This window comes from Lingula anatina, chromosome 3, assembly GCF_051362555.1.
Source record: "Lingula anatina isolate TDL-2025a chromosome 3, LinAna3.0, whole genome shotgun sequence".
NCBI classification, from domain to species: domain Eukaryota; kingdom Metazoa; phylum Brachiopoda; class Lingulata; order Lingulida; family Lingulidae; genus Lingula; species Lingula anatina.
The window spans coordinates 29,503,680-29,647,858 of NC_141769.1; the positions used below are offsets into that span (position 1 = coordinate 29,503,680).

The window sequence follows — 144,179 nt, forward strand, 5'->3', positions numbered from 1 at the left end:
CATGTGTAAAATAAATTATTGTATGTACATGTATGTGTAAAAAGTGTTATAAAATCATACCTCGTAGCTTTCATGTTGGTTGTCAAATAAAAAATATGCTTTTGACATTTGTAATCCAATGTGGCATCAATGCATTCATGTTCTGTAAAACTGACAATAAATTTGTTTTTATAAATGTACAGTTTGTGCCACAAAATGTGTCCAAATTTTTCATCGGATTTCCTTGTTTATTTTTCTTTTTTGTCTCTTCAAGAAAAATACATATCCCCTATACTTTAATAAATTGTCCTTAAATTATAATGCAGGAAGCTTCAACTAAAACGCCTTTTCTCAAGGTACTTGTAGGTCAACTAAGGGGTTAAAAAGGTACGGCTTTTTTTCAGAAAAAGATCCCCCCTCTGATATTGCTGGGAACAAGCCTGCAACAACAAAAATATTCCACAAAATTAATACTTGTATATTGTGTCGATCTTTATTTACAAAACCATAAGTGTGGCTGTATCAACAAAAACATACAATTACAAATCCAATACCTCATTTCAAGCACTTAGGACACAGATTTAGGACTCTTGAAAGCCTTCACATTTATTCCTTACATTTAGACTGGAAAATGTATGTACAATATGAAATTTTTCATTTTAGTTATTCAAGAAGGACAACATTAAAATTTAGTAAGTTTCAGCATGGTATGAAACATAGTTATAGACAGCATTCCCATCAATTGGTATAAAAATAATAATAAATAGGTTATTTTATGTCATAAAAAGAAATGAAAAAAATTTTTTCCCCATGACAAGATCATAGTCATAGTGGTGGTTTTCACCACGGGAAGCTAATTTAAAAATATTCACAGAACATGGACGGCTCAATGTGACCCTATTATCTGTAATCTATGTATTTCATGCACAGTTTATAATGTATGATGTTCTCAGTCATCAAACCTCTGTGGTATAGGATTCACCATCATGCTCTCCAGACACTCAAACACAGTGTGGGGGTCCTGGTCTGCGTTCACGTGCTGGGCGTCCACATAGTAATCCGTCAGTTCGTCCACAAAGGCCTGATAAGCCCCTAGCCTCTTCTGGACCTCCTCGGGAGAGTCCTTGGGGGCCCTGCGCAGCCTCTCTTTCACCTCCTGTGTGCGCGGAGGATTGTACAGCATGTGGTAACGCTCTCCTGTGATGGGGTCGGTGGCACGCAGAGTCAGGCGCTCGATCACAGAATCATTGGGAACATCCAGAAAGAAAACCCTATGAATGAAAGAAAATTAAACTGATATATATAAATGATATACACATATAAAACTATCTATTAACATTGGCATGACTTATAAATCCATCAATATTAAAAAGGGTTGTTATATGAATTAATAATAATAATAATAATAAATAAATAAACACTAGTAAATCACTATTGTTATTATGAATAAAGCATTATAATAGTTATTCCATCAAATGTTTCTGCTCACACTGTCTACTGCATTGACATCAGTCTCTTTTCTGGCATATCACTGACTTTATTATGACATCACGCAGAATCATTTGTGACATTCCTATACGTTACCATTACAAAACACCACATAGAATTGTTATCACAATAATTCCAAATTTAAGGGACTGTTACAGAACAGTCACATCACAATGCCTCTTATGTGTCATCATTATCACAGTGACACTACATTAACCTGTCTGTACTATGACATCACAATGCCTTAACACTGTCTCTACAGTGACACTACATTAACCTCCTGCTGCCTGTACTATGACATCACAATGTCTTTACACTGTCTCTGCAGTGACACTACATTAACCTCTGCCTGTACTATGACATCACAATGTCTTTACACTGTCTCTGCAGTACATTAACCTCCGGCTGCCTGTACTATGACATCACAATGTCTTTACACTGTCTCTGCAGTGACACTACATTAACCTCCTGCTGCCTGTACTATGACATCACAATGTCTTTACACTGTCTCTGCAGTGACACTACATTAACCTCTGCCTGTACTATGACATCACAATGTCTTTACACTGTCTCTGCAGTGACACTACATTAACCTCCTGCTGTCTGTACTATGACATCACAATGTCTTTACACTGTCTCTGCAGTGACACTACATTAACCTTCTGCTGTCTGTACTATGACATCACAATGTCTTTACACTGTCTCTGCAGTGACACTGCATTAACCTCTGCCTGTACTATGACATCACAATGTCTTTACACTGTCTCTGCAGTGACACTACATTAATGTCCTGCTGCCTGTACTATGACATCACAATGTCTTTACACTGTCTCTGCAGTGACACTACCGTACATTAACCTCCTGCTGCCTGTACTATGACATCACAATGTCTTTACACTGTCTCTGCAGTGACACTGCATTAACCTCTGCCTGTACTATGACATCACAATGTCTTTACACTGTCTCTGCAGTGACACTGCATTAACCTCTGCCTGTACTATGACATCACAATGTCTTTACACTGTCTCTGCAGTGACACTACATTAATGTCCTGCTGCCTGTACTATGACATCACAATGTCTTTACACTGTCTCTGCAGTGACACTACCGTACATTAACCTCCTGCTGCCTGTACTATGACATCACAATGTCTTTACACTGTCTCTGCAGTGACACTACATTAACCTCTGCCTGTACTATGACATCACAATGTCTTTACACTGTCTCTGCAGTACATTAACCTCCGGCTGCCTGTACTATGACATCACAATGTCTTTACACTGTCTCTGCAGTGACACTACATTAACCTCCTGCTGCCTGTACTATGACATCACAATGTCTTTACACTGTCTCTGCAGTGACACTACATTAACCTCTGCCTGTACTATGACATCACAATGTCTTTACACTGTCTCTGCAGTGACACTACATTAACCTCCTGCTGTCTGTACTATGACATCACAATGTCTTTACACTGTCTCTGCAGTGACACTACATTAACCTTCTGCTGTCTGTACTATGACATCACAATGTCTTTACACTGTCTCTGCAGTGACACTGCATTAACCTCTGCCTGTACTATGACATCACAATGTCTTTACACTGTCTCTGCAGTGACACTACATTAATGTCCTGCTGCCTGTACTATGACATCACAATGTCTTTACACTGTCTCTGCAGTGACACTACCGTACATTAACCTCCTGCTGCCTGTACTATGACATCACAATGTCTTTACACTGTCTCTGCAGTGACACTGCATTAACCTCTGCCTGTACTATGACATCACAATGTCTTTACACTGTCTCTGCAGTGACACTGCATTAACCTCTGCCTGTACTATGACATCACAATGTCTTTACACTGTCTCTGCAGTGACACTACATTAATGTCCTGCTGCCTGTACTATGACATCACAATGTCTTTACACTGTCTCTGCAGTGACACTGCCGTACATTAACCTCCTGCTGCCTGTACTATGACATCACAATGTCTTTACACTGTCTCTGCAGTGACACTGCATTAACCTCTGCCTGTACTATGACATCACAATGTCTTTACACTGTCTCTGCAGTGACACTACATTAATGTCCTGCTGCCTGTACTATGACATCACAATGTCTTTACACTGTCTCTGCAGTGACACTACCGTACATTAACCTCCTGCTGCCTGTACTATGACATCACAATGTCTTTACACTGTCTCTGCAGTGACACTGCATTAACCTCTGCCTGTACTATGATATCACAATGTCTTTACACTGTCTCTGCAGTGACACTGCATTAACCTCTGCCTGTACTATGACATCACAATGTCTTTACACTGTCTCTGCAGTGACACTACATTAATGTCCTGCTGCCTGTACTATGACATCACAATGTCTTTACACTGTCTCTGCAGTGACACTACCGTACATTAACCTCCTGCTGCCTGTACTATGACATCACAATGTCTTTACACTGTCTCTGCAGTGACACTGCATTAACCTCTGCCTGTACTATGACATCACAATGTCTTTACACTGTCTCTGCAGTGACACTGCATTACCCTCTGCCTGTACTATGACATCACAATGTCTTTACACTGTCTCTGCAGTGACACTGCATTAACCTCTGCCTGTACTATGACATCACAATGTCTTTCCACTGTGTCTGTGGTGACAGAAAATAATGACCACAACTTCCTCCATTTTCTATAACCAAATTAATTAATTTTATTTAACCTCACATTGCCTATGCACTTCATGGACCAGTCCAGTTATTTGGCCTACCTGTTAGGAGTGAAACCTGCATGTACCAGGTTAGTATGGAGCTTGCGGAATCAGCCGAGGATGGCCGATTGTTAACCTCCTGCTGCCTGTACTATGACATCACAATGTCTTTACACTGTCTCTGAAGTGACACTACATTAACCTCCTGCTGCCTGTACTATGACATCACAATGTCTTTACTCTGTCTCTGCAGTGACACTAGTACTACATTAACCTCTGCCTGTACTATGACATCACAATGTCTTTACTAGTACGCTGTCTCTGCAGTGACACTCCATTAACCTCCTGCTGTCTGTACTATGACATCACAATGTCTTTACACTGTCTCTGCAGTGACACTACATTAATGTCTGCCTGTACTATGACATCACAATGTCTTTACACTGTCTCTGCAGTGACACTACATTAATGTCCTGCTGCCTGTACTATGACATCACAATGTCTTTACACTGTCTCTGCAGTGACACTGCATTAACCTCTGCCTGTACTATGACATCACAATGTCTTTACACTGTCTCTGCAGTGACACTACATTAATGTCCTGCTGCCTGTACTATGACATCACAATGTCTTTACACTGTCTCTGCAGTGACACTACATTAATGTCCTGCTGCCTGTACTATGACATCACAATGTCTTTACACTGTCTCTGCAGTGACACTGCATTAACCTCTGCCTGTACTATGACATCACAATGTCTTTACACTGTCTCTGCAGTGACACTACATTAATGTCCTGCTGCCCGTACTATGACATCACAATGTCTTTACACTGTCTCTGCAGTGACACTACATTAATGTCCTGCTGCCTGTACTATGACATCACAATGTCTTTACACTGTCTCTGCAGTGACACTACATTAACCTGCTGCTGATTGCACTATGACATCACAATGTCTTTACACTGTCTCTGCAGTGACACTACATTAATGTCCTGCTGCCTGTACTATGACATCACAATGTCTTTACACTGTCTCTGCAGTGACACTACATTAACCTGCTGCTGATTGCACTATGACATCACAATGTCTTTACACTGTCTCTGCAGTGACACTACATTAATGTCCTGCTGCCTGTACTATGACATCACAATGTCTTTACACTGTCTCTGCAGTGACACTACATTAACCTCTGCCTGTACTATGACATCACAATGTCTTTACACTGTCTCTGTGGTGACACTATATTAACCTCCTGCTGCCTGTACTATGACATCACAATGTCTTTACACTGTCTCTGCAGTGACACTACATTAACCTCTGCCTGTACTATGACATCACAATGTCTTTACACTGTCTCTGTGGTGACAGAAAACAATGACCACAACTTCCTCAATTTTCTGTAACCAAACTGATTCATTTTATTTACTTCATGGACCAGTCCAGTTACTAGGCCTACCTGTTAGGGGTGAAGCCTGCATGTACCAGTTGTTCTCCCTGCTCTGTGGTCTTAGGGTAGCCATGCATCACCCAGCCTCTACTAACACAATCCAGCTGACCCAGCCTCTGCTTTAGGATGTTCAACAGGATGGCATCAGGCACTGGAAATGAATTCAGTTTAATTATTTCTAAGTGAACAACCATTACTATGTTGAGAAAGTGTTTGATATCTTATAGTGTAAGCAATGTGTAAATATGCAAGGGACTGACTTAATAATAATAATAATAATAATAATAATAATAATAACAGTGAGTTGGTTTAAATAATACTTCTTGAACCAAGAAATAGACCTCAAACAAATAGCATTAAAAAACAATGAAATTGTATTTTGTGGAGACTTTTTTTCTCTTCCATGAACAATAATAATATAATTGCATTCTTTTCATCTCAACCTCATTAAAGAAAATCAGTGTAATACATGTAATTAAAAAAAAAAAGGGCCTACCCAACATGTTTTTTTCCAGATAGGGTTTTGCTGCCAGTCCAGCTTTTGTCTCATCAACAATGGCTTGCTTTATCAACTGACCACAGGAAACTGAAACAAAAAAGGTTTGAGTAAATCATACATGCCCTTCTGAATATTTGAAGTAAAATTTATCCAAAAAATGTCTAAAATTAGGCATATAAAATAAAAATAAATTAAAAAAAAGAAAAGAAAAAAAAAGACATATTATTGACCAAAAACAAGCATTTCAGATACTGAGTACTATTTGCATAGTTTATTAGAAACAAAGGAAACACAGCAACACAAATACTGCTCAATACATAAACATATTTGCACAGTTATATTTATCAACCAATAGAGCGGCTATGACAAGCAATTACCCTTAAAAAGACAGATCTATACCCAGTACTTACTATTTACAATGTTATATTTATTAGCCAGCAGAGCAGCTTGGACACCCTTGCCGCTGCCAGTGGGCCCCAGTAACACGACCCTGGGGTTGTGAGGGGCAGCATTCCGTAACCTGCTGCCCAGGAATGTGATTGCTGCAAAACAATAACTGAAATTACTACCGTATATACATACAGTTGTGACAAAATGCCATCTAAGGTGTAATCTGTTTCTACTGTATCCTACAGCATTTGCTGAAAGAAGCTGCTTATATCGTGGTATGATAAAATACATTACAAATTAACTCCATAACTGCAAATCCAATTCAAATCAAAATATTCAAAGCCATACATGCATTACAATCTTATAGAGTAGAGGAATCTGAAGGTTAGTGCAATTCTTTCCAATTTTCATACAAGTATTATTTAATTAATTAATTAAGTAAATAAATAAATAAATAAATAAATAAATAAATAAATAAATAAATAAATAAATAAATAAACAATCCTCTCAAATATTCAACTCTTGCTTTCTTACTTTGGGCAAAGACATCCCCTTTAGGCTGGTCAGCATTGATAACTTTAAGGATCTTGCTATAACACGTCTTGAGACCCTCGATATGCCTGTGATATACGACAAGTTTATTGACCAGTTCGTCCTCACTGTTACCAGGTACTGGCTCCAAGCGACCCGCGACCTCGGCATTGCTAGGCCAGTCAAAGGTGGTGTGGTAAACATCTGGAATAACATACATGGACATTAATACCCCTAAGATCACTGATATCATGTTAAAGAGTAAGAGTGGTTTAAAGCTATTTTTACATACTGTTTCTGCTGCATCTTACACTGTTTTTAACGCATCATTTCATTCACTGTAAGAGAATATGCTAATCATACTGCTTCAAATGTGATGCATCACAATGTCTTAACTGTGACATCACTGTCCCTCTGTGACATCACAATGTCTCACCTGTGATATCACTATGTTTCATTTGTGACATCACAATACAACAATTATGCCACACCTGGCCCCTGATGTAACAACTGATATCAAATATATAAGTAAAAAGTAAACAGGCATCTTACCCCCTGTTTCTGGATCTACTCTCTTTCCTGCAGCCCTCTCTATCAACACAGTGTCTGGAGCATCCAAAAGGACTGAAATTACATGGAACACATTAGACCAGGTAACCGATAATATTTCTAAACTGTCTAGGTAACAAAAAACCTGAAACAATGACCTTCATTGCATTTTTCTGAAAATCATTCTTTCATTCTGTTTCTGAATCAGTCGATTTTAGTACTTTTTTGTGTATCTATGGTATAGTGTAATTTTTTTCTCTGTGTAAACTAAAAGAAAAAATTTTGAAAATAAATAAATAAATAAATAAATAAATAAATAAATAAATAAATAAATAAATAAATAAATAAATTTTCCTCTTATAGTATCCAGATTCTGATTAATTTACAGACTAACACTCTGCTTTATTTTTAGAGAAATAAATGATCCCAAGTGAGCATACCAAAATGCTTTGGATATATGCCCTCAGCCTGTAGTGCCAGGGCTTGCTCTCGTGTCTGTGGGAACCCTTCCAACACCCAACCTCTTTTAATACAGTCATATGACTTCATCCTCTCTTTGATGATCTTCAGCCACAGCTCTGTTGGTATTGTCTGTAAAAACAAGGTAAGGGAGTTAACTACAGTTTGACTTCATTCAAATGAAAGTGAAAACAGTTATTTTTCATTTAGATTACTCTGAAATGTCAAATAATTGTACCATTATGTTTATTTTCAAAGTAGTACACACCTTCTTCACCAGTATCACTATGATAACTAATTTTGTAAATAACAGCCACAGGTCATGTTTATTTTATACCTTATGATTTGTACTTTTGCCTTTAAACCCTGCTATAAATAAACTTCACTATTTCATTACATGTACATTAAAATACTCAAGGTTTTTTGCATTTTCTTTTTTTTTTTTTTAATTTTGAATTTTGGTCAACTCAATACATATTAAGAGGAATATCAGAGAATTAAAATTTTTTATCCTTATTGAAAACTTACCTCATTTTTCTTAATATACTCTTGCGCCTTTTTCCGGATCTCAATCTCTGCTTCTTGTATAAGATTATCCATTGTCAGGTATGCAGCACGAATCCTGTTACACACCATTTTTGCAATGGTCCTCTTGCCGGCAGCTGGTGGTCCCATGATGACCACTTGAGGAGCTGATCAATGAAATTACAGATATACATGATATATATTAGAATTTCATACTTTTTTTATGAAATCATTGTTGAAATCTGGAAAAATTTAATCATTTTATTCATCAAATTGTAAATTCATATTGAAAATTGTTGAAATTCCTGTATAATGTTCTTTCCACAATCCACATATTTTGATTTCAAAAAGTATACATGGTTTACTGGTATAGGTGTCTGTTATGTATTATACATCAATTTTGTATTTTTAATCTTTTTCAAATGGAATGAAGGGTTTAGCAAATAAGAGATCAAGCATGCTAAGCATGCTTGAACAGAAGGTGGTATATTTTATGGCTAAGACATATTGAATTATTTTAATAATTAATTAAAATTAATATAATAATAATAATATTTTTTCTTGAAATAGGATGTGGAAAGATTTGTTTGAAGTTTTGTTTGTAGACAATGTACATCATTTTTAGCATAGCATGAAAATTCATTGCAAAATTGGGTGGCTTTAGCCTTTACAGTATCGTGCAGCTCTAGGTGAGAGTAAGAAAAAAAAAAAGACATTTGAGCCCTCTCCAACAGGTGCAACGAAAAAACTCAGTTTCTCCATGATGTGGATATTCACAGCCTCAAGAGTACGTAACACAAGGTGTTATGAGACTGTTCTTGTGGTACATGTTAGTACCGAGCATGAAACCAGTAAGGTAGAAATTTGTGACAAGCAAGCTAAATACTACTACACACTTACCATCATCACTGTCTCTTTTCAGAAGCTCTATCAAAAATGTCAGAGGGTCATCTGGTTTGTTTATCAAAAGCTGCTCTAAAAGTTTCTGAAAAGAAAATGGTATAATCTTGAAGTTCAAGTCGATCAAGTTAAAGGTATCATATCACATGAAATATGCGTCAGACATTCACGCTTGATAAAATGGCTACACTATGAGCAATGTATATTTGTAAGGCCCCCGCTTGTGTGAATAGGCGATGATTCAGCTAAAAACCTACCGTATACATTTCAAATATGCCATGTTTCTCTGCGTAAGTTGCAAATTCTGGAGGAATAAGCAAAGGCCGTTTAGTGGCATCCATCTTGAAACTTAGTTTGTTGTCATGACGGCGTGAAGGGGTAATCCCATTTGATTGGTCAGGCTCAACTACCACAATCTTAACCAGCACAATGACCTTAATTTCACCTTGACCTATTTATTTTACTGCTTTATGAGCAGAAACAGGACTAAACCGGTTGAAAGATATATATTTATAATGCTTCTAGTCACCTAATTGAGCACGAGCAACCAAGATGGTGTAGACAGTAGCTTCAGGGCAACTAGGGCATGTTGCCTGTGTAATTAACTTCATCGGCAAGATGATTATTATGAGGTAAGACAACATTAACGCGGTATCTGGGGACAAATAATTATTAGGACGGTTTGGAATGGAAGTCCTAGTAATGGATGTCCGGGCTCCCCTGTGATTAGTACAGGTTAGGGTTAGTTGGAGTATTGGGATTACTATATGGGACGAATGTCACCTGTACAAAGTAGTGGGGAGCGGTTTACGGTTCCTAGCGGACTTCCATTCCTTTTACACCGGTTTGCATGAACCAAATAATTGCAATGATTATCAATTAGTAGTTGCTTTTCCTTGAAACATAAAAAATGGCAACCAGGTTAGATACTGTGTTCTCATAACTGAAATCTTAAACGATTTAAGAGCAAAAAGGGAAAATATTAATGCCATTGCATGTTGTTTACCGTAGTATGTATACTGGGTACTAAGTACTGTAGTAGTGGTTTAACATGAAATTATTAAATGTCAGGGGCTTTAGGCAGATAGCTACATATCTGAGTACGAATAATCCGTTTGAATTTTTAATTACCCCATTTTGATGAAAAGATGTTAATATTGTAGTCAGAGAACAATTTCAGTATTTAGCTGTCGATAAAAGAAAAAATCACTTCATTCTTAATGTTGTAGTGTTTTTTTTAAGACCTCATATTCAAAATTAAAACAAAAGTTGCTCAACTTCATTTTCAACCTTCAAATATTCTCACAGTCATGTTTGAAAGTTGTCACAAATGTGTAGGAGCTGGGCATTAACATACTAGTACAATTCAAGTTTTGGTTCTAGGTTATTCCCAAGCAGAGAAACATGCACTTCTAATGGGCTAAGTGAAGGAATAATGCATCCTAGTAAAAGATATAGGGGCACATTAATGAAACAAAAGTTAGCTAGTGACTTAACAGTGTGTTTGGGACTTTCAGATGTTTTTTTTTTTCCTATAACCTCAGTTATGTTGCACACTGCTGAAAAGCTAACCAGTTTTGTCATCCACAACACTTATTAAGATTCATCTACAAGTGATGCGACTATGAAATTATACACATGTCAAAGACAGATTCAGTTATAAAAATGACTTAATTTTTAAAAAGATTTATTCTTACAAACATCTGGTCTTAATATCCCCTCTCTGTATACAACAATTGGATATTAAAAACGATGGTTAATATCCTCTCTCTGTACCAAAATAAGATGAGTTCTCTTGTGTTATGAAATATCAGATGTGAGAAGCAATCTTGGCTTAGTGATTCTGCAGCGTTGGGTGTCTCATATCTAAATTTCCTTTCCTCTCACTTCCTCTCCAAGTCTTGCACTGCTGAAAAGCCAATCAGTTTTGCAGTTGACAGCGCTGTAAATAAGGTAAGATTCATCTGTTTTGCCGCTGTGAACAGGGGCGGATCCAGGATATTTTCTGACAGTCTTCCAAATTATCTTTGTTGATCCATCCTCTATTTTGACCGTCTTCCGACAGAAAACTTTAGATACAGGTACCCGTCAATGTAAACTTGAAAATCTGACCATCTTCCAGAAGACCCAGAAGAAGGTCTAAATCCGCCCCTGGTGAATTCACTCACCCATGGATACGATTGTGTTGTTTACTGATGATCATTTCATGGTTGTGTGCATTGACTATCTGTCAGTGTCAAGTGCATTTATTAACTAGTGCATAACAGAAAATGTAAAAAAGAGTGCTTTTGAATGGACTTCGTCTGAATATTTAGCCTCTTACATCCCTAATTGTAAAATTGATCTTTTATATACACTGTGAAAAAGAGTTTAAATGGTCAAAATTAGTTGGTAGTTTCCCGCATATGTCAAAATAGGCCTGTCAACGTATTAAATCCAGGGATGATATTATTGAAACTGATGTGAACCAAATTTCCGTGGGATATTAAATGAATTCCAATCTTTATTGAAAATTCAGAATGCTTAAGGTTATCATATAAAATTTCTTTTTTTGATCATGAACAAATTTCCCTCATCCATCAAAAAAGAAAAAAAAAAAAAAAAGAAAAAAATTAACCTGAAGGCTGTAAAATTTCTAGTGAAGGTCACACTTGTGTACTAGATTAAAATTCTGCGCCTCCATGGTAACTCTACTTCTTTCCTTCAGCCTAAGTCCTTTTATTTGTGACTGATTACACTCTATCAGATTTTAACTACCAGAGAGGGCACTATGGTTTTGATGCAATACTTTTTATAAACAATTATACCATATACTTAGGGTTAGCCCTTACGGAAATGTTCAAGTCAATAAGGCATACAGTTTTAGTGCTCCAAAATGATTTTTTGCTGTGCAAAAAATTATTCACTTTTAAATTTATATAAATGTCCATTTCACATGTGGTGACTACATTACATTAAAAAAAGTTATTTTTATTGTTCTTTTGTATAAAATACATTATGCTGTAATTGAGTATATATTTTATTTGTTTGAGTGGCATATCAACCTCTGTTTTATGTGAAATTGCATATAAGCAGTCAAGAAGTCTTGTTTGTACAGTAGGAATAATTGATAACAACCAGTGAACAGAAATTGCTTGCAATATTATGGAACATTTGAAATTTCTTCAGATAACCTCAGTTGTTAATATCCTGTTTCTCTCCTATGTCAGGAGGATATTAAGTAGAGTTGGGTTCAGAAATATCAAATGCCAGAAATTGGAGGTATTAAATAATGAAAGCAAAATATCATGTACTAGTGGCAATTTGATCCTAGACAGGTGATTGACTACGATTTAAATGTCATAGTGTTGTTTTGATTTTGGAAGTTTGTGTAAACTTTGTTTTGATCTTCTATCATGATACCAATGTAAAAGAAAAAAGTTTTATCCACATGAAATCATTCTCAGTGATAATCATTTGAAATTTTCAATTGGAAAGAAAATTGTCTTACCCTAAAAATTTCATAATATTGCATCAAATTGATCCCTGGGCCTCTCTTTACCCCAGTAATGGGGAAAAAAACACAATGTGAAACGCACAGAGGGGTTAAAATACTCATTGATCTATTAAATTTTCAGTAGACATATTTGTTTCAGTCTCAATACTAGTAACTTCTAAGAATTTAAGTACATGCCTGTATGGGAGGTAGAGTAACTGTTACTTTGATTTTCAGGCTATGACATTTCCAGGATCAAATTGGAATAAAATTTTACAGAAGCAAGAAGCGCTTGTTTATTTTAGCTTAATCTAGGTACATTTGAAAGGTAAAGAGGAGACATGTTTCAAGGTGTGCTATTTGCGCAAGGTGACCTCATCAGCTTTTTTTTTTTTTTTTTTTTTGTGTGTGTGTGTGTGTGTGTGTGTGTGTGTGTGTGTGTGCCAAGCAGATTTTCACAGGCACATCACCACCTGCCTTGAGCTGTTGTCCTGCTAGTATTATTCGTCTTATTTTTTATGTTTTGTTCTTTCAGGCTGTGAAGCAGAGCCAATAATATCCCAGAGTCTATATCTACCAAATTGGTAGGAAATTATTAAAATTCTTTTATGTTTGAGCATAATTGAGTATGCCAGTGCAAGCGCCGCAATGGACAGAATTTCTTACCTGTCCTGTCTGCTTTAATGACTTTAATGGAAGGAATAACATCCCGGTTAGTTTAGGTAAGTTGTCATGTCCAGTGATTATTTTTATAACACAAATACCATGTAACAATGAATATGTGCGTATTTTACTGACATTTTGAATTTTTAAAAGTTTCATAAGTTTAAATTAATCAGTTGTCAGCTTTAGCTTAACCCATTTTTAGCTGAATAAGTAGAAAGTTACTTAAGTACTAGGAAATCTCTTTTAATACATATTATTCCATACTCGAGTTATGAGCTCTTTTCACAAGAATCATCAGCCTACCTAGGTCACCCTGAGCTTCAGAGATAACTTGACACTTACCTCTTCACTATAGCCTATCTTCATCGTGTCAAGTTACCTCTGACGAAAATAGTTTGACCTAGTTTATATAAGCCAATCGAATCCATGTTTCAAAATTTTTCACCAAAGTTTGGTGAAAACGCTGATTGGTTGACCGTCAATCGGCAATCCTCGGCTGATTCCGCAAGCTCCATACTAACAACATAGTTATTGTCGAGTGCGGAGACATCCGAGTAGTTCCGAGTGCATAACCGTACACAAAGAAAGCATGGAGTATATCGGAATTGAAACCAGAGCAGTTTGATGCCCTGCATAATTATCTACTGAGGGATGATGTATTTTGCGTGCTGCCCACAGGTAACGGCAAGTCCCTGATATTCAGCCTTATCTTTAATTGGTCCGGATTTGAACAAAGCGTGCTTTGACTCGTTCGCGTTCATTGGCTAGATCGTTCAATGAGTCATTGAGTGCGGGCTTTAAATTTGATTGGCGGGCGGCGGAGGCAATCGAATGTGGTCAGAGGTAACTTGACACGATGAAGATAGGCTATAGTGAAGAGGTAAGTGTCAAGTTATCTCTGAAGCTCAGGGTGACCTACTAGTAGGTTTATGCAGGCAGGCAACATAACACCTTGAAAAATGTCAAATTGAATATTCTTTGTACCAGCAAATTTTTTTTCAAATTTAATCTGAAACTGTATGTGTCAGGTAAGTGTATTAATGTAGAAGTTTGCTTCCCATGAAAGTTCAATCCACTGTGTTGTACAGATCTATGCCATTCGCTTCAATTAAGTACATAATACGAAACATGGTCTTAGAGTGCATTGGAACAGATGATCTGCAGACCTCCTGATCTGCTGGCTAAATATGGCCAATCCCACAAAAAAGCGATGCTGCTAATTCCCTGATAGTCTCCGTGCCTCCACACATGCCATTTAACATTAAATTTTGACTCTGAGGTTATTAAATTACTAGGCACCTGCAGCATAGCACGTGTGGAGGCGGGTAGACAATCAGTTAATTAGGCTACACTTTTAAGTAAGTCAGCCATGTTTAGTCCTTGGATCTGTTAGTCTGCAGATCAGTTTGTTCTGAACACTGTCTTATACATTTCAGGATGTGGCCACACTATCTGTAGAACATGCCTGAAGCAGCTGCATCAGAATAAGTGCCCCTTTGAGCAGTCCCTGGTCAGTCAACCGGCGGACCGTCTGCCCAGCAACACTGCCCTGCTCAAACTGCTGGGGGTCAAATTGGATGAGAATGAAGATGGGGTACTGAGCAGACTTGGGCCCAACGTGTCCCATTTCAAGACCTCCAGGAGGTGTATAGAGTACATGGCCGGGTATCTTCACCATGTGACTGGGACACAGAATAATAAGGCTGGAAGTAAGGGGGATGCTGATGACCTTTTTTACATTTTTTTTTTCACGTAGCTTCCTGTGCAGCATCGGTTTTCTTTAGATTAACAACACATTAACTAGCTGTTACTTTAAAGAGTCACTGAAATGGAGCAGTAATCTTGTAAAAATGTGATCATATTTTAAGGCCTTGATATTATTTTACTTCAGACAACACCTCTCTACCAGCACCCCTGGGAACTCTGAGCAGACCCATGCAGAGAAAACTGGTCATCCTCGTCAACTGCCAGCTGGTAGAGGAAGAAGGACGTGCACGTGCATTACGCGCTGCACGTTCTCTGGGTGACCGTACCGTGACGGAGCTCATTCTGCTGCACCAGAATCCCCAGCAGTTGTCAGCCAATCTATGGGCTGCTGTACGCGCCAGAGGCTGCCAGTTTCTTGGACCTGGTAAGTTTACGCATTTAAACAAAATTATTTCTTATAATGAAGAATGAAAGTTATTGTTGATGATGTGTTGAAAATTATTTCAGGTGTATTACATGCATTTTAAAATGTTTCAAATTTGTATTTTTATGTCTAAATGTTATCTTACATTTTACCATTGTTGTTTATATATATTCCAATTCCGACTTTATAAAGGATAAAAGACACATCTGCAGCATAATGAAGTATCTTTAAGCAGTATAGTTTTATTAAGAGACAACTCGTGTAATTATTCTAAAATTTTACTAAATATTTGTGCTTTCAATAACTAACCAGTTGAATTTACAACAAAGTTGAACATTCCAGTGAAAATAAATTAAATTTACATGTTTAAGGAATTTTTTTTTCTTTATCAGCCATGCAGGAAGAAGTTCTGAAGCTCATCCTCCTGGCTTTAGAGAATGGCTCTGCCCTCTCCAGAAAGGTGCTGGTACTGTTTGTTGTTCAGAGACTGGAGACTCAGTTTCCTCAAGCCTCCAAGACGGCCATTGGCCATGTGGTTCAGCTGTTATACAGGGCCTCTTGCTTCAAGGTAAGTTGATAACACTTACTTCTTTTAGTTATGATGTTTCTTAAGGGATCTCAACGCCCATGGGAACTCTCTCAAACTGGAAAAATTCTAACCCAATCACTTGGCTGTAGATTACATGGGGTGCTATCAAAGGGATTTCCTGTTTTTTTCTTTCTTTCTTTCTTCTTTCTTTCTGTTTATGTTTCGATTTAGTGTATTGTGTTAAACTATATTGCTTCTGATGATATCAGTAAGATTATTTAGGATTTTAGTGAGTGCAGTTTTGAATGATGTAAGTCCCCATATATGTTGTGATATGGTCTGAAGTTTAATGCACTTGCCAACACTGGCCCATTGTAAATGGTTGCAAAATTTCTGATTTTCTTCACTCATTTTCAGGTCACAAAAAGGGATGATGAGTCCTCACTTATGCAGCTGAAGGAAGAGTTTCGCACTTACGATGCCTTGCGTCGCGAGCACGACTCCCAGATTGTCCAGATAGCCACCGAGGCTGGACTGCGTATCGCTCCAGAGCAGTGGTCGTCTTTGTTGTATGGGGATGCTGGACACAAGTCACACATGCAATCTATTATTGACAAGGTAGAGATTATCTTCAGTTCTTCTCCCTTGACAGTGTATGTACATGTGGCAGCATAGAAATTACTTTGGCATAATATTTGTAGTAGGCAAACAATTGAATTTGATATTTGTCAAAATTTTTGGATGATCTGTAAAGTGTGTCAAAGGTCTTTTAATAGAAATAATTAGCCTGACAAGAGAGTGTACATTTAGACTACAACTTCAAACTAGTTATTTGCCACAAGATTTTAGAAATTCTTCAATACCTGCAACCTGTAAATATATATATATATTGACTACAGCTCCAAACTGTAGTTATTGTCCACAAGTTTCTAGAATGTCATGAATACCTGTATATATATATTTATGCCTATTACAGCTCCAGACCCCCCAGTCATTTGCCCAGAGTGTGAATGAGTTGGTGATAGCTCTGCAGAGGACAGGGGATCCAGCCAACCTTGCCAAACTCAGGCCACAACTGGACCTGATGACCAGTATTGACCCCAGTCCAGGTAAATAGTAAATATACAGTCAATGATTTGGTTCTGTCTAGGTTAAGTGGTTTGATACTTCAGTTCAAGTCTAAGGATTTACTTTCAGAGATGAAAGGATAACTGTGTACTAGCCCTAATGTAAATCATCAATTGTCATGTCCTGATAGGGATAGTCTCTTAAATCAAAAATCTTTGATTTACTAAGGGCATCACTACTATGATTTTAGTGTACACATGCCCCTCCTCTTTGACAGTCTGTCATCATAGACCCCTCCCCTTTTTCATTGTAAACGCCCCTACCCCATTCTGGGAGTTTTCCACTTTGACCGTCTGTCATCAGAGACCCCTCCCATTTGCATTGCAAATACCTCTCCCCCATCCTTGGAGAAAATCCTCCTCTTTGACAGTCATCAGAGACCCCTCCCGTTTTTAATTGCAGATGCCCCTCCCCCATCCTTGGAGAGAATCCTCTTCTTTGACAGTCTGTCATCAGAGACCCCTCCCATTTTCATTGCAGATGCCCCTCCCCCATCCTGGGAGAACCTGGAAGCTGTGTTGAAGGCAGTGAAGACAGTAGTCGATGGCCTGGTGGAGTTCACCCGGAACCACAGCCACAAGAAATACGAGGCTGGTACAGTCCACAACCTGAAGTACAAGACCAGCATGTGCCGGGACCTGGTACAGATGGGCTCTTGCCCCAGAGGAGCTACCTGTACTTTTGCTCACTCAGAGGAAGAGATGGAAAGGTCATTGAAAGTCATTCTTACTTATAACAGAATATTTGTACCACCAGCGTTAGCGCTGGCGGTACACATGGTTTCGGTCCCGTCCGGATCGTTCCGCCGGCTCCGCCGGCTCCGTTGGCTCCGCCGGACGGCTACCGTTACCGCTTCTCCTCCTAGACGGTAAGGGCCCCCGTACCCATCTCATGGATTTAGGTCACCTATAATCTCAACTCGTTCCACGTAAAATTTGGGCTTTGTCGGTATTGGGGTCTGGGTGTGGCACTCATTGCAATGCACCCTTGTCTAAAAATGGCAAAATTAAATGCTAATTATCTACCCTACGGAAGGAGTTATGGGAAAAATTTCTATAGACAGCTTTCCAAAAGTCATATGTGTAGATTTCAAATATACCCTTGGATTTGACCTTTGACCTTTACTTCAAGGTCAAATGGGCCAAAATTTTCAAAAAAATGAAATTTTTTACGAAAAAATTTTTTTTTGCCCTGTTATTCAGACACCACACAGATTTAACCAATAATATTATTGGAAAGTGTTACCCATCAGGTCATCTTTCATCTCCATGAATTTGGGGTCAATCGGTGCATTTTCATGGGAGTAGCGGCCATAAGATACCGAAACTGAAAACTGTCTTTAATTCGGGAACCGTTAATGCTAGAGACCCATTCTTTTTTGCATTTTGTAGAGCATGTAAAGCCCAACACTGGAGGTGGTCTCGGTTTTTTTGTATTCCATACGGTTTTCGAGTTATGCTGTATCAAAAAGTACATATTGGTGGTAAAAGCAAAATGTGCAGTACGGTAATGGATAATAAATTTTGAACTCTGGAAAAATAAAACATAAGGCTTGGCAAAGCAGACAACTTGTGTTCAAAAATGACATTATTTCATCAAATTTGAACTTCTGAAACTTCAGAGCACCTCCTATTTCAAGAATTTTGACCAAAATGCCATTTTCTTTATTTTAATTAATTTTTTCTGTACGAAATTTAAGGCACATTATGGTAACTCCAAAATTATAACATTTAGTCCCTTATATCTCCAAAACTGGCAGAGATAGGTCCATAGTTACTATTGAAGTTGAATAGGAAGTCATATACTGGCAATCTTACTATGACCTTGAAAGTGACCTTTGACCTACTTTTCACCATGAACTGAACTTTGCAAATTTTTCTTCCCTTTTATCTCCAAAACTGGCAGAGATAGGTCCATAGTTACTATTGAACTTGAATAGGAAGTCATATACTGGCAATCTAAATGTGACCTTAAAATTGACCTTTGACCTACTTTTCACCATAAACTGAACTTTGCAAAATTTGCTTCCCTTTTATCTCCAAAACTGGCAGAGATAGGTCCATAGTTACTATTGAACTTGAATAGGAAGTCATATACTGGCAATCTAAATGTGACCTTAAAATTGACCTTTGACCTACTTTACACCATGAACTGAATTTTGCAAATTTTGCTTTCCTTTTATCTCCAAAACTGGCAGAGATAGGTCCATAGTTACTATTGAACTTGAATAGGAAGTCATATACTGGCAATGTAAATGTGACCTTGAAATTGACCTTTGACCTACTTTTCACCATGAACTGAACTTTGCAAATTTTGCTTTCCTTTTATCTCCAAAACTGGCAGAGATAGGTCCATAGTTACTATTGAACTTGAAAAGGAAGTCATATACTGGCAATCTAAATGTGACCTTAAAATTGACCTTTGACCTACTTTTCACCATAAACTGAACTTTGCAAAATTTGCTTCCCTTTTATCTCCAAAACTGGCAGAGATAGGTCCATAGTTACTATTGAACTTGAATAGGAAGTCATATACTGGCAATCTAAATGTGACCTTAAAATTGACCTTTGACCTACTTTACACCATGAACTGAATTTTGCAAATTTTGCTTTCCTTTTATCTCCAAAACTGGCAGAGATAGGTCCATAGTTACTATTGAACTTGAATAGGAAGTCATATACTGGCAATGTAAATGTGACCTTGAAATTGACCTTTGACCTACTTTTCACCATGAACTGAACTTTGCAAATTTTGCTTTCCTTTTATCTCCAAAACTGGCAGAGATAGGTCCATAGTTACTATTGAACTTGAAAAGGAAGTCATATACTGGCAATCTAAATGTGACCTTAAAATTGACCTTTGACCTACTTTACACCATGAACTGAATTTTGCTTCCCTTTTATCTCCAAAACTGGCAGAGATAGGTCCATAGTTACTATTGAACTTGAAAAGGAAGTCATATACTGGCAATCGAAATGTGACCTTAAAATTGACCTTTGACCTACTTTACACCATGAACTGAATTTTGCTTCCCTTTTATCTCCAAAACTGGCAGAGATAGGTCCATAGTTACTATTGAACTTGAATAGGAAGTCATATACTGGCAATCTAAATGTGATCTTGAAATTGACCTTTGACCTACTTTTTACCATGAACTGAACTTTGCAAATTTTGCTTTCCTTTTATCTCCAAAACTGGCAGAGATAGGTCCATAGTTACTATTGAACTTGAATAGGAAGTCATATACTGGCAATCTAAATGTGACCTTAAAATTGACCTTTGACCTACTTTACACCATGAATGAATTTTGCAAATTTTGCTTTCCTTTTATCTCCAAAACTGGCAGAGATAGGTCCATAGTTACTATTGAACTTGAATAGGAAGTCATATACTGGCATTATAAATGTGACATTAAAATTGACCTTTGTCCTACTTTTCACCATAAACTGAACTTTGCAAATTTTGCTTCCCTTTTATCTCCAAAACTGGCAGAGATAGGTCCATAGTTACTATTGAACTTGAATAGGAAGTCATATACTGGCATTATAAATGTGACATTAAAATTGACCTTTGTCGTACTTTTCACCATAAACTGAACTTTGCAAATTTTGCTTCCCTTTTATCTCCAAAACTGGCAGAGATAGGTCCATAGTTACTATTGAACTTGAATAGAAAGTCATATACTGGCAATCTAAATGTGACCTTGAAATTGACCTTTGACCTACTTTTTATCATGAACTGAACTCTGCTAATTTCTTTCTCTTTTAACTTCAAACTTGACAGAGATAGGTCCATAGTTACTCTTGAACTTGAATAGGAAGTCATATACTGGCAATTTACTGTGACCTTGAAATTGACCCTTGACCTACCTTACGAAGAACTTAAATTTGATTGTACCATATATATTTTTTGCAATAGTTTAAAAATTCTTGTTGATTGCATTTTTACAGCTTGTCAAGCACAAAACTGGTGGCTGTGTCCCTTATTTTGTGTATGTGGGGGTCTATACGAATGCGCTTGCTCCAGCTGGTGGTACAATATTCGGAGGCGGTATCGCCTCTCTGATCCTCTAGTTGTCTCTCTTTTTTTTTGTTTTATGAATTATTGTCACCTCTTGCCCTCCGTCCAGTTCACTTCAGCTGCCTAGACAAGGTGCAAGGATATCTTTAAAATCTCTTAGTTGTTTTCTTGGCATTTTCAGTGGTGAAGTGGAAAAACTTCGCTGTGCTATGTTAAATTTTATTTAGTCTAGAGAATAGTGGTGAAACTATATTGTTTTAGTTTGTGTTGCTGTTAGTTGTGTTTAGAAATTTAAAATGTTTTACTCGTAGGCACAGAAATAGGAATAAGAGATGGACAGGTAAGGTGTCCAGCTCGTCCAGTTTGACCCCCAGGGATCAGGCTGACCTTGCCATGGTAACAAAGGAATCCAGATTCAAATTGGCCACCAGGGAGAATACTGCTGCCAGCAAGACAAGCCAACAACCAGAGGAGAAGCAAACGCACCCCCAGTATGCAATGTGTCCTTTAATAACTTTCTGAAATAATCATTAATGTTAATTATTAAAAAATCACTTCCCTTTATTGGTGAAATATTTTGAATGTATTTAGAAAACAGAGTATATTATAAACATTTTTGGTGTAAGAGTTACATATTGTGCTAGGGTCTTGAGTAAGTATATTTCTTGGGTACTATGTTAGATGGATCATATTTGCTGTATTTGGTAGGCTTTATTAAACAGACAACCCACAGAGAAAGGTTGATTTTAATTCTGCCAGTATTTGATCATGTTCAGGTCAAACCACCAGATGTCGCGAGCAGTACCTGTGCCCACCTCCAAGATGAGCCTGTCCCCAGTGAGCCAAGCCTCTCCCCCTGTGGTTCTCCCCTCATCCATGCCAATGTCCCAGGTTGTGAAGCCCATGTCTTACACCATGCCGCATCCACATGACCTGGTGCATAAATCCATAGGACGTCCAAGGATGTCATCGTATGAAGTGCCAACTGTGGAAGGACTTGGTAAGAAAACGTCACAAATTTTAATTTCATTCATGACCCTGTCGTCACATTTAAAAATACAATGAAGCAATGGAGCCCTCCAATTTTTAGGTATTTGGGTGACTCCTATGATGCAACAGTTTGTTTCCAAATATTCAGTATAAGCTTAAAATGTTCAATACCATATTTTTTTTATATATCTTAAAGGAAGTACCAAATAAGCAGTAAAGTGTTTTGCTGGAAGGAAGAAAAAGGAAAAAGAGCAGCATAATGAAAAACAGTATTATGAATAGATTAAATATGCTGTTATACTTAGAGTCAGTTTCTTACTAAGTAATAGTATATGAACATAAATCCCTAAATCCTTTTCAGTTTTCAGCAAAAAAAAAAGAAAAAGATTCAATCTGAACTTTGAGAACTAAAATATGCCTTATTTTTTGTATAACATGGTAAACTTTCTAAAGGCTATTTCTGACATGCACTCCTACATTTTCCTCTAGCTCTTCATAGTCCCACGCCGCCTTCAGAGCCCCCTACCTGTCCTCCTGTACCTACAGCACAGAGACCACACTATGAGCCCTGGGTCACTTATCCCCCATATCACCCTCAAGCCATCCCCAGGACCCCAGGGGGGACAGTGAGGTACGCCCCAGGGGTGTCACCCTACCCTCAGCAGCCCCCTCAACAAATGCCGGCCTATCCCCAAGTTCAGCCAGGAGTGGTCCGGTACAATGCCCAGAGGGTTCCACCACCCCCTGAGTATGTCTCCACCCCCCAGGGATTGCCTGCCTACCCTGGGGTCCAGCAGGGAATGATGGCTGGGTACCCTCCTGGTGCTGAATATGCGGTTGAGACGCACTATCAACTTGTACAGCAGCCCATATATGGGTATGATCAAGGTTTAGGGAGAGAGTATCCGAAGTACTTGACTGCCCCGCCCAGTACACAGGGTGGGGCTCACCCCCAGGAACAGGTGCTTGACCCACAGACTGCACAGGAAGAGGTCAGTGCTAGCAGTAGATATTTCATTAAGTGCAAATTTGCTGTGAATTTAACTCTTGAACTCCTTAGTATGCATACTTGGTATACTTGGTATGCATACTTGGTATACTTGGTATGCATACTTGGTATACTTGGTATGCATACCGTGCATGAAATTAGGAGACAAAAAGTTCTTAATCATTTTCTGAGTAGAGAGATGTATGACAGAAAATCTTAAATAGATGTTATATGAACAAATAGTAGTATAAAATATTGGCTCATTTTAATGACAAACTGATCAAAATTAATTGCATTATTTCCTCTCAGAAAGTAGGAGCTTACTTCAGAAGTCATTTGGTAAATGTGAGTAGGCTCTTGTGATGCACTGACTGAGTTTCCTAACTTTAGTGCTTTTATTTTAACACTGTCAGAATGCATCCATAGAGCAGCTTGAGAGACGCCGAAGTGAACTGCTGAATCAGCTAAGAAATAAACAGAGTAGGCCCAACACATCAGCGCCATCTAGTGTAGGGGAAAGGAAGATGAAGACCACAACCAGCTCCTATCAGCAGCAGCAATCCGTGGTGGATGCTCTGATATCCAGTAGTACTACCACGGCGTACAATGATACTATTTGGAGTGAGTTACATATTTGTGATGAAGGATATTATTGTCAGCAATTACAGATCATTTAAGATAAAGGGTTCGATTCATTGCACCCTAATTGCAGATTAAGATATATGCTGACGCAAAGTTCACATGATTAAGTGCAATGGCAAAAGAACGAAAAAAATTAATTAATTAATAAATCAACTAATTAATTAATAATAAAAAGTAAAAATAATGAAGTATTTTCACTTTCTCAGGCCATAATGAATTTTGTTGAACAATTTATTGGTACACAAGTTTGATTTGCAGGGATGAGCTTAGACATTATTCGCACATGAAAGATGTTATTCAAATGTAAATGTTTAAACTGAGTTTATAATTTTGTTGAAATGTTATGCAACATTAATGATTTGTATAGTTTTGTATTTTAAGCACTCAATGGATATCTTAGTCACATAATGTGGAATTACCAACAACTGTCTGCATTTGATTAACATAATGTATGACAACTTGTTTTATTTGGAAAACAGGTTCAAAAGAACACTTCAATGAAGACATGCCTTGGTCCACCGGAGAGGCAACATACAGTGATTCTCGTAATGGAGCCACCATAGACAGTGAAGCGGCAATTCAGGAAAGGGTAAGCTTCTTTGACAGTTAGCTGTGAATACCCCCCCTGCACAGGAAATGAAAAACATTTAAAAGAAAAACTACATTTTTTTACTAAGAGCAGTTTAGATTTAAAAAAGCAGTGTGGTTATATGGTTAAAAGGACATTTGTTTTTAAATAGAAAAAGTGGAGTAAGTAGAACAAATAGAAATTGTGTCACTTTTTTAAAACTTTTTTTGAATCAGCTGACAGGGATTGATCCCATCATTAGCTTTCCATTATAACTCCTGTACAAAGAATTTCAAATGCCAATAAATGTTTATGTTAATTACAAAATTAATACAACAAAATGTTGACACTTATCTGGATTTCCCAGAAGATTGTCAAAATATACCCCTGTTTAGATAGTTTCTGTTGTTCCATCTGTTTTCAAACAATTGTTAATGTGAAGTTTTACAAGATAATTAGACATTTGTGGTATTGAGATATATAAAAAGACCTTATGTTTCAGACAGGTCTTGTACATAAATTTTGCAGTATATGTCAGAAGACTGTTATCAATATTTAAATGAGGTATTTTTTATTGTTGTGAACTTGGCTTCTTTAATTTAATAATGATAATAATAATGATTATTATTATGAGTATTATTATAATATCAAGTCAAATCAAATTGAGATCTAAAGAAAAACACAGGCTTCTAAAAGCCAGATAAAGAAAAAGGGATGAAGGTGTTTCTGAAATGATCAATTCTGAATTTTGGTCCTTCTAATATCAACTGATTGGAATTTTGGCATCGATTATTTCTTTCTGTCCAGTCAATGATTTCATTTGCTGCCTGTTAAATGTTACTTTTAAGCTAAGTCATACACTGTAAGCACAGTTGTATCATCCAGAAACTTGTAGCCTGGACAACTAGCGTTAGGGTCATTGATCATGATAATGAATAATAATGGACGCAATAGGGCTCCTTGAGGAATACCACCCTCAATATATGACATCAAATACCTGGCCTCTGTCAAGAAGTAGAATCTTTGTGTTTGACCCCAGGCTTTGATATCTGAAAATTCTGCTAGTTCATATGTATGATATTGGAAAACTATACATGTAAAATGTTTATTTACACAGTTAAAGTCCATGTCTCACATGCCACGTTGCATACATAGCATCCTCTTCATGCCCCCTGCCCTTAAACCCAGACCACGCGACTTAGTACATCACACTGTGGCAGAATCGTGTGCTTGGAGTATTAACATTAAGGAAATAGTGAACAAGTTTGTTTTTTTTTATGTCACATAATATACAATGTCCTATACTAGATCAACAGGTGTTTCTTGGTTTGCTGTGTGTTGTACATTCTGTCTGGATGTTGTGAGCACTTACTCATATTTTTGCAGTCATTATAAGGGGTAGATTTGTACTGTAATATTTTTCACATTGAAAAATGTGCTTATATTTATTGTTTGTGTGTAGTGCCTTACATAATTTTTGAACACGTTTGTCAACTGCAGAAGCAAGATAACCTTCCATTTCTTAAGCTTGTTTATAAAATTTATAGCACCACCTTTGTATGAAAAGTCATATACATTTTTTTCTCTGTCAAAGTTTGGAAAAACCAAAAGAGGTTCATAAAAATTTCACTGTAAATCATCAAGGTGGCAAAAATTGAAACATTTCTGTTTTCTAAAACTTTGAAAATAGTTCAAAACATTTTACTCCTTTTCAAAGTTTCAGCATGTTGTCTCCTCTGTCACTCTTTTCTGTCTGCCATTGATCAGGTTTTCTCCTGTTCTTTCATCTCGTTCATAGCATAAAGAACGTGCTGGTGCTTTCTTGGATGCTTACTCAGAGACAAATGCGCCATTATCTTCATTGAGCTATGAAGCCGCTGATGATTTTGACACTGATCACCATGGTGACCATGATGATGATGGTGATGATGAATGGGTTAGTAAGGATATTTCTGATTTTCAGCATCTGATAAGCAGGAATCTCTTCACGACCATATATAGTAGCCTTGATGGTGGAAAAGATACCACGGTCTGGACGTACAACTCACTTTCCTCGTAAGTACTCCCGTTTTTATCTTTTTTTTTTTTGCTCTGGTTCTTTAATTCTAAACCCGATTTTCACTGAAAAACAACTAAATATTTTATGGTAAATTGTTTTTGAAACTTCAAAGGCAACCCAATATTAAATGGGTGTTAAAATTTGTAATTATAATAACCAAAAAGTTGAGAAAAAAGCTTACATGAGCTTGGATTCACAATTGAAACAAATTTTGTGCAATTCTGACTTCTTAGGGGTTTGTTAATAATAGAATCTTATCCATTGTGATCTAAGGAAAAATAAATCTTTTCATTTTTTCCAATGAACTAAAGCTTAAAATAATAATACCTATGACTCACAAGCCTAGATCTTCAATTGTATGCAGGACTTTGCCAGAGGAAATCATTCCCTTTTCTGACAAGCCCATTGTGTCCAGGTTTGGTCCCATTTCTCGTGTACAGCGCAATGAAACCAACCTCCAGGTTGCTAAGCCAGTGCAGGTGACAGCCTCACAGGTATGTCTGTCTGTTTGTTTGTTTGTTCACCTTTCTGTCTCCATGATGTATTTAATATGATTTTTTTTTCACGGGGTGGTCAGTGTGTACACATATTTATAGGTTTGTCAACCATTATATGCTTAAACTGACAACTCTTTATAACTCTTGGGCTAAATCTGTGTGTTATCCTATCAAGGAATGTACTAAGAGGCAGCAACACCTCACACCCTCCAGTTTTATCTGTTTTCATATCTGCTCAAGTGCTTATTCTGAGAAAAGCAACATCTGCCAGGTACTGTTTTGCTACATTCAAAGTATTCAACAGATTTAAATTTGTGCACTTATTCACTGTTTATTTTCTTCTATTATGTGTACATTTGGTGTGTTTTGTTCTCAGGGAGGAAACCCCCTGCCATCTACTGCTGTGACCCCTGTAGAACGGCCATTCCCCAATTCCTACGCAGTGCCCTCACGTTACCCTCCTAACCCCTTTGGTCTGGCAGAGGTAGAACAGGCCAAGACGAACACATCAGCAAGTGGTACTGTGATGAAGAACAGTGAGAGGTAAGAGTACCAGCTAATCTGAAAGTGGGTCTTTTGTGATTTTATGACCCATGATTTGATTATTCTTCTCACAGTTACTGTGTGTAATGGGTGATGTTTATCTGTTCAGACATGAGCTTTTTCCGCGGAAAAGTGGTTTTCGGCTTTTTTTAATTAAATTTTGATGGTTCCTGAGACTTGTCAAGGTTAGGTGTTTGGTCCCATGATAAATGTTCAGTTTTTTTTTAACCTTAGGCTCATGACTGTTAGTTGGGCCCCGTTTACAAGCAGTTGAAAGCCTGTAGAATTTTAATTGCTCTTCCTCTGCACGAAAAACGCCTCTAATGAAATATTTATAAATTAAGATAAATCTTGTATTTTTCAAGAATTTTCCATTCTCCTTTCCCCAGGCTCCAGAGGAGTTCCAGAGGAGTAGCTGCAAATGAGGCTGAGAGAGAGCAGCTAAAACTTGAGCTCCAGAAGATTGATGCCCAGATTATACAAGCAGCAGAATCAGCTAGAGACACTTAAATCTTGTGCATTGATTAACTGGACTGCCAGGAAGGTGATGCCTGCACTGTACATGCTATAGGCAGAATTTTTAACAACTGTTTCAGGTGCAATTTCCCTGTTAAGTCAGCACAGAAAACATTGATTCAGAACAGCATGTTTCAGATTATACTGATTTTTTATCATTTACAATGTTCAATATGTATGGAAAAAATCAGTGAAATATCTCACATTAAGTTTGAGATATTGCATTTCAAAGTGAAATCATATACATTGTACTCATTGGTTGTTAATTATGAGGTAGGTGGTTAATGGAAAAATGAAAAAATAGTCTGCGATATATTCTTGTGGCTGTTTGATTTGATGTGGAATGACCTAGAAGCCAAACAGGCTTTGGAAATGTAATACAAATTTTTACCAACCAGTGTTTCGATTGTAGCCCACGGAAATTTCCATCATATTTTGGTGGTTGCTCTAAGAATGAGAGTCAAATATTTGGTGATGAATTATCATTAATTTCATCCATGTTTGATATCCTTAATTATATTAAAATGTAATAATATTTCTTTCTTTTCCTTCTTTTTTTGCTCCCCTCTTATTTGCCGTTTCATTCCATAATTACAGATTTTCTGTGAGTGATTTTTTTTTAACACTATTCTTTAAATACATTAGGTTATGGTAGAGGTTTTGTTGTTTTTTTTAAATGTTATTTTTAAAGTTTAATTATTCGTCTCTGAGTCATTATAGAAATATGTATATATAAAGGCGCATTCAGAACAAATTGATCAGCAAATCTAATACGGCCAACCCACTTGAAAGCCTGCCGCATAATTCCCTAATAGACATCCAATTTTAATAGATTCCCAGCAGGGAATACGCGGAAACCTTTCAAGTGTGTCAGCCATATTGGATCAGCAGATCTGTTAAGTCCATGGATCAAATTTTGCTGTGAATGCGGCCTTAGAATATGATTTCAGTTGAATCTCATCAGAGATGAGGTAGAAGATTTTTAACTATACTTCATAGTTGAAGCATATAATTACCATGTAACCTTGCTAAATGATATTGTTTATCTGTAAAACATCAACTCTTTCAACATCTTGTATGTGGTAGTATTTGGTGGTATATTGTTAGTCACATTTTTCTATAATTTATTATAGTTTTTCGTCACAGACATTTAGTACATTCAGTGGTGAAGAACATCTTACTTCAACATCGTGTGTATATCCATGCTTGCATGAATAGTGAAGTGGTTAAAAAAAGTTTTCACTGAGACCTTTACTCTCTCCATTGAACTAAACGTTGTTCTTTAAAGGTTTCCCCTACATTGAACCTGTTCAGTTTAAGGTGCACAATTTTATCTATGTGTGCTGAGAGGTGAGTCAACTGTGCGTAAGACTCTTATCTCAAAACATTAAATAGATCATTGCCATCTGGTGAGGTCATTTGATTACTCACAAACTTGTTTTTTATACTTTGAAGAAAATTTCATGTTGTTGAGATCTATGGAGTACTTTGCTTGAAAACTGCCCTGAGCAAACTTTTAAGTTTGCAGCAAATTTGCAAGAAGGAATTTTACCATGCAATTGAGGCGAAAAGACTTTCTTACTAACTTCCTGCAAACTTTTAATCTTCTTGCAAATTTGAAGCAAATTTGCTGTAACTGTCATTCTTCTTACAATGAAGGGCAAACATTCTTGCAAACTGTAAAGTTTGTTGCAAAATTGTGCTAAGGGTGTTTTATGCAGTTTCCAAAGACCATCCAGCGGACACAGTAGCTGTATGGTACAAACGATCCAATGAAATTACTAGGAATCTTGTTCGTTGTTTTGAAATTTACACTAACTTTTGCAACTTTGGCCCAATAATGTGCTGGAGGCTGATATTGAGGTAGGCTGTGTAAGCCGGGATTCAAGACTATAGATGGCGCTGTATTCAACATTTGAAATTCATTTGTTATTTTTAATGTAACCTGGAATCTGGGTGATTTTGTGAAGATATTTCTGCTGGTATCTGGTAGAATATTGCTTTCCCATAGGGCAGTGAGAGTTGGTAGGAAGTCATAGATTTGAGCATTCAGAATTCAGATATTTGACTATTATTATTTTTTTAAAATAGAAGTTGGCACAAAGTGATTTCCATGGTATTCCTCAATTTCAGACATAAGCAGATTTGTGGACAAACATAAAAACATTATTTCAACTATGGAATTTTTTTATTATTGAATTATGTGCATACACTACAACCATCCAGCAGATACTGTGTATCGTTTGGGGATTACCTTTGATAACTGAGATTTATTAGTCTTGTGATAATCTTTATAATATGTATCATTTCAATTTTGTTTGTTACAGGTGAGGTTATAACCTTGCTAACTTGCAAGAGTTCATTTTTTAAAAAGCATGCATTTATGTATTAATGTGAATTATTTGATAGAACCCTGGCTGGTATCTGGCCAACTCTTAGTCCTTTTCTTCAATTGAAAAATTAGAAATTATGTCAGTGAAATTTACTTCACATATTTGCTGGTATCTGGCTATAAATGTTATCCTTTTATATTCTTTTTTACTATGAAGAAAGAAGTACTGTTCATCTTGCCGCAATTGTTAGGCAAAAGAAAGCACAAAATACTGGTGAATATGCATGTAGTGTAGTGGCGGATCCGGGGTACAGTAAGCAAATGCCCTACCTTCAGCCTCTGAGCCCCCCCCCCCCCTCCCCCCCCTTTCCCTCCTGAAAAAGACAGTATAACGAGCGCAACTAGACAAAGAGCAGAATTGACTGCCGTTTGAAATTTGCCTATAGAGAAGCGAGTCCATTTCTATTCCCCAACCCCATGCCAAACTCTGGATCCGCCATTGCGGTGGAGTTGTCATAGTGACAGACCCTGTTGAAGGTGGTTTGATTTTCGGTCTTTCGTTATAAACAGCATCTTTGTTATGGTGATTGTGTTGTACTTCAATGTCATTTGATATGGAATGTAGATATTTATCTTGATTTCGTTCTACAGTTGGCGTATCTCTTGCACTATGAATTACGTACTATTTCTTGTGTGTGAGAATTCAGTAAATTTGTAGCAATAAATAAATCTAAATGGTCATTTTCCCTTTTGTTTTTTAAATGAAACTGCAGACACATAACTTTTTACATGGCAATTAGTTTTGACTTCCACAAATTATTATTGTTATTATTTTGAAATATGCTATTACATAAATGACTCCTCGATACCTGCGGTGCCTCTATTTAGCTATGGCAATAGCAAGGAGCTTCTTGTCAATTATACCAATGATAATAAAAATGTGTATTTATTAGTACCACCAGCGTGTACGCTGGCGGTACTCATGGTTTTAGTCCCGACCCGTCTCGTACAGCTCCGCCGGCTCCTGCGGCTCCGCCGGCTCCTGCGGCTCCGCCGGCTCCGCAGTCGGGCGCCGGAAACAAGTCACCGTTACCGCTTCTCCTCCTAGACCGCAAGGACCTGTGTCCCCATCTCTTGGATTTAGGTCACATATAATCTCAACTTGAACACCCTGGTTTTTTTGTCTCCGTCGGTGCACTGGCCTGGGCGTGACGCTTGTTGAAATGCACCCATGTCAAAATTTTGAAAATTCAATGCTAAATATCTCCCAAACCAAAGGAATTATGGGAAAAATTACTACAGAAGTCTGACCGAAAGTCATATGTGGAGATTCCAAATATGCCCTTGGATTTGACTTTTGACCTTTTTTTCAAGGTCAAACAAGCCAAAATTTTCTAAAAATGGGAATTTTCTGTAAAAAAATATTTGTTTGTGCTAATTTTTGGAAACTACGCAGCCCTAAGCTCTCCTGTTATAGTGAGGGGTTACCATTGGGGACTCCTTTCATCTGTGAGAGTTTGGGGTCAATAAGTGCATTTTCACGCAAGTAGAAGCCATTAGATACTGAAACTGAAAACTCGCTCTAAATCTGGAACGGTAAATGCCAGAGACCTCTTTTTTATTGCATTTTGTAGACCTTGTCAAGTGCAATACTGGGGGTGGTGTCCATTTTTTGTTTTTGATATGGCTTAGGCGTTGCCCTATATCAAAAATTACAACATTGCAATATTCAGTGGGGAAAATGTGAAATACTCCAAAATTAGCAGAGATACGCCCATAGTTACTATTGAACTTGAATAGGAAGTCATATACTGGTAATCTAACTGTGACCTTGAAATTGACCTTTGACCTACTTTTCATTATGAACTGCACTTTGCAAGTTTTCTGATCTTTATATCTCCAAAACTGGCAAAGATATGCCCATAGTTACTATTGAACTTGAATAGGAAGTCGTATACTAGTAATCTAACTGTGACCTTGAAATTGACCTTTGACATACTTTTCAGTACTGCACTTTGCAAGTTTTCTGATTTTTATATATCCAAAACTGGCAAAGATACGCCCATAGTTACTATTGAACTTTAATAGGAAGTTATATACTGGTAATCTAACTGTGACCTTGAAATTGACCTTTGACCTACTTTTCACCATGAACTGAACTTTGCAAATTTTTCAACCCTTATATCTCCAAAACTGGCAGAGATACACCCATAGTTACTATTGAACTTTAATAGGAAGTCATATACTGGCAGTCTTATTGTGATCTTGGAATTGACCTTTGACCTACTTTTCACCATGAACTGAACTTTGCAAATTTTCTATCCCTTATATCTCGGAAACTGGCAGAGATAAGTCCAAAGTTACTATTGAACTTGAATAGGAAGTCATATACTGGCAATCTTACTGTGACCTTTGACCTACTATTTATGATGAACTGCACTTTGCATGTTTCCTGGCCTTCATATCTCCAAAATTGGCAAAGAAATGCCCATAGCTACTATTGAACTTCTATAGGAAGTCATATACTGTGACCTTGAAATTGACCTTTGACCTACTTTTTCACCACAAACTGAACTCTGCATATTTTCTTGCCCCTCATATCTTCAAAACTAGCAGAGATCTGCCTACTGTTGTCCCAAGGTTTTCTCTTTTGTCAGCAAATATGCAATACTGATAACGCATTTCAAGGAAAACCAATAGGCCTATTGTCTAGAAAATCACAGGAGTCATCAGTGTTAGGAAAATACAGCTCAATTTGAACATCTGCTTGATTTGAACAGTTATGTTTGTTCGCTATATATATATATATATATATATATATATATATATATATATATATATATATATATATATATATTTTTTTTTTTTTTATTTTTATTTTATTTTATTTTTTTGCATATTTTGAGAACTCTTGTTTATTGCATTTTATAGAGCTTGTCAAGCACAAGACTGGTGGTGGTGTTCATTTTTGGGGGGCGGGGTTTCCATGAGAATGCGCTTACTCCAGCTGGTGGTACAATATCCAGAGGCGGTATCGCCTCTCTGATCCTCTAGTTTATTTTGAGGCTGAAGTCCAAATGCGTTTAATAAACTTAACAATTTAACATACAAATGAAAGATATTGATTTAAAAACATTTAAATATCTTTTAGTTAAATAAAAGTTAGTCACTTTCTACTAGAGGTCCATCAAAAAGTCATTAAAAAGCACAAAAGCCATAAAGTCACCGTTTCATGGGATTCTTGAAAAGTCTCAATGGAAAGTCGCATCACATAAATATGGGGAGCTAAGTTGAAAAAAAAAACAGCGTTGGCACGAGCTGAAACCTGAAAGAGAACACATACTCTTAAAGATCCTTATAAAGCGTGCTTCGATTTCGAGGGTCAATTTTTATTCCTGAACCCCTTACCAAACTCGATATCCGCCATTGCGGTGAAGTTGCCCCCCCCCCCCCCCCCGCAAGGTGACAGTCGTGTTATAGGTGGTTTTGTTTTCGATCGGATCACTCGATCAGCCATAAAAAAACTTTAATACTGCACCTTCTTTTAATTTTTGGTCGTAAAATGACCTGACTTACCTATCAGCCCTGGTTATATGCACCACAGAAAGAAATCAGAAAATATCCGTTCAAATATAATTTACAGGTGATATGAAACGGTATTCTTTGGCGTTTAGTTTATTCTCTTTGAAATAATGAGGTGGCATTTAGTCGGCTATGGTGGTATAAAAGTTGACTTCAAATGCATCTTTAAGGATAACCAGTGTAGGAGAATGATGTGGTGCGACTGTCACCTGATGCGGGATCAAGGACACGAACAGAGATACATAGTTTGCATACGTTTGACCTTCTCTGAGGACGCTCATGGGGAAGAGAATTTGAGTAGTCTAAGCTAAATGTGACAAGGGCATTTATGATAGTAGTGGTAGAGAAATTACTGAGATGAGTTTCTAATAACGCAATGTTCTTATGTATAGCATGCATGATTTACAAATATGGGATAACTGTTCGCCCATAGATGCACACTCTATAACAAATATAATTGCTTCTAAATTAATTCATTTTTCTCTACGAAATTTCGAATTCTTTAGAGCTGTTGCAAATAAAGATAACGTGGTCATGGGTAGTGGTATGGTCCTTAAGTGCGAACTTCATCCTTCAACAAGTACTTAAGGTGCATTGACAGACTTGAGTCAATCCTTGTCCGTGGAACCCACACTCGAGTGTTAAGTGCGTCCTTTGTCAATTTAGATTTGATATACCATGGGTCAGTGCAGCGTTACGTCAGGGGGGACTTGACCAGTGTGGAGACCACCCGGATTTACGTTCATGAGACACGCAGCACAGAGTTTGTCACCGCTATCAGCCCGACCTTGGGCACAGTTTTGAAAGCGCAGCCTTAAGATAACCTTTGACAAATAAACAGAAGACGGCATCTTTCATTGAACTCGACATACGACTTACCCACGTGCATGGAAGTTTACATAAGACAGATTATATAAACTTCTGTAACCAGATACATACAGTATGGAAAGTTCAACTGCGTAATTCGTCAGTGTAGGGATGATACGATAAAGATAAACAGTGGTTCGTATAACGCACATCTCTTTGAAACTCCCCAAGACAAGGACGATGCACGTGTAATTATTTCCAGTGCGCAAGGAGTATATTGCTAACACCATGGAAAAGTTGAAGAGGTTAAGCAAAAGATGCTGTGGATCATGTCGTAAGAAGGAAGAAGAAGATGAAGAGAAGGAAGCTGACAACAAAATGACAGACTTGGAGCACGTTTTGGCCAAAGTGGGTATGTGAAAAAATAAATTAGATTGGAATTTTCTTGCCAATTACTACTGAACCAGTGCAGGCTAACTATGAATGATCCAAGTTGATAAAATTGCCAGATACAATATTGTAATAGCCATTTTGACGCAAAAGAATCCACATTTGTTCTCGTGATATTCTTACAGGGAAAACAACTGCTCATTTTAGCCAAGAAATTTATTTTCTGGGGTTAACGACAATTTCCCCACACTTAAGTAGTAAAATGAATCCGTTTCAACATTCAAAGTTACTCTGTTTTTTTTCTAAAAAGTTAAGTTTTCTGTAATAATCTCTTAAAAGATTATTACAGAGAGTAGCCGTATTTAGAAGTTACGTGGTCCGACGGCAAGCACAAATTCCAGAATAATTGCCATAACCGCCGTTTTGGTGGTAAAATAGAATTTATAATATTACCACATATTACAATGTATTAATTGTGAAATGTAGATCCCATAAGATTTGTTATCCCTTTTAACGCAAAATGACCTTCTTTGCAACGTCAATACGAAAATGCGCTGTGCATTTGAATAACCATTGTTGCCTGAAATTGTCATAGTAGCAGGGTGGGGTAAATAATGACCTTAACCTGGAGAACAGGTGTTCTTAGAGGCAAATAGGTCAAAAAGGACATTTCTGGTGAGCCATGAGTATTATTTAGGCCTGTAAATCTGGAAACGCAGAAAAAGCGTTAGTAACTACATGTATATGCATGTGTATACCTGTATTGTAAAGAGCTGGCTGAATCTCAAATGTTTTGATACACAGTTGTTTCTATGGTAGGAGTTGATGCTTAACACATATCTGACTTTTTTTCACATCATTTGGTTAGGCTTGTAAAATGATGATTTTCCAAAACACAAACAAAATGCCCTAACAAGAGTTTCCTTCACCGACAAGGCCTATAGTTTGTTTTTATGTTATTAGGATTGTAAAATTTATTCATCTAAAGCTTGCACTGGCATTTTAACATTTCAAATGGAGTTTGCCTACCTTATGATAGTTCACCGTTAGCTGGACAGAGGAGCTAGAATCTCAGTCAGTATTGTCAAAGTATTACATTTATTGCTGATTTTAAGGTAGGACTGCAGGTTGGAGATTTCATCTTAAATGAAAGGCCTTAGCTTTTTTATTCCTGTTGCATTCATTTAATGTATCTTCAACACATCTAATTGTGGTGAATGAAACACAGCTCCAAGTTCGACGTGTGACGTAATGTTGAGAGTTTTTGATGCAAAAACATTTTCGGTTTCCTGATTTTCTCAGGCACCTGGACAGCTATAAAAATGCTTTTAATGGTATTATAACACTTGAACGAAGTACTACAAAAGGGGGTCGGGGTTTTTTGTTAAAAAATTTACTATTGATTTTATCTATAAAAACGTGATTTTTAACCCTGTTTGAGTCCAGTCCCAGCTTAAAGGTAACTAGGTAGATTTCATTTTGGTTTTAATTGGCAATACTATTTTACAGCTTATGCTTTGGTGTCATGACTGTTTATAACTATCAACTAACGCCTCTTAAATAATTCCATTTTTTCCTCTGCCTTTTGTATTTTGAACATTTTCTGCTAAAACCAGACATCTTCAAATAGCCATTTCCCACGAAATCTTTTTCAAGACCCCACTCCACGATAAATGGTTATTGTTTATGTTAAGAAGGTTATTATTCTGTGAATCGTTAAGATTGGCTTGTTTCACATAGTAAAACACCTTCATTTAAGTCAACAGTTTTACTCCACAACATGTACAATTTTGTTTGTGTTTTGATGAAACGTCCAAGCCCAAGCTCTCCACCGGTAAGTCTGTGTAGACTTACCGGTGACAGCTGTGTGCAACAACAAAGGTGTACCTTTTCCACAGGAGACTTGTCCAAAATGACGTAAACCCCCAAATATCGAGGCCATAATTGGCTTTGGGTATAATCATAGTGTCAAATAGCACTTCTTTCAGTTGCAAGTTGAAGTTGTAATGGATGTAAACGGTATATGAAATATAGCAAGGGTGCTGTAGTACCAATATACACTCTTCATCATTATACAATTTAATAAATAAGTGGCGACCCTTGGTTCGAAAATGTACCATTCTGCCAGTTTTTCAAGAACAGCAAAATTACCTTTTCATGCACACTGTAACATTACCCAAATAAAACCTTGATGACAGCATGTAACATTTAATAATTATCGATTTTAGCTAAATGAAGTCGATAGAATTTTTTTCCCGTGACAACAATACTAGTAATATATCCAATACAGACCGAGGCGCGTTAGGCCTGTTAGGCCTACAAGGGTTTTAAAAAACCTTGCTGCTGTCCTTGAAAGAGGTGGTCGAAAGGTGCAAACTAGGCCTATATTACTCCCCTCTGACTATTTGCTAAGGTAGATCAACAACATGTGTCTTCAACTTCTTTTTTATTTTGCAGCTGTGCATTTCGATGAAATGAATGCAGAGTTTCACACATTGACAAAGATATGTCTATATATACATTCTTCATGTTATTACAAAAATGTTATTAAAATTGTCATACCCTTGTACAGTACAAGTATGTTGAACATATTTGCATGGTACAAGTGCGTATAGGTTAAGCAGGATAAAGATATAATTGAGGGCATATCTGCTAAATTTAGTTGAATTGCATTTCAGGTCAGATGGGCTGGTATCAGCTGAGCCTGTTCCTCATAATCTCACTCTCTGATATCCCGGTGTCTTGGGCAATGTTATCTCTTATCTTCACGGGGGACGACGCCAGTTGGAGGTGTCCAATCGCGCGCACCAACGTCACTTCCGCTGCAGACGACTATTTGACGGACAATTCCACCACGCTTTTTGACTCTTTACTGTACGATGTCAGCTCCAATGTCAACATTGTCAGTGATGGCACACTGTCAAATGTGTCAAATGTTACCAAAAATTCTAGTGACATGTACACGTATAATACTTGCACTGCAGATAACCAAGTCTGTCCAGGAATTGAATTCACTTCAGAATCATCGACAATCGTTACAGAGGTTTGTAAAGGTAGTTTGTACGCGTCTTGGTTAAGTTGTCCTTATTTATGCCCCCAAAGAAAATAAAGAAAAAAAAATGAAAAATGGATAAATGGGTCTTCATTTTTAAATAAACAAAAAATCAACAATTTATGAATGGCAATGTTAATAATCTATCAATTAGTTAAAACGCAATCTTTTTCATTTGTGAGCTTTAAATCAGCTTTAAAACCGTAAAAAAATAACGTTGTATGCACCTTCAGATGAAAAGGACGCGTAATTTCACGTAATTTCTATACAAACGCAAGCAATGCACTTGTACTCAGTCTTTAATGACATTGACAGGAATAAAAAGTAGATATTGAGAACATGACGTACTGTTAATTAAATTTATATCAATTTTATTTCAGTGGAATCTTGTCTGCAACTTGGCCCCAGTGAGTGACCAGATCACCTCCCTGCAGATGATCGGGGTGTTTTTTGGCTCCTTCATTTACGGACAACTGGCGGACTCGTTTGGTCGCAAGAAGGCGTGGTTCGGTGGTATTCTTCTTATGTGTTTGACCGGATTTGCCCAGATATATGCTCCAACGTGGTATGTGTTTGCCATACTGAGGCTTATCACGGGCATAAGTCTTGGAGGTAGGTCAACAAGAAATCTGGACATATACTCCCTTACATTAGAATAAATGGGGATGGCAGACAGAACTTGAGATCAAAAGTGGTGACGCCTGTGCTTCTAATTAAATTTAAAAAAATCATTGCTGTATGAGATTGGTAAAGTTCAGAGCGAAAGATACGAGAAAGACAAGTTCAAGAAACTTTCTACAGTATATCACAGTCCCAATATCAGAATATACCAGAATCTCTATATCAGAATGTATACATATTTATTTTTGTTTAAACTGTCATGTCCCAGAATACTGAAAAAGCAGGTCATGCCCCGATATTACACCAAATTTGCCACATCTCGAAATTCCGCCAAGTCAGTCATATCTTGCTAAAATACCGTGAGAAATTGCCCTATACCAGTATACCACCAATACTTTCATCTTGAAACCTCATTCACACATATATCCTTTTGTTTCACAGGCACCATAGTGGTTGGATTTGTATACCCCATGGAGTTCATTGGAATCCGGTGGCGTGCGTTTACCGGATCCATAGGATTGTGGCCTGTCGGCTTGGGTGCACTGGCGGCGTTCGGCTTTACTATTAAGGACTGGAAACAGATTATGTTAGCCACCACATTGCCCGGACTGGCCCTGCTACTGTTTTGGTTGTAAGAGCTTTTTTGTGTATTTATTTATTTATTTATTTATTTATTTATTTATTTATTTATTTATTTTGAGGGGATCGGGAACCTTGACAAAACCTTATTCCACATGCATCAACATGCGTTTGAAATTGTTGTTAACAGCTTTATACTGCAGATTTTTTTTGGTAAGTTTTTGTTTTGTTGATCAATGATAATACATTTCAAAAACATAATTTTTACTTGAAGCATGGCTTTTCTGATTATAATTAATGAGTTATTCAACTCTCCGGTATCACTTTTTAACAAATTCCTTTTGACAGTGTGTCTGTTGGTAATTTCTTTTCAGTAAATTATTCAATAATAAATGAGAAAATTATATGCAACATCTAAAAATACTTGTGGCATACAATCGCACAATATTATATTGATTCAAACTACATATAACATCCAAAGATCAGCACTATGTACAAAAACTAAAATAACAGAGAAGAGTAATATTGAATGTAAGCAGGATACACATACACAGTTTTCAACTCGCCCGTGGTTAATCATTGGTTGATGAGAGATTTTCTTTCTATTTTCCAGTTATATTCCCGAAAGCCCCCGATGGCTGGTTACAAGAGGTCGGTACAAAGAGGCAGAGGAAATCATGCAGAGAATAGCCAGGAGGAATAAAAAGGAAATGCCAGACTTTGCAGAATTTGTCGCAAATTATGAGGTGAGTACAATTACAAGGGTTGAGTGCTACAGAAACACTACTTACTTTAAATGAGTGTTTTGTACGTTAAAAGTTGGATATTCTTTCGTCAGATAGAACAAAAAGTGAAACAACTACATTGTACAGAAATAGAAAGTTAGGTTTGGACAACTAATTCATGTAAATGGGAGGTCAGATCTGACATGACTTTTAAGATGTAAACCTCCGTCAAAGCCTTGAAAGTGATCTTTAATGAATTATTTCTCATTTACTTCCAGGCCAATAAGAACCAGGCCAAGGCACGCGATTATAGAATCCATGATTTATTTCGCACCCCTAGACAATCCAGGCTGATCGTGATGTTAACATACATTATGTGAGTGACCGCGTTCAAAATATCTGTTTTTTCACAATGTTGAATTTTTTTTCACTGCCCAGTGACAAGATGGAGTGTGTGCAATTTGGCTTGAACACCCTTTAAACGGTTTTAGTTTAAAAACTCCTTAGCACCACCAAATCACAATCGAAATCTTGTTAACACACGCACGCGCGCGCGTAACACACACACACACAGCGATATTTATAGAACATTTTGGCAAATGTTGAATATGTGGTTAACGCAATGTATAAATGTTCTTTTTTGCTCATTATGGCCTTACTTATTTCACAATTCAGGTTCAGCATGGCCCTTTTCGTATATACCATGGGGTTCAACGTGAAAAATCTCCCCGGAGGCAAGGCGATTAACTTCGCAATAGGGTTTGGAATAGGTTATCCTACTAGCCTATTCTCCATATATCTCAATAACTGGTAAGAAGGGTTCCAACATACAGGTAATAGTTCTCAAAATGCCAAATCGTTCTGTAATAATTTATAACTTTTTACTAAAATTAAAAATAATTGGTTCACTGGGTTTTGTCCATCTCCGAAAGTCCTTGTCCCTAGTGATGGGTATGACTTGATCCTGTCTATTTTCAGTCTAGGACGCCGGTGGACATTTATTGGCTTGACAGCACTGGGCGGGGTCCTAACGCTCTCTGTCATCTTGCTTGACGTGTTTGGTAAGAAGAATTGTAAATTATCAATCGATTTAATATCGGGACAAACATTCCTTGCAGTGGTTTCCTTTATATTGTATTTCTTTATTTTTTTCTCAAAATCATATTTGCCAAGACTATTACCTCTCCCTATTCCAGAAAACTGGCATGTATTCATAATGTTCCGTCCAAAAAATGTTCATTTTTACAAATTTATAAGGTACCGATATCGCATATCTCAAACAAGAGGCTTTAAAGATGCATACTTAAAAAATATTTATATCAAATCAATGCCACGAAACCCTACAAAATACCATCACAAAGCTTCAAGTGGGATAACCTAATGATAGACAACAGAGATTAATTTCGGTTGGTTTTTCTTTTTAGTTTTATTTATTTATTTATTTATTTATTTATTTATTTATTTATTTATTTATTCTTGGGGGGGGCTTCCTGTTTTGTGTAAAAAAAAAAAACTAGTGCAAAATCACACGCATGCACCAACATTGCACTATGCATTGTCCCTCGCTTCTTATATACTGTATATGTATCTTTACATTTCATTTCTTGACAACAAGATTTAATGGTTTAACATTTGCAGGTGTATATGAGACGGCGTGGCTGGCGGTGGCCTTGGTGTCCACACTGGGTCGGACGTGTGTTCTGACAGGCTGGACAGCTGCTATGATTATCTCATCAGAGCTGCTGCCAACTCCTATTAGGTATATACAGAAAAGAAATAAATTATACTGGAGTTCCAGTTAAGTGCTACGTTTACACATTTTAATCCCCTCATGGAGCGTTGCCTAGATTTGATTCTCGAGTGTAGCATGTGTGTGTGTGTGTGATGTTTACGGCACTGAGACATATCTTGGACCTTGATTTCAGAGATATAGGTGTGGCCGTAGCGATGGGAGGAAGTCGGCTTGGATCCATAGTAGCACCTCAGTTGGTATATCTAGTAAGTAACACTCGTGTGTTGCCCTTAATCAGTTTCATTTCTGCTATAGTACATATGCGTATACATTTATATGGACCCTGAGAGGGTTTCTCATCTCAGACTTTATTTAAAACGTATTTTAATTTGTTGGCGTACACAAGCTAGACCCCACTCGGTCGGTTCGCAACAAAATGTCAATCTGAAGAAAAAAGCCTGTCACGGACAAACTCAAGCACCAAGAAAAAAAACTCCTCAAAAAGAGCTTACATGCTGATTTGTTAACAAAAAGAATTGTTTGAAATTGTTTTCTTTTTAGTCAAAACTCGACAGAAGATATCCGTTCATCATTGGCGGAGTCTTCGCAATAGGAGCGGCAATTACCGGATGGTTCCTGCCAGAAACAAAGGGGCAAGCCTTAGAAGACGATGTGCCAAAATGGACGTGGTGCTTCTGTTGTCCATGCGGGTGCGCACGGAACGATGTCGACGAGGATCCGAAATCAGTACATGATGAATTTGCCGATAATGACGAGAAAGAACCCCTCGAGGGGCATGAACATAACGTGGACGCGTTATCTGACGGAATGGATTACCTTAGCGCTTTTGGAAGTATTGGGACAATTGACTTGCAGTGGCCCTCTTTTACCAATTTGCACTTAACGGTGCCTCACGAGGTAAAGCATCGTGGGAAATACGTTCAGTTGGAGGATTTAAACCACGAAACGATAATATAAACTCGTCTCTAAAAGGCGGCAGATTATGGCGCCAGCGTGACCTGGCTGATGCAGACAGCTGTTAAGGCACATGTGCCAAGACGGCTACATTTTGAAAAAAAAAAAACAATTTGTTTTTCATTTGTGTTTGCAGCATATGCCTGTGATTAATTAAAATATATTGATATGTAGATATTTTGAGCTTATCGTCAACATTTCGTGACTCTCTGAACAACCTTTGGCACAAAATCCATAAGCTGCACACATCAGGCTCTAGATTTGAAGGATTTGCAATTTTTTTAATGGAGCGTAAACGTGGGGGATCCATTAAAATTTACGTCTTACTGACAAAATACATATATTGATAAGCCACGTGTCTTCAGTTTTGTTTGTACATGTACCATATGTCTGATAATCTTTATATTTCAGTCAGGGGTAGATAACTTGAATTTAATGCGTAAAAATCTTTATATTCACGATAGAACTAACCGCCTGTGTAGTCAGAGACCGTTTCGGTTGAAACGTTATTAAATATTTTTGATATTATAAATGTCCGACCACTAATTATATAAGATACAGTCTATGTTATAACAAACAGATAATCAAATAAATTTAATCACTATTGTCAAAATACATGACAGGAATAGTGTATCGTACATTATCAAAAAATTAAATAATCGCCAAAAATGCCGAATTTTGATCACAAACGTCATTTAAAAAATATTCAAAGGTTTTGTGTGGCGCTTAAATAGACAGTTGAGAACGTAACGTTGACTTCAATCCAATTACCATATAGTATTGTCTGTGGGACGCATAAAACATTCTTGTCTCATACTGTTTTTTCTATTCTGGAGGTTCAAAGTTTTCTTGATTCACAATATCGCAAACGTACAGTGTGTCTCAATACTATTTATTCTTAAATTTTTAATGAGCAACCCTACAATAACAACCGAAGTAACAGAAGCTTTTTAGCATTGAGTATTGCGTTCGACAGATGCACATATCTGATAACGTCCATGTCATTCACGTTATATTTTAATTCACTGACATGAGTATGAGATTTCTATATCATCATATAAAATAATGCTTATTGCATTGATTATAAGCAAAATCTGTACAAAAAAGTGATTGTTTTTGTATAATTGATATTTGCCTTTCAGACATTTCCTTAACCTGAACTCGGGAATGAATAAACTTTTTGAAAATACTAAGTGCAAGAAACAGAACGTCTATTCTGACTATATTCACTGCAATTACGAATATCAAACATTCATTCAATTACTCTTGTTTCTTAATGTTGTACTGCGCCTCTTTGCAATCAATGAACAAATCTTGTAATTGCAAAAAGGGAACCCCTTCTCGCTGTCGTAGCCAGTATCTAACCACGGTTTTAGCCTCTTCTTTCACCTTTTGTAGTTCTAGTGGATCTTTTAATTCATCTACAAAGCCGTCCCCTAGTTCTGATATCATCTTTTGAACCATTTCTGAAAAATCAATATATATTATTGTCCGTATCACGACATTTCTAAAATTTGATTTTTATCTTGCATTAGTGCATTAAATAAAACTTATGGCAATGATTTAACCTCTCAGGTTGATAGATTTTATCAGAACTTGAAACCATGTTTGAAATCGTGTCAAATACAAATTCTGTCGCTCAAAATTTAATGTAAAAATGCTTAGCCTTTTATCCAGGTGAGTATAACAATTTTTTCATCTATTTTAATATTTCTTTTCCATGACCACAATTTTAACTGTTTCAGTTTACCTTCCGTCAAAATATTTTCCCATGCTTCAACCTTAATTCTTTGAAATTCTTCGACCTCCAAACCGTTCGACGTGGCACTTTCTTGTCCATCATTATGGTCTGTTCTTGGTGTACACAATGCTCCAACTTCACAAATAGCTTTTGAATTAAATAGAATAGACAAGGAAATTACAGTGGGGAAAACTTAACTTTTTTGTTCTGAAAAGATCATACTTGTGAAGCTGTGAAAGTTCTACATATGTATACACCGTAATGATTATCAAACACTAGTGCACATTTCTGTCAATTTTCCTGCTTTTGAAAGTTCTTCACTCTGGTCTGAGTTTAATACATGAGTCTCCTGCTCGTCGGAATCTTTCTCCGTAGTGCCATCCTCTTCCCTGTTGGTGCCCCCTCTCCTGGTGCTGTCTTTCGTTTCTGTGCTTTCTATGCAATGAACATGCGATCCACACGGAACTGTGTGTTCAGTGACAGGTTGTGGAACTTATATAGGCAGACAAAGACAAAGTCAATACCTTCAAAACTGAACGTTAAATAATAAACAAAAACTTATATAATTAAAGAAATTAATTTTTTTTTCGTTATAATTCTTATACTAACGAAACTATATACATGTCCATGAACTTCAAAATAGACTGACAGAGCGTATTTCCTTAAATTTAAGACGGAGACTTCCATTGGTTGTTGGTCGTATTACTCTTCCTCGATGTTCAGAAACATGGGTCACTATAACAAGCATATATATATCGAAAAAACTGATGACAAATTATGTATGAAAATACACATAATGGCGAAGATATTGATTCTAGTCAATAAGACATCAGCAATATCTGGAGAACATCAGGTTTCAGTTAAAACAAACGTAAACATTATACGCAGGCCCGTAGCCAGCAATTTCAAAAGGGGGGTTCTTTTTCTGAAAAAGTGGACCTTTTTCCATAAAAACTTCATGTACCTAGATCAAATTTCACCCAGAGTGGACATTTTCCCAGCAAATAGGGCGGTTCTTCCGAACCCCCCGAACCCCCCCCCCCCCCCTGGCTACGGGCCTGATACATGTTTATTCATTTATGTTTATGCAGTCAATGCAGTCAATGACTGCGAATTACCTGGCATGGTGCAGAAAAGGACTAAGGTTTTCAAATAATCCCACATCCGAAATCTATAAACGAAATAATCAAATACATCAAGGTTAGAATTGATCCAACCGTCTTCTGAAGTACATTCATAGTATGATTACCAATGTCAAATGATCGCGGGTTGGGTCAGGTTCTATTGGAACAATACACTAACTTTTCAGTAAGTCCGCTTTAAACTCTGTGGTCTGTATAACATATACAGTATACGTAAATAGCTTTGATACTTTTCTTGTTACTTTTTACTATTATTAAAAGCTAAATAAATTAGATAGTTCTGTCCTTACAGTTTAATACCTAGCACAGACTTAGCTTACCTGTTACAAACACGTATATACGAATTTTTCTATTGTGATCATTGAGCATGCGCACTCTTTAATGACGTGGGCCTACTTAAGAGGTTATCTGTATGAGGTGAGTACTTTGTAATATCAGAGTGGTTTAAACATCAACACACTGCGTACAAAATTGTGCCTCTAGAACTATTAGGATTCAATGCATACAGTCCATTTTATGAGCATTATATACGAACACAATTATTATACTAATGGGGTTTCTTGAAAAATCTTAATATAAATATTTTCTTAAGCAATCTGTTATGCAAATGGCTGACAAATGTAGAATTTAACAGTCATTGGCCAAGTTCGACAAGTAATTACCTTTCTTGTTATCTCAATCTGTATCTGAATGAAGCCTTTTATTAATAATGGTAATCTTAAACAAAAAATATAACACTCATTTAATTACAGTAAGTCTACTTGTATGCCCTGTTGATTTTATTTAAATTTGCGATCTTGCACAGTTGAAATGAAACAAGGAACGGCTCAGTGGCCTAAATATTGTTTATTTGTATTATTTTTATGCAGTTTACCTCTCCTATTAAGTGTTTTTACACAATAAATTGGAGGTTCAGCAAGTTTTTTAAACTGCGCAAAAGCTATTTAATCGATCGACATGAAAAAATCCCCTGGTCTGTATTACCTTGTTATTTAGGGATTTGCACAAATTAATTGCATACTGCATAACAAGTTGTTTTTGTTGGAATATACTTTTGATCAAGAGCCTTAGTAAAAAGGCAACTGAGATAAATTCATACCATACTCTTTCTTACGTCCCCTTAGCAGCATATTTTATACTTATAATGTGACGCAATATAAGAGTCTGATATCGATCTAATAATTTGGGGCTACAGAATAATGACCCATTGGCTTAGATATTTTTATAATCTAATTTTTCTCAATTCAAAGAGTCCTCAAAGGTTCTCACAAACAAATCTGCACTATTGCTTATATTATTGTTATTATTAATTAATGTTATTTTTGTTGTTGCTGCATCTTGTTTGACTGAGAAATGTCAAAGAGTAGGGCCTATAACAGTTTCAAAATCACATTAAATACGGCTCCAATATTCCAGGGTCTAACAAGTAAAAACAAGGGTGAAAGTTATACATGTACATGTCAAAGGCAAGATTGAAATCCAGGCGAGATTCAAATCCAGGTCACAGCTACATAAATCACATCCCAAATATAGCCATAAATATATATATATATATATATATATATATATATATATAAACATCACAAATGTATATTATACATGTACATCTCTAAAATACCTCCCATTTCCATGTTTTTCTACCTGTTTGCTTTGCTTGAGAAGTATTTAATAAAAGAAGTTCTAAGCCATAGGTTCTATAAAGTAAATGGCTATATTTGGGATATGAACTTCTTTTATTAAATACTTCTCAAGCTCAGCAAACAAGTAGAAAAACATGGAAATGGGAGGTATTTTAGAGATGTACATGTATAATATACATTTGTGATGTTTATATATATATATATATATATATATATATATATATATATATATTTATGGCTATATTTGGGATGTGATTTATGTAGCTGTGACCTGGATTTGAATCTCGCCTGGATTTCAGTCTTGCCTGTGACATACACATAATTACAGCCTCTACTAATAATCACACTAATACTAGACTGCATTTTTAGCCAGAAGCTCAGCTGTAGCCCCTTTCCCTTAATAAGAAGGTTCTACGCTGTTAGAAAACAAAATGTCAGAAAGTTAATAACTCATAGTTTAGCTCTTCTTTAACTGAGAAAATAAACATATAATGATGTACAAATTAACCAGTGGATTTTCGCAGCAGGTCCGTGCAAGATGAATACGTCGAACGATATCTCACTAGGAACCGAGGAAAGCAATCCAACTGGGCAGTTTCAGCGTGTAAGAGTATTTGATGTGATGTCATGTCATGAGGTAAGTTTTTTTTATCAAAGTAGACTTGATGACATATTCAAATGTTATTAATAATAGAAATGAAAAGCGTTTTTTCAATTTATCATTATCCTTGGGATACATGCCTTATTAGCTAACGTTCAGAGAAATATTACAGTAGATGCATTTTCATTATTAGACTCTTTCACTTATACAGTTTCTTTTTTCCTTTGCTCATAAATCGAGAGCTGTCTTTTTATTTTTTTTACTCCTTCAGTGGGAGTTTGTTAATAGGTCTTTATTTCAATTTCAGCTTGTATAATTTTTTCTATCTGCTTGTGGGGATACTGCCTGTGTAGTGTATTGTGGACTTTTTGCTTCCATTTGCCTCAAAAACTGCTTTTAACCCTCATATTTGAATTTCTCTTGTTGTCTTTCAAACCACTGGCTAAAGCATCAGCAACTGGAATCACCATATCACTGCGCATGCTCTATCCTAACCCTCAGCGCCTTAAAGCTAGACATATACACATATATTTAGCACCTAAAGGCGTCATACTGCTAAACACATTCAGGCTAAAAACACACTTAGGAGCTAAACGTGCTTAGTAGCTAAACGCGTTAAAAAATGAGACAAAACAGGCGACAAAACAGGCGCTTAGAAATGTGATTAGGGGCTAAACATTGTTTTTACAGTGTTCATGCATTTCTGTAATGAGTTGGGAACCATTAACGTTTCTGGTCACAACACTGGAAAAGTATGGTTTTCACTTATGAGGTCAGATGTCATCTGTCCTGCGAAGGTGGCCAAATTACAGTTTTTTGACATGTCAAAGAAGCATACAACTAGGCTTGTCTCGCTCCCAAAGTAACTGAATTGGGATTGAGCAGCTGCAATTTATAGATTTATACTCATGTGGGCTTAAATAAATATAGCAAAATATTTATTGATTGTTTATTGATTCCATTCTGTAAAGTAGCAGTATGTTAATAAACAAATGAATTTACACAATGGATTGAGGTATACAAAATATTCGAATTGGCTTCATTATCGATCAAACTTCTGAATAAAGCTCCCCATCTCCTTTATTTCAGCCAGGTGAAATTTGGACATCAAGACCCCCCGGTGGACTTGTTCGACCGGATCTTATGTATAGAGGTCCATTGGACTGTAAGACTCCTCTGCACACGGCAGTTCAATAGTGAGTTTATAGATAGATAGATAGATATACTTCCCTACCAAAAAAGGTGCCACCTACAATGTGCAAAATGATCCAGAAAAAAGTATCATTAACCAATAAGATTTTACTGGTTGTACAGAGCGATGGTGTTCCACATACTTTGCAAAGATAGAATGAAATAATTTCTGTTTGCAGAGTTTTCACACGGCGTTCCACTTCAAGTGTATCCCACACCTCTTCAATGGTCTTCTGATCTAGGGATTGGTGGAGCTGGTTCACATGTAACTAGCCTTTTGGTGTATTGGCTGTATGTAGAGAATCATTCTGAATATACCTGCATGGTCTTGGTCACTAAAGATATTCTCGACAAAAATTTTTTAATTTCTTTTCCAGTACTAGAATGTATTAATCTGCTTTTAGGTTCCAGTTGACAATCACCGGCATAAATGATATTTTGTACGTGCAGTCGACCAGAGACAAACAATTGGAAAGCTATTCTCCAAACCCTTACACGTCCATCACATAAGTAAACGTTATCATTGCCCAGTTGTTGGCTGTTGTCCATGCCAGAGTTCTGGTATGCCGTCTGAGGATGGTTCCTGGCGCTGATCACTGGTCTCCTAACAGCAACCCCACCAAATTAACGGTGGTTGTTCAAGCGTCTTCTGGCGGTAATCTCAGAACCGTCGTTTGCCCTTTTCTTGTAAAATGGTGCGGTCGAGTTCCTTAATGTTATGAAGAGTTCACTACGAGCAAAGTGTGTTGTAGTTTTTTCTCCTCTGGATGTAATGTGGTTTCCTTTAGTTTATAGTGAAACAGTAAATCTTGTCCATCTTGTTTGGTCATGACGTTGTCTAACCCTCTTGATGGTACAAAATGATGAGATGATAATGGTACAATCCCGTCTTCTGGCAATTCTGCTGGCCAATCCCTCCTTCGGTGTAAACTGTATGGGCAGAAATGTGTCCCTCTTACTTAAAAATACTTTTTAAAAAATAAGTGGTGTTGGAATATTTAAATAATCGTGTCTACTAAAATCCCAAATTTGCACGGTGATCGGTTATTAAATCGTTATGCAACAGGAAATGATATGTATGCGTACCCTTGAAGCAATGTACATAAATTCGGTAGGGATGACCTTTTTGGTAGAGAAGTGTACATGTTTATTTATATAATTTTTGTATCCATAATATTTCAATTACATTTATAATACTGTATCTTGCAAGATCAGAAGTGCATTGTGTAGAGCTTGAACGACTTATATCTATTTCTAATTCGCCGTTGTAACAAATAAGTGAAACACAAGTTAAGGCGTACCAAGCAGGCGTGAGATGACGTGTTCCTGACTGTTACTTTCTTACCTTTAAGTTTTTGTAGATGTTTTTCAAGTCCGATATAAATGTGATCTGAAACAATTCTAAAAGTGAAAAAATGGAAGGCAAAAAAGTACATTTTTACGTCAAACAATCCAATATTATTGTGACAATTCTTTCAGTGAAGACTACAACACAATAGAGATATGTATACAACATAATGTACCGATCAATGCACGGGATAACCATGGCAAGACGGCCCTCCATTACGCTATGACGCTAATGTACTACAGCATTGTTTGGATGCTAGTCGCTATAGGTGCTGATCTACTTATAAAGGTAGGCTGGCTGTTTTTTAAATTTGGAATTCATAATTTCATTTTATACAATAAATGCTTACACCTACTCGTAAGTTGGGAATTGCAAGACGTTTTGGCATATCATAAACAGCATTCTTTTTTTTAAATATTGACCAGTTCAAGGATTGTGACAAAAAGACTGGAGTTCTATGAGCGATAAAGTGCAGCAATTTACATTGTGGAAGTGCAAAAGTTTCGGGGAGCGTGTAGATACACTAGGAAGAACGTGAGTTGAACAGAAATGAGCGGAAAGAAAGGAAAAAGGAAGAACAAAAGTCTTAATCTGAGTGGCGAAAAGGAAAACAAAGTGAATAAAGTGAGTAGTTCTCAAACTGAACAGAAATCACCGACTGAATTACGCTTAGGTGCTACCAGTTCTGTAAGTGACGTAACGTATCTTCAGTCAACTCCACTAATGACTGATCAACCACGAATATACCCACAGGGCCAGATGACGGGTTTTTTTCCACCAAGCCCAATAGGCCTACCTGTACCTATGCGATCACTGCCTCTTCAATTTTTTCAATTTATTAACCTTTAAGCCCTACGGCTCATCAGAATATAAAACAGTGAAACTACTGTGAATACAATAATTACTACTGATACATGTATAAACAATAATAATAATAATAATAATAATAATAATAATAATTCATCAGATTGACATTAATCTTAGTTCCGATGCACATTTCAGATATTTTCCCAAATTGTTTAATTGTGATACATTGTTAAGTGATAGTAATTTAATTAATTTAAAGACACTTGGCTTTGTATAATAAAATTTCTTAATATATTTCTGCCTTAACGTATTGTAGTGAGGGCATTTAAGAATAAAATGAAATTCATCCTCTACGTCGTTTAAATTGCATAACTTACAGGTTCTTAATTTCCTATTTGTATCTGTATATCGGCCAGTCTCTACAGCTAGATTATGTGATGAAAGCCTAAATTTTGCGATAAATTCCTTACTTTTCTGTTAGTAGCAGTAACCCGCAAGGCGATCTGTTTTCCTTAATATCATCCCTGTCTTTGAAAATGGATGCAATGAATACAAAGCTTAATAAACTGGATTCCATAGACCAACGGTTAACCAAACTGGAGCTACATGTAACAATGAGCAATGTCACTAGTGATCTGAAGGGGGCAAATACAAAAATCGGCGAGATGGAGGATGGCCTTATACTCATCAATACAATATGTGAGGACAATAAGACACATGTAAAGGAAATAGAGGGCGCTGTAAAGAAGCTAGATGACAAATTCAGGAATTTGAAAGAAGAAAATGAAATCTCAAAAACGGAGATATATGAGGAATCAACTTTGGGCATTGTGTCATGGAATGTACACGGCCTCGCGAGCTGTACTGCGGACGCAAAGATACTGATAGAAAAATATGCAATAGTTGGCTTACTTGAAACATGGGCCGCTAGTGATAATCAATATGATCACTTCATGCCTAATTATAAGCATTTTGGAAAACATACGCCTGGCGTGAAGCGAAAAGGAAGACATTCAGGAGGGATATCAGTCTTTGTCAAAGAAAATCTGGTAAATGGTGAAACAAGAGTGTATGACGACTGTAGTGTCGCAGTATTTCTTAAATGTAATAAAATGTTCTTTGGATGGGAAAAAAGATCTGATTATTTGCTTCACCTATATCCCTCCTGAAGGGTCCAGTTTTTACGATGGACGAAAAGAACAAAATGGCATTATACTTTTAAATGAATTTATAACAAAGGCGATGAGTTTAAACACATGTTGTAATTTTTGTATTTGCTGGTGACATGAATGCGAGAACGAGTAATATAGATGATTATATTCTTGATGATAATTTAGATTACATATCAAATGATGTCGGTGACTGCTATGCTGTGGATACTTTTGATTTGGAGAGGAAAAGTAAAGATAAAATCTTAAACAAATTTGGACAGTCACTGATAGAAATGTGTCGTATGCTTAATATTCACATGTTAAACGGGAGGTGTTTGGGTGATATTGATGGCAATTCCACATGCATAACCCATAGTGGTAGTAGTTTGGTAGACTACATTTTGGTATCTAGCGACATGTTTGCAAATATAGCTGAGTTCTCGACGATAGTATTCGGGGATTCTGATCACTTGCCAATTCATTGCGCAATCAAATGTCTATTGCAAACTTCCAAAACAAAAAAAGACTCGGAGGTTGAACCGTATGAACGAGTATACTGGGATAATAAGAAAACAGATGATTTTGTCGATAAGTTTGATGATGAATTTGCTCTAAATTGTTCTGACATAGAGAACGATTTACAGAACAATAATGTTACTGCAGTTATAGAAACCATTACAGGTATGTACATCAAGTCGGCTAGTTATATGATAAAGTCGCCTGGCATCAAGGTGGAGTTACGACAACAGCCGCCATGGTGGTCAAAGGACTTGGAGGTATTAAAAAAGTTAAAATATAAAGCGTTGAATAATTTTAGGTTTTATAACTCAGAGCAACATTTGCAAAACTATAAGCAGGCAAAATCGAACTTTCGGAAAGAATGCAAATTGAGTAAGGAAAGGCACAGAGAATGTCAACATACCAAACTGCTAAGTTTTAGAAATAACCCGCAAGCATTTTGGAAATATTGGAGGGTAAATGTTAATGCAAATTTTAGAAATAAGAGTAACATTGATTCTGATTCATGGGTTAAGCATTTTAGAGAGTTACTAAATCAGGATATTACGATTAATGAAGGATTTAGAAGAGAGGTACACTCTCAACTAAAAAGTCATGAACAAAATTGTAATCTATGCGATGATGATAATCCGGCTGTTTTGAATGCTCTATTTTCATGTGATGAGGTGCTCTCCGCCCTGAATAGCATGGCGAATGGAAAAGCACCAGGGGAAGATGGGATAGTCTCTGAGATGCTTAAGGTCACCCAAGGTAAAATTGCCCCAGTGTTAACACAACTCTTTAACAGCATACTTGAAAGTGGTGAGTATCCCCAAGCATGGTGCAATGCCATTCTCTGTGCTCTCCACAAACAGGGATCGGTAAATGATGTAAATAACTACAGAGGGATCTCTTTATTGAATGTGATTGGAAAACTATTTACCAAGGTTTTGAATAATAGATTCATGAAATGGGCAACAGAAAATGGAAAACTCTGCGAAGAACAGGCAGGTTACAGATCAGGTTACTCAACTGTTGATCATATTTATACATTAAACGCCTTGGGTCAGAAATATTTAAGCAAGGGCAGGGGGCGGTTTTACTCCATATTCGTAGACTTTTCCAAAGCCTTCGACAGTGTGGACCACAGACTGCTATGGTTTAGACTACAAAAAATTGGTATTCATGGGAGAGTTTTACGGGTCTTAAAATCAATGTATTCAAAATTGAGGTCGTGTGTTTTAATATCCCCGGGACTTACAGAATATTTTGAATGTACTGTTGGAACCAGGCAGGGCTGTATGATAAGTCCATTTTTATTTAATATGTTCCTATATGAGTTTGTAGAGAGGGTAAAATGAGAGTGATGTACAATCTATTTTTACTGATGAAATTGTCAGCATTTCGCTTCTATTGTATGCTGATGACATGGTTATTTGTGATGACACTGCATTTGGCTTACAAAAGAAGATAAATATTTTACAGAATTTCTGTGAAAATTTCGGACTGAATATAAATTTGAAAAAAACAAAAATCATGGTCTTTAGACACTCTGGACCATTACGAAAATATGAAAAATGGTACTTTGGTGGACAACCGGTTGAAGTTGTAACCCACTACAAATATCTGGGTCTAACTATAACGCCAAGGCTCGTTTGGACAAAAGCCACCACTAGTTTAAGTCTGAAAGCAAGAAAGGCAATGATTATGATTGATAAACTTGAATATAACAATGGAAGGGTTAGGTCTGATATTGCGTTTATGATATTTGATAAAATGATAGCGCCAATTTTATTTTACGGTGCAGAAGTTTGGGGATACCAAGTGTATGACAATATAGAAAAGGTACAACTTGCTTTCTGTAAAAGGATTCTTGGCGTGGGATCAACAACTTCAACAATAGCGGTCTTGGGAGACTGTGGTAGGTTCCCACTGTTTATAACTTACTTCAGTCGGTGTGTCAAATTCTGGCTTAAATTACTGAGAATGGAAGAAAGCAGATATCCAAAAGCGTGCTATAAGATTAGATCAGGCTGGTCGCATTACATGGGCGACAAAAATTAAAGAAATACTTTTTAGATATGGTTTTGGGTTTGTATGGTACAATCAGGGTGTTGAGAATGAGATATATTTTTTAGAAATTTTTAAGACAAGAATGAAAGATTGCTACATTCAAGAATGGAACGGCCAGTTACAGAACTCGTCTAAATTAAATTTGTATTGTACATTTAAATCTGTATTTCAAAAAGAAAATTATTTATTGTTGAATCTCCCGAAAGCGCACTTAGCTGCTTTCGCCAGGCTCAGGTGTGGAAACCATAATCTTATGATTGAAAAAGGTACATATGACAACATACCCTCGAACGAGAGGGTATGCACACTATGTAAGGACGAAATAGAAAACGAATATCTTTTTGTTAACATGTGAGATGTACAGGGACTTAAGAACAAAATATATACCAAACAGGTACACCTGTCAACCAAATATCCAAAGGTTTAGACAGCTTGTGTCTTCCAATGACAGAGATTTGATGATTAACCTGATTAATTATGTTTATTATGCCTTTAGAAAAAGAGAATCTTTTTTCGCAACGGATAGTGCACGTACATGAGCTCTCCGCATGCGCAATAGTTACGTTATATGAACCATTTACATTTGTAATCTGGGCAAATGCCTTTATACGAAAAATAAATATATATCTCCTGAAAAAGACTGGGTTCTTTCACATGTAGTTTCATCCGCTTTTAGATTTGTAAAGAACAATTATAACTTATAATTAAGCGAATAATGACACTTATAATAACTAAGGAATGACTTTATTTAGAGATTGAAATGTAACAGTGATTGTGAACAGAAAATGGCAAGAAGGGCATTCAACAGCCTTTACATTCCTTTTAAAGGATGAAGAAGGGGTCACTCCTTGGGACTTGGCAGATGATGCAACGGTGCTGGCAGTGCTGAATTTCTTCGATTCGTGGTCAGACACTTTTAACAAATTGTTACAAAGTCTCTGGGGGCGTGGTAAAGTAGCCTTGTGGTGAGTACATGTGAGCATTTTGACAACAAAGCGCCATCTATCGTGCTACATATGTTTTATCATTTTAAGATAAAAAAAAAAAATAGCGACTTTGCCTTCTCACAGCCAAAACACCAGTTCAGGCCTACCCTCGATCACTCCGAAATTAAAATATAGCACCAAAAAGCTAGCTAAATGCAAAATGAAAACCCGTATAAAAATTGAAGATTAAACATGTTTGTGAATTGTGTTATCTTTTATTTTTATTTTTTCGTCGTAAGTTATTTTTGATAACGTAATATGTATAGATCTTCTGGTATATGTTCACGTATAGAAGTTTTGACAAAATAATTCACATATCAAAAGATACTTTTCCATGATGTGCCAAATGAAAATTTATTTTATATTTGAAATGTAACGAAAAAATATTCTTCTATTTATTTCAAAGGGACGGTTGCAATCCTCAGGTTTCTGCAGTTGCCAACGCAAACAGTTGTAGGATGAAGAAACTTCACGCCCGGCCTGACACAAGTATGTTACATTGATCATATTTATAACCTGCTTTATACGGCATGTAATGATATTGATGGCAGTTGTAACGATATATACAATAGTGCAGTTTGGAAAATACGCTTACAAAATTGGAACAGGTTGTAGGGGCTGGTTGTAGGGGTTGTAATGCTGTTGGTTTCACCATTGTTGTAATCGAATCCATTTATTTATTACTCAGTCTTGTCCAAATTCTTCCACAGCCCATGCGTTTACAAATACAAACATGCGATCATGGTGTGGTTTCTTGTTTGACAGGGGGAAATGCCGAACAGTATACAAGCGGATTGAGTGTGGTCGTCCCGATTCTGAAGGTCGAGGGAAAGAGTTTTGTAGTCTTGAATCCCAGCTCTACCGACCATGTCTCTCTGCTCATTGAAATAACCGAGACACCTCTGGAAGATAGTATGCAAGACTACACAACCTCCTTCCGCCACAGAGAAACCGGGAGGATCATGACCCTCAAACTTCACGAATCCATACAAGCGATGAAGCTCATCCCGTGTGAGGGCACCAACATGGTCATATGCCCCGATTTAGGGCCAAGACCAGTGACCGAAGATTTTGTACCCATCGTTGGCAACATTGTGGATATGAGGTAGGTCAGAAATGTATTTTAAAGATAGCATTTACAGATTGAAATTTCTGTACTTGCATGTGCTCTTAGACTAAAAACCAAATTGGTTTACAAATTAAAATTTCTGTACTAGGTTGTGTCCTTTCAAATTAGTTTTAAGTAGAGAAGCGCACCTGTATGTATTATGAGAGGACAGGATAATATTTTGCATACATATACTTCATATGTTATTTCTCTATTTCTGTGTACAGGTTTGATTTGAAAATCGTGGAAGATATTGACACCAAAATGAGATTAATCTTTCAAAGAGAGGATCTCTCACCCGGAGGAATAACGGCACCGTCACAGTTACAATACAAGTTCGTGAATTTCATTATCATTTTTATACAATTCTGAATGCATCTGTAGCATCTACTCACATCGTTCCTTTCTCTCAATCCGATCTGTTTTATGCCAAACGTATTCTATAAATAATCAAAAATGTTCATAAGCTTAGTAGTATGATCCAACAATAATAAAATTGAACACAGGCTAAAAGTTTTCCACATTGTCAACTTAGGGCTAACATTTACCAGAATATCTTATAATATTATGAGATATGTGGTATCATATACTCACGTCAGTCTGATGAAGGTGTCCGACCAAGTTGACAATAGGCAAACAACGTTAGGAAATTTTCAGCTTGTGTATGCATGGTAACATTATCATTGTGGCATTCTATATACTGTATAGGCCCCTATTATATATCTAATCATGATTTTTGAATAAAATCTTAAAAGATGTACGCTTGTCGGTCAACCATATACATTGGTTTTATGATTGTTTTAAGTCTGGATGAGTCCGGCCAGGAGAATCTCACCATCTCTGCAGGAATTGAGACGATGCCCACCAGATACAGCATTGCAAATTACAAGGAACCCGAGAATCCAAAGCTGGAAGACTTGCGTGTGGACCCAGTGGTGAGAAAATGATTTACATAGTAAATAAATGCACAGAAGGGGTTTAATCTCTTTGTAATCTGAACACATCCGTTGTTCAGACATTCCGAGTCAAAACAAATCTTAAGCAATCACTTGATATGTATCTGTTAATGGGCCAGAAGGTTACTATACTACAGCGCGAAGTAAACTAGTTCGACTTATGTAAACCTTGAAGTCCAACAACACTTCTCTGATGCAACTTTTCAAAATCATTAAAGCTGAAAAACATGTAAAACATTTAACAATCCGACGGACGTTTGTTGGCCTATTTACGATGAAAATTACAAATAATATTGTGCATTCGATTACTAAAAGCTATGTGATACATGTTTATTCCTCAATTCCTGTCCAAAGTTTTGATTAAGAATCTTGGAAGATATTGAGAATGATTTGTCAAAAAGAGGTTCCCCGTCCGATTAAAAAAAAAAAAACACCACTATCAGAGTTGCAATACAAAGTTGTGAATGACTAGCATGTGTGTGTTTTTTCTTTAGGAAAGCCTCATCCCGCTCGGCCGTGTTCATGAAGACAACCACGAACTGATTCAGCAGCTGATTCGATTTATTCACCCTTTCACTGCAGCTGATTTACTTTCCGGGTACGTCACTTTTTTACTTGTTTGTTCTTTTGAGCTTGCCATCTACCTTGTTCCATTAGAATTGAAAATAGCACACTGCATATTAACCTGCCTTTTATAAAGCAAAAATAAGAAAAAATCTTACCTGAAAGAAAATTTGAAGCTTAACTTTCGTTTACATATAGGGTTACGTTTTTAGGAAATGAACATATGGTTTAGAATTTGTTTGAAACTTTCCCACTGGAATCATGAATATGCCACTGGTTTCTTTTTAAACAGGCCCCGAGACAGCATTTCACCAGATTATGTAGCCCTGAAGGACGAGGCATCTGGGGACTAAGGGAAAAGTGTTTTGAAAGAAAAGTTTCTCCACATGGGTACTGCAATGTCAGTGTCTTCGTTTGTTAATTTTTTAAATTTCAATTTTTGAACAACTTTATTAAAAAAAGAATAAAGTTGTTTACATTATTCATATTATTATTTTGTTATTTTATTATTATGAACTTGAATTTAACATTTGCGTTATTCTTTAAAACAGCAGGCTAAAGATAATATTTGTCACTTAATGTTTAGATTCGAAACACAAATTGAAGCTAGGGCCTATAATTCTCGGGCTTTTTAAAAAGTAAAAGCCTACTCTTTAATGGAAACACAGCTGCCAATGTATTTGCTCGTAGTCGAGAGAAATTAAGATATCACTGAAAATCATAGTATCTTATAATTTAAAACCATCTACAGAAGCCTCGAGAAACGCTAATAATCGTCCTCATCTGATTCCTCTTCCTCTGCCGCCTCGGCCTCTTCTTCCATCTTTCTTGCCCACTCCTGTTGCCTCTTCCGCCACGCAGCCTCGACTTCAGGTGTCGGGTCTTCGTCTTCGGTGGTTTCCGGTCCACTTGGAAACTCCAACTGAGGAAGAGGAGGCAGCACTGGCTCTAAATGCGTGGCCGTGTATTTCATGCCCCAACCAATGTAAATGTTTTCAAAATACCTGAGAGAAAAGAAAAACATTTTAATTTTAATTATTTTTAAAGTCCCCGGCATCAGTTTTGTTATCCATCGGTTTAGAAATATACAGTACGTATGGTATTTTCCCCGTTTATAAATTCCAATGCATACTTAAAGATATAATGTGTGCCAAAATGTTTTAAGCCTTTGGCTCTTCGTGGACCAATGCCTAACTGTCAGTTGGGCCAAAGCAGGAAAAGTGGTCAGGTATTGAACGAATTATCAAACAATTTTATAATACGGCTTCAAATTTTGGTGTATGACCAGAGCTAGCATTGCAGACTGTGGTGATCAAGTCTAAATTGCCTCAACTAAATAGAAACGATTTATACATAAAAGAGATAAAAATGAAGAAATATTGGTCATTGACAAGTTAATTCAGTAACCCTACGTCCTTTTACTTTGTGCTTAAACACAAATTGAAATACCAACATACTTTCCCTGTTCCACAGCAAATGCGTGCGCTCCCGGCCACAAGGACGAGTGCAAGATGGCAACGGCATACTCCGGCACCAGTTTGGTAGAGTAATGAGCCACCCAGGGCGGGGCACCGTCAATATCTACAATATAACCATGTTATACTTGTATATGACAAATATACGGTTCCACTGGGCACGCAGGGCAACTCGTTTCCTCTTATTCAATCAAGCAAGCAAAAATGAAATAAGAAATAAAGAAATAAAAATTAACGATCTTTAATAATCTCTTATCTACCTTGTTCATCTCTCTTTTCCAGTAAACTTCTACCTCAATATCAGGGACACAACAGCTTTTTGCCACACATAGACAGGCAGCACGAATGAATCGGTCTAATGTTGTTTCATATGGCAAAATATTTTACCATTATCACCACGACAACAGTCTAGTAATACCTTCATCTTCCAATATTGGAGTCAACAGGGGTGGCCCAACTTCTGGCTCAGGTTCATCTGCTTCCTCTCTTTCTTCGTCTTCTTCTTCGCCGTCGTCCATTTCTTCTTGGTGTTTCAGGTGGACGGGATTGAACCACTTTGTCCGACCCTAAAAATAAGGGACATTGATAATAATAATTGGATTTGATTTAGCACTTTTTAGCAAATATTTGTCCTGGAAGGCATTAAAAATATGTTATACCTGAGGTAGAATATAGGGAACATGGTGGACCCAATACCGGATCTCTGGATCCGCTAGCTCGGCCATAGTAAGACCCTCAAAGTCTGGGTCTGGGACATAGGAGTCGCGACCTGCAAGAGAAAAGGCGAATTGAACAAGACGGGTGGTGAATAAAAAACTTGAACAGGACTGCAAAATATTTAAAATAGCTAAGCGTTTTGCATATTAAAACACCGAAATTTATTACCAATTATGTAAATTCAAATTATATTAACATAGCCCAATATTCAAATGTTTGGTCAATGATATGAAGAACTGAAGCTTCAGTTAAGACAATGAAAAAGGTACAAATAAATAAATGGATAAAAAGAAAGCATCGCGGATGAATATATCTTTTACTGAACATTCACCCTCTTCTTCCTCTCCTTCTGCCTCTTCGTCAAACTTGTAAACCCCTTGGGGAGATATGACGGTGCTGGCTGAGATCCGGGCAATCTGCGCGCGCAGATAGTTTATCTCGTGTCCAGGAAATGGTGGATTGGATATCACCTACAAGTAGGCCTATAACTATTTTAAAAAGTTTTCAAATTCACAGAGTAAAATACTTGCTATTATGTTGAGCACATTGTTTTTTCTGGCATAAAATTAGAATCATTAAAATATAATAAAAAGCGTTCATATTATGAAAAATAGCTTTTGTATGTATATGTAGACAAAGAAGTCATTATAACTATAGTGCAGAAACACAAATGTGTTGCTCTTTCAAACACAAGACGTGAGACGTGTAAGACTGCGTGTACGTCTCTTCAAGTACAGCAAAACACTTCACAATCACAGGAATGTAAGACATCGATGGCGGGAGTAATAGATAAATCAAACACCATGTATAAGATAAGTGTATGCACAAGTGTATGCACTTAACATGTTTTACCCTCTTTAATTAAGTTTATTATTTTTATAATAATAATAATTATTTCTATTATTACACCTACCAAGGCGTTCACATCGCCAGAAAGAAACTTCTTGATTTGCCTCGCGCAGACGATCTGGGCCGGTGTGACGTCAGGGAGTCTGATCCACTCCTCTCCAGCTATAAATAAAACAAAGTTAATATAATGAAAACCCAAAAATTTTAACCCTTTGGAAATCTAGTCATCTAAATGTTATTTTGCATAATTACCCGCCATAGACTTAAGCCATTAGCTATTAGTGTATTTAGCTATTGGTTTTTCTGTCCTATCTGAGGTTTCCCCGCCAAATCGAATTTCTATTGTTAAGATCAACTTTCTCCTCCTCACGCATCATAACTCGACATGTCGCTGCGCATTTATTCAATGTTTTATGCCACAGAATTAATTTAGTTATAACCAGGTAATTATATCGGATATAATTCCCTGTTCTAACTGGTCATTTTGACTATCATGGCCATCTTCCCGTCAATTTCAGAAAGAAATATTGACATCAAATAATTTTATTTTGTTTTTAAAAATAGCATTTAAGGTCTTAATTAAGACCGATAAGTAGCTTTGCAGAATATGTAGACATAGAAGATATGATTTTGGGAAATTGTTGAAAGCATTAATATCTTTGATATTCATACTGACGCACTTGTATTCTACAGTATAATTGAGGTTTGTAACCACCATCGTAAAATTAATTGCAGTAGTACTTTTATTTGCTTCCTTCATTAGCACGACGATGTAATATAACAAGTTACAAAAACAATACCCACGCGTTTTTATCGTACAAAACAAAACGTTTACAATACGTACGCTCGTTGCACACAAAATACGTCTTCTTGTTGACTCCAGTTCCACTCTGCTCTGCTGGGATTACAGGAGGGGGTCTGTAGATCGTGGTAGGTATCACATCCGAGTCTATATCTTCAATAGAAGACAGGGAACCATGACTACAAGTTTTGAATATGAAGTATCAAACAGTGAGATTTTACAATTATGTTGTGCATGACAATTTCACCGAGAAATTCAATGTCATGAGACCATAGGCCTATAACCAGAGTGGCAAATGCATTGGTACACCTACCGGGCATCAGTATTCTAAAGAGTATTTATGTATATATTATTTTGTGTGTTCTAGCTGTATGTATGTGGAAGAGGGCAACGAATCAACGAATCATAATCACACAACTGTTTATCCACATGCGTACATTAGAACTAGTACAGCTACACGACCGGTAGCATTTATAAACATCACGAAAAGAAATTGTTGGGAAAAAGGTAATTACCTTTGCAAAATTGATAAATTAATAGAAAAAACACATAAAAGTCAATATATGAAAAAAAGAATATAAGTAAATAGGAGTTAGAAAGCAACGGGAACCTGTACCTGACTCTGTGTCCTGTGGGCCGCCCTGGCCGTTCACTGGAGAGTTCAATGGAGTTGACGTCTGAACAGAGACAAGAATATACGATGATGTACATGTAAGCTATTAATTGAAATACATCAAAATAATTCCTTTATAAATTGATACAGAGGAGGGAATGCAGTGAATTCAAGTAGGTGCTAAAACGCTGAAACAATATAGAAACAAATATGTTCCTTAACGCGTCATTCACCGACCCACCTGTTCAAAATTTGTTTCTTCGTCTTCTGTCTCCGACAGCTCTGCCTCCAGGACTATATAGTTCCTGCGGGTCCCAAGCACTTTCCCCCAAAGGCGAATGTTTTCTATGGGGTAGAGGTCCGAGGACAAAAGCTGGTTCATAGCAAGCCATATTCGGAACATTTCCTCTCGCTGTATTCCCTCTCCCGATAGCTCGAAGTAATGGGCAATCCGCATCAGATTGGGGAGAATGTCTTCATCTTCACTTTCAGGGGTACTAGGTTTGTGATCATGCTGGTGATATAAACAATAATGTGAGGCAATTTAACAAAGAGAGAGAGAGAGAGGAATAGAGAAAAACAATTAGGAGCCTACAGTCCTCCTACTGCCAGACTTAATCTGTTAACTGTAACTTAAAAAAAAAAATAGTGTTACATAAAAAAGGAAAAGGGAATATTTCTGTGACTAGACACTGAAATTCGCTTTTTTTCCTTTTTTCCGCATGAGTGAGAAAGAATTCTAATGAAGTACTGAAGAGTTCGAACTGATTAATCTTCTCGATAGGATTATCCACAATGTAAATGTTTTAATCAAGGAAGAAATGTTATGTTTGAGGAGGAGAGCGCTTTTTCCTCATAATGTCAATAGTTTTCCCTCTCGGTTAGAATGAAGGATTGCATTTTGTAGGATAATTTTGACTATTTTTATTACGTCCCTGATCAGTGAACACTAACCATAGAGATGATAACAGAGATAACTAGAGGAAAGTCGGGGGTTCACACATTTCATTATAAAAAGCATTATAATGTTTTAATACAGTGCAACAATAAATACGCAAATAAGTAAATAGAAAAAGTGAAATTGCTAAAAGACAGAAAAAGACGGTTTAAAGAAAGAAGTTCAAAAACAAAACAAACTGAACTTAAGGAAAATAAACTGCATGTAGCACACTAGCAATACTATACAGTGTAAAATTGTTTTATCGCATGTAAATTCTTTCATTCCTCGCGGTAGATACATGTATATTAAAATGCTGGCCAACACTTTCCCAGTAGTGTTTTACCTTTTGGAACAAGTTAATTTGTTTAGAAGCCAGGTTCCACTTATGATCAAAATGCCACTGGTCTCTCAACTGCTGGGGGTCAGATGTCACTCGGCACTTCTTAGCGTCCCGGCTGTCGTCTTCTAACGTTGCCAGGGGGTCTGCGGGAGTGCCTATCAGAATCTTGGTGAGAAGTTGACTTAAGTGATCATACCTGAAATATGTGATATAAACTGACAGTGAGCGTTCCTCTAAGGGACCGACAGAACTGTTTACCATTATATTTAGGAGGAAGTGACTTTTGAAAAGTAAATGGGATTTTTTGTCTAGTTATGTTGTGTGATTGATAAGCAAAAAACATGGCAAATTTAAGAACATTTGTATTGCCAATGTATCAATGATTGATATTATCTACATATTTAAATGAGTCTTTTTTATTTCCTTTCAATAAATAAAAAAATCCTCTCGAATCTCCATTCTCGGTTTTAGAATGCTACCGGTAATATCAACTCTCAGCGAATCTGTTATAGCAACCTCAGCACAACCTATTTAACGGTGGACATTATGTATAAACTGCCACAGAATGATGTGAACACACACAATTATTTCTTATAGATGACAGATGTACAAGCAAAAACACTGGGTTATTACATGTTGATATGATGTACGTGTGATACTCACAAGTTAGCTCCTGTGTCAGTACTACAAGTCAGCAGGTAGGATTTCGCATTTGAATAGTAGGAGTCATTAAACTCACTGTCTTCCATTGTTCTATTTTTTCTTTTCACTAAAAAACCAAAAAGTATACAATTTTAAAATAAACATGCACACGACAAGGTCTAAGAAGGTTGCGCGGGCGTGTGCGCGCGTGCGAATCACAGTGTGTGTGTGTGCTTGTGCGTGTGAGTATGTGTGCGTGTGTGTGCGTGTCTGAGAGAGAGAGAGAGAGAGAGAGAGAGAGAGAGAGAGCTGTAGGCCCTACCTTCACTGTTTTTGTTTCACGACGTCTTCACCGCCAAGGTCTGTCTCCAGAGAAAATATTCAAAATACTAGTGACTGCTATAAAAGTAAACAGCAATGTAAAGCATTAGGAATCAGCATGGCAACAGTATCGAGGGGAATGAAAAGACCCAGATAGCGTTTTGTATTTTTCGCGCTAGAGATTATTAATAAGTCATTAGTCTTCATACACATGATTCAGTTAAGGGTTTGCTGCGTCTAACTACAAGTGCGTTTTCTCCTATATCTAGTGAGATTCAAACACTGCAACTTGAATTTTTATATTTTTAAAGTAAATGTAACGGCTGGATTGGGTTTCTAGTCTGATATCTTCGATAAACAAGAAAAGACAGCTTTACAAATGTATGCCTAGTCTTGGATTTGTTCAATCTTGAAGCGATCTCAACTCCCTACGCAGAATACAGGTACGATTCAAGCAGCGGAGTATGTGGCGCTTGAAACTATTATTCACAATCAACTGCCCTGCCATGACACCGGGTCTGTCCCCCCCCCCATGAAGACCATAATGTTTCTTAACTCTCTCTTACATCAGGTGTCATAATAGCTGCTTTCTCTACTGCTTTGCGTAAATCAACTGCGGTCGTCCTCCCTTGCCTGAAAATAATTTTTTCTATCATTAACATTGGTTGTTACTGCTTGAACACTTGCACACTTAGACCCCATTCCTTAAAATGATCATTCACAATCAACTGTCCTGCCATGACACCGGGTCTCCCCACCCCCCCCCCCCCCCCCCCCCGATCCAAAGGAAATGTCGATTTAAAAACATTAACTCTCACTTATGTTGATTATTAAAGCCTTTAGTACCAATGCCAGACTTCACAGGAGTCTACAACTTTTTTACTGAGCGCTGATGGTCACTGAATAGGTAACAGATTGAAGATTTCCCCATTTTCAGACGCCTTTATTTATATACATAAAATACGACCTATCTATTCTTCTTTTAGGCCCATGGGTCCACTTGTAACCTTGACCAAAAACGCAAACACACAAACGATTTCTCCGCTTGTATTTCTATTTATAGATTATTTTTTCTCGGGCATAAAAAAGATGTAAAATAGTGCTAAATATCGAAATATCCACTATTAAAGTCAGCTTCAGTAGACCTACATTATTAGTATAGCTGCAACCCAATCAGGTAACAAATATGCCTGCGATTATGACCTGTGTGACTTCCTCCTAGTTGGTGCTAATGAGTTTAATGATATGCAGTCTCGGCAGCGTAACCTGATAAATTTCGCCCGTAGAGTATTTATTAAAAGAAAGGATGGTCTCATGAATTTTTGTGATCATACAATTCACTTCACTTCCGATAAATTGCTTTTGTTTATTTTTATCTTCTTATTGTCAGATTATGCTGATGTTGATAACATTAATCTGGATTTGAATTTTGGATGGGATTCACGTCAGCTACTTCAACTTGAATAAGGTGCTAATTTTCGTTGATTGTACGATAACACTGGAGTCATCTGCTACAGGTGACAGGTAGGATATCGCGACAATTACATTTTTGATAACGCCATACTCTTGGTTATCATTCAAGTTGAAGAAATAGAACCTGGTGAATAAATTTTCTATGTGTCGGAAAAAAAGGTGAGATGTGATAGGCATCGATGTTTTATCAGATATAATCTGTTTTCAGAAAGTACAATATACAATATACGATGAGAGCGTTCTTCGTCCCTTCGATGATTTTACTGGTTATCATGTTTTACTCAAAAACACGGTACATTCAACTATTACGGCTTGATACTGGTCAATTTAAAATTTCCTACACATTGAGAACAATGACTGGAATAACTCGGGCTATCATTAAATGTTTTAATTTTTTTCAAATATCATGTTACTGTAAATTATCATCATCACTTGTACGCGTGCAAAGCCAAACAGATCATAGCCTACAACATGTACATCGTTGTAGACAATATCCAATAAGATATCAAGACATCTATCTTATATCCAGGATTAATGCGAATGGAAAACTTGTTAGTCCTTAGAGTCACATCCTTTTGATGATAAGGTTGATGATTCTGCGCACTGAAAAGTCAGGCACATCCCAGCTTTCTGCCGCCAGCTTTCCTTTTTTGTTTTAATCCTGATACCTCCCCTCCCCCCCCCCCCCCCCCCCATCTGCCACTACCCCCACTTCTCTTCCCCGTGCTAGGACTTGCCATTCGATATCTTCCCAGATTTCATCTCTGTATCTCAGCAGAGAGGATAACAATTTAAAATGTACAGAGTGTAGGCAGGTCCGTAGCCAGCAATTTCAGAGGGGGGTTTGTTTTCTGAAAAAGTGGTCCTTTTACCATAAAATCCTCAAGTAGGCCTACATACACACACTGGACAAAAGGAGTGTCACCCCCTAACTCAGAGTAATAAAAGTGGGCAGATCTTGGGTATTTATAATGCCTGGTCTACTTATAATGTGACTAATGAGTATAAAACCGCTATACCATTGAATTGTATTGTTGGTCTTGTACATGTACAGCAAATGTTATTCCTGTCTTCCTCCAATATGGCACGATACAGGCAATTATCTAACGGTTATAGGTGCAAGTTGTTAACCTGAAGAGGCGGAATATAAGCAATGTCAGAATATCGATACAATTGAATTGTTCAGTCAGAACCGTGCAGAGGGTCTGGTCTCGGTATAGAAACACTGGATCAAGAGACAAATTGCCTCTGATGGGTCGTCCAAGAAAAAATACTGGCCGTGAAGACCGACGACTGATTTTGATGTCTAGGTTGTCAAAGTTCGACACTGCTTGTCAGTTGACAACACAGTGGAACAATTTCACACATAAGAATGTGTATGTGAAAATTGCTAGGCGTCGGTTACATGCTCAGAGAGTGTACAGCAGGGTAGCAAGACTGAAACCTCTTATATCGTTACAAAACAGGCAACGTAGAGTAAACTAGGGTCAACAGGATCTGGAACTGGACAGTTCATGACAATTGGTCCTATATATTTTTCTGATGAGTGTCGCTTTGGTCTGACCTCTGATGACAGACGGGTACTATGCTGGCAAATGCCCGTCTAACCAGCAGAGAAACTCTGTTATATTCAGTGTTTCATGCTTGGGCCAGCATAAGCCCTGAACGCATCAGACAATTATAGAAACCTTGCTTCGTAGACTGGCACCTATTATTAGGTCACGTGGTTATGCCACTAAGTACTAATTTTGGACTTGAAACAGCATATTTTGGTAGAATGTATATTTTGTTCCCATTTTGTGATTTTTTGTGAAATACGATGTTAACAAAATGATACCAGGGGCATATCATTCCACAGTCATTTATCTCCCCCATAGTATTAGCTCAGTAGGGGTGACACTTCTTTTGTCCAGTGTGTGTAGTTCGAATTTTAGCCAGAGTGGACATTTTCCCAGCAAAAGGGTGGTTCTTTCGAATCCCCCGCCCCCCCCCCCCCCCCCCCCCCCCCCCCCCCCCCCCCCCCCCCCGGCTACGGGCCTGGTAGGAGATCACCGTGAACGCTTTGATGTATCACAAATGAAATGCTAACCATTGCTCCTCAAGCATTGTTGTTACGAGGGCCATTGCGCATAATGTCTCAATTTTTACAGACCGGATAACTACTGGCGCTGATTAAGATACATTTTAATTATGATTCAATGTGCGATAAGTCCGCGGTATACAGATTTAAGATAAACATTGAGCGAGTCTTGGCAAGGGCTATCTTTACTTAAGATGTCCTGATAGATACATAAAACAGCGAAGGGTTGATAGTGCTGAAAACTACGCTAAAGATACATATCGTCCGGCAAATTGGTGAGACGTCTATCTTTTTCGCCGTCATTGAAAATAACCTGGTAATTTGTACCTACAGATATGCATCGGACTTCAACATATCGCGGCGTTTGCCTCTTCGCTGTCCATTTAATTAGAGATACATATCCAGGCATATGGACTACCAGTCCGTTGGATGACTATCACACTCAAAGAGCAGCCCTAGTTAAAGGAGTTCAACGGCATTTTCTCCATCACCACTACGTTTTTTCCAAGGGCTGTTTAAGACCAAAATTTCCTTTTGAAATACCGAAGTAAGGACTGCTGTGTTACTGGTATACCTTGGCCGTCTTGGTCTGTGAACGTCAGTCTAACTTTGTATGCAGGTAGCCTAAGGCTTAGACATGAAGATCTGTAAGAACTACACAGCTATCTTACTAGCAATTGTGCTGTTAGAGGCTTTGTACGTGAGCCTCAGAATGTATAGTGAATTACTGAAGTGTAGACAGGAGGTTGAGGCATGTGCCGCTAAACCTCCGACTACGAAGATTGTATATACCGAAGCGGATTGTCCAGAGGTCGAGGCTGCTTCCGACGACGAAACCTCGAATGGTGAAGAAGAAGAAACAATAGATAAAGATAACCCCACAATCATGAGGTTTGACTGGAAAAATCTATTAAAAGAAAAATACATCTGCACGGATTTGAAGACACCGAAAGGGAAAACGCCAATTTGCGCTGATACAAAGGTAAAAGGCGAGTCATTCGTTAACAGCATACAAGACGCGATGGAAACACCAACTGTGCGGTCATTTGTTAAACTGCTCGAAAACGATCCAGACCTCAGCGTACTTGACATTCATGGTCACCTTGGTATATTCTCGTTGGTGGCCGCTAAAATGGGCCGCGACGTCGTCGTAGTTGACGGGTATCAGCACACCACGCAAGCACTTGCTAACAGTATAAGTATAGGGAATTTGCAAAATTTCGTCACCCTGATCACCAACCCTATCGATTATTCCGAGTATCATCTTAGTCTAGTCGGCGAAAACGCTGATATAGTGAGTGTAAACTCGGAGGTATCAGAAGGGAGAAATAAGGCGGACCCCATAGCAATTAACAATCTCGTAGACGAAGTGAACTATCCAAGTTGTTTACTGAAATTGGACATAACTGATCTGGACATTCGAATGTTTGTGCCCCCTTATGGATTGTTTGCAGCCCTGAAAATCCCCGTGGTTAGTTTAGGATGGAAAAATGCCAAAGATAAACCCCATGTCCAGGCATTAGCCTTCGCCATGATGTCCAAGCTGAATTACCTCCCTTTCCTCTCCATCGTCGAATCAACGTACCCTCTCGGGCCTTTGAGCACCGACCGGAGGTGGAATGAAGCGCCGTCCGTGTTCTGGGTCAGGGAAAGCTACTTAGAAAAGCGCCTCAAGCATTTGAAGAACGCCCCGCCTCCACCCGCCATGCAAAATGCCGAACCTAACAACTTCGACCCACAACCGCCCCAGGGACTAGGGGGATTCCAAGAACCCCCCAATCAGCGTTTTGCGCCTCAACCTCCCGAAGATTTGGGTCAGTACGAAAACAACCCCCAGGAATTAGGGGGTAACCAAGACGTTCCACAAAATTTGGGTGATTACCAGGCTTACCCTGATCAACAACAGCAACTCCCATCTGGTGAAGAGCTTCGACAGATTCCCCAGCAAAGAATGGAGCCCCAAGTAATGAACCGACAGCAGATGGAGCCGCAAAGAAGACTCCCACAGCAAATGAATGCACAGCGATTCGAGCAACAGCCACAAGGCAGAGTTAACGAGCCCGCTCAGGCAATGCATGCAGCAAGACTGCAAGCCCAGCAGGAAAGAATGCAAGCACCTCAACCGCAGCAGCTCCGTCCCCAACACCCGGCACAGGGACGGCAACAGCCACTGGCCCATGCAGGACAAGGAGAGGCGTTCGGAAACAGACCGCCCGTTCCAGCGGCCCAGGGAATGGATATGCCCATGGGGCAACAAGCCAGGGTACCGCCACGTGTCCCAGAAACAATGGGCCAACCCCAACAGTCACGTGGCCAAGAGGATACGCAGCAAACTGTTGGAAACCTTCAGCAACCTATTGACACGATACAAATCGGTACTGTAGATAAAGATGCACAACCTCCGGATGTGAGTGGTAAAAAATTGCGTCCCGGTAAAATAAGCAAAAATACAGCCGCGTTCATAAAAAAGCAAGCAGATAATATGGATTTGGAACTGAGTCAAGAAATGAAAGACAGACTAAATGATGCCACTGATAACGAAAGCACGTGAAAGTGTGACAGAGTGACTGAAAAATCCTTCGCAACACCAGCGCAACCTGATCTCAGCAAAAGCAATGCACTGTATTTCTGCCAGCACAATGCACCGTGTTAGGTAAATCACAAGCTAGGTTTACTATACACTCTAATATTGAGTAAAATTTATGTATACGTTTTTTCTAACAGTGTGACGTTGCGTAAGTTTGCGCTGATATGGACATTGAGATCTCAGTCTATGTTATTATAATGTAACCTAATTACAGTCTGTAATGTGCCGGGTTATGATGTAAGTTGTAAAAGATATTAACAAAAGGAATAGCTTCTATTTTCAGTTATTCCAGACACATTTGGACTATCATTAGCCTGTATTAACTGTTTGATAAAATTCTGAATCAGTTTGATGGGTTTTACTTTTTTAGAAATAAAGTACATAAATATTTAAAAATTTGGTGTCGCTGGTGAACTGAGAAATTTAGTAAGTTACTGTTTTTTCCTTACCCCAGGGAGTGCATCTTCTGTTATAACCCCGCCTTCTCTCTCTCTCTCTCTCTCTCTCTCTCTCTGAACTCTGAATTGTTTAACGTTATTTCTGTAAAATTATGCACAAAACCTCATGCAAGTACCGGTAGGCCTTAAAATGATGATGATAATAATAATAATAATAATAATAATAATAATAATAATAATAATAATAATAGGTTTTGTAGAAAAAAAGGAAGCACTGGGACTATAATATTATAGGCCGCCCGGTATATCCCCTAGTTAACCAGCAGGACAAACGTTAATCCCGAGGTGCCGCCACCGAGCAACCTAGCTTGCACTGATTTTAGATATTTTTTCAGATTGTCTTCTGAGACAACCTAATAGTGTGAGAGAAATTCCTTTCAAAGACAAAAACCTGGATAAACCTATAAATGCGACAATTTCTTGAATTTTGATTAGCAAATTCTCCATTTTCTCGGGATATTTAGTCATAGACCTTCCCTAAGCAAAATGGCACATTTACGAACGCATAATGTTTTATCAATAGAACATTAACCTATTTATAGCCTTTAAAGCGATACATTGAATCCTTTTTCTGGACAGTAGTCTTTGTACTGGTAGGCCTAAATAGCGCTGTCAAAATCCATTGGGAAGGTCTAAAAATCTTTAATTTTTGCGGTAAGTCGCCCAGCTCTTTTATAAATGTGAAAAGGCCTTTCCTGAAATGTGCTATTGTTAAGCTGTGTCAGTCATGATAAATGATCGAAATGAGATGTGAATCGATGCTGTTTTCGCGGATAACTGGATCAGTAGGCTACTGTAGCTACATATAACCACGCCCTTAATTTGCTTGAATCGCGTTCGATCAATATATAGTTAGGTCATGTCACTCTAGATGTGCTAGGAAGCTGTGTAATATACAGTTATGTTTAAATGCTTTAAATTAAATCAATCTTTTCAAAGTGCATGATATTTTTTTATTTCATATCATTGTGCACTCATACACGTACATACGTACTGTACGAGTAAATTTTTCATCTTAAAAACTTTACAAAGTCTTTAAAATAACAACATTTCATCTATAAAAATAATGCACAAATTAAAAAAGGTCTTGAAATTTCTCTTTTCTTTTAACCAAGTCTCTTTATGAAATACAATTTACATGGATCTAAATGTTAACATGAAACTTTGATAAATTCTGATAAATTCATAAAGATGAAGTCACATGACAATGTTAGTAACAGCCAATCAAAAACGGCGTCCTGGGCGGCCATATTGAACAGGTGCGCCGCCTTGTGACAACCTGACAGTGTTGTTTATATCGTATTTGACTTTTGAATGTGTCGCCCGCATTGTCCTTTAGATACTGAGGCAAAGAAGAGCACTGTAGTAAAGATGTGAAGGTGAGTATAAAGCACCGCCAAGAAATTTGGACATTCTCTTCTTCTTAATATCTTTTTGATAAAATATTCTGCAGTTTCATAAAAATTCAAAATTCGATTCGGCGCTAGTTGCTTCACACTCGTCAGTGAAGGTACTTCTACTACTAGCTACCAGTACTACCACTGCGTGTCCAGTTGTATAAATGCTTGCCGTCTCAGGGCCATAATATAACATTATCATCTCTCTATTGTGTTACTATTCTAGTGTAAGCTGTTTAGAAATGTTGAAGTACCCGGTATTTGATCAACGTTAGAGGACTGAGATACCACTACATTGACTGCACAGTTAACTGTATTTTTAACACACCACTGCTACTTCATACTTACATAACTTTTTCATAGATGAAGTATGTATAGTGGGTGGCTTTACTGGGGTTAAAAACCGTTACATATGTGACTAAAATTGATGACTGCAATCTACCTTTTGAAACATTTCTCTGATACAGACCAAAGTTAATTAGCTGTTTTTAGCACCCAACTTCCTTGTTGTTCATTTCAGTGTTCTCATCCCTGGATGTACCTGGCCTAAGGGCCAGGCATTTAAGGCACTCGTCTGGAATTCTTTCCTAGATTTTATTGTTAATTTCAAGTACAGAGCAGCATCCTTAGTCCTCACTGAGGCCATGCATTCACTATTTGTCAGTGTGAGATTTAAAAAAAAAACAAAAACAAAAAAAAACAAAAAAAAAAAAAAAAAAAAAAAACAAACAAACAAAAAAAAAAAACAACATAAGGTTAAATACTAGTACATATTGGTAACTGCTTGTTTTAATACTTTGTAACCTTGAAACACAGTAAAGTCAAGTTAGATTTATTACTAGTTCGTAACATTAACTTCACATCTTTTCATTTCAGCTTTGACACAGTTCACAAATAAGAGGTGATCGGTTAATACCAGCGGACCATAACTTACAACAATGGAGCCATCACGCAATAAACCAAGATGGCAAAGTTCACCAAACTTCAGCGTAAACTCACTGTACAAATTCATCAGACTTTGGCTGCTGCTCCTGATGTTCAACTCTGTGGAAAATCACAACTTTAATGTCCTTTATAACCCATGTTCGCATGTTGACGAAGTCACTGGGATGACAGAATATTTGGCATGCCTTGGTGAACCAGAGGAGTTGACAAGGACAGCTTATTATAACTTGACATTGAGTTCTCCCAATGACACTTGCGGAGACCCCCCAGAGATATTCTGTGGTCTGGTAAGTAGGGAATGTTAAAGAGCTTTTTGGGGGGTAAATTTTGAACAAATGTCTCTATGCATTTTTCGTCTCATTTCTTTTCATTAAGATTATTTTATGTGTTGTTTTTTTCTGCTTTAACTTTTATTTAGATTTATCTTTACTAAATGTGTTCTTTCTGCTTTACTTCTTTGCGCTTGATATTTTATTTGTAATGTAATTGTCTGAAACAACAGTTCTGAATTTATTAATTTTTTTGTTCAGTTTCTTTTAATTTAAAATCAATGTTTCAGACAAAATTTAGTTATGAATAAGGCCAGATGGTGCGCACACAAAACTAGACTATAAATCATCAGCTGGATAAGTCAATAAAACTGATTGTAAACCTCGACAGTTACGTCATCAATGATGTGTCTTACTCAGAAAATAGCACAACATGGACCTAGACCACAAGTTAAAATACAGTGACGTCACTCATTTTTTCAAACTTTAAAACTGAAGCAAAACAGGAAAGCTTGTTTTTTTATGTCAGATGTTTTCAGTGAAGTTAGTAGATGGAGTAGTTAAGTACTATTGAGAAGACTGGCTGTGTCCTATCTGTTATGTCACCCAGTTGTCATGGCTCTTAATTAAATCTACTTCACAATGTGTCTATTGATCATTTCCTACAATCACATGAAATATTTACCCTTAATCACTTAGGAAATACCTGGCTAGCGTGTCTTTACCTTTGGTGGATTTTGTTTTGTTCCTTCCTGGTTTCTCTGGTTTAATCATAAAATATTTAGAATATTTCCCCAATACCAAAATTATATTATAATGAAATGGCGAAGTTATTGTGTAGTTAAATAAGGGTTTAAGTCAATCAGAAATGGGATTTTCATGTTTATACTCTCACTGCAGAGATCCTACAGTAACTTTTGTTTTATTTTTTAATTTTATATTTTTGTAAGAAGGTGCTTAACATTGCAGATGTTTCAATGTTAACTATAATCCTATAAACACCTCTGCTGCATGCTTACTGGTAGTCTCACTGTAAATAGTTTTTGTTACCTAATATTGTTGTTCTTATATTTGTATTCTGTTGTCACCGTGATGATTTCTTTATTTTGGAATTAATCAGTCCTTCAATAATTAATTCAACTTTCTCATACCCTTGTTTTCTACATCGATCTACCTGTTTTTTTTCTTTCTTTTCTTTTTTTTTTAAACTAAGCACAGGGCAAATTCATACGATATTCCACCCCACCTATTATAAAATTGATGATTACGTTCCTGGCTGGACTTAAGAGGTCTGTTGGCCATAACAAAAAGCTGTCAGCTTAGATGGCTAGATTTACGTGAAGTTATAATATGATATGCCTCTATATAACATTCCCCTTGCTTTTGAAATCCTGCAAATCCAGGTGATTATCTGGGGGTTCAGCAGCTTTTGTATACTGTTGAAATAACGAGGCCTAGACCCTCAAGCATACCCAGGCAACATAAGATAACATGTTTTCGTACTACCAAACACATTGGTAAATAGGGTTTGTTTTAATTAAGAACATGTCCACCCCTATCCCCAACTCTGCAAGTTGCAGCACTGGATGGTGTGAAAAACTGGAGGAGGACTGTATTAACTTTTATGATGGCTTTACATTTTCTTATTACATATTCACACACTTACAGAATCTGATATGTATTTGATATATAAGGTGGAACTATATGGAATCCTTCTTGATGCTGTTTATAACTAATTTAAAGTAACTATAACTAAAAGGTGATTCTTTTTGTTTTGTGTTGAGAATGTAATGTTGACTGATATGTATTTTTGTTTACTAGTATTTAATTATAATTTGGTTCACAATATTTACAGTATCATCTATTTTGTATATTACATTTTTTTCAGAGACGAGGTTCAGCATGTGATTACTGCAATGCCAGCGACCCAGCTCGTGCTCACCCCCAAGAGTACATGGTTGACGCTGACAGCGAAAACACCTGGTGGCAATCTGTCACCTGGCAACGCCACCCACAACCCCTTCATATCAACATCACCTTCTCTTTTGGCAAACTCTTCGAGCTCAGCGATGACATCATCATCAGATTTAATTCAGGGCGACCGCAGGAGATGGTCTTGGAAAAGTCAATCGATTTCGGGCGCACCTGGATGCCGTTGCAGTACTACGCCAGTAGCTGTCAGAAATACTTTAATCGTGGAGTGCCAAGGACGATAACCATGGCCAATCCAGATGCTGTAATATGTACAGAGGCGAACAGTGTTGTGATCCCTTACACTGGAGGAGAGGTGAAATTCTCCGTGACGGAGGACAGATTCAAATTGTTCCTCGGAAACACTCTTACAAATTACACCACTCTCTTTGAGTCCTTTAATGAGACAAACTGGAATGTGTTTTTGAGATTGACAGATCTGAGAATAAGGCTGCTTTATCCTGCCACAGATGGGAATGAGCTCTTTCCTACAGACAATAACATATTTAGGAAGTATTACTATGCTATAGCTGATGTCTCTGTGACAGGAAGGTAAGCTGTCTTCTTCAGTTAGCCAGCTGTGGTACCATCTTATAGAGTTAATGGGCTAAATCTCTGTCATAAGTATTATTATGCTAAAGCTGATGTCTCTGTGACAGTTAGTTGAGTTGTCTCAGCCTGCTTTAGCTAACTTAGTTAGTTGTCTAAAACTCTACCATAAATATGGATACAAATAGGCAGTGCCAATCTGTAGCTTACTATAATACTGACCATACAGCTTTCCAACATCAGCCAAGAAAACTAGAACTTTTTAATTAATGTTTTTTTTATAAAGTTGAATTAAATGTGAGTATTCAAAGCAAAACAATATTTTAGAGTGGCTGTTAATTGTTCATATACAAAATAAAGGTACTTGAGCTCTATGAAGTCTAAAAGATACACACACAGAACTTGCCCCAGCTTACTAGTATTTTATTTCATGCATCTCTTATACACTAAAATGTCTCTTTATTCCTAACCCCCACAGGTGCTACTGTAATCTCCATGCCAAGTTTTGCCAGGTCCAGAATGGCCGCACTGTGTGTGACTGTCAACACAATACCGCGGGTGACAACTGTGAGCACTGCCTGCCACTGTACAATGATAAACCCTGGAGACCAGGTTACTATCTCCCAGTGGACACGGGGTCCCCCAACCAGTGTCAGAGTAAGTGTACATACTAGTGTTTGTTTGATGCCAGTTTGTTTACCTGACTCATTGTCATATACTAAGTACAGGTAGACATTAGAATCAGAAATGCATGTGTTCTGCTGTCCTTGCTTTCCAGGGGCGGATTTAGGGCGTCTTCTGGGTCTTCCGGAAGACTGTCAGATTTTCAAGTTTACATTGACGGGTATCCATTTTTTTCTGTCGGAAGATGGTCAAAAATGACGAACGGATCAACAAAGATAATTTGGAAGACTGTCAGAAAATATCTCTGAATCCGCCCCTGCTTTCTCCTAGCACATGTCAGCAGGAGTGATATGATACCATGATCAATGCATCATATGTGCTGGGTATTCAGATAGTGCTGTCATATGCCATTCAGAACTGAATGATATCTCCCTAAGCTGGCTGAATTATTCAAAAGCTTTCCTACCCGTATTTTTAACATGAAATGCATGTCAACACACTGTGACACATAAAACACACAGCTTATGTGTATTGAAAATCAATAGATTGCTGTGTGATCTTTCTGCTGTGGTATTAATCATGAGTTAAGGGCGGGGTTCTTAACGCAAATTGTGGCCACCAATATGCATTAAATTGTTTAATAAAAAAGATTACTGTATGTGTGTCATTTTTTGACATTTCATTATCAATTTGATGAAGATCATTTATGAAGTTATTTGAATGTCTTTAAAAGATAAACATGGTGATATGAAGACATTGTGTTACTGTATAAAAAACAACATTGCTGCTGGTCTTGCATAACCCCAAAGTGGATAATTAATTTTGTAAAAAGTATAAACTGAAAGGTTTATATTGAGACTTAAAAGTGCTAACTTCTATTATTAAGCCCCAGCTTGGAGAATTGACATATTTTTAACCAATATCTGCTGGATGTAACTTTCAAAATTTTGAGCACTTGTAAAAACTAAATACTAGAGGCTGAACCATTATATTATTCACCGTCTATCATTTACTTTATATGAAATCAAATCTGCAGTTATGATCAGTTATTGCTGTTTGTGTGTAAACTGAAGACTCGTTTATGGAAACACATGTTGGAGCATTCAATGTGGCAGTTGTTTCCATTACAAGTATTTGTCATTTGCATATTATATTGAGTACTTAGCTGAATTATTGATGTCTCCTAACACACCTGCTGCACCAGTTAAAACATACATCAAGTCACATTTAGATTAAGACATGAGTCAGTGATTTTGGTTCTTGCTTAGGATTCTCTTAAAGTATGTCTACTATGTATTGATTTAGCTACTTTTAATCCATGATCACTAAGGCCACACTTTTTTATTTTTATGGATGACATCCTCTGGGTACCCCAAAATCGGTGCGAGAGGGCGAAAAAAAAAAAACAGTCCAAAAAAAAAAAAAACTGCTTAAGTAAAGGAATGCTGTCAGTACACAGCTGGAAACACAAATTTAACCACAGAAACACGTATCAAACTAACAATATGTCTTTATCCATGCTCTCAAAATATTAAAGCATTGTGAATACTTCGTAGAAATGTAAAAAAAAAGTCATGAATTGATATACTTCATATTACCAAATCTATTTAAGGTTATTTCATGCATTCATTTGGTATAGCAATCAATAAAACAAATATCAATCAAACAGTGTGTCTTTATTTGTATTCTCAGAATATTAAAACATTTTGAACACTTCACAGAAATGTTTAAAAAATGATGCAAAGATATGCTTAATACTACCAAATCTATTAAAGGTCATTTCAGACGATGCCATTTTGTCAACTTCAACTCACACAAAGCAGCTAAACTGTCAGGTGGCCTGTCCGACCTTCAGCCCACCAAATACCTCGACGCCCTTGTCGACCCTTTTTTCGCTACAGAAAACCTGGTATTAATGTGCTGCTTTATACAGAATGTCACAGAAATGTTTCGGCCGCCGCCAGCCTTTCGCACAATTGTAAAAAGGTGATATCTCCATGCCCAATATCAATGGCATACCAATCCAAAACGATGGCTCCCATTCTCTTTATGACTTTTATTGTTGTGTAATTTGAAAGTAATCCTAGAGATGAATTTGACAGCAAAGTGGCCGCATTTCCACGTGGCGAAAATACGCATGCGCAGAAAGCTCATTTCCTTGCAAATTCAATAACAACGTTTGCGACAACCGACTTCGTTGGGGGCTGGGGGGGGGGCTTTTTTTTTTTTTTTTTTTGGAGAACGGGCGAAAATCCATGCGCGCGCAGGATGTCATCCATAAAATTAAAAAAGTGTGGCCTAACTGTAAAAACTGCCTGTGAACAAGGCGTCAGATATTAACTCTGTTTTGCAAGAATGTTATTGACAGTTTGGTCTCTATTCTTTGTTTTTAATTTTATGCATCATATTGCAGATTTACAAATCTTATCTTCATTTACATAATGTAATTTCAGAAAAAAAAAACCCAGTAAATTAAATAATTGATTATAATGATAGTATTAGTAAATGTTCAATAAATATACTGTTATCATTAAATTATTTAATACAGATGAATCACGATAAAAGATTAAAATGATATTAACCTCAATAGCTCTGTAAAGGTGGAACAGATCGTATTTTGAAATATAGGTAAAATGTTTGTATTAATTTTTTATGCATAGAAATTATGACATAGAAACAACAAATGTTTCTTGTACCTTAAAATGAGGTTGGATAAATGAATATTTCTCTTTAACTGAAGTAGAAACAAATATATTAGCATCCACAATAATTTAAAAGTCATGCTTGATTTTCTCCAGAATGCAACTGTAATGACCACGCAGACAGCTGTACGTATCAGGGATCAGTTGGTGGTGGCGTCTGCGACAACTGCTATCACAACACCAGGGGGCGTTACTGTCATGAGTGTCAGATGGGATATTATCGTAATTTGTCGTTGCCTATGACGAGTGTCAATGCTTGTGCAGGTAGTGTGCCAGTGCCATGGGGTGTAATTATGTAATTGTTGATGAAAAATTTTATTCTGGGCTTAACTTCACATATGATATGATTTTTACAGACTATATTTACATAATCTTTTTGATAAAGGTGGTGAATTGTTTTCACCTGTCAATTAATTTGTCCTTTATTTTGTATTTTATTTGCCTACTACACATTTTGTTCACAATAACCCCTATACATTAAACTTCTACATGTAAAATATCTGTCCTATTTATTTTCAAATTGCTAAAATTAAGTACCAGTTAAGATTTTTATTCATGAAAAACAAACAAACATTTATTTCATTATTTTTAGCATGCAATTGTGAGGTCCTTGGTGTCAGGGATGGAAACCTGTATTGCCTCCAGAGTGCTAGTAATAATCAGGTGATTGGTCAGTGTTTCTGCAAGGACAGAGTGACCAGCAGGAGGTGTGACATGTGTGTAGATGAATACTACGGGTTGTTGCTGTCAGAACAACAGGGAACATGTAAAGGTGAGAGTAAGGAAAGAAACACACACACTCTCTCATGTATGCACACACACACACACACACACACACACACACACACACACACACACACACACACACACACACAACCAGTGTCGTTTGGTAGCAGATCTTCCAAAAATTTAAATAGTTTATTTTAACTTGTATCTGTAATCTTGTTGTCTGAGATTATAATTCAAAAAATTATGTTGGTTTCCCTTGACATATTACAGAGAGAGACCTCTCTCTCTCTTTGCTAGCATGTGTGTGTGTGGTAAAGTAAAATTTAATTAAAATTTTTGTTGATATGCAATGTGCTTTTTGTTGATTCCACATTCCGCTTTTCACCCCCAGCCTGTGGATGTAATCAAGATGGCACAGTACTACAGAGTAATGTGTGTGAGAAGCAGCAAGGCCAGTGTCCCTGTAAGCCTAACATACATCTGAGGACATGCAGTGAATGCAGGGATGGCTTCTACGACTTCCCAGCAGGAAGGAGTGCCGAGGTCAGTTCAAGAGATGTCAGTTTTATTGCAGGTTTTTTTTTTGTACAGTTATGGTACATACGTGTTAATATTTTAATTATTAATAGCAAAGGAATGCAATATTAGTTGAATAATTTTATCTGCTTCTTAAAGTAGTAAAAATTATTTTAAACTTATTAACACAAACATCATTTTATTTTGCATGATTCTCTTATAATGGGTTAATTTAACATAACATAACATAACATAACATAATTTTATTTCACGTCAGTTTTCCAACAAGCACAACACTAGCCATAGCAGGCTAATATCACCGACAGAATGAAATAAATTAATGTGAAGTACTATAATAGTGATATAAAATTTAAATAAATAAATAATTTATTTTTATATGCAGTTATTTTACCTGAGAAAATATTAAAAGTATTTAAGTGTTTAACACTATTGATTGTATAAAAGTGAGATGTTGCCTTAGAGGCTACCTGAGATTTAAAACCAGAATGCCTTTTAGGCTATACATTTGCACACAATTCACATTTCCAGTTTGACTGGGGTGTCCAGTTTTGGACCATACCTTTAAAAGTGTCCAGATCTTTACAATTTTTCATTGATACTGGCAACATATTCCATAGTTTAGCACCACTGTAGGCTAATGAATTTAATCCATAGCATTTTGTCCTGCAGTGCTTCTGAAGCAACTGATTTGAGTTCCTTAAGCTGTAAGGTACTTCTTTAACACTGAACAAATCCCACATGAAAGGTGGGGAGAGCTTATTTACTGATTTAAACACTTCAATTATTACAGCTCTATTCCTAGAAAGCTCAAGAGTAGATAACCCTGCTTTCTCTAGTAATGTACTATAACTAGACTCAAAATCATCATACACAAACTTTAAGGCTCTGTACTGAATGCGTTCCATCTTTGCACAATCTACAGCACCACAAAAGTTCCAAGCTAAAGCACAATAGTTAAACTGTGATAAAATAAAACATCTAAAGACTTGTAGTCTAGACATTTCATCAAGGTACTGTGAAAGTCTCTGTAACACTTTAAGTTGAGCACCTGCCTTCTTACATAGTACACTGATATGATAATGAAAATTAAGTCTTTCATCAATATTCACACCTAATAGTTTCACATGTGGTTCTGTGGTGATATTAGCATTATCAATACTGATAGTATTTCTATCTGTAGTTTCATTTAACATAATAGCATGAAATTTAGATGGGTTAGCCTCCATCATATTGTCTCTGAACCACTTTATGGCAGTCTCTGACTCTGTAGTTAGAGTCTCTATCACCTCCTGTCTGGTTGGGTGCATAGCGACTAGAGTGTTGTCGTCAGCATAGTTGTATAACGACGCTCTGGTGATCGTTGCGTAAATGTCATTCATGAAGACATTGAAGAGGATCGGTCCCATGATGGAACCCTGCGGGACCCCCTTTACCAGCGGTAGCCAATCACTGACATGTCCAGAGAGTTTAACCCTCTGACTGCGTGACGAAAGGTACGCCCATATCAAGGCACAACCTTTTTGCGACATGCCGTAGGCCCTGAGCTTGGCGATAATGAGCTGGTGCGGCAAACAGTCGAACGCCTTGCTCAGGTCCATTAGGATGGCTCCTGCGTGGTTGCGATTTTCCAAGGACTGCTTCCAGTCCTCGATCAAGCGAAGAAGCACATACTGGCAGTTGTATCCTCTCCTATAAGCGGCCATCCTGGGATCCAGGATCCGCTCTTTTCATTTTCTGCTGGTTTGACATTGGCTAGTTTGTTTTATCCCTGAGAATGTTTGAATTTAATAAAGCAATATAAGAAATAAAATACTATATAATTTACAATAGGATAAATCTTGACAAGCAAATTTCCTGTAACATTTCAAAGACAGCTTATTAGTATTGATAGAGTTCATGAATTAAATCCCCCCCCCCCCCCCTCCCCAATACTGTTACAGTAGAGAAGGCTTTCTTGACCATGTAACCAAACACTACTATTTCTCCTCCAGGACTGTCAAGACTGTGCATGTGACCCCGGAGGGTCAAGGTCACTGGTGTGTGACAAGGTCACTGGATTCTGCCAGTGTCGTCCCAATGTCGTCTCCAAGACATGTAACACTGTGGCGCCAGGCTACTTTCACCCCTATACAGATGCTATGTACTACAAGGTGTCCCGGGGAAACTGCTCTGAGGCATCTGATGTGGTATATGTGGGCAGGTTTACAGGGATGACTTTCCAGTCTTGTTTGGGGAATGCCTACATGGAGTTTGGACCACTGAGTCTTGATTCAAGGATCAGTCAGAATGAAATGTATGTACAGTATGTAAATATTTACTTTGAAAGTTGTATTTTTTCAACGGAACTTTTTGATTTCTTTTCATTTTCTGCTGGTTTGACATTGGCTAGTTTGTTTTATCCCTGAGAATGTTTGAATTTAATAAAGCAATATAAGAAATAAAATACTATATAATTTACAATAGGATAAATCTTGACAAGCAAATTTCCTGTAACATTTCATGTGGATTGTTAATGTCCATAATGTGACTAAAAAGTAGTCTCAAAGTTTGTGATTTTATATAAAAGGTTGAACATTTTCACTACAGGTATGTGTACCCAGCGGTTCGGTTTTCATATGACAATGCCATTATGAATGGAGTACTGGATATCACTGTAGATGGCAGTACTGTTGGTGAGACCTGCCCCACTACAAGAGGAGCCCTGACCAGTATGGGCACTGTCTTTACGCAAGGTTAGATCAAGAGCTTATATGCTAATTATCAAGTTCTAGACACTGTTTTTGACAGGTTTTTGACAGGTTTTCTAACAATTTTATTTACAGAGTCAGTTTTGAAAAAGAAGCAACTTATTATATTTATTAGCGGACAAATATTCTATTCAATAACTGTTGTAGCTTTAAATAGCTTTGTTCATGGACATCTAAAAGAAAATTATTTGATATTTTGATTACCAGTCATTTCTCAGCCAAACATAAAGTTTCAATATAAATTGTGCTCACCAGAAACTAGCAATAAAAATTATTTCTGAGCTACTCAAGATGTTTTTAATTCTTTAAACAGGGACTGGCAATGCCTGGGTGTCCATATCCCCAGTGCAGCTGGACAAGAGATGTCAGTACATCTTTACACTGAGTCTACTGGGGGAGCCTAACTCAGTTATCACCATTGATGCTCTCCTCTTGTTGCCAGCCTTGGAGTACACAGACGCTTTCATCCAAGCAGGTATTTCAGACAATTTGCAATGGTTAAAATATTCTTCCTTTGAAGATTGCCTCCTTTTTAAGGGTAAAACAGATTTTAGCAAATTGTCTTATTTTATGAAATGTGCAAACACTGGGAGGTATAAGTTGTCCTTGTGTATTTTTCTCTGTTTTTATTCCCGTTTTTGTTATGGAGATATATTAGATAAATGGGGAGTTTTATTTGTGCTCTTACTCCTGTCTTGGTAACAGATTATTTAAAGAGTTTAATTTTTATCTCTGTTTGCCTGTATTGTATGAATAACTGAATATCAGATGTGTTTTCACTTTGAATTGCGTTTCAGATATAGCCACGCAACTCCAGTACAGAGATTGTGTCCAGCAGATTGCCAAACTAAACACCAAACAGCAGGCTGTCTCCAGGTTACTATGCCAACAGATGGCCTTCTCTGTCATGGCACAGCTCTACAATGGGACTATGGGTAATTATTTACATTTATTTTAAAGAAAATAATGCTGACAAATTAAATAAATAATTTAAAATTTTTTAATGATCATAAAATGTGTCATTTGCAAAAGTTTTCAGTTGGCTTTTCCATACAGATTTTTCAATTGAGCCAGTGTTGAAATTTTAAAGTCAGTGTCACATTTGAATTTCAACTTGGAAACATGCATTTAAGTATTTTTTAAAGAAAAAATTTATAATATATTAACAAAACGAGAGGCATTTTTATGTACAGACACAGATGTGTCTGTACATATAGCCATCATCTGCGTCTGTCGTCGCCGTCGTCGCCGTCGTGCACTTTTACCGATAACACGATAAGTGGAAAACCATTTTACCTTTTGACTTGAAACTTGCAGAACTGATGAATATTCATAATACGCAGGTCAAGTTCGAAAATCAGCATGATCGGGTCACTTTAAGGGAATTTATGCAGTTTTTTCACTTTTTTCAGCATATATGCAGCACCGATAACACGATAAGTGGAAAACCATTTTACCTTTTGACTTGAAACTTACAGAACTGATGAATATTCATAATACGCAGGTCAAGTTCGAAAATCAGCATGATCGGGTCACTTTTAGGGAATTTATGCTGTTTTTTCACTTTTTTCAGCATATATGCAGCACCGATAACACGATAAGTGGAAAACCATTTTACCTTTTGACTTGAAACTTACAGAACTGATGAATATTCATAATACGCAGGTCAAGTTCGAAAATCAGCATGATTGGGCTATTTTGAGGGAATTTATGCTGTTTTTTCACTATTTTCAATATAAATGCAACACTGATAACACAATATAAGAAAAACGGATTGGCCAATTGTAATTATACTCACAGGAGTGGTCAATCTTACTAAAACGCAAGTTGAGTTCGAAAATCAGCATAATCGGGCCATTATTTTAGAAGTTATACTGTTTTTTTCACATTTCCTCAGATTCAATTCTTAAGCATGTTAACAGTCTCATTATTTAACTAATAAGATGCCTAAAAGTGTTTGTTTGATATTTCCTGCATCTTTACAACATTGTTAGTTGATTATGTAAAAAACATGGTAAACTTGTTATCATGTATTGTGTAATAAAGTGTCAAAAATGGAAATAAACTCATATCATTGCAGTTTGTCAGATTCAATCATCCACTATGTTCAGAATCTCAGAATGGAGGAAATTGGACATTTAACACTGTTCTATTGATACTTTTCCCATCTCATCAATTTTTTTAGTTGGTCATATAAAAATGGCAGTAAAATGTTTATTTTGTTTTATGTTAAAAAAGTGTTAAAAATGGAAATAAACCCATTTCAGAACAGTGCTGTCTTGTTTACATTTTGGCATTTTCAAGGTGTGACTTTGAAGTTCCATGGGCCTGAAGACCTTTGCTAGTCACATTTTCTGAATATCTGTGATACTAATATTTTATTATTAAAAATTGATGGTTATTATGCTGTTAAACATTATGTAATATTGCATCAAAATTTGAAGAAACCCCTATTTTGGGCACTGCTCCCATGATGACCATTTAAGGAAAATCATGTCACTTACTGTTCTCAAACTTACAGGAAAGAAACATGGGACTAAAATACAGCTTCAGTAGGCAATGCAGTCTGTTTGGTAATTTTTTCTGGCAGTTAAACAGTTTTTTGTGAAAATTTAATTTTTCACATATTGGCATTTTCAAGGTGTGACTTTGAAGTTCTATGATCCTGAAGACCTTTGCTTGTCACGTTTTCTGAATGTCCATGTTACTAATATTCTATTATTAAAAATTGATGGTCATAATGCTGTTAAACATTATGTAATGTTACATTAAAATTTGAAGAAACCCCTATTTTGGGCACTGCTTCCATGATGACCATTTAAGGAAAATCATGTCACTTTCTGTTCTCAAACTTACAGGAAAGAAACATGGGACTAAAATACAGCTTCAGTAGGCAATGCAGTCTGTTTGGTAATTTTTTCTGGCAGTTAAATAGTTTTTTGTGAAAATTTAATTTTTCACATATTGGCATTTTCAAGGTGTGACTCTGAAGTTCTATGATCCTGAAGACCTTTGCTTGTCACGTTTTCTGAATGTCCATGTTACTAATATTCTATTATTAAAAATTGATGGTCATAATGCTGTTAAACATTATGTAATGTTACATTAAAATTTGAAGAAACCCCTATTTTGGGCACTGCTTCCATGATGACCATTTAAGGAAAATCATGTCACTTTCTGTTCTCAAACTTACAGGAAAGAAACATGGGACTAAAATACAGCTTCAGTAGGCAATGCAGTCTGTTTGGTATTTTTTTTTTTTTTTTTTTTTTTTTTTTTTTTTTTTTTTTGGCAGTTAAACAGTTTTTTGTGAAAATTTAATTTTTCACATATTGGCATTTTCAAGGTGTGACTTTAAAGTTCCATGATCTTGAAGACTTTTGCTTGTCACATTTTCTGAATGTCCATGTTACTAATATTTTATTAATAACATTTGATTGTCATTATGCTGTTTAACATTATTTAATGTTGTATCAAAATTTGAAGAAATCCCTATTTTGGGCACTGCTCCTATGATGACCATTTAAGGGAAATCATGTCACTTACTGTTCTCAAACTTATAGGAAAGAAACATTGGACTAAAATACAGCTTCAATAGGCAACGCAGTCTGTTTGGTAAATTTTTCTGGCAATTTTTTTGTGAAAATTTAATTTTTCACTTATTTGCATCTTTATTTTCTGTTCTTTGTCTGTACATCTGACAGCTTTGCTGCCTTGTTTTAGTTTATTGTAAAAGTAGGCAATCCTGAATTTTTTTCTTACAGCCTGCGACTGTGATTCTACTGGTACAGTAGAGAACAGCGTCTGTGCCTCCTATGGTGGACAGTGCCAGTGTAAACCTGGGGTGTTTGGTTTAAGATGTGATGTCTGTGCACCTGGCTACTACAACTTCTCAGTCAATGGATGTACAGGTAAGGACAGGTGTTTACTGTGGGAGGGGATGTCTGGAGGTATGTTTTATGGATGTACAGGTAAAGACAGGTGTTTACCTTAGGGTATATATGATGTCTACTCAGTCACTACATTATTTTTGAGTTGCATCTGAAGCAAAATTGACTTGGTAAGCACTGATATCTAATTCCGTCATTTTTTTTTAAAGTGAGACATTTGGCCTTGGTTGGTGCTACTCCTGGGATGATTCAATGTTGTGTCCTGGGCATTTGAAATATTTGCTGGTATCATTGCAATATGCTTATCTGTGTATACATTGATGTTGTGTTTCTAGTATGTAAGATTGATGATGAACCTGTTTTTCCCAGATGAATTGTATCTGTGTATAGTCAAATTGGACATACATGTATATAGATTTATGTTAAATATTTATATTTATTTGAGGTAGAGGGTTATATTCATGTGTCCTGGGCCTCATGCTTACCTTAATACTCCACAAATTTATAATTTATAAGTAAACGTTGATTTTTGTTTTTACTGCACAGTTACTATGGGAGTGTTATTGTAGGAGGAAGTGGTGAAGCTGGAAAACAATATCTTTAGTGAACTGTTCAGTATTGTTGTATGAATTATTTCTGAAATTTTAAACAAGTAAAAGTGCTTTCTGTAAGACCTATATTTCTACAGAAAATTGATCAAGGTACCGGTATTTAAAAAAAATGTCTGACATAATGTTATGAAATACCAACTGAAAAAATACTTTAACTTTTTCAAAACTCTTTTTGAAAAATTTTGGTCTTAGTCAAGTCAGCATAATAAAAATCTGTATGGAAAAGCCAACTGAAAACTTTTGCAAATGACACATTTTATGATCATTAAAAAATTTTAAATTATTTATTTAATTTGTCAGCATTATTTTCTTTAAAATAAATGTAAATAATTACCCATAGTCCCATTGTAGAGCTGTGCCATGACAGAGAAGGCCATCTGTTGGCATAGTAACCTGGAGACAGCCTGCTGTTTGGTGTTTAGTTTGGCAATCTGCTGGACACAATCTCTGTACTGGAGTTGCGTGGCTATATCTGAAACGCAATTCAAAGTGAAAACACATCTGATATTCAGTTATTCATACAATACAGGCAAACAGAGATAAAAATTAAACTCTTTAAATAATCTGTTACCAAGACAGGAGTAAGAGCACAAATAAAACTCCCCATTTATCTAATATATCTCCATAACAAAAACGGGAATAAAAACAGAGAAAAATACACAAGGACAACTTATACCTCCCAGTGTTTGCACATTTCATAAAATAAGACAATTTGCTAAAATCTGTTTTACCCTTAAAAAGGAGGCAATCTTCAAAGGAAGAATATTTTAACCATTGCAAATTGTCTGAAATACCTGCTTGGATGAAAGCGTCTGTGTACTCCAAGGCTGGCAACAAGAGGAGAGCATCAATGGTGATAACTGAGTTAGGCTCCCCCAGTAGACTCAGTGTAAAGATGTACTGACATCTCTTGTCCAGCTGCACTGGGGATATGGACACCCAGGCATTGCCAGTCCCTGTTTAAAGAATTAAAAACATCTTGAGTAGCTCAGAAATAATTTTTATTGCTAGTTTCTGGTGAGCACAATTTATATTGAAACTGATGAATTGTATCTGTGTATAGTCAAATTGGACATACATGTATATAGATTTATGTTAAATATTTATATTTATTTGAGGTAGAGGGTTATATTCATGTGTCCTGGGCCTCATGCTTACCTTAATACTCCACAAATTTATAATTTATAAGTAAACGTTGATTTTTGTTTTTACTGCACAGTTACTATGGGAGTGTTATTGTAGGAGGAAGTGGTGAAGCTGGAAAACAATATCTTTAGTGAACTGTTCAGTATTGTTGTATGAATTATTTCTGAAATTTTAAACAAGTAAAAGTGCTTTCTGTAAGACCTATATTTCTACAGAAAATTGATCAAGGTACCGGTATTTAAAAAAAATGTCTGACATAATGTTATGAAATACCAACTGAAAAAATACTTTAACTTTTTCAAAACTCTTTTTGAAAAATTTTGGTCTTAGTCAAGTCAGCATAATAAATGTTCATGTAATTACAAAATATGAACACTGATATGAATAATAATATGAAAGTTTTATCAAAAAGCATGCAGCCAAGGACCATGGTTTGTAACCTATAAAGTAAGGCAGCTTTTAGCATTAGAGGCCAGCACTCCTTCCGACCTCGGGTCTCCAAGTTCCACTATTTCCCCCTCTGACCCTGCTTACACTAGTATCATAGCTGTTATCACTACTGCTGCTGTCTTGGTGGCCATTTGTATTTGTGCTGGGATATACAATAATGGTGTCTTTCATAGAATGATGGATTGTTTGTGCCACTGGGAATGGAGGCGCCACTGCTGCCCATGTTGTGTGCGCAAACGTCTTAGTCCTTTGAGTGTTTTGAGGAGTCTTCCTCAGCCAAATGGCAGCAGCTTCAGAGAGCAAGACAGGACACAGGTGTCAATGGGAGATAGTTGGGGAGAGGCTGATGATGAGGAGGAGGAAGTTTTAGACTTGAGAAATGTTGCTGAAGACATAAAAGATAAGGATCCAGAAATGGTTGAAGTACGCACCAGCTCTTCATCCCTAGAGAGATATCTGGTGACATCTGGGACAACTTACTTTACTGAAAATGAAATAAACAGAAACGATAATGAAAACAGAGATTGGAATGGTCACTTTGAGGGCGCCAGGCTTCAGTTTTCTACCCTGTCATCTGCCGAGGAGAGAAGGGTTGACCACCACCCCCAGAGTGAAAGAATGAATTGGACCAAGACTAAAAGTTTATCAGAAACAGGAAGAAAGAGGAGGCAGCTTCCAGAGATCTCCAGAATGGTCCCATTACCATTGCAAGAAAAGTCAAAGGACACACTGGCTGTTCCAGCACTTGCTTACCCCCCTGGCAGAAGGTGGAATCCCAGAACGAGAATCAAAACAATATCCCGATCAGACGATGAAGAGTGCAGGTCAGAGAAAGAATTTCACCAGACTCAGAGCGATGAGTATGTGTCTTCCACAGGCTACGATTCTAGTATCAGTATGGACACTCTAAGTAGGAGTTGGGGCGATAGGTCGGAGGAGGAGACGCAGTATAAGAGCTCAGGTGATGGTCTAGCACAAGCTCTTTCCACCTCCAGTGAGACTTATGAGCCTCGTTCTCATCCTGGAGGAGATATCAGATCTCACCTCAGCAAAAAAGAGAGGTTAACTAGGAAACCAAATATGTTAATAGTGCAGAGAAATGACCTTGGGTCATCCAAACAAGAAAGTAAAAATAAGCCAGGAGAGAGGTACCGCCATCAGCAGAACCACCAAGCCAAGATTAAAAGAAGATTTTCAGAGCCGTTAAAGAAGGATCAGTTTACTTACAGTACCAGAGCTGGAAGAAGATCTTCAGATGGAAATAAACCATCGAAGAAACAATCTAGCAATGGCTATAAGTCACAACAATTTTCAAAAAGTGGTCGAGTCCTAGATAAAGATGAGTTGATCCCACATGATAAACTGGACAGTGTAGACAAACATGAGGATGTGGGGAATGCTAGTGAATCTGACTCTTATAATTCTGATGATTCTTATATTTAGGAACAATGGTCAGATCCAAATGCAGATGGAATGGAAGAAGACCTATTTTTTCTTTTGATAAAAGAAATATAATTTATCTTTTACAATAAACAGACTGAGTGTGACTTAAACAGTATTTATGTAGAATATTTAAAAAAATTATACAAAAGATACAAGATTTTTTTAAAGACACATGAGGTTATTTGCTAAAATATTTTCTGACATCGGAATTTCTCCTTTACTTTGAATATTCATGTTACGTTAAATGGCATATGAATGATAACTATAGCATAGAATAAATAATTAAATTAAAATTTTACCTTGTTAGTTCTCAGGAAAATTCATCAGAACTGCTGCTTTTGGATATGCCTGTAGCATCTTATCAAATGTACATTTATATATTAAAGGACTGGCTTTATTTGATGTGCAAAATATGTCTGTATGACATGTACTAGTACACACATTTTTGTTATCATTTTCATCCTGTTTTTGGAGAGGTCAGTTTCAGGAAGGATTTATTAGTTGACAACTTTTGATGTGTTACTTAACCAAGTAAAGTCTAGCCCTTGTATATATTATACTACACTACAATACTTCTTGGATCCCTGTTTCATACTGGGTAGCATACAGCCTGGCTGTTGTATGAGGGGTTGAAAGCTTAGCATATGTTCTACAATATCTTTCACTGCCAGCTGAACCACTTCACCCATGCTTTAACCCCTAAGTGCTGAGTGCCAAGTTGGAAGACAGCAGGTACAATTAACGAAAGAATGGTATGTCCTTAGAAAGAGTCAAACTCACGGCCTCCTACTGCAGAGATGGACACTCTAACCACAAGGCCATCTGGATGGTATAAGCCGAATTTACAAAGCTCTGCTGTGGGTGAGAGTGGGGGTCATATTTATCCTGCTTGCTTCCTATTCTACTTGATGATAACCTGAAATTGTTCAGTGTTTATGTTAGTTTTCTAATGGTTTTCTTAGTAACCATTGGTCAGTTGTCTTCATGTATTCAGGTTAGTGCCTGGTTTGACATATTTCATTAATTTTTTTTTTCTTTTTTGATATTTGGGAGCAGGGTCAGGTATCATTGTTTTTCACCAGCTGCTTTATTTGTAAAAATGGGAGACTTTTAGTTATTTGTAAAATGATTCTTTGCATGTAAAAATGTTATTGTAGGGTTTGTTTAACTTAATAATATGATGGGATAGCAAAGTAAAAAGAAAAAAGAAAAATAATCAGTAGTATTAAATGGCATTCTATATTATGTATAAAACATTAATAAGACATTACCAAAAATGTTATTTCTGAAATCAAGATATGGCAATGGAAGCATGGTGATTCTCTTTAGAGTCAAATTTTACCTCATTTTGTATCTTGTGACCTCTTCGGCATACCCAGTATATATATCCTTGATGATGTGGCATTGATGGTGGTATGGAGTATGTTTTATGTATGGGAATATAGAGTCATGTTGTGTAGCCATTGGCATTTGATTCCAATTACATTTCCTGGCATCAGTAAGATTGAAACCCAATAGTTCCCACACCCCTTTTTTCTGATGTATATATGTTAAGGAACTTTATATAAGAGAGCCATTCCTCTTCATTTGAGAATATACATGTATAGGATGGTAAGTTCCTCAAAGGGATATTTTAAAAAATCAGCCATTTTTTTCTTCCATAAATAATTAATTGTACTTTTTCATGTTAACATGTGCATGTGTATGAGAATGTACATGAAATAAAAACTTTACATTTGATCAATACCATTTTATCTATAACTATCTCAGATGGGGTCATGCTATTAGCGGGAGTTTCAAGACATCCAATTTCATGTGTGAACATGCAGGTTTGTGTGCTCAAAATGTGTTCCTTATTTACATTATAATAGTCAGGAAAACTTGTGGTGTTTAGCCCCACTAGTGAACTCTATTCATTATAACATGTCTTCTTGTGTATTTCCAGCTTGTAATTGCCCAGTGCTAGGGTCAGAGAGTCCAGTGTGTGACACTATCACTGGTCAGTGTCCATGCCGGGTGGGAGTGGCCAGAGCTGGACAGCTGGACAACACTGGACAGGTAAGGGAGAGAACACTTGATCTATAAGTTATGTAAATTTATCTGATAAGTTTGTGTAGTTGAATACTAAAGGTTTGTCATTTTGATGATTTAAAAAACGAAAGTGTGGATTTTTGTTTGATATTTGCATGAGAAATCCAATTAGGCTAAGCTTCTGTCTTTATTGACAAAGTAGTGGTGTTTTAAAGTAATTTTTCAGCATTGATTAATTTAGAAATTGGTAATATATTGGATATACATGTATATTATATATTTATTTTAGACAAATGGAAACCATCCCATTGTTCAATTTTAACTCAAACATCCAACTTGAAAAATTCACACCATCTTCCAGAAGACCCAGAAGACCGCCTCCATCCCTCCTCCATATAATTACAATTATAGTACATTCTCTGTTCCAGGTTGGCCAGCTCCAGTGTACGTCCTGTCTGTCAAACTATTACGGCTACAGCTCAGGACAGGGGTGCACGGCGTGTCTCTGTGACCAGGAGGGGAGCCTGTCACCCCAGTGTGACAGTGTCACTGGGGTTTGCAGCTGTAAGGTGACAATTACTGGGGACAAGTGTGACAGGTGTCTCACTGGGTACTATAACTTCACGGCCCTGGGGTGTAGGTAGGTGATAGACAACAAGGGATTTTCACATTGATTGATATTAATAATACTTGAGCAATTTAGTCTGCACTGGTGTTTTGAGAGCCTGCAGCTGGCCATTACATTTGGATCCTCTGCTCTTGACACTGCTGATTGGTAAATTAAAATAAACAGATCAGAATGAACACATGGACTTACTAAAGGGTGTAAAATCCCTGTAGCGTATTATATGTTAGGACCTCTCTTGTATTGCTAGTTATATTGCACCATGAAAAGGGACATTTTAATATAGAAGATTTAATTTGCACACTGATCTTGGTAAATTAATAAACAAATACCAGTCTGTAACAAAATTGTCAGTTCTATTTTAAGTGTGTGGTTGGCTCAGATATAACTTAGAATTAAAATGTCTAAGAGAACTGTTCCTATTACAGTGATTTGACGCAGTAGTATTGTGTGAAATTGCTCATTTTTATGGAACAAAATTACAACAAATCATTATGTTAAATATTGTAATGTTGATTAAGCCTGGAACAAAGCTTGCATTCATTCAGAGATGTGGTGCACCATTAAGTATTTTTTTTTTTGACCTCTAGTTTAAATTTGTGGTCAATCCAGATATTAATTAAAATTTAGATGTCTAAGAGCACTATGCATATTACAGCAATTTGAAAGAGTAGTGTTATGTGAAATTGCTCACTTTCATGGAACAAAATGACATCGAATCATTATGTTCATTGTTGTTGATTAAGCCTGGAACAAAGCTTGCATTCATTCAGAAACATGGTACACGTTAAAGTATTTGTGACACTATTCAACTGTACAACCCATTGTTTCATTCAAAATCTTTCAGGCCCTGCAATTGTAACCCAGACGGCTCCCTAGACATCAACTGCAACCAGACGACTGGACTTTGTCCCTGCAAATCTAATGTAGATGGCGCCAAGTGTGACTCCTGTGTGGCTGGCACCTTCAACCTGGCCCAGACTAACCCCGACGGATGTCAGCCATGTTTCTGCTTTGAGCATGGAACGCAGTGCACCTCAGCACAGGGCTATGTGGCCAGCTCATTGTACACAGATAGGTAATGATGACTGACAAAAATAGCAGTACTGTGATAATCTGTGAATACTACAGGAAACTGGTATTAAGATTATGCCCTTGGAGGAGTTTCAAACAGCCAAAAACAGTGTTCTGAAATTCTGGCTAAATTATTAAACAACACAAAATGCATAAGTTTTTAGGCTACAAAGATGATTGATTTTAGCATGCTGTTGAGTAGAAGATTGCTATTTGTTGACAGTACTTGGCATATACAATATTTTTATTATAGTGTCCAGTCTTGGCTCCTTGGCACTAATGAATACTCCACTCACAGAAGGGCACCTGCTGAGTTACTAGGGAACAGGTTCACTTCATACGGCCAGCTGTTATCTCTGTACATGAGACCCAGGACTGGCACTGTGTTCTTGAACGGAGAGCGTGCTGTAGTGATGTCAGGCGGAGGTAATGTGAATTCATTGACTAAAAGTAGAAGATATTATAGCATGATTTCATCCACAGCATAGTGTTTTCTTGCTTTATTTCTTCACATCCGATGAAAAAAAACATGCACTTTCACCTTGAATATCACTTCTAGAACTCTCTTGAACTCAGTTGCTAGAAAGGGGGTGGCAAATGTTATAATTGGATAATGACCACATTTTTTATCTTGATGCATAATGCAGAAGTGAGGATTTCAGAGGTGAATAATGTTTCACATTTGAGAAGGAAAACATACTGAGTCTTTTAGATATTTCGGTCATTATTAGCTTAAAGTTTTTACTTTGTTTCTTTTGCCACACTAAAAACTTTATAAAAACTCAATATCAGTAAAATATCAGTAACACCGATTTCTACTTTTTTTTTATCCAGGAGTGACCGTGTTCTATGACCCTGGAGATGTGACCCTCTCCACCACACACACCACCCAGGTGGAGGTTCTACTGCATGAACAATACTGGAGACTGGCAGTTGACACCAGGAAGAGCCCCTCACCACGCCAGTTTTATGGTAAGATCCTAAACAGATATGTAACGATATGCAACAAAAAGATTAATCTTCAGGTTTAGTAAGTAAAATTAAGATAGCACAATGCATATGGTCTGAATCAAAAAGGAAAAAAAAAATTTTTGAAAAATAACATTTGTTGTTAATTTGTTATCTAAGCATAAGTGTTATAAAATCTATAAAAACTGTTTTTAAGTGTTGACAAGTTATCAAGTTGTTGCATGAAAATCAGATTTTTATAACAACAGCAACATGCTGATTTAAATTTTTTCTTAATTCTAGGTGTTCTGGTAGACCTCCAGGCAGTGTACATCAAGTCAATCTACAGCGGGACATTGGTGGACACACTTAATGTTACCTTGGTTACAGCAGAGCCTGCATCAACAATAGATGGCAGTGCTGTCCCTGTCAGCCACGTGGAAAATTGCACTTGTGGATCTTTTACGTCAGGTAAATCATATTGTTGAATCACATGTGTATGCCGAGTTTGATATTTATTCTTTTTGGAATGAACAGTTGTTGCACAAGCTGTTTTTCACTATGAAACTGTGCATAAGTATTATATTTAAGTTTAATGAAAGAAGAAAATGCATTATCTTTGAATAACAACTATTTGAATTTAACTTTGTGGTATGTTGTGAATTCTGCTTTTAGTGAATATGCATATTTTTTTTACATTGCTGATAATATGTGGCGTAAGGATAATGCATCTTTAAGACTTAGTCTAATCTATTCACTTAATTAATAGGTTCCTTAGTTGAAATATAAGGATGATTTTAATCTCTTTTCCTCAGGCCTTTCTTGTGAAACATGTCAGGCAGGACATCGGCGCATTGTAAACAGAAGCGACCCGTATAGTCCTTGCCAGCCATGTGAGTGCAACGGGAGAACAGAGACGGTTGTCCCTGAATGTGACGCAGCCACTGGGGTCTGTCTCAACTGTCGCAATGGGACGATGGGCTCTGACTGTTCAGGGTGTGCTGCCAATGTGATAGGGGCCAACTGCGACCAGTGTAGCTTTGGATTTTGGGGACTTGGAAGAGATGGATGTAGAGGTAAAACATATTTTTTTCTTTCTTTTTTAAAATTTTATACTGTAATTAATTATAACCATGTTTTTTGCCTTGGTTTGAGAATGCCACTGGTATAGATGATAATACACTGTTTATTGTATGAATTTTACTTCTGAAGTACATAATTATTCATTTTATGAATACAGGCTTTCCAGAAGTATAACTCTCAGAATACATAGATAATACCATTTATGAAGTTATTTATAATAGGAAAACACAGTATAATTAACGGGATTGATTGATAAAAAAAAAAAAAAAACATGCACAGAATATTCTGGAATGCTAAGAGTTGACAAAATTGTGTTTATACATCCTATAAGACAATGAATCTGGTGACCAGTGCTCGAGGGGATTATCTTCAGATTATCTGCATACTAATTAAGAAATTAGCAAAAAAAGGCTGCACCTAACTTTTTATATAAAAATGTCACTCTTCAATCATAAACACCATATTTTCACTGTCGTCACTGATTTCATTTCTGATTGTTGTAGCATGTGAGTGCAGCCCAGTTGGAGCAAATGGAGACTTCTGTCAGCTCCAGTCAGGCCAGTGTGACTGTAAGGCCAATGTGATAGGGAGGCAATGTGATACATGTGCTGATAACTATGGTGACCTGACTTCTGCAGGGTGTACTGGTTAGTAGTGCTCACATATGTGTGCATGCACACACACGCGCGCACACACACACACACACACACACACACACACACACACACACACACACTGTTTGCAAAATACTGAACTGCCAACAAATTATTACATTATGCACATAAATATTGAAGGATTGATATTCATGAATGTTGTTAGTTAACCTATATATAGTATTGTAAATCACAGTGAATTATAACATTATTTATATAAAAGTGTCTTGACATTTACTATATCACTCCGCTGCAAAGTTGATACTTTCATTGAAATAAAACATCCTATTTTAAAACCATCATATTTTCTTCTCTTTCAGTCTGCGATGAATGTTACAGTCTGGTGACCCCAGAGGTAGACCTCCTACGCCAGCTGCAGGTCAACCTGACCCAGTATGTGACCTACTTACAGAGTCAGGACTGGAATACCGAGCTGGGGACGCCATTCACTGTGAGGCTGAATGAAACTCTGCTCAGAATGGACCAGCTCAAGGACTATGTAAGTATAATATCATGGACTGTCAAGTTACAACAGACATTGTAAAGAATTTAGTGTTACAGAAAAAATTTTTTTGGTAAAATATACAGTATTTGTTAATTGTGAACTGCTTACTAATTTTATCTGTTTGATTTAATTAAGGTTGTTTATTAAAACACATGAAAAGAGAAAAATAAAATATGCTTTACATGTGAGTTTCTCTCTAGACAGTAGATGTGGAGTAATTTATGGAATTTTTTTCTAAAGATACAAAATTTAATTACTAATAAATATTCACACACAATTTCTTTGAGGCATAGGTGTCATATTTAAGACACAATATGCCTCTTGAAACCAACTTTGATTTTGATTTTATACTATTTTATAGTTCTCTATCAATCATACATTTATCCTTTCATTAAAAACATTGCATCCACCAACAATAAGAGAAAGTAAGTATTAAGTGCTGTGTATTCTCTTCAAGCTAACACAAGCTGCAGCAGTAGAAACTCCTGTATCCACGGAGATCACCCGTCTGAATCAAACCCTGCAACATCTGATTGGTCTCCTGGAGACAGTGGTGAATGCTGGGATACAGAATGCCAATGCCACCAACGCCGCCTCTGAACTGCTGGTGGAACAGAGTCAGGTGGAAATAGACTATATCAATACAACACTGAGAGATACATATGGGAAATTACAAGGTGATTGTTGTAATGTGTTTTTTACTTTTTTTGAATTATTACATGATGTGGCAAGCATAAGTGGTTTGCACATTTATACGTGCAAAGCAATTTAAACAGAGAAGACAAGATCTTTTCTAGCTGTCAGTTTATTTATTTATTGATATCTGTCATTGCTAAATAATAATCTTCAAATACAGGTTGTTCTTGCCTGGAGGTTTCATACACCGTTACTCAATAACAATGATGAACTTCAAACTAATGTTGCTGACTAATTCTAATTTAATTTTTTTAACATACACATGGTTTTTTCACTTTTCGTCGTTATACTGTGAGTCATCTTTATTTTTACATGTATCACTTAATCATTCTCATCTATTAACTTTCATAGGATTACGTAATGTTGGTAAGTCTACTGAAAATTTTATGATTTTTAGACTAAAATATATTATTATGATATATTATATTATCACAGGTTCTATAGCCCAGGTGACTGCTGACATTGGCGCCCTGCTGTCCTCCATCCAGACAGCCCAGAGTGAGCTGAGCAGCCTGGCAAACAATGCGGTAGATGAGCTGGTGAGGACCACTACTGTTGTGGAGAAGATGGAGGTTGATGTCACAGAGACCAGGACAAGAGCACAGGAGACACTTCAGGTATAGACACACTGGGGAACAGAGTCGCAAAAATTGTCATTTAAGTTCAACTTTCCAGAGCAGAAAATGTCCATATTAGACATGAGCTTTTTCCGCAGAATCACGGGAATTTCTCTTTTTATGTACAGACACAGATGTGTCTGTACATATAGCCATCATCTGCGTCTGTCGTCGCCGTCGCCGTCGCCGTCGCCGTCGTCGCCGTGCACTTTTACCGATAACACGATAAGTGGAAAACTGTTTTTTCTTTTGGCTTGAAACTTACAGAACTGATGAATATTTGTAATACGCAGGTCAAGTTCGAAAATCAGCATGATCGGGTCACTTATAGGGAATTTATGCTGTATTTTCACTTTTTTCAGCATATATGCAGCACCGATAACACGATAAGTGGAAAATCATTTTACCTTTTGGCTTGAAACTTACAGAACTGATGAATATTCATAATACGCAGGTCAAGTTCGAAAATCAGCATGATCGGGTCATTTATAGGGAATTTATGCTGTTTTTTCACTTTTTTCAGCATATATGCAGCACCGATAACACGATAAGTGGAAAACCATTTTACCTTTTGACTTGAAACTTACAGTACTGATGAATATTCATAATACGCAGGTCAAGTTTGAAAATCAGCGTGATTGGGTCATTTTTAGTGAATTTAGGCTATTTTTTCTCTTTTTTCAGCATATATGCAGCACCGATAACACCATAAATGGAAAACCATTTTACCTTTTGGCTTGAAACTTACAAAACTGATGAATATTCAAAATACGCAGGTCAAGTTTGAAAATCAGCATGATCGGGCCATTTTTAGGGATGTTATGCTGTTTTTTCACTTCTTTCAACATATATGCATCGCTAATAACACAATATAAGAAAAACAGATAGGCCAATTGTCATTATACTCACAGGAGTAGTCAAACAAACTAAAACGCAGGTTAAGATCCAAAATCAGCATAATCGGGCCATTCTTTTAGAAGTTATGCTGTTTTTTCACATTTCCTCAGATTCATTTGTTAGGCATATTAATAGTCTCATTATTGAACTAATAAGATACGTAAAAGTGTTTGTTTGACATTTCCTGCATCTTAATAACATTGTTAGTTGATTATGTAAAAATGATGGGAAACTTGTTATTGTGTATTATGTTATAAAGTGTCAAAAATGGAAATAAACAAATATCATTGCAGTTTGTCAGATTCAATCATCTACTATATTCATTATCTCAGAATGGAGGAAATTGGACATTTAACACTGTTCTATTGATATTTTTCCCATCTCATCAATTTTCTTAGTTGATCATATACAAATGGTAAAAAACTGTTTATTTTGTTTTATGTTAAAAAAAGTGTTTTAAAAATGAAAGTAAACCCATTGCAGAACAGTGCTGTCTTGTTTCAGCATATATGCAGCACCGATAACACGATAAGTTGAAAACCATTTTACCTTTTCCCTTGAAACTTACAAAACTGATGAATATTCATAATACGCAGGTCAAGTTCAAAAAATCTGCATGATCGGGTCATTTTTAGGGCAGTTATGCTGTTTTTCACTTTTTTCACCATATATGCAATACTGATAACATGATAAGTGAAAAATCATTTTACCTTTTGGCTTGAAACTTGCAGAACTAATGAATATTCATAATACGCAGGTCAAGTTTGAAAATCAGTATGATTGGGTCATTTTTAGGGAAGTTATGCTGTTTTTCACTTTTTTCAGCATATATGCAACACTGATAATATGATAAGTGGAAAACCATTTTACCTTTTGGTTTGAAACTTGCAGAACTAATGAATATTCATAATACGCAGGTCAAGTTTGAAACTCAGCATCATCGGGTCATTTTTAGGGAAGTAATGCTGTTTTTTCACTTTTTTCAGCATGTATGCAACACCTTTGTGCTATATGATGGTACTGTATGGATGACAGTCTATAAAATTGTCCCTTGGGTGATCACTAATTAAATTAAGGTCTATAAAGTCACTTGCCTACTCATTAATTTTCAATTGGCCATTAAATGAGATTACATAAAACACTCCTTGAGATTTCCCTGTAAAGTCCCATAGGTTTAGCTCTCTTAACTGTGTCACAAAATTAGGATTTGGTGATAATTGTGCAGATAAATGGTGTTTAACATTGCAAATAAATTTACAACAAAAAGATTGTGTTATGCCAACATGCTATAGATGAATAACAGTGCTTTATTTTTCTCAAACTTGGTGGGGTTATTAATATCAAGTCAATACAGCTAGATTAAAAGTTTGAATAGCAGCTTTATTGGAATTTTTTACGTTTTATTTAAAATTTTTTTAAAATTATTTTTCAAACACAAGCATCTTCAAGATGTGATTTTATACTCCCATCCACCAGAAGTGCGGTGCATTTTCTGTATTTTTGTATATAATTGTTTTTTCTTCAGATTTAATTCTTAGGCATGTTAACAGTCTCATTATGGAACTAATAAGATATGTAAAAGTGTTGTTTTGACATTTTCTGCTTCTTAACAATATTGTTTGTTGATTATATAAAAATGACGGTAAACCTGTTATAATATTGTGCATTGTGTAATAAAGTATCATAAATGGAAAGGAACTCATCATTGCAGTTTGTCAGATTTAATCATTCACTATGTTCAGCATCTGCAAATGGAGCAAATTGGACATTGAAAATTGTTCTATTGCTATTTTTCCTATGTCAACAATTTTCCTAGTTGAACATTTAAAAATGACAGTTTATTGATCATTTTGTTTTAAAAAAGGTGTTGAAAATGGAAAGAAAATCATTTCAGTACAGTTATCTCTTGTTTACATTTTGGCATTTTGAAAGTGTGACTCTGAACTTCCATGGCCTTGAAGACCTTCCCAAATCACATTTTCTGAATATTCATGATACTTTTATTTTTTTATAAAAAATTTGATGGTCATTATGCTGTTAAGTATTATGTTTTATTGCATGAAAGTTGAAGAAAACCCTATTTTGGACACTGCTGCCAGGATAGCGATTAAGGGAAAACCATGTTACTTACGATACTGAAACTTAGTGAAAAGTTTCATAAGACAGAAGTGCGCAGCTTGTGTTTGAAAACCAGTGTGATTGTTTTCTGTTTTGGAGGCAATGCAGGTTTATAGAGTGCTATACTGGCATTTTCAAGTTGTGACTTATCACTCCCATCTGCCAGGAGCCCTGTACTCTTACTTTGTAACATTTTCTGTATTTTGTAAGAATGATTCTTAGGATTGACATACAGCCCAAAAAAAAAAAAAAAAAAAATTAATAATATATATATATATATATATATATTTTTTTAATGAGTTTAAGCAATTTTTTTTGTGTGTAATTTTCACTGTACCTCATTCTGGCATTTCCAAAGTTTAACTCTTATCAGCCTGACACCTTAGGGACTATTTCCAGACCCTATCACGCTAACTGTGGATCGATCTATCTCCATGGGAATTCTCGCTAAATTGCAATCAATGTAAGTGGCTTAGTTGTCTGTCACGCCCACTGAAACTGGCATGCCAGAATCCTAAGACTCTCAAATTGAAAGCAATTTAGTGAGAAACCCCTTGGAGTTGCATTGATCCTGTTAGATTGATCTAGGTATGGGAACTTAGTCTAATGCTTGATACACATTTTACTTTCATCCTAATCCAATGGTATGCAGAGTAAGAATTTGATGTTGGCTATGCAGTTACAGTAAGCATAATACATTAGCTCATCAGAATTGACAGTATCCTATTTCCTGCGTTTTTATTTTCTGGTTTTTGTCTGTACATTTGACAGCTTTGCTGCCTTGTTACATGACCCCAGAGCAGTTAAACCTCCAAAAATTTATGTAAGGTGTTTGGTTTGGTTTTTTTTTTCTAAAACCTGGGCTCGTGTCTGCTATATTAAGCTAGAAATACTAATGTGGAATGGTAAGTAATGAGCCAATGTATTTTATATTTGAATGGCAAATTTGAAACTGAAGTCCTGACTGTGAGAGAAAAGATTAAGAAATATTCAAAGTTATCATCCAGGATGTGCTGTTCATTGGAGCCACGCTTTGTCATATCAACTTGTATCTTTATGTTCTTGTGTTTAATTTGTATTTGTGAAACAAAATGGACAGGCAATAGTAAACATGGAAGATGATGTCATTACAGCACAGGAAAAGTCCTGGTTATAAGATTTGCTCCATATGCATACTCTGTCATAGTTTTGTTTTGACATATGTACTGATACAAATTCATGTTGAAATTAAGCCTGCAGTAGCTAAATATATATTAATATAAATCATTACCATCCCTTCCAGTTGCTCCAGACCAGTCAGCAGACCCAGCAGAACAGCACAGACAGAGCCAACAGCCTCCAGGTCTTCATGAGGGTCCTGGCCAGCAGGAATGGTAACCTAGCAACCAGTGCAGAGGGCGCCAGGAGTGCCATCACCCAGGCACAGGAGGCCATGTTGCTTGCCCTGGGGAATGTGAGCCAGTACCAGGATATAGTAATGGACAGCCAGACACTGACCACCAGGGCGCAGCTACTGAAGGAGGAGGCAGAGGCGTTGAACTTTGAGGTGAGGAATCTTTATTTATTTGCATGTGTATATAAATTTATCTTGCCTCTGTTATTAGGTATTATAAAGAAATAAGTAGAATGCTATGTGTATTTTAACTTTACAAAGTTCATTTTTTTTCCTGCACATTTTTTTAAATATTGAGTTGAAGAGAGAGAAGATGTATGCAGGTTATATAAGATGAATGGAAAATTATACTTATTCAGATATGCATATTTGAGTGACACAAAATTGTAAAAAAATAACATAAAACTTTTACAACCTTTACTTATCACTAATCATATTTCAGAAAATTATTATAATATTATAACTAGAATTTACATATTCTTTTCCTGTGATGAAATTTGATTTTTTTATTAATATCAACATTGTGCTCCAGGCTAACCAGGCAACTGCCAACAACCAGACAATAGTGGCCCTGGTGAAGGAGGCGGAGCTGTACACGGCTGGCCTGACAGACAGGGTGGTCGCCCTCAGACAGCAGGCAGAGAACCTGCTGGCCCGCGCCAGGACGGCGTATAACCTGACAGCCAGTGGGAAGGCACTGGAGGGGAAGACTTTTACTGATGCACAGAGGATGCTGCAGATTATGAGGGAGTTTGACGCTCAAGCTGCTGGTGAGTGGGAGGGGAGTGGGGGTGGGGGTGGGTGGGTGGGGGTGGGGGTGGGGGTAGAGGGGGCGTAATGTGCCTGTTAAGACTTGTTCTGAGATTTTAATGTCTGTAATAAAGAAGTGGCAAGAACCTTTTAAGTCATACCTAAAAAACAATGCTTGTAGTAAATGAAAACTTTATTTAATTTCTCTAGTTGAAAACATAATGTTCATGTGATTCAAAGAAATTGGAAAAGTCCCTGCTGATTTTCAAGTGTGCATTTCTGTTATCTTATAGATTTAAATATTGCACTGGAATAATAAATTATTTCATTTTTGAATTTAGACTGCAATGCTGTATTTTGATTTTTGTTTCACTTTATTCATTACTGATAAAAGACTCGTGTTTCATCCTGCACTTTTTATTTTACATGGCGTACCGACTGTTTCTACCTGGATATTGTAGGTGTTTCAGCAGCGGCTAACAGGTCACTCCTAGAGGTCCAGAAGGTCAAGGCCCTCAGTGACCAGGCTATCCAGAATGCCGAGGTCCTGAGGTCATCACTCCAGCCCACACAGGCCTTTGCACAGAATGCCCGGACAACAGCAGAACAGGCTAGGAGTACAGCTCAGAGCCAGGAGCAGGTCTCTCTTTCTCTCTGCTTTTCTCTCCCCTCTCTCTCTCTCTCTCTCCCTCTCTCTCTCTCTCTCTCTCTCTCTCTCTCTTAGGGATGATACTTTTCTAACTCTCTGCAGATGTCTGACTTTTTGGGAGCCAAAATATCATTAATCTACACAGCCCCCCTCATCCCTAATCTTTTCCCAGCAAATGTCATGTTCTTTTATATGATGTTTTTATGAGTTGCACTAGTCATTGTCTTTAATGTTCAAGTCGTACAAAAGTAAAGCACAGTAAGAGTATATATTAGAGGTATGCAAAATTTAAAAGTATGTAATTATCTGCTTTCCAGACTGTGGCTCCTGTGAGGAGCAAAGCTATGGACCTGGAAACCCATGCTAACAGCCAGCTTAATAATCTGCCTGCCTCATTCAGCAGAGTGGGGACAGCCAACACCAGTCTGGTGCAGCCAGCAGTACAGGTGTGTCAAAACCTTTCGCCTCTTCTGCTCAACGTCCAGTCTCGCACCTCCACGTCCTATCAGAGAGCTCAGTTGGCCTCTCAACGAGCCAACACCACCAGGACGAGGTTATCAAGCATACAGACCAGCCTGAACAACATTGCCAGTCTGAATTTACAGCAGATTGCGTCCCTGAAGGCGGAGATTAGCCAGCAGAGATCTGAGCTGAATGCCGAGGAGCTGCGGCAGATGGTGGCTGTGCTGTTACAGGCTAGCAAGGAGCAGAGGGCATGGCTGGAGGAGGCCAAAGTCAAGAGAAATCAGATGAGGGCACAGATTGAAGAACTTAAGAAATTTAGTGAGATGATAAGGACAACATAAGATATATTCATCTTTAGAGTAACGAGGAAGTGTGTGCTGAACGAAGGAGTAGATTTTATGCTCCCTGAATTAATTAAAATGATAGTTTAAATAAAGAAAAGGCAGAATGAATGATTTATTGGGAATTTTAAAATTTCAAGGAAAATCCTTTTTTTTTTTGAGAATATTCCCCTTTCCTAAAGTAAAAAAAGCTTTGAAAAAAAAACTTTGAATCTAAGAGAAGTTGACTAAAAATACAAACATCAAATATTGTTAAAAAATTTCACATACTTACACATTGTTGTTTTTCACCAAAATGAGTGACAATCAAAAGAAATGTAAAATATTTTGATATTTATATTGTAAATAAAACATTTGCAACAGGAATTTATGAAAGTGAGATAATATTTCGCTATTGGATATTATGTATTTTTTGTATAGGTTTGGGGTTTGATACACTCACTATTTATGTGTTATCGTTCTGAATTCATATAATAGGGACTGCCTGTTTATCTTATTTCCCTTTTTGTATATTGAATTGTTTTGTCTTGTTTTATTTTACCACATTAAGCTTGTTGTTAAAATATATATATGGCCTTTTCTGTTACAATGTTTAAAACCCTTTCTTTTTTAAGGGGGCTTTTCTTTGATATTTAACTTATCAGTTCTCTTATAATGCTTTGTTTCTAGAACAGGGTACATACTTTTTTCAATTCTGAAATTTTATGTTGTGAAATTTTTAACCTTTTTTCATAAATCTCAATTTATGACTGTGAGTTTTACATTTTTTTTTTGCTATATTTCTTCTGAGGGTTGGCTTTGGATGTGATATAGGTTGAGTGGTTGTTATAAGTTGAGTATAGATAGATGAAAGGTTCAGTGCTGGTTTTGTTCTTATAACTGTTGAAGTATGAATGTAAGCTGTTGAAAGTGATTATTCTTCCCAATACTTATAATTTATTTATAGAAATATTGAATCATCTTGCTTGATGACTGTCTTTACTGAATTTGTATTTCTTATTAGTCAGCTTAAGAACTACTTTTACATTAAGTTATCCATGAGTAGTTATAATATTCCAAAGTCTGTTTAAAATTTACAGTAACAGGTTGAGGATAAAGATCTTAATTGTGAAAAGAAATACTTTGCTCAGTTATGTGTATATAAATCCAATTTATGTTGATGGCATTCCATAAAAAATAGTACAAGATATATATATATATATTCAGGAAGGGTTAACAAGATTGATAAACCACTGGTTTTATTTATTAATAAACCTAAATGTACTAGTCAAAATGAATATGATGCTAATTAGACTTGTTAATATATGTTTCAAAGAGCAGAAATATGTTGTAGGGATCAAAATATGAAAATGAAGTTGTAGTATTTTTAGCAGGTTTTAGAAGTGTTCACAGATTAAATACATTGTACCTGTTTACAATAACCTGTTACAGGGAATTAACAGCTTTTAAATGGATGGTATTATGCCCAGGTTGTGATGCTGTGCATTGTCTTTACCATGCATCATTGTCTATCCGTTTATTTATTCCTATTCATATTATTTTATATTTTTTAATGCTAAAAAAACTTTATACTGATATTTCCTTATTTTTTGGACAGCCTCTTCTTTTGTTTTTTATCTTTCCAAGTGCCTTTTTAAAGCACAGCAGGCTGGGTCTGTTCTTAATATTCACTTTTGCTACTGTCCTGACCATTATAGTTACTGGGTGCTTGCACTGTTATGTAAATGCAGGGGAAAAACTGCTGTGGGAAAAGTAAATATTATATTTGTGAAAAGATAAGTAAGATGTTTCATTATAAATGTATGCATAGCAAACTGCAAATGGCACTTACACCAGATAGTAAATAAAAAAGTCTTGTGAAATTTCATAAAAAAAGATAGAGGAAAGTAGATTAGATAACACAAGTTATGCCTCTGGAAGATAAGTTTGTGCACATATTATATATACGTGGGACCCTGTAACGTAAAAATTTGCAACAAATTCCCTGTCATTTGGTGATCATGAAAATTCCCCCTCCAGTCTAATGACTCATACCTCTTGACTTGCTGTGTTCAATATCCGTCCTTTCATTTCAGGTTTTATACTGTGTTTTTATTACTAAGTTTACTTGGGTTATTAAGGGTAAAGTTATGGTGTCTTACTATTACTCAACACTAACCAATGTTACGTACTGAATTAAATGAATTTGGTCTGCCATTTTGAAATTCATTATTTTTTTATTCAAATAATTGATGGGGACAATTGATAGATGTAATAGAATTTGTGCTCTAAAACTTACCAACAATAGATAATCAAAGTACTGTGAAGGAGTAACACGCTAAGAGTGAATGAATACAATCAGAAATGGATAAACCTTTAAAATGCTGTAAAATACAGCTGAGTTTTAAAATGAGTTTATTTGCTCACATATACAATAACTGCACAGTCCACTAGTTGCAGAAGGTTATGCAAAGCTGAGATGTTGAAATGCTGTGAAAGTGACTTACAAGAAATTAAGAACAAAAAAAAAAAAAAAATAATAATAAAAATAAAATGGATAATTAAGAACGTTAACAAATGAATGATGATAATAAAAGTAATTAATATAAAAAAGGGTAAAATAAACTGAATTTTATTAAAATATAATAACAATCTACCTTAGACATAACAAGAATAATTTGTCAATTCCTGGAGATTCGTGGCCTGTGTGAAATAGGGGCTTTACACAAACATAACGTACTCGCACAATTCTACCTGCATAACAGTTGCCTGGCTAGTGCAAACACTGAAATAATGAGACAAACAGGAAACTAACAATATCCATAAATTTGATAGTGTTTCAATAATATCCATATGTTGTCCTATTTAATCTTTTTAAAATGTCCAAAAATATACATTTATCGTTTATAATGAATAATATCATTTGGCATGTCCATCTACTTAGAATGCCATCCGATATTTATAACATTATTTTTTCTTGGCCACACGTTACAACGATGAAAGTGCAATTGTAATTGAGCGGTCGCTGTAGCTTTTCTGAGCTCAGCAAAACAAGCCGATATAATTCAATTATTGCTTTATTATACAATAACAATAGCTTGATCTAAAGAAATGTCTTCAAGAAATAATGCAGGAGCATTTGCACCCCACCCTTAATAATTACATTTTTCTTTTCAGTTAATTTTCATCTTGTTATAATAATTTATTATAGCCTTATCGCATAATTATCTTTGCTTTCCCCGTGACGAATATCCCGGTGACTCCCTTCGCCACAAACAGTTTTCTTGTAATTATTAAACAGAGCAAGAAAGGTCTCTCTATTTCTGTAGAATTATAAATACAAGGTTATCGCAACGCTATAACCGATTTTATAATACAGATATACTTTCGGGAATCATCGGGGTATTCCGTATATACTCGATTACAACATTATCAGTACACGACTTCTGACCTACAATAAAGACGCAGAACCAATCAGTAGCAAGTTTCCATAATTCGTAACCAAGGGCCAGTCTCACTCTTGCTGCTGGTAAGAACGGACATCAAAATTCTTTGGTGAATTTTCATCTCAGCTTAACAAAAGAATCATCAGGTAAGCACTCCAAATCTTACACTTGTTGCAATTCTTACATACGCTGTCTCTTCTTCTTGCTTGCTCTCTTTTCATTTCCTTTCTTTCTTTTCCATTCCACCACCCACCCTTCAGCTTTTAATCGGTGGTGATATAGCTTTTCTGAGCCCAGCAAAACAAGCCGATATCATTCCTTTATTATACAATAACAATAGTTTGATCTAAAGAAATGTCTTTAAGAGATAATGTAGGTGCATTTGCACCCCACCCTTAATAATAACATTTTTCTTTTCAGTTAATTTTCATTTTGTTAATATAATTTATTAGCCTAAACGCATAATTATATTTACTTTCCGCATGACGAATATCCCGGTAACCCCCTTCGCCACAAACAGTTTTCATGTACACACAGGGGCGGACCCAGAGTTATTTTCTGACAGTCTTCCAATTAATCTTTGTTGATCCATCCTCAATTTTTGACCGTCTTCCGACAGAAAAAATTAGATACCCGTCAATGTAAACTTGACAAATCTGACCATCTTCCGGAAGACCCAGAAGACGCCCTAAATCCGCCCCTGACACACACTGGACAATAGAAGTGTCACCCCCTCAATCAGAGTAATCAAAGTTATAAACCTGAAGAGGTGGAAAATAAGCAATGTCAGAATATTGAAACAGTTGAATTGTTCAGTCAGAACCGTTTTTTTCTTTGTGGAATTTGATGTTAATAAAATAATACCAGGAGCATATCATTCCACAGTCATTTATCTCCCCCAAAGTATTGGTTCAGTAGGGGTGACACTTCTATTGTCCAGTGTGTGTAATTATTAAACAGAGCAAAAGATGTCTCTCTATTTCTGTAGAATTATAAATGGTGTTATCATGACCTCATAAAGAGAAGACTACGTTGAAAAGTGTGATAAAATGCCTGTTCCTGTCTTGTGTCACGGACAAAGTCCTCTTCGGGGCATTGATTTTGGGCAGTGCAGAGAGTAAAAATGTAAACACGTAGATCTTTCATGCAATGGGAAAATATTTTTAACATTTTAAAGTGGTGGCTGTTATTTGCCTATAAATATCATAATTAGTTATTTCAAATAACCTTTTGTGAAAATCCTAGAGAAACGAGTATTTTCAAAGAAAAAAATCTGTTAAAAGGATAATAAAGCTTCGTATGAGATCTATATTGCACAATAAAACATTGTGAACAACTAATAGAAATATAATATATCCTGTTTTACCATAAAAGCTGCAGTTATTAATCTCATATCTGAGCTGGTCTTTAGACCACGACTTCCATTGATGGCTGTGCTCAGTTATAATCTCTTCAGAGATTTTAACAAAAAGCAAACTTTTGAGAAAAAAAACAGGGACTAACTTTGAATGTAAAAATGGATTCATTAAGCATTGGTAAGTATGGAAAAATTGTCGTTTACTCTAGGAAATTCATTTTTTGGCCAAAACGAAGAGTTATTATCCCTTTAAGCTATGAGTCGTACCAAGTTCTTTTAACAGACTTGGTCAAAATTCTCAGTATTCATAATATAAGTAAATATATATTTTGGAAGGGCTGACATAACCTCAGTAACGAACAATACAGAGATGGCCGGGTGTTTACACCAATAGATGTTTTTGAAGCAGAATTAGGTGCCGGAATCTGACAACTGTTTTGTTCTCAACAATATACAGCAAAAATTGAAAGTCCCTCGGCAGTAGCGTACCTCTAATATCCATCGCATATCCTTTGCCATCCGTCTCCTTTCTAGTTAATAGAAGGGGAGAATCACAAACAATGGGGGCGTAAATGGAAGCAACACTTCGACAATTATATAAGTTGGCACTGACGTTGATTACTCACATAAGATTTGACTGGGAATACGTTTAGAATTGTACATGCTATTTACATTTTTTACGAGTGATAAATATTGGAAGGGTTATGAACTCTAAATGCCACAAGGTATAATTACTTTCAGGTCCGTTAACTTCATATTCCTTGACAATATGCCATTCTTTGAACATTTTGGCTGGAACTCTTTTTTTCCTGTAGATGCGGCAGTCAAATTGGCGACTACTCTTTTGACCGTTATTATCGTAGAGAAGCTAGAAGAGTGCGAGTGAGTGCTGGTACTAAACCAAGCCAAGGCACTCAAAAACGCCAAAGTCGTACCTACAGTAGCCTTATTACCGATATTATAGGCCTTCCTATTGGTTATTTATATGAATTGTTCCGAAAGGACAGAGTTATGATTTTTACCGACGGCTTACTAATACTTGGCACAGTAAGTGTGATTTACGGCCTTCAATGTATATCAATTTATCCTTTTTTTAGCAAAATCTACCAATAGCAATTACACTTGCGAAAATGGCAATGGTTTGAAACGATATCGAGAGGCACCTACCAACTACATGCTTTTGTAACTTTAAAATATCAGACATAATAAGAGGTTACCCTCTACCAGGAACAAAGATTGCAATTTCACTAGATATTCACAGATAATGTATCTGGCTAAATATATTCAGTCTTCTTACTGTGACCCTGTGCTGAAATCTCTAGGTTGATAACATGACTGGTAATTGTTTGCATATAACTCAGGAATTGCTACGTAACCACGTATTGCTAAGTCTCCCCAACAGCAATCAATACATTAATTTCGCTAAATTTAATAAATTGCTCTTTGTGACGCGTGCAGAAATTATTGCTTAGTTTAGTCAACTCTTATCACCTGAAGCAGATCAGAGAAAGGAGTTTGCTGCAGTATCAGAATACACTGTGTAGATGAAATGTGCTTACTCGCGTGTTTTTGGACTGATAACTGTGATATCGATTTCAGACATAGCTCTCTCGCCTGAACAGCTAACAGTGCCGTTGTAGGGTCATCTCCTGGTATTTGGTCCGGAGACCTTTTAAAACAATTACAAAAAGATTCCTACTTGCAAAACTTGTAATTCCTGAATCCAGACACCACCGGACACCAGTTTCCAAAAGAAATCTCAGGTTTTGATGATCAATTAAGGTTTTATCAACATTTTTATTTGAAAAAAAAAATGTAAAATTGTGTTTGGAAGGACATTAGTTTTGATATAATATTCAAAATATTGATTTATTTCCTTTATAATATTCTTTATAGTAAAGGTTAGAGAGATTTAATATAAGTTATTTCTTACATATACCTTAGTACATTAGTTTTAGATATATTTAATTAGAAAATAATGGATCCATTTATATCAATATCTCCTTCCTAGAAGATTTGGTACCTCTTTTTAAAAGTTTCTTTGTAACAGAAAAGTTGAAATCTTTTACTTCACTTTCTTCCCAAACATGATATGGGCCTATGAAAGGAATTCTGTTAGAAATATAACATTGAGAAATTAAATCAATATTTATACTATTCATTTCGGAATGACACCCAGCAATTTGAAAGGACATACGAGACATTTTGATTGGACATTAAGAGGTGAATAATTATGACACCTGAACCCTGATGTCTTTCGAGAGAATTTAGAACTTGAAATGCAGAGGTATCACATGTATATACAGAATCTTAAAAAGCATTTTATTTCAAAACCATGTTGAAATTATTGTAATCTAGACAATTTATTATATTTTAATAAATGAATTTGGTAAGAGTTACTCTTAAAATGTCCCAATAATAGCCTATTTTAAGATGATAAGAGCAGATAAGACCTCATATCACAGAAAAAAAAGTTAAAAAGTTAAATGTTCGGTGATGAAATATATATGATCATAGAAGGACTCGTGGACTTAAGATACTATTCATCAAACTTATCTCAGTAAATATATCATAAAATATTATTATATAGCTTTATTTTACATTTTATTTAGCAATGGATAAAATGCCTATCTGAGTTTTACTTATGCAAAATTTTCAAATTTAAAAACGATACGTATATTTAGAAAGCGAAATAATCAAATATATGTATATATAAACGGAATGGCACTGTACGGTTTTTAATCACAACAATGAGTACTACATGTAGATTATAGAGTCTGGTACCACGAGATCCCCGCCTCCCCCCATAAAAAAGACCAATCTAAAGGGGATATGTAGGTCTCCCGTCGTACGAACCACCCTTGACCTGCACATTCTCCAGACATTTCCTCTTTGGATTCTTTTCTGTGGAGATACCTAAAAGACGGTGTCTATGCTAACAATTTCCAAACTATTGATACTCTCAAGAATATATTCGAAAACAAATCAGGAGAATTTCCCTGACATGATGAACATTGCCATTATAAACTCAAGTGTGTGAATAGCAACAGCAGCTTGAATCGATCACATTATAATCTATTGAGCTGATTATAATGTGATCGAGGAAAAAACTTACACCACATAAAATTAGCATGTCTGTAAGACAGATCTATAAAAAATTGTTAAGAATATTTTTACCCTTTATTATAATCCAAATACCAAAATTATTTTTTTCTTGCATCTAATTATTCAGTGATGCATCTATGTCTTGACTGAAAACAATGAAAAATATAAAATAGCGGTGTTTATATTTTTTCGTTGCAATGTATGAGCATAGGCAACTCTAAGCTCTAATCGTCTTTTTAACGCCTTTCTATTATGATGTGAGATAGCAATCGGTTTTGGGCGTAACTTCATCCCCGAACAAGATTTAATCACGAAAATTGGCATACTGGAGCGCAAGAATATGAGCTACAATCCCGTGCCAGCATTTTGGTTTATATGCCTTTGTCTTAGAGTTATGAGCCTGTATTTACAGATTTTTAATAAACATTGTTATTATTTTGCTTTATCAACGATAAAATTTTACCTAAGACTTAAGAAGACCTAAGAAAAACCGCTGGCAGGGTTTTTGAGTACTAAATGGTGTCATTAAATCGGCGTTGAAGTAGTGATCATGGGTGCTCAGGTAAAAGAAACATTTGAGAAACGATTTTCAGTTTTTACACCAAAATCGCAATTATGAAGCCATCCTTAAGATGACATATGTGTAGCTGTTACGTAATTTTGTCGCTGATCGCTGAAGGTTTATATATTGCCCGAAAGAATGTATGAAAGGCAGTAAATAAGAAGTTTTGGGTGAAGGGTGTCAATATTAAATATTTAGTAAAGGTGCTACTGAATCAAAAATAGAACATCTTTTTTGGATCACGACCTAAATATGGCGGACGTACATGAAAGGAAGACCGCTTAATCCTGTAATGGTCTCTCCGCCTCTCACACGTCTCCTCACTGATTCTCCACCAAAACCCGGAGACATATCTTGCGAAAAATCCTTCTAGTGTTACGAGCACCTACCAATAGATCATTGGAGAGCTCGTCTTTCACTATTTATGCCAAGAAATCTTATACATATGTATATAAATGTGGAAGTGGATAAAAAGAAAACAATTGACATTTTTTTTGTTTTGTTTTATTTGTTCCCATTCTAGTGCTTTGGGGCTCAAACATCCCTTGCTTGTGCTTTGATAAAAATATTGAGCACACACGGTGCATATTTATCATCTTGAACTGTGATTTAGGTGTTGTTATCACGTCTAAGTAAACACCATGCTGCGTTATTTCTTGAGATAAAACAGCTGTGTTTGGTTTATGCCTGACGCAATAAAGCCTTCATCGGGACAGCGTGGCATTGATTGTGGACAGTGCATTGATATTAGAGATCTGTACTGCAATGGGAGAATATTGTTTAAGTTCTTGTGTTTGTGGCTTTTGGTAGGTGTTATGTGCCTTCGTCAGCCTCTAAAAATAAAACATTAGTTAAAAAGGTTGCCCCACTCCCAATTCTGTGTTTTTTATTCAAAAATGATCACCTCACAGGTGTAAATTGTTTTAAATAATGCTTTGCATTCCAGACCATAACTTACATGGTTAATCGTTCAGAAAATACAAAATAGTGGTGAAAAAATATATATTTTATAACATTTATTCAAATTTAGAGTATGCACCCACTGAAATCCGGTGTTTTACTGTAATTTCCGCAGAGGTAAAGAAATGCCTGTTAAATTAAAAAGACAAAGCCATATATCATCAAATTTACACAAAATTAGCTTTAGGATTATATGCTGGTTAAAGGTTTCTTGTTTAAAAACGTGTGTGTCTACCGCGTACTACAATTATCTCCTATAGGCGGCGGGACAAGCCTTCATCAAGGTTTAAAATCCAGTTTTGTGGGATATTGTCCCATCCTTGTTAAAGAATTTGGTTGTGTTGGTCAAGATTATTTGGGGATTGGTTCTCCTCTGCATTGAACAGTATCCAATGTCATAGACTGGGTTCCCATGCCTAGATCGATCCAATAGGTTCGGTCTAACTCCATGGAGATTCACGCTAAATCGAATCAGCTAGGGGCACTTTAGTGCACCCTCGGCCTCCGGTTGTTAATTACCCCCTAACAGCTTCAGTGGGCGTGACAAACATTTAAGCTTAGAGACCATTCCCAGAGACTATCGTATTACCTTTGGATCGATCTATCTCCACGGGGAATTTCACTAAATTGTCATTAACTTAAGCGGCTTAGATGTCTGTCACGCCTACTGAAGCTGAAAGGGGGTAAATAACTACGTTTAACAGCTTTAAAAGGCGTGCCAGATTACCCTGATTCAGGGTCTGACACTTCTATTGTCCATTGTGTGTAATTTGTCTTTAAGGCTTTGTCTTATTTTGAAATTCAATCAATGCCAATATACGTCGCATATAGGGAACCTACGGAGTAACATGGGGTACGTTCGTAAGTGAGAAAATGTTTCCTTTAATTTTGAATATTAAAAATGTGGATGTTAGCATGAAGCCATGCGTACGGGTTGTCACATATAGTATTGGCTCGTATTATATGTACCAAGGAAATAACCTTGTGTAGTTTAGTTCAATTCTCCTCACTCCATAGTAAATCGTGTTTTTTTTTTTTTTTTTTTTTTGCAACAGAAAGTTGACAACAGAAGAACCAGTATTTAATCAATTCAAAATCATCTTCTGCGATTAACCTCTCTTACATTTCTAGGACCAGTAAGCTAGTATTGTTTTTCTGTAAAATCTATTTTCAATAGTGTTGTTTCATATCAAATTTAGTATAACACGGTTGTCATTAGCCTTCGTATTGAAAAAGGAATAGAATTAAGTGAGAGGGTACGTTTTCTGTTACGAGTCACCTGACAAAGGTGGATGTTTTAACTTGCGCCTATCCGCTAAGCTTTTAGTAAGTTACATTTATAAAAATTACCATTTTATGAAGTATATGTGCGTCTTCCAATTTCAGGATTCCATTTTTGAACCATGGCAACTCTGCCTTGGAGACAACGTTTGTACTATTTGACAACAAACTTTAAACAGCTGTGCTCCCGAAAACAAATTGGCTTATTGAACTATTTTGAAGAGCGCATGTGTCAATTACGAGATAGATATGAAGAAGCCCTGGTTAACGTCCAAGAAGTAGAAAAATCACTGGGAATAAATTTACACACAAACAAGGGGTCATTCACATGCAATCCAAAAAATACGGAAATCATTTTCTTCGGGTTGTACGGAGATCTCCTGAGATATTTTGAAAGATACCCGCGTATTTCAAAAGACAGAATTAAAGGCGAAGCTCCTGTCCATGACCGCTCTAATCGAAATAAATTGTGGATATTTATCCACCCAGGAAAGAAAGGCATGCAGGTAAGTTGGATCTCCGCTCCTAGTGTCCCTTCACCTTATGGTTACCACTGGACGTTCATCTTGACTGAAATGGCGGCGAGTTTATTTGATATTGGTAGCAATTTCATGTAAAATTAAATGGTAAACGACTTCCTTAATGAATACATCAAATTGTTATCTCTATAAATTTTAACTATATTAATTTACGCATTTCACTCTGGTAAATGATTCAAATCGTTGTCCACATAGGATAATAATACGAGAGTATATGAGATAATACGAGAAAGGACCAAGTGCATGGTCTACAACGCGTGTAAGGATGAATAGAGTGATAGCCAATGAACGAGGCTAAATTGATGAACGAGACGTACTAAATCATATTCATGGCTGAGGATATATTTCATAACTGAACTATCCATCTTAAAATATTTATTTTTGTTATTGTTTATATTCATAAATCATTAAAATGATGAAACATTTTTATGAAGAAAAAATCGTCATTGGAAATAATAGTAAGTTTTTTTATGAGTTTGCTTTCTCACGAATACGTTTATTGTATTTCAGGAAAGTGCTGATCAGTTGCAGGATGTGTTTCTAAACGAGAAAAACATTTTGTTCATCAACAAGCTTTCCTCTCCCGAGTTGTTCGCAAGTGAGCTTTGGGACATTTTACCAGTCGTGCGTGACAACTACCAGCAAAATGCTCAAGGTTGGGATGATTATGTGCTAGCTCACACCGTTAAAGGTGACGCGTTTTCTATATTACGTCAATTCATGGTTGATGAATTACACCAAGGTAGCCTTAGTGAGCCACGGGCGACGTTAATCAGTGAAATGTCTAAACTAAATCTGGACTTTCAATCCCAGGGCATAGTAGAGAAAAAAAGTTTTCACAAAAGAGAAAATGATCTTAAAAGCGCAATTTGTCGGTACATACTTACGTGCGACGCGGAAATCGAGTTTTGGTGTGACCAGCGTCCACTTGAAGATTTACAAACGAGAAAAGTAGAGGAACATAGTTTGGAACAATTGCTCTGCTCCACAGTTGAAGTGATAGAGCAAATACTGCTCCGAATTTTGAGTGCCATACTGTCTATTATAGAGCCGTTCTTTGACAAAGGAGTAAAATTTGACCTTGAAAAGTTGAAAGCCAACATAAAAGAAACTATCGCGTCATACTTACGACATACCTTTACTGACATAGAATCAAAGTCGAAGGGACTTTTCGCGTATTTTTCACGCCTGGTGTTTGGAACGACATCAAATCAAAATGTGTCCAGAGATGAGATTCTTCAAAGGACGCTGTGTACATTAAAGGCAAATGCAACAGCCATTACAGAAGATATCTGTGCCATATACAACAACTTTAATTTGCCTCCAAAGAGAAAAGCATTTGTGACCGCAAAGGATCTGAACACCGAGTTGCTGTTCATCCAAATTGAAGTTGATGGGTTGTTGCGATCATTGGTAGGGGATGGTGGACATAGGGAAAGTCAACAAGATACCCTGGACCCTTCAACTGAGAAATCGTTACTTAGGTAGGTTTAAGTGCCATCAAATACCTTATGCTAACTAAATGGGACAATTAACATTTCTGTCATCATTTAGCTCTCAGAATGAAACGCATTTTAGTTCAGAGGGTATTTTAAATTCAAATACAATAAATTACAATTCAGATACGTCTAGGTCTCAGTATACGAGAGAAGTCGTCAATCACCCTAACACACTCTTCTTTCGGCATGGCACGTATAACATTAAAACGAACCCTCATGGGACATTTTTCTTGGGACACCTAGAAATTAAACATTAGACATAAAGATACATATAGAGCGAGCGTGGATTTTCATTAACCCATATAAACCATATTTATTAGTTTTTGGTACAAACAAAATAAAGTTGACATGCCAAACCATAAACCAAATTAACCTCTTGTTCAGCCAAAACAGGTTTAAAACTGCATTTTCTTCAATTTTTAGTCCTGAATTGACCTATTAACTGGTCCACAAAATCATAAAGGTCCGCTATATGACATAGAACCGCGCGCATTGCATAGTCATCACTCTTACTCCCATGCATAGATGTATGGCTGCATAGTTATTCAAACGAGACTGCTGAGGAATATTTACAGCGAATAAAGAAAGAAGAACAATCCATTCAAATACCGTTTTTGAGATATATGAAATGATGTCCTCCTCTGCAGCCAGGCTGGTAACAAAAACAGAAATTAACAGTAGATATAACACCTGTGTTGAAGGAACTTCATTGGCTTCCTCTATGTGAGAGAAATTTATTTAAAGTTTTATATGTAAAGTTTTAAGCAGATTCACATGAAAAATTCTTGTATCTCAGAACCCATTCAGCCATATCAGCAGGGACGAATGACTAGGACTTCAACTTTAAACCATCTACTTAAAGGGCATACTGCCCTAGAAAAGCTAATAAATGTTGTGATGGGGCTTTTACGATACATGTGCCTGAGTTATTATATATTATAGTTTATCCACTAAAATAAGAGCCGGGGGTAACTTGGACAGTACAGTTATAAGAAACTTTTAACGTCATAATTGTGATTTTGGGGTAAAAACTGCAAATCGTTTCTCAAATTTCTCTTTTACCCACGATCAACGTTTTAACGCCGATTTAATGACACCAGTTAGTACTATAAACTCCTGCCAGCGATTTTCTTAAAAGTATAAGTTAAGATTTTATCGCTGATAAAGCAAAATAAGGCCTTTGTTCAATCAAAATCTGTATGTAGAGGGTCAAAATTCGATCCAAGACGAAAGCATTTACATGTAAACCAAAACGCTGGCACAGGAGTGAAGCTCACACACTTCGGTCAACCATGCCGGTCCAAAATTGGCATAATAGAAAGGTGTTATAGAAAGGTGTTAAATTGACGATTTAAGCTTTGAGACGCTTATGCTTATACAGACTTGAAATTAAATATGGAATTTTTTTTCAAAATCATTTTCATCAGTTTTTCCTATTTTGCTGACAGATAAATGAAAATAAAGATTAAAATCAATCATCAATCGTGTTTTAACAACTTTTAATAATCTCTTTGGTGTCCTTGTAATTATTTTTGCCAGTGAATAAAAAAAAATAAATAAATAAATACATTGCCTATTGTAAATCATACGACAACCATTAAAAGCGCTATATTTGATCTCTATGTTTTCTAAATTATCATCCGTAAAAGAGATACACGCCCCACAAAGCACCCACATGTCATTGTCTGGTCACAGCAACGGTCTATGTTACACTTGGCCCCGTATCTCGAAAGCTTCGCTATGTTGCGAGCGGGCGCGAGCATGGCGATTCCGCGCTATTTGCGAGTGCGATTGCACCTACCCACTATCCCGAAGCCTTAGCAAACGCAACGCAATTATAACCTCAAACTCTACTAAAATTCGTGAAGACGGCATATCACAATTACACAAAATGTAAGTTTTTTCACCATGACGCTAATTAAGAGCGAGGCTCACTTGTACAAATGAATGTGAAGCGGACTCTGTTATTGGGGGCTTTCTGTCACGTTATACACCGGCAATCTAATCGTGCAACCTTAAATTGTTCCTTAGGCGCCCCCTATCAAATAACAATCAAGTGATTCCTAGATTATTCCTTTATATGTCGTTTCGTCGTAGGCCTCTTCAAGATGTCTGTAAACTCTGTTTTGACTAATTGAGCGGTACAGGTGAAATGTGACCTCAATAAAGAAACCCACGCGGTTTCATTGTTCTACTCAGAAACGGTCAAGGTCCCCGTTCATTGGAGAAACAGACGACGATGTTTTGCTGTTTACAGTGGCTTCCTCAGAGGTCGCCTGGTATTCTAACCTGCTAAAACCAGTTTGGTGTTCGCTAAGGGTGTTGAAAAACGCGTTCTGGTGGCAATTTGTCCCTCATTCTGATCGAACTGGGTGGTTTTTGTTAAGTTGCCTCTGTTTAGTTCCCTCTTTGTTTAGTGACCTCTTTGTAGGTACAGTGTACATCAGTCTGAGCATAACTCTGTAAAAATCTGAGGACCGTTCTGTGTGACACAGTAATCTGTCTGGCAATGTCTGTCTTTTTCGTTTTGTAAAACAATGCTTAACCCATTTTACGTACTGCAAAACTGACCGCATGCATGCAAAATTTCTATACAGTAGTTGCCGTCATATGAATACTTTTTGGCAGAATCTAGCTTCGCCAAAGCCAAACTTTGAGCAGCCCAAAGGTGCAACAGACACGGTTGTCAGTTAATCGGTTGCGACACACCTGACTACACACTTCTGCATTCACATATATAATATGAGATCCGAGTTTTTTTTTCTTTTTTTTTTTGAAAATAGAACGCATTTTTACTTAGGTATAACTTTGAAACTGAAATACTCCATATTTAATGTCAAAAACGCCGATATTTTATATTTGCAAGGGTTTTTCATTGTTTCAAATCAGCACAATTATTGAATATTTAGATGCAGGGAAAAACTCATTTTCGATATTTGGATGATAATTAAAGATTAAAATATCATTTTCCTACATATAAATGGCACTGACCGAGCACGAAAGTAAAAACCGATCGAGTCTTGCAATTGTTTATTTTGAAACCATTCTATTTCCAGACTCCAGTACGTGAAAGCATTTGGGTTTCTCTTTGATAAGTTCCACGTTCATGTAGCAGAGAAAAACTTGCGGACACCCGAGGACCAGCAACGTGTACAAAAAGAATTATCAGCTATTCTTGATGAACGGTTCCAGGACGCGGGGTTTTGCATAGTAAAACATTCTGCTAATGCAAATATCACGCCTTTCGCGCGCCCGACCGAGGTTTATGGACCTGGTACTAAAGTATGGCGACATGACCAGCGTCATGGCTCTTTAGGAGCTTTTGCTTATGGAAGTTCTTCTGATGACATGTACGCATTAACGTGTGCCCATGTGGTGGACAAGGATGGTAAAGTGTACGTTTTATCACCTGCCGGTAACATTTGTCTAGGAAGTTGTAGTGCTAAAATACCATTTATGGGTAGATCACTTGATTCAGTGGTTGACGATGAACCTGTCAATCTTATTGACATAGCAGCAGTCAAAGTTGAAAAAGAAATCAAACAAGATTGTGGGCAATGCTTTTGTCATGACAATACATGCGACTTTCGGCCAACAATTTCGAATTCTAGTCCCGAAGATTTGGTTGGTAAGTTGGTTCAAAAGCGTGGAGCATCAGATATAGGACGCGTCAAGAAGGGGATGGTCACTGGCCATGGATATTGCTTTAAATCTATATTTGGAACCATTAAAAATGCCATTCTCATATCCTGTCAACAAAAACGCGCACGAGCCTTTGCAGTGCCCGGGGACAGCGGATCCTTCGTGTGGTCAGAAATTCCTAGCAGATACCAAGATAACAGAAAACATGCAGTGTCTGCGGTAGCCATGGTGTATGGAGGGGCAACACTTGAAGGTTGTACTCTGAGCAATTTAACACAGTTTGTTGATGTCATGACAGAGCAATTTCCCGTTACCGTTGCATTTGGACTTAACAATGCACTTGCAAAGCTTAATGAAGTTATGCCAGATGGAACACACCTGTCCTTGAGCAGACCAAGATTTCATTGGTATAATGCAGTTTTACATGCCATAAGGTTTTATGTACGTACGTGGAGATCAGTTTGTCTGGTATTGATGCTTCTGACGTCTTTTGTTGGAATTATGCGGCTAGATCTTGAGGACCTAGCCATTGGGCGCGTAAGCGTCAATTCTCGACTCGTTTAGATCGCTTCTTTGCGGACTTTGTTAATTCATTTGTACTCTGACGAATAGGGTCAATGTATTAATTCTATTAGATGGTACTGAGGGTATCTGATGTTTTGTAAATTTGGTTTGGGGTTCATCGTGGTAGGTTCACTGTTCAAAAATTGCATCTGTTTGTTTCATACGATGTTGGTAGCAAAATGGGAACAGAAGTATTCTCAATGGTGGGTTATTTTAAAAAAATGTTCTTTTTCGTATGTAAAGACAAGGAATATACTATACATTATTTATATCATTCTACAAAGGATATATGTGCTAGACTTTCGCAAATACTTTTAAAACTTCAATGAAATATGCGAAGAGGTGATTGTTTTGACTTACATCTTGAACATAATAACGAAAGGACGTGAAACGCGGCATCTTCCTTTGAAGCTATATGCGTTTGGGTAAACATTCGTCCATTGTCTCAGATAAGCTGTTTTGACAGCTCCACGGGAGCCTGAACAGATTATTATCAAGGTAGTGCGTGCTGTGCCTCAGTGAATTCCTTTTGTTCTATTGCATGGATAACGCAATTTCTCGCGGTCCCTCGTGGTTGCTATGATACAGCATTGCCGCCATCTTGCAGTTGCGCCTATGTGCTCGCAACTTCTTTTTCCTGTTACCTGATTAAAACGGGTTCTGGCGTTTGTCTATACTAGTACTTGTTATCGTTTCCAAGATTGCATTGAACTATGTTGAGCTGACATATAACTGGTTTTAAAGCAATGTATCGGCCGATCATGTGTGGTGCCATTTGTCAACGAGAGCCGCGATAGGAGAGTAAAGAGATTATCAATTAACATCCCCAAATTCGAGCAGACAATGGCCGGTAAAATGAATATATATATACACAGTTAACAAAAGTGTTGTTGTCAACTTTGATAAAGGAATATCAAAATGCATTACGGGTGCGTTTTTGTGTGTCACAAATTCGCATGTGGTGCCATATTGCATATGAGCCGATATTGAGAGTAAAAAATATTAATTATCATCCCAAAAATCGGGCATATTTAAGCAAGTAGCACAAATAAACAAAGTATACATCAGTCTTGATGTCATCTTTAATTAAAAGGTGCGTAAAAAATTCCGGCCTAAAAGAAATGTCAGCGAGCCTAAGAAATCAGAGAGAAATTGCGTCATTTTAATTCAAGACACGATTGAAGGTTTCATTATTGCCGCATCTCAAGCTTAGTTCTCACGTAGAGAGAAAATTTCGACACTAGAAATATTTTCCTATCGGATCATAGCTAAAAACAAGTATGTTACACTACAATTATACAATTTTGAATGCTCATTTACGGCAACAAACAAGATTGCCTTTACTACATAGGGCATTAGCTTCCAAATTGATAGAACAAATTGTACTTATACTTAATCTCTTTAAGTTTATTGTCTCATCCACCCGAAGGATTTCCTCACGTTATCGCGAACTACCTGACCAAATGACACAAAAAGTCATCGACAACTGCGATATGCTCGCTACCTGTACGAGAGGTCACGTGATCCGAACGTAATTTAAATGGCATTGTCCTAGAAAATCGTGGTGGTTGGATCTTAGTTACAATAATAGCTGTGGTATCATCATCATCAAAGGTTCTCTTCTCTTCAGAGACTGTGTTCACGGTTTCGTGAAGAGCTCGCGCTAAGCCGATACGATTACCCTTTCATCTTGCTCCGCGTTTCATGTCCTTTCGTGATTATGTCCAAGCTTACATGTACATATTTATTACATCTCTTTAAAGAGTTAAGCTTGATTTGTTGTGCGATATTCAGGTTTGAAACCTGCTCGTTCTTCACTGAATAGAAGCTCATACAGAAGGTACCCTGTCAGTCTCCCCGAAAGTATGAAGTTGACAAGGTTTCCCTGGCACTTTATAATACACAAGATACGCTAACGTGAAGTCTGCATGATTTAGATCTATCTGTTACACAGTTGGAGAAGAGACTCAATTGCTGAATTTAAAAAGAACATCAGAAAATGTTGTTTTTCATTTCTTTTTTCATATGTTTAATATTGTCATTGGCACTTAATTTGTAATATAAAATAATTGAATTGTTATTTACACATTCTCTTACAATAAATATATACTAATTAAGTCTCGTGATTAGTTTTTTTCTGACAGGAAGTACATATACTGCATGTCTGGGTTTACCTCTGAAACTATCTGAGTCTAGCATTGCCTGGGTGCCTGGATTACATCTGGACCTCGATACACACACTCACGCACAAACACATACATACACATACATGCAAACACGAACCCACTTGCGCGCATCGCACACAGACTAAGGATGCATTCCCAGAGATTTAGATCGATCCAGAGATTTAGATTTAGATCGACGTAACTCTCTGGGAACACGCTAAATTGCAGTCAGCCGAGCGCGCACCATAGTTAATTACTCCCTTACAGCTTTTAGTAGGCGGGACAGATGCTTAAGCCGGCTAAGCTGACAGTAATCTAGTGAGACTCCCCACAGGGACAGATCGATCTAAAATTCATGGGAATGGGGTCTTATTCACACATACATGCTCATACACGCACAAAATAAATTGAAAAAAAAAAACCTTTAAAACCTGCCATGAGAAGTCAGGCCCGTAGCCGGGGGGGGTGGGGGGGGGGTGTTCGAAAGAGCCGCCCCTTTTGCTGGGAAAAGGTAAATTTTGATCTAGGTACATGAAGCTTTTATGGGAAAAGGTCCACTTTTGAAATTGCTGGCTACGGGCCTGAAAAGAAGCGTATTGCGTATAAGGCCTAAATTTTGTTGATGTCTATATAGTGGCATAGAAAGCATTCACATCGAATAGAGCCGAGGTCTAGCAAGGCCGAGACCTAAATATAGCGGACTTACATGAAAGGAAGACCGCATAATTCTTTAATGGTCTCTCAATGACATTCAGTGACCTTGCTAGACCTCGGCTCTTCTCGATGCCAATGCTCTCATAGGCATGTTAGCTGAAATAGGTCACATTTGGTCGGTTAATTATTAACGTCTCGGCAGACAATCGTGTAATCATCCATGCACCAGACATTGTTCACACTGTGGAGTAATGCTCATAAGATAACGTTCACAAGGTCATGGGTATCCTCTTCATCAAGCACGTTCTCACTACCCACGTCCAACTTTTACAGTGCCAGACATGGCGCACGTGAACAGCTTCTTTGCGCTTTTAGCGCTGACATGCGCTACACCTGCGGTTTCTGAAAGCAGAAATGGCTGCCGAATTATTGCAAAGGACAACCTTTTATGTGCCTCACCAGTGACAAGCAAAGACATTCTGACTTTCGTCCCGAGAGCTGCGTCCTCATTAACGGTGGAGAGACACGTGGGGGAAGGATTGGAGTTGACGTTTGTGTTACGACACTTCCCGCGCCTGGAGAACGCTAGCGTAACGTGTGAGCGGAAATGTCGTCTGGTAAGCAACTTCAACGAGCATTACAACGAGCCGCAACATTTGAAGAGACTGATCCTTCAGAACGTTGTTTTCTCCGCTTACACCCTAGACAGTTTCACAGAGCTAAATACTCTTCAGCTACATCACATCAATTTACTGCTCTCTCGAGAAAGCTTTCGAAAGTTATCCAAGCTATCTGACGTGGAGATATCTAATAACAAAGCTGTTGAATTACCAGACCATGTTTTTTCCTCTCAGGGGATATCTTTAAAAAGACTTATTATTAGAGATAATGCTGTCCTGAGAGTAACACACAATGCTTTCAAAAATTTAAAAGAGTTGCGCAAGTTAATTCTGAAATCAAATAATGTTACTTTCTTGTCCAAACACAGAGTGGAAGATCACATTTCACACAAGTTGTTCCGAGATTTAGTTCAACTGGAATATTTAGACTTGAGCGACAGCAAGATTTCCGCCCTACCAAAATGTATATTTGCCAACTCAAAATTACTGTCACATTTAGACCTGAGTAGAAATGAACTGTATTCACTTCCATCAGAAATCTTCAAGAAAAACTGGAGACTACGTGCATTGCTGATTGGAGGTAATAAACTTCGGTCTCTGCACTTTCTAAACTCTTTAACTCGATTGAGAACCTTAGACGTGAGTCACGCGCGAATTAGAAATACGGATCTATCAATTTTGTCACGCTGCACGACTTTAAGAAAACTTACAATGCGACGCATTCCATCACTAAGGTTCAGTGTTAGAGAAATACAGCAACTACCAAAATATTTAGGTCATCTTGACCTTGGGGAAACCGATGCGAACTCATTGACTTCAGAGACATTTCATGGGTTCTTAAATTTGACTGTCCTTATTATGGATAACGTTGGGTTAAAAACCTTGAGCTTTGTCCCATTCAGTACGCTTCAGCGTCTCCGTTATCTGGACGTCTCTCGTAACGGTTTACACGAGATAACTGAAGACTTTGCACTATTTAAAGGTGTCTTGGTTCTTCGCGATAACCCACTGCATTGCAACTGCCTTCTGCAATGGATGCTACAACGAGAGACAAACAGAACTTTGTCCAAACCAGATATACGAGGGGCGACGTGTTTCACTCCAGCGAAGTCAAGAGGTCGGGAGCCGTCTTCTCTATCTCAGTCTGATATGCGATGCTATCCGCCAGAAGTTACGCTAAGCATTGGCCAGTTAGACAGCAATTACAGTCAGCTAATAACGTGCAATGCGTTAGGTGATCCACCACCAGATGTGATTGTGCAATTGTCGTCAGGGCGCAATGCGTCTTCTCTGCCGCATTCGACACAATTCTCTAAATACAATACCAATGTCACGGCGTCTATAGTGGCCAGCGGTAATGATATATTAGTCATGTGCCAGGCGACGAATTCAGAGGGCAATGTTGTGAAGGAGGTTAGAGTAAACACTCACTGTGATCATAAAGAACTTACAATTGTGAAAAAAGAAATTCATGCTATTCGCTCTATGAAAGAATCTCTTTGGACGCTTGGACTTCTTTTAGTCTTCCTGGTTTTAATAATCGCAGCGCATGCTATTTCGTCTGAAGTGCGTGGTCACTTTGAACGAGAAATGAAACACCGAAATTCTGGTGGCTCAATAAATTCCTACAAGAAAAGTTCCAAAGACGTTCCTATCGATGGGATCTCGGTGGGGAGTGTTTGTACACGTGATCAATCCTCGACAGAAGCAACCTCCGTAGAGGAAGAAAAATTGAACTCTTTTGATGAAAAATCATTATGTTTAAATTGACAGTGAAATTATCATTTTTATTTTTAATCCGTGAAATATATATCTGGATTGTACGTGCCTTAATGTACATCTTACAACTATTCACTGATTCATCAATGGTGCAAGTAAAGAAAAGAAGTTCCGTTTTATGCATTGTAATATATTTTATTTTACTGCCTGGAAGTGTGATTAAGCACGGAAACCTCCAGGTTAGACCTGATATTTGATGAATAAAAACCTCCATGACAGGACACATTATAATGCTGTCTATGATAACTATGTAAATGTTTATTACAATACTTGGTGAGTTAGTAAAACCACCAAGTTTTCCTTTTTACAATATCCGTTAAAATAAACCAACACAGATGCTGTATCACACAATTTTAAACACTGCGATAGAAAAAATGTGTTCGCACTGTAGCAGCAAACGTTACAAACGCACGGCATATTACAGCTGTAAATACACACAATTATGAAAAAATAAAGCATAAGAACAGTCAAATTAGAGCACATTAGAGTACATTGCTATTAGGTTCTTTCGCTTAATGGTAGTCAGGTTAGCGAGGTGAGGTGTCGGTGCGACGACAAACAGTGGAACAGACAAACAGAGAATTAAAGTACGTACATGATAGCGGTAGCTATCCTGGTGAAGTATTCAATGCTAACATTTTGTCCAAAATAGAAATTTGTCTATAGGCATTTTTCTAAGTCTCATTAAATTGTCCAATTTGGGTGTCATACATTGTGGGTCTATCAAAAGGATTATTAGCCACAGCAACCATTTTGAAATATTCTGATGTTGGTCCAAATCTGCACGCGTTGTGCTGACATTTCCAGTTCAAACTAAAACTTGTACTTATCATCAAACTTATATTCAATAGCATTCTTAGATCCCATGGGAGGTGCCAGTAGTCCTAGCTGTGTGAAATGTCCTACCCCTGTAATAAAGACAACAAAGTATGTACGTAAGGAAGTGATTTCTGATACAGGCTCGAAAGTAAAGTTCTTATATTTAAAGCAATTTTTGAGAGTTTTGTTCGGGATTTTGTATCCTATCGTGACTGGAAAAAGCAATGAGTAACTCAGGTAATTACATCATCCATTGGTATTTGAAAAAATACTTTGAACTATGCTGAAATTAAAATCGTTTGGATTTGTACCTTAAGAAAACCAGCAGCAAAGTTGTTCTATGTAAAGACATAAACCCAAAAAATAATGCACACAATTGGCTATTTTGTCAATCTTGATGCGACATAACATGTTGTTTTACACCAAAATCATCATGTTTTAACGGGATTGAGCACATTCATGTTAAATGGTAGCTCTGGATGTACATGTATCCGTTTTAGTTATGAATAAATGGGGACTTCTATATACAGACTTGACATTAAATATTGAATATTTTAGTTTCAAAGGTATGTGTGGAAAATGTATTTTTTTTTAACTAAAACGTGCATATTATGTGAAAAATGAGAATATATAAATGTGTTGTAAGGTGTGTCAGTAACAATTAACTGTCTGACTTGTCTAAAGCACTGCTGCATTAGGTAATAGGTGGTGGTTTCTTTGGGTATATTATTTTGGCTGGTCTAAGTTCGACTGTGACAGAGCATGGTTCAGTAAAAAAGTCTCAATATTTCGGCAACACCTGCATGGAAAATTTTGAAATTTTACAAAAAAGTATCGGATGTTACAATGCGTAAACTGAGCGACGCAGTGTTACAGCACGACGTGTCTGTACATAAAAAGGAATAAAATACATACCAACTGTAAAAACGTTGAATTTGGCAGACTTGTCGCCGCACTGCAAAACACATGTCCCCAGCCTTTCATCGCATAAGGATGCTTCCTTAGAATTAGGGTGGACATGGCCACTTTGGCATTCGGTTTGATTTCTCTTGTCACACGCTATAGCCCTGCCTTCGTCAACGTGCTCGTGATCGTTACGACATATCGAAGGTCTACAACCTGAAACAACAAAACGGTACGTGAAGGCGCCTAATAATGTGTTAATCAGTACAGCTTTATCTATCAAATGGTAAGCTTATTAAACTCTAATGAGCCTTTAATCAGAATCGTTTAAATCTATTGAATAAAAGTATTGATAATATGCGAACTAATGAATTCAATATCAATAGGTATTTTTTGTTTTCGCGAAAAAGTGAATGTGTCATGCATTATTTACATGTAATGTCAAAAAAGCATACAAAAATTGTATATTTACCCATCTTTAGCATTTAAACTTTTCTGCACATCTGTGAAGATTTCCAATGTTTGCACCACCTGTGCTTTAACTTGTTCCACATGAACTATTTATATTCAACATGGGCCAATCAAAATCGAGAAATTTTACACAATAGAGGCAAAGGAGGATCGATATACTCAAGTCGGATATTCCCACGTTTTTAAATTATAATTTGCATTTCATCCATTAATTATGCCACTCCTTTGTGAATGGTCGCCCCTTGAGGAAGACATGCACATGTAAGGGGCTTAATGCACAAGTGACAAAAATAAAAAATAACGTTAGCCTTAGCCAGTGCAAGGGGGTTTAACTCCCAAACAAGAAATACCTTGAGAAGACAAACCCAAGACAACATTCATGTTGAGTAGGTTAGTCCTGATATTTTTCTTTTTTTTCATTTACAGGAACTAGAGTAACACACAAAATAATATGTCCACCAAGTAACTAAATGCTTTGGCTTTCATTATCCCAACTGTGCTCATAAAATATAATATGTCCCAGGTATTGGTCCCGGTTTTAATGGCATTTAAATACAGTTGAAGGCACCAATGACACCAGTGCCCGTTTTATCGATGGTAAACTTTTTAGCTGAGTTTTTGTTATTAAACATTCCTTTGTTATTTCCTAAGCACCCCCTGCACTCTTAATGACTAAACTTTTTGTTATCTTTGCCGACTGTCAATTTTCCCAGCCGCGGGTCAATAAATTCCCGAGATGACATCATACTTATTTATGTCTGCGTTGCTTACTTATTTGTGTAACGATGAAGTAAGTTGTATTTGTCCCATGATTGCACGTTATGTGTCAAGGTGTAGGCTATATGAATAAAGAAATTTATTGACCAGAAGCTTGAATAATTGAGCGATGGAAATTTTTTGAGTGAAGTATATCCTTAAATTAAACACACCGTATACAATTATAGATGTATAATAAAACAATTATTGACTTTGGCTTTCAGTCAATTTGTTGTTTTGCTGGGCTCAGAAAAGCTACAGCGACCGCTCAATTGCAATTGCACTTTCATCATTGTAACGTGTGGCTAAGAGAAAATAATGTTATAAAATTTTGGATGGCAGTTTTAGTAAATGGATATGCCAAAAAATATTATTAAAAAAAAAAAGATTAAACTATATTTTTGGAAAATTTAAACAGATTATGTAGGATAACATAAAGCTTTTAGTAAAACACTATCAAATAGACGGATATTGTTTGTCTCATTATTTCAGTGTGTCGTGGTGTTTGCCAGTATTTGTACTAGTCAGACCACTGTTGTGTAGGTAAAATTGTACTTTAAGCTTGTATAAGCAAGGTTTTCTGATGTTTAAGGTAGATTGTTCTCAAATTTTTAATAAGTTTCAGAGTTAATTTACGCTTTTATATATTTATTACTTTTATTATGATAATTCATTCTTTCACGAAGTTAATTATTTAGTTAAGTATTTTTGTTTTTTATTTCTTTTATGCCACCTTCAGAACATTTCAACATCTCAGCTATTAATAATCTTGTGCAACTATTGGACTGTGGTATGATTGCATATGTGGGAAAATAAGCTGTTTTAAAAAACTCAGCTGTACTTTACAGCTTTGAAAAGTTATCCATTTCTAATTGTATTCATTCACTCTAAGCGTGTTGCTCCTGCACAGTGTTAAGATTCTTTATTGTTGATAAGTTTTAAGCAGTTTTTGGGCACAAACTCCCTTTTTTGGGACAGCTGTCATAACGTTTCGCTGCTTTTAAAGCGGTGTGGAGTAGTGAATGACTTTCTACGTCACTATAGGTAAGTAAATGACATATCATCATGAAAGTTGGCATGTTTTATTTATTTATTTTTTTTTTGTTTGGTCATAAGAAGTGAGCTCTCAACTGTTTTTTTATTAAACAAAGGTATTTTATAGACTCTTCACCAATGGATTCAGAAGTAAATATTCAAGAAAGGCACCTGATTGTAGTACTTACTGATACAAGTTCTGTAGTAATGATTACAACTTGGCATGAGCATTCATTGAATGTGGTCATATGCTAAATCAAAGCTACGAATCAGTGAACTGGACTCGTCTACTATTATTGTCAGTGAATAGCGTTTTTTTCATTTTTTTTGTGCGTGTCATTAAGAAACCAAAAATAACCCTTTTATCTTTTCAATTAACTCTGATTTTAAAATTCTATAAAAGGTAATTGATTTCCGTGCAGCAATTCATAATAATTACTTGTGGGTTTTTTATATAAAGATTAGATACACATTTAAACGGCCCGGATGCAATAAAAGCGCCCTGCATGGGCTGTACTCTCACAGAAAGAGAAGTGGGTGTATTTTTCTTTTGACGTTGGACCTTCAACCTATTGAGTAGAAAAAGGTAAACATTTGATCGGTCGTTTTTATTTACTCAAGTGCTACGTGTTTGACTACTTTTATATACAAACGTTTGTAAAGCAGACAGTTATGGGATGCCGAAGGTTGTTCCGTAGGGTTATTTTTCAAAAAAATTCTCAATGGGTGCATGGCCATGGTGCCATTGGTACATGTACACAAGCAAAGTCAAAAGTCTGCTACCAACACGATGTTCTCATCCTTTTTAAAAACCGACAGATATTTTTTCTCTACATTCAGCACAAGGCAATTATTAGTTATTACCCCATTCCATCACTGATTCAGTGAAACGCTTCGTAATTATCACGAAGCAGCGTTATTAATGTATTATCAGGTAATTATATAATAGAGATTCTTTTATAGTTGATAGTTCACTTCTCCAAATGCTGTGAAATGTGATGTGATTTGTGCTGTGTTGTATAAGTGCCAATCTGTAGACCGCGTGCTGATACTACTTCTGCGCAAGCGTTAATTCTTGGAAAGCTATTAGTACTATGAGTTATCACTTTTAAATTATTAAAATATGGTCATATGCCAATATTGAAACTACACGTCACTGGCACGAATCATTAAATCTCAAAATCGATCATCTTTATGGCTGTTTTAGAATTAAGGGTTCTAAATACAGGTTAGGGGTCTAACATAGACTGGCTGCAATTAAACGTTGCATCATTTTTATTTGACTTTGCTTGTGTACCAATGGCGCCATGGGTACCCGTTGAGAAATAATTTATTTGAAAATAAACCGACAGTGATTTGTCCACAGTTTACAGAACAGCCTTCTGCATCCTTTAACCGTTTATTTTGCAAACTTTTGTATATAAAAATAGTGAAACACGAAACACTTGAGTATATTAAAATCGACCGATTAAATGTTTACCTTTTTCATTTCAATAGGCTGAAGGTACAAGGTAAAAAAGTACACCCACTTCTCGTTCTCTGATACTGCTGGGGCACTTTTTATTGCATTCAGTCCATATAAAGCTCACCACCTGCTCATCAAAGCTTTATTGCGCAACATCCAAAAGAATAATTATCATGAATTGCTGCAGGGAACCTTTTATTCAACATTCTAAAATCAAAGTTAATTTACAAGATAAAAGGGTTATTTTGGGTTTCGAACCGAGACACCCAAAAATGAAAAACAAATATCACCCTTTACCCACTGATAATAATAGTACATGAGTCTAGTTGACTGTGTACCTTTGTGACAAACAATCTTACATGTTGACTTGGGACATTGATTCGTAGCTTTGATTTTAACATATGACCATAGGCAATAATAGAATACACATACTAATAGCCTTCCGAAACGCCTGAGTAGAAGTTGTATCAGTGAGTATTACAAACAAGTTCCTTTCTTAAAAGTTGACTTCTGATTCATCGGCAAAGAAGCGATGTACAGTGTATATGTATTTAGCATGAGTAATCGTTGGATGTGGAACTTTTCTACCCCAAAAAAAGAACATGAACAATTGTACCTGTCCCGCTATTCAATTAGAGGAATAACACTTAAAGAGGAAGTAACCAAAACTGAGATGAAAAAAGAGCTGTTCTCGAAGTACTTCCATTTAATATTTATCCTCTCCACTTAGTGGGGGTGTAACATGAAAATCTGACTCCCATGAAAATCTGACTCCCCCAGTCAGATTTTCATAATAAAAATCTGACACCCCCCATGCAAATTTGACTCCCCCTCCACAAAACTACATAAATCTTATTTTACTTGAGTATATCTTGTAGTATATAAAATGGAGGATACATTGGCCCTTTTTTTAGTTTGCAGGTGAAAATTTTCATGAAAAAATAAGAAAATTAAAAATGTGCACTTAACCGCCCATTGTCTCCCTTATTAAAATAGCTATTTATTTGATTTTGGTTGATCAATTCTACATATTTCCTTTTAATTTACTTTATGAAGATTATATTATTGTGTATGATGAATAAAAACCTACATGACAGGACACTTTAAAACGCTCTCTATGATACATGTAGCTCTGAAAAAGTTAATTACAATACTTTGTGTGTTAGTAAAACCGTTTAGTTTTCTTTTTTTACGGTATCCGATAAAATAAACCAATACAGATGCTGTATCAAAAAATTTTATTCACTTCAATAGAAAAACGTGTTTGCACTGATGCAGAAAACGTTAAAAACGCACGATAGATTACATTTGTAATACACATTATCATGTAGATAAAGCATTAGAACACAGTCAAATTAGAGCTGTACATTGCTAGTAGGTTATCTCGCATAATGGCAAACATATAGACAGAGAATTAAAATATCTAAATGATATCCATCTTTGTTAAGTATTAAATATTAAAGTTTTGTCCAAAACAGATTTTTATATACAGACTTTTGATATCCCGGAAATTTGCTGGTCTCCTCGCTGGCTATTATGTCTAAGTCTCATTAAATTGTCCAATGTGGGTGTCATACATTGTGGGTCTATCAAAAGGATTATTATTTTATAATTTTGAAATATAATGTTGGTACATATCTGCAGGTGTTGATTCAATTCTGACCTGTTGACGTTTAAAATTTAAACTAAAACGTATCATGATAATTATAGCCTATAGCATTCTGACTATCCTTGGAAGGTGTCATGCCTAGCTGCATCAGAGGTGCTGTTCCTGTAATAAAGACTACGAAGTATGAACGCAAAGAAGAGATTTCTGATACAGGCTCGAAAGTAAAATTCCTATATTTAAAAGCATTTCTGTATTTATTTAATATGATAAGAGCAATGAGTAACTCACATTATTAAACTATGTATTTAAATCAAAATGCTTCGAATTTTGCTGAAATAAACAGCGTTTGGATTTGTAGCTTAAGACAAAAGGGGGTGAAAGACATACCTACTACAAAAAAGTTGAATTCGGCATACATGTCACCCTTGCGGAGAACACATTTCCCAATCTTTTGATCACATTCAGATGCATCCCTGGCATTAGGATGGACATGGCCACTTTGGCATCTGGTTTTATTGTTACTGTCACACGCTAAAGCCAGATTTTCGTTGGCGTGCGTGTGATCGTTAAGACATGAGGAAGGTGTACTACCTGAAGAAAAAACGGTACGTGAAGGCGCCTCCTGGTAATGTGTTCATTAGTGCAGCTTAATCTGTCAAATGGTAAGTTAATTTAACAACAGATGCATATATTGAGTTTTGATCAGTTAATCAGATTTGGTTAAATCTGTTGAATGGAAGTGCTGATAATTTGCGAACAAAGAAAATTAATATCATAAGAGAATTTTTTTCGCTTTCATGAAAAATATTAGTAAATGGGCCATGTATTATCAAATGTCAAAAAAAAAAAATGCGTACAAGTACAAAAATTGTATATTTACCCATCTTTCGCATTCAAACTTTTCTGCAAACTTGTGTCGTTCTCCAATGCTTTCACGCCCTGTGTCTAAACCTGTTCCACATGGACTATATATATATTCAGCTTAGGCCAATCACATTAAGTTCCCGAGATTAAGTCATACTTATTTTTGTCACCGTGTTGCTTACGTATGTATGACTTCATACTTATTTTTGTCGCTGCTTTTTTGTTGCTGACTTATTTGTGTAACGCTGAGTGCTGTATCTGTCCGATGAGTGTTCCTTATCTGTGGAGGTATAGGCTATATGAATAAAGAGATCTGAATCTGTTAACATGTAACACCAAACTCTTGAAATGTGTTTTTTTCTTTAAAATTGGCAGTCATGTAACGAAACAAATGTAGAAATCTGGATGAGGTCATCTCGTCGATTTATTGACCCAAGGCCTGTATAACTAAGCTATGCCTGTTAAGATACTTCATAGTATATTACCACTTCATGGGATAAGCATTACTACTTCGTGATAGAAGGTATACCATTTTTGTATGAAGTTATTTTCAATTCCGTTCACATTTATCACTGGATTAATCACACTGTATTAAACTATAGAACAATTATAGGCTTTGGTTTCAGTCAATTTGTTGTTTTGCTAGACTCTAGAACAGTGAACGCTGCACAACATGAGAAAATAATGTTATTAATTTCGGATGGCATTTTAGCAGATGGATATGGCAAATGATACTTTTTACAATGAACGAAAATGCATTTGTTAGACATTTTAAAAAGATTATTAGGCGTAAGCTTGTATTAGACCCCATTCCCAGAGAGTAGATCGATCCAACTAGATCGACCTTACTCCCTGGGGGTTCACGCTAAATAGCTGTCAGCCGAGCGGGCGCGAAAGTTAATTACCCCCTTACAGCTTGTTGTAGGCGGGACGGACATTTAAGCCGTATTATCTGACAGTAATCTAGTGAGACTCCCCACAGATCGATCTAAAATCTATGGGAATGAGCCCTTAGAACAATATCAAAAAGATGGATTTTGTAAGTTTACTGTTTGTCTCCTTATTTTAGTGTGCGGTGGTGTTAGCCAGTTTTTGCACTAGTCAAGACACTTACTAGTGTACACTTACTGAGTACTGTATGTTTGTATAAGCAAGGTTTTCTTATCATGTTTAAGATTGTTATTATATTTTTTATAAGTTTCAGAGTTTATTTTACATTTTATTCATTTATTATTCTTCTTATCATAATTCATTTTTTCGTTGAGTTATTTATTAAGTATCCATTTCTGTTCTTTATTTCTTTAAGCCACCTTCACAGCATTTCAACTCTGCGTTATCTTCTGTAACAAGTGGACTGTGCAGTGATTGTATATGTGAGCAAATAGCCGCATTTTGAAAACTCTGCTGCACTTTACAGCATTTGAACAGTTTATCAAATTCTAATTGTAAACATCAACTCTAAGCGTGTTGCTCCTGCACAGTGTATTGAATCTTGGTGGGTGATAAGTTTTAAGCAGTTTTAGAGCACAATCAATCTTTTTCGGTTTATTCACCGTCCCATGGAACAAAGGGGTCAAAGCGCTAGTCGTCATATTTCGCTGCTTTGTAAAGCGGTGTGCTATAGTGAACGACTTTCAACGTAACGCCCTAACTAAGTAACATATTATCATGAAAATTCGCATGGTCAACGACTAGGTAGGCCTATGAACTTAAATCAGGTAAAGTGTTTGATTTATTATTATTTATTTAATATGTGCGAGCTCTCAATTACGCTGTTTTATTTAAGCCCCCCTAAACACTGACCGTCTGCATCTTTTAACTGCATCCTTTAACTGTTTATTTTGCAAAATTTTGTATATAAAAATAGTGAAACACGTAACACTTGAGTAAATTAAATCGACCGATTAAATGTTTACCTTTTTCATTTCAACAGGCTGAAGGTACATGTACAAGGTAAAAAAGTACACCCACTTCTCGTTCTCTGAGACTGCAGGGGCAGTTTTTATTGCAATCAGTCCATATAAAGCTCACCAGCTATTCATCAAAGCTTTATTGCGCAACATCCAAAAGAATAATGATCATGATTTGCTGCACGGAACCTTTCATTCAACATTCTAAAATCAAAGTTAAATAAAAAGATAAAAGGGTTATTTTGGGTTTCGAACCAACACGCACAAAAATGAAAAACAAATATCATCCTTTATCCTCTGTTATAATAGTACGTGAGTCTAGTTGACTGTGCTTCTTTGTCAAACAATCTTACATGTTGACTTGGGACATTATTAGAAGTGTATATATTGATGCACCTTGAAAGATCTACATTATAGTTGTTAAATACAATCCGAGCTTTAGGCCCCTGGGCCTTCTTCGGGGATTTTGAACAAAAAGTAAAAAAACAAACTCCTAGGATACGTGACGTCGGTGATGTGTTGAAGACATGCGATGGCCCAAAAGCGTTCTATACGTAAACAATACGTAAACAACGTAAACAACAATTCTTGGAAAGAGTTATTGCATGAGACATCATTGAATATGTTTTTTTTTGCCAAAAACAAACATGACACAAGTCAATATGGGGAACTGTCTAATAAAAGTGGTAAGGTACATGTACCATCATTATATGTGGCTAAAGGGTGACAGTTATTGGTCCATTAGGCGTGTAGTGGGAAACCTAAGAGAATATGAAATAAAAATTTATTTATTTTTAACTGACACTACAGTGTATATCAATTTTTACACATTTATCTAAAGGCAATATGATTTTGTACCGTATTTTACAATTAAGAGTAGCTATTTAATTCTGAAATCGAATAACGCTAATTTATTGTCCAAATTCAGAGCGGAAGATCACATTCCACACAAGTTGTTCCGAGATTTGGTTCAACTGGAATTTAGACTTGAGCGACAGTAAGATGACCGCCCTACCAAAAAGGATATTTGCCAAATCAGAATTACTGTCACCTTTAGAACTGAGTAGAAATGAACTTCATTCACTTCCACCAGAAATCTTAAAAAAAAAAAAACTCCTGCTAACGAAGTATAATACCTGTGTGCCCGCGTCTATAGCCGCCCTCGGTGCTGATACATTGTCATGTGTAAAGTGACCAATTCAGAGGGCAATATTGTGAAGGAGATTAGAATAAACACTCACTGTGGTCACAGAGAGCTTACAATTGTGAAAACAGAAATTCATGCTTTTCGCTCTATAAAAGAATCTCTTTGGGCGCTTGGAGTCGATCGTTTTAGTCTTCCTGGTTTTAATAATCGCAGCGCATGCTAATCACCTGAATTGCGTTAAGTGATCCACCACCAGATGTGATTGTGCAATTGTCGTCAGGGCGCAATGCATCTTCTCCAAGGCATTCGACAAAATTCTTTAAATATAATACCAGTGTTTCGGCGTCTATAGCCGCCGGCGGTACTGATATATTAGTCATATGTCAAGCGACCAATTCAGAGGGCAAAGACGAGAAGGAGGTTAGAGTAAATACTCACTGTGGTCACAAAGAGCTTACAATTGTGAAAAAAGAAATTCAGGCTATTCGCTCTATGAAAGAATCTCTTTGGACCCTTGGACTTCTTTTAGTCTTCCTGGTTTTAATAATCGCAGCGCATGCTATTTCGTCTGAAGTGCGTGGTCATTTTGAACGAGAAATGAACCACCGCAATTTTGATACATCCATGATTCAATACAAGAGACGTTTCGAGGCAGCTCCTCATAATTGAGTCCCAACTGGCAGTAACCACGCTTAATCTTCGATAGAAGCTAGAAAGTAGAATTGATTTTATTATGAAAAACATTGTGTTTAAATTAAAATCGAAATTACCATTTTTATTTTCAATTCATGAAATGTATATCCTGGACTCTAACACGCCTGAATACACACCTTAAAACTATTCACTGATTGCATAAGAAAAAGAAGTTCAATTTTATGCGTTTTTTAATATTCATTTTACTTTCTGGAAGTGTGATTGAGCACGGAAACCTCCAGATCACACCTGATATATGATGAATAAAAACCGAACGGATTTTTGATTTTATGTTATTTTATCAATAGAAAATCCATCAATAAAGACCTCTTTGCAACCCCACAAATTAAAACGTCTGCACTATGTTGTTTGGGAATTATATATAAAATAGTCTTTTCGGGCGTAAAAATTACGTATTTTGGCACTGCCACAGTTATTCAATTTTAGCTTCTAAAATAACTTCATTTCATTTTATTAAAAGGATTCACAATAAAAGCGGCCGGCATCGGCCAAATTTCGAACATCATACTTGTGTTTGTCACTTTAATGCTTTTTTTCCGATACCGTATTGAACTTTTTTCGATCAAGGAGACATAAAGATAATGTAAGTGCACTTAGTCTCCCAGTAGGAAAATATGTTGCCAATCCTACTTCGTACATTCCCGGGCGTCATTCCAAAGGACCTGAGAGATCTTATCTATTAATGAAAGGTAATCGTGCGCAGGCGTTAATTCTTGGAAGGAGTTATTAGCATGAGTCATAACCGAATATGGTCTTTTGCCAAAATCAAAGCTACGACTCAGTGACACAAGTCAATATGGAGAGCTGTTTGTCTAATAAAAGTGATAAGATACACGTACCATTATTATATGTGGCTTAAGGGTGACAGTTTTAGGTCCATGAAATAATGTTTTATCTTTTTTTAAATTGACACTTTATCAATCTTTAGATATTTATCTGAAGGCAATATCATTTTGTGCAGTTAAATTGACGTTATTCAACGTCTGTGCAGCCAAACCTCAAACTTGACTATCTTTATGATCGTTTTGCAATTAAAAGTTGCGCAAATTATTTCTGAAATCGAATAACGTTATTTTCTTGTTCAAACACACAGTGGAAGATTACATTCCACACAACTTTTTTCCGCGATTTGGTACAGCTGTACTATTTAGACTTGAGCGACAGCAACAAAATCGCGCCACTTTTTTTACGAAAAAACATTATGCTTAAATTGAAAGTGAAGTTATCAATTTTATCTTTAATTCATGGAATATATATCCTGGACTATAATCTGTCTTAATGTACATCTTACAACTATTCAGTCGTGCATTAATGGCACAAGAAAAAGAAGTTCCATTTAGTGCATTGTTTTATTTTCATTTTTTTTACTGCCTGGAATTGTGATTAAGTAAGAGCAGGTAAGACCTGATATATGAGGAATAAAAACCGAACAGTTCTTTATTTTTTATATTGGCATTTAAAAACAAAGAATATTTTATCAATAGAAAATCCATCAATAAAGATAGCAAAAGTGCACTTAGTCTCCCAGCAGGAAAATATGGCGCCAATCATACTTCGTATAATTTCGAGCACCATTCCAATGATCCCGAAAGATCTTATCTATAAATGCTAGGTAATTGTGCACGGAAAACTGTAAAAGCTTAAGTTACAGTATAGTTAAATGATACATAAAATGAAAGCAGACCTATTCACCGGTTATCAAAAACACTGTGAAACTGTATAATTCCTTGAGAACATTTCTTTTGATCATGTTATTGTTAATGTATAATGAAACCATTTTTGTCTTGTTTTGCTGGGCTCAGGAAAGCTTACAACGACCGCTCAATTACAATTGCACTTTCATCGTTGTGGCCAAGAGAAAATAATGTTATACAATTTCGGTTGGCAATTTTTAGTAAATGGATATGCCAAATGATATTATTCCCAATTAAGGATAAATGTATATTGTTTTGCAATGACGATTTGATACGAATTTATATGGACCGGATGCAATAAAAGCGCCGCAGCACTCTCACAAAAAGAGAAGTGGGTGTACAAGTTTGTTTTTCTTTTTAACTTGTATCTTCAACCTAATGAAAAAAGGTAAACATTTAATCGGTCTATCTAATTTACTCAAGTGTTATGTGTTTCACTTTTTTATTTACAGAAGTTTGCAAAGAAGACAGTTTAGAAATGCAGAAGGCTGTTCCGTAAACAGTGGTAGAAATCGCTGTAGTGTTATTTTTCAAATATATTCCCCGACGGGTGACCATGGCGCCAATGGTTCACAAGCAAGGTAAAAAACAACACATAACTTTAATCGCAGTCAGTCTGTAAAACCCGTAACCTCTAATAAGAACCCTTAATTGCAAAACGGTCATAAAGTTAATCGATTTTGAGATTCTGCGACAGTTCTAAATATTGACTTAGGCAACTTACGTGTAGTTTCAATATTGACAAATAATCATGTTCAGTGATTACTTATGTAATTGCTTTCCAAGAATTAACGCCTGCGCAGAAGTTGTACCAACACGTGGTCTATACCGTAGATTGGCACTTATAGAATATAGCGCAAACCACACCACATTTCACAGCATTCTAAGAAGTTTATTATTAACTATAATTTAAAAGAACCTCTATTATATAATTAACTGATAAAAGAAGATTGCAAACTGCATAATACCTTGAAGATTTATTCTTTTGATCATGTTCGTTGCAGTAGGTACATGCACGGGAGAAGCTTATAGCCACATCATTACTGGGTCTTCAGTATTTTGCCCTGGATTCTGTTAATATGATTGTGACAGTGTCCAAGAACTTTATTTAATGCTTGTGAAAGCAAGAAGTGAAAGGGTGCCAATTTGCAAATTATACATGTATAATTACAATCTCCTGCCCAACATTAGTTCTATTGTACAACAATATTTTAACAGTAAACTAATTAATAGGGTGTATCTAAATAATAATAATAATAATAATAATAATAATAATAATAATAGTACCTCATTTTATCTTTTTTCTTATTTTTCTTGTTGGTCTGCCTTGTATACTTTTATCTTAATCATAATCTATTAATCATTATATCCATGCTTTTATTTCTGAAATTAACTCAAATAATTAATATTCCTATTTCAATGGCTTTTAAAATATATCAATACATCTTATCGTTTACCATTTTTAAAGATGGTTCAGTATCAAACGTTAAGTTTTGCGTTATGCAAATCAATATTTTCGTGGATGAATTTTGCCAGTCTCTTTGTTTCAAAGTATAGGTATCTAGTCTAATATAAACCATAGGTCTTATTCCAGCCGTTTTATAATGTTTCCAAATCCATGCACGTTGATGTTTCGATTTTAGTTGTTAGTAGTCT

General features: G+C 36.6%; 9 protein-coding genes and 2 long non-coding RNA genes across 14 annotated transcripts; 5 read left to right on the forward strand and 6 right to left on the reverse strand.

The window, feature by feature from the left end:
* Positions 1–450: 450 nt before the first annotated feature.
* LOC106179094 (adenylate kinase 8-like) lies at positions 451–9,909 on the reverse strand. Its single transcript, XM_013562604.3, has 10 exons — positions 9,737–9,909; positions 9,480–9,564; positions 8,583–8,746; positions 8,036–8,186; positions 7,599–7,670; positions 7,050–7,250; positions 6,536–6,667; positions 6,123–6,212; positions 5,636–5,777; positions 451–1,250 (listed from the first exon to the last, which is right to left on the reverse strand). The coding sequence occupies exons 1-10, from the start codon at positions 9,818–9,820 to the stop codon at positions 929–931; spliced, it is 1,443 nt and encodes a 480-aa protein (XP_013418058.2). The 5' UTR covers positions 9,821–9,909; the 3' UTR covers positions 451–928.
* Positions 9,910–9,923: 14 nt separating this feature from the next.
* On the forward strand, positions 9,924–31,304 carry LOC106179098 (uncharacterized). 3 transcript variants are annotated; one of them, XM_087008100.1, is made up of 18 exons: positions 9,931–10,111; positions 11,379–11,432; positions 13,490–13,676; positions 15,057–15,329; positions 15,512–15,751; positions 16,144–16,319; positions 16,698–16,898; positions 17,257–17,389; positions 17,889–18,117; positions 21,740–21,919; positions 22,205–22,428; positions 22,908–23,410; positions 23,820–24,027; positions 24,528–24,637; positions 26,415–26,671; positions 27,040–27,169; positions 27,549–27,715; positions 28,105–31,304. In XM_087008100.1, exons 3-18 carry the CDS (start codon positions 13,583–13,585, stop codon positions 28,223–28,225), a joined length of 3,246 nt encoding a protein of 1,081 aa, XP_086864226.1. In that variant the 5' UTR covers positions 9,931–10,111; positions 11,379–11,432; positions 13,490–13,582; the 3' UTR covers positions 28,226–31,304. The 3 variants fall into 3 exon arrangements, with proteins under 3 accessions (XP_086864225.1, XP_086864227.1, XP_086864226.1); XM_087008099.1 differs by lacking the exon at positions 11,379–11,432 and having other exon boundaries at positions 9,924–10,111; XM_087008101.1 differs by lacking the exon at positions 11,379–11,432 and having other exon boundaries at positions 9,924–10,111; positions 26,580–26,671.
* Positions 31,305–34,772: 3,468 nt separating this feature from the next.
* Positions 34,773–43,380, forward strand: LOC106179086 (solute carrier family 22 member 4). The gene is made up of 11 exons (XM_013562595.2): positions 34,773–35,364; positions 38,021–38,385; positions 38,775–39,006; positions 39,457–39,646; positions 40,208–40,340; positions 40,598–40,695; positions 40,995–41,129; positions 41,298–41,380; positions 41,958–42,078; positions 42,245–42,317; positions 42,613–43,380. The coding sequence occupies exons 1-11, from the start codon at positions 35,241–35,243 to the stop codon at positions 43,027–43,029; spliced, it is 1,971 nt and encodes a 656-aa protein (XP_013418049.1). The 5' UTR covers positions 34,773–35,240; the 3' UTR covers positions 43,030–43,380.
* Positions 43,381–43,605: 225 nt separating this feature from the next.
* LOC106179087 (uncharacterized) lies at positions 43,606–45,251 on the reverse strand. The gene is made up of 2 exons (XR_015333573.1): positions 44,777–45,251; positions 43,606–44,492 (listed from the first exon to the last, which is right to left on the reverse strand). It is a non-coding gene; the product is annotated as an uncharacterized LOC106179087 (long non-coding RNA).
* A 1,038-nt stretch (positions 45,252–46,289) lies between these two features.
* On the forward strand, positions 46,290–59,317 carry LOC106159461 (uncharacterized). The gene is made up of 11 exons (XM_087009512.1): positions 46,290–46,326; positions 48,074–48,186; positions 49,240–49,346; positions 50,821–50,977; positions 56,047–56,183; positions 56,611–56,693; positions 56,970–57,309; positions 57,540–57,647; positions 58,118–58,247; positions 58,763–58,866; positions 59,125–59,317. The coding sequence occupies exons 2-11, from the start codon at positions 48,088–48,090 to the stop codon at positions 59,183–59,185; spliced, it is 1,326 nt and encodes a 441-aa protein (XP_086865638.1). The 5' UTR covers positions 46,290–46,326; positions 48,074–48,087; the 3' UTR covers positions 59,186–59,317.
* Positions 59,318–59,483: 166 nt separating this feature from the next.
* On the reverse strand, positions 59,484–66,805 carry LOC106159459 (radial spoke head protein 4 homolog A). 2 transcript variants are annotated; one of them, XM_013535745.2, is made up of 14 exons: positions 66,681–66,804; positions 66,098–66,164; positions 65,533–65,609; positions 65,232–65,337; positions 64,572–64,764; positions 63,530–63,802; positions 63,292–63,352; positions 62,718–62,828; positions 61,938–62,035; positions 61,356–61,494; positions 60,967–61,076; positions 60,726–60,873; positions 60,290–60,413; positions 59,484–59,836 (listed from the first exon to the last, which is right to left on the reverse strand). In XM_013535745.2, exons 4-14 carry the CDS (start codon positions 65,315–65,317, stop codon positions 59,599–59,601), a joined length of 1,581 nt encoding a protein of 526 aa, XP_013391199.1. In that variant the 5' UTR covers positions 65,318–65,337; positions 65,533–65,609; positions 66,098–66,164; positions 66,681–66,804; the 3' UTR covers positions 59,484–59,598. The 2 variants fall into 2 exon arrangements, with proteins under 2 accessions (XP_013391199.1, XP_086865637.1); XM_087009511.1 differs by lacking the exon at positions 65,533–65,609 and having other exon boundaries at positions 66,681–66,805.
* Positions 66,806–69,481: 2,676 nt separating this feature from the next.
* LOC147763193 (uncharacterized) lies at positions 69,482–72,018 on the forward strand. Its single transcript, XM_087008064.1, has one exon. It carries the CDS (start codon positions 69,722–69,724, stop codon positions 71,633–71,635), a length of 1,914 nt encoding a protein of 637 aa, XP_086864190.1. The 5' UTR covers positions 69,482–69,721; the 3' UTR covers positions 71,636–72,018.
* A 1,330-nt stretch (positions 72,019–73,348) lies between these two features.
* Positions 73,349–109,180, forward strand: LOC106168407 (uncharacterized). The gene is made up of 27 exons (XM_087008063.1): positions 73,349–73,508; positions 74,403–74,758; positions 76,629–77,263; positions 77,739–77,917; positions 80,683–80,850; positions 81,179–81,358; positions 81,707–81,858; positions 83,844–84,145; positions 84,439–84,584; positions 84,913–85,074; positions 85,397–85,534; positions 88,364–88,510; positions 94,085–94,197; positions 94,599–94,810; positions 95,643–95,873; positions 96,123–96,295; positions 96,704–96,841; positions 97,121–97,288; positions 97,633–97,893; positions 98,404–98,547; positions 98,874–99,052; positions 99,516–99,735; positions 100,190–100,371; positions 104,669–104,932; positions 105,312–105,549; positions 105,991–106,169; positions 106,496–109,180. The coding sequence occupies exons 2-27, from the start codon at positions 74,465–74,467 to the stop codon at positions 106,982–106,984; spliced, it is 5,694 nt and encodes a 1,897-aa protein (XP_086864189.1). The 5' UTR covers positions 73,349–73,508; positions 74,403–74,464; the 3' UTR covers positions 106,985–109,180.
* On the reverse strand, positions 89,390–90,919 carry LOC147763194 (uncharacterized). Its single transcript, XM_087007657.1, has 3 exons — positions 90,850–90,919; positions 89,895–90,056; positions 89,390–89,572 (listed from the first exon to the last, which is right to left on the reverse strand). The coding sequence occupies exons 1-3, from the start codon at positions 90,917–90,919 to the stop codon at positions 89,412–89,414; spliced, it is 393 nt and encodes a 130-aa protein (XP_086863783.1). The 3' UTR covers positions 89,390–89,411.
* Positions 109,181–129,514: 20,334 nt separating the features above from the next.
* LOC147763195 (uncharacterized) lies at positions 129,515–131,433 on the reverse strand. The gene is made up of 3 exons (XM_087009397.1): positions 131,331–131,433; positions 130,871–131,074; positions 129,515–130,044 (listed from the first exon to the last, which is right to left on the reverse strand). The coding sequence occupies exons 1-3, from the start codon at positions 131,341–131,343 to the stop codon at positions 129,950–129,952; spliced, it is 312 nt and encodes a 103-aa protein (XP_086865523.1). The 5' UTR covers positions 131,344–131,433; the 3' UTR covers positions 129,515–129,949.
* Positions 131,434–135,808: 4,375 nt separating this feature from the next.
* Positions 135,809–137,167, reverse strand: LOC147763196 (uncharacterized). Its single transcript, XR_015333546.1, has 3 exons — positions 137,075–137,167; positions 136,582–136,785; positions 135,809–136,356 (listed from the first exon to the last, which is right to left on the reverse strand). It is a non-coding gene; the product is annotated as an uncharacterized LOC147763196 (long non-coding RNA).
* Between the last annotated feature and the right edge of the window lie 7,012 nt (positions 137,168–144,179).

Excerpts from the sequence above, each read along its gene's own strand:
- LOC147763194 (XM_087007657.1), bottom strand. The coding sequence starts at position 90,919 with ATGGGCAGCAGTGGCGCCTCCATTCCCAGTGGCACAAACAATCCATCA. Across the intron at positions 90,057-90,849 it reads CTATGAAAGACACCATTATT|GGACTGGCAATGCCTGGGTG; the intron begins GTATATCCCAGC and ends TTCTTTAAACAG. Across the intron at positions 89,573-89,894 it reads AGACGCTTTCATCCAAGCAG|ATATAGCCACGCAACTCCAG; the intron begins GTATTTCAGACA and ends ATTGCGTTTCAG.
- LOC106179086 (XM_013562595.2), top strand. The coding sequence starts at position 35,241 with ATGGAAAAGTTGAAGAGGTTAAGCAAAAGATGCTGTGGATCATGTCGT. Across the intron at positions 35,365-38,020 it reads GCACGTTTTGGCCAAAGTGG|GTCAGATGGGCTGGTATCAG; the intron begins GTATGTGAAAAA and ends ATTGCATTTCAG. Across the intron at positions 42,318-42,612 it reads CACCTCAGTTGGTATATCTA|TCAAAACTCGACAGAAGATA; the intron begins GTAAGTAACACT and ends TTTTCTTTTTAG.
- LOC147763193 (XM_087008064.1), top strand. The coding sequence starts at position 69,722 with ATGAAGATCTGTAAGAACTACACAGCTATCTTACTAGCAATTGTGCTG.
- LOC106159459 (XM_087009511.1), bottom strand. The coding sequence starts at position 65,317 with ATGGAAGACAGTGAGTTTAATGACTCCTACTATTCAAATGCGAAATCC. Across the intron at positions 60,874-60,966 it reads TTCCCTATATTCTACCTCAG|GGTCGGACAAAGTGGTTCAA; the intron begins GTATAACATATT and ends CCTTATTTTTAG. Across the intron at positions 60,414-60,725 it reads TCCAATATTGGAAGATGAAG|ATATTGACGGTGCCCCGCCC; the intron begins GTATTACTAGAC and ends GTTATATTGTAG.
- LOC106179098 (XM_087008099.1), top strand. The coding sequence starts at position 13,583 with ATGCCAGTGCAAGCGCCGCAATGGACAGAATTTCTTACCTGTCCTGTC. Across the intron at positions 16,320-16,697 it reads ACAGGGCCTCTTGCTTCAAG|GTCACAAAAAGGGATGATGA; the intron begins GTAAGTTGATAA and ends ACTCATTTTCAG. Across the intron at positions 23,411-23,819 it reads CACAGACTGCACAGGAAGAG|AATGCATCCATAGAGCAGCT; the intron begins GTCAGTGCTAGC and ends TAACACTGTCAG.
- LOC106168407 (XM_087008063.1), top strand. The coding sequence starts at position 74,465 with ATGGAGCCATCACGCAATAAACCAAGATGGCAAAGTTCACCAAACTTC. Across the intron at positions 84,146-84,438 it reads AGGATCAGTCAGAATGAAAT|GTATGTGTACCCAGCGGTTC; the intron begins GTATGTACAGTA and ends TTTTCACTACAG. Across the intron at positions 97,894-98,403 it reads TGGAAGAGATGGATGTAGAG|CATGTGAGTGCAGCCCAGTT; the intron begins GTAAAACATATT and ends TGATTGTTGTAG.
- LOC147763195 (XM_087009397.1), bottom strand. Across the intron at positions 130,045-130,870 it reads ATTCAACGTTTTTACAGTTG|GGGTAGGACATTTCACACAG; the intron begins GTATGTATTTTA and ends TCTTTATTACAG.
- LOC106179094 (XM_013562604.3), bottom strand. The coding sequence starts at position 9,820 with ATGGATGCCACTAAACGGCCTTTGCTTATTCCTCCAGAATTTGCAACT. Across the intron at positions 6,213-6,535 it reads TAAATATAACATTGTAAATA|TTTCCTGTGGTCAGTTGATA; the intron begins GTAAGTACTGGG and ends TTTTTGTTTCAG. Across the intron at positions 1,251-5,635 it reads GCAGGCTTCACCCCTAACAG|GGTTTTCTTTCTGGATGTTC; the intron begins GTAGGCCTAGTA and ends TTTCATTCATAG.
- LOC106159461 (XM_087009512.1), top strand. The coding sequence starts at position 48,088 with ATGAATACGTCGAACGATATCTCACTAGGAACCGAGGAAAGCAATCCA. Across the intron at positions 56,694-56,969 it reads TCACGCCCGGCCTGACACAA|GGGGAAATGCCGAACAGTAT; the intron begins GTATGTTACATT and ends CTTGTTTGACAG. Across the intron at positions 58,867-59,124 it reads GCAGCTGATTTACTTTCCGG|GCCCCGAGACAGCATTTCAC; the intron begins GTACGTCACTTT and ends CTTTTTAAACAG.